General features: G+C 45.0%; 1 protein-coding gene across 1 annotated transcript; it reads right to left on the bottom strand.

The window, feature by feature from the left end:
• Nucleotides 1–541: 541 nt before the first annotated feature.
• On the bottom strand, nt 542–99,544 carry RSBN1L (round spermatid basic protein 1 like). The gene is made up of 8 exons (XM_040413045.1): nt 99,008–99,544; nt 67,105–67,236; nt 27,563–28,197; nt 22,648–22,785; nt 20,960–21,102; nt 18,398–18,565; nt 15,685–15,793; nt 542–1,570 (listed from the first exon to the last, which is right to left on the bottom strand). Exons 1-8 carry the CDS (start codon nt 99,498–99,500, stop codon nt 1,001–1,003), a joined length of 2,388 nt encoding a protein of 795 aa, XP_040268979.1. The 5' UTR covers nt 99,501–99,544; the 3' UTR covers nt 542–1,000.
• Nucleotides 99,545–118,621: the final 19,077 nt, after the last annotated feature.

Here is a 118,621-nt window from a genome sequence, read left to right as displayed (position 1 = left end):
CAGTAAATGTGACTGTCCATCTAGAGGTTGACCGGACAGCCCAGTAGCAATATAGTTGGAACATACCATCAGGGAGCAGGAAGTATAGATTTCTTCACAGGTACTGTTGGGTTTGCCGGGCTTAAAAAAAATCCTGGACAACTCCTTTAAGGAAGAACAGGAAAGTGACATTAAATGGGTTGTCCCATTAAGACAACTTAGTGTCTGATTGCTGGGGACCCAGCCAATCAAGAGAACAGGGGTCCTTGCTCCCCCATTTGAATGGGCCAGTGGTCACGCATGTGCACTACTGCTCCATTCAGCTCTATGGGGCTTCTGGATATAGCCCAGTACAAGTCCAGCAGTCCCATGTGTTGAATAGAGCGGCAGACACACACGTTTGTCAGCCACTCCATTCAAATGGGAAGCAGCTCGACACCTGCCGATCAGACACTCATCCCCTACCCTGTGGTTAGGTAATACGTTGTCATAATGGGACAACCCCTTTAACTCCACAACTGTTGTAGCCACACCAGGCCATGTCGGCAAAGAAAACCAAATGCATCATTATGAACCTTTATTAGGTGGTTCACATTTCAGTATAAATCACACTAAAAAGATTTAAAAAAGCTATTTACACTACAGTGCTGACACCTTTAAAATGAAAAATTGATATAAATAAGCTCTATGGAAAAGCCGGGAATTGTCAAAAAGAATTCTGGCTCATCTTACAAAAAATATATATGTTAATGTCAGCTCTATCCTAGAACCTAAAACTGAAAACTTTAGAGAGACTTTATGTTAAACCTGCAGTGTTTACAGTGCATCTGGCCCTAAGTGCTTTGACAGTTCACAGTTATGGACAGGCACTGAGGAATGTTACATCGCTACATAACTAGATTCAGTAACAGACTACAGAACAAGCCAAAGCTTGTCCCATCATTTACCAATCATTACATTATTATTATTATTATTGTTACGTCATGTAGAATAAAAAGGAAAATAGAGCTATGTACAGATTTTAGCACAGAGGTTCCTCTTCTGTCCGCACAATTGGGTTCGTAGATCTAGACTGCCACCTGTCAGCTCTACTTTCTGTGGAGTCTGTGTTAATCAGTCCCAAGAGGGATTCCCTTCCGTTTTTGACTTGGGTGTCCTTAACTGTAAAAGTCACACATTCTGTGGCCGTGGTGGGAACCGGTGGAAGGGTAATATTGCCAAAAGCATCATTCATTTGGTGGGGCGACACTGGCTCCCGCTTTACTTGCTGGGCTTTCTGCTCAAGGTCCTTCAGCTGCCAAATGTCAGAACACTGTACATGAGAGGGAAATGTATGGTCTTCGCTCTCTGGTTTGATCTCACTCTCATTGGGCGTTACCTCTAAATTACCGGTGTTCTGAGCCACCTCTGGATGGTACGTCTTGAGTCGGATATGCCAAGCAAGGCTACATACAGCAGAAACCGTCTTGAACTGATGCACAACATTTCTTGGGATGAAGTAGATGTCATTGTCAAATAACTGAATCCTAGCGTAGCGTATGCCTTCTCTGCGCAGCTGATTTAGCTTTGCGTCATCAACCCATTGGACACACTGGAATGAAAAGACTGACAGTTAGTGAAATGATCGTACAAACATAGTGAGAACTGATACTGCACATTAAAAAGCAGATGGATATATACAGCCAAAAGTTCATTATTGAAGGGGTTGGCCACTTGCTGGTTATGGTTGGCCGATGTGTTTGTGAGATTATTATATGGCACTTACGATTTTAGCCTTTGTTGAAATTTTGCATCATTTTCTATATTTCATAAGATATTCCCCCTTGTTTACAAAGTCTTTTGTGCTGTCCACCCAGAAGTCCTGTCCATAAGATGGCCGCTGAAGGAGCGTCATGTGACCAGGCAGATCATCTCAAGGCGATGCCTCCTCCATTCAAATACACTGCACTTGCCATCTGTACTTGTACTCTTTGAAGATTAGTGCAGAGTGTCTGAATGAAGGAGGCAAGTTGTCTGGTCACACGACCCTCCACCAGCGGCCATCTTATGGACAGGACCTCTGGGTGGACAGCACTAAAGACTTTGTAAACAAGGGGGAAATAGTAGCCAGGATACAAAAGGGATATTAGATATTCTAAAAGGTTTTTATGTCTCTCTCTATGCTTCCAAGGCGTCTAGCTCGGAGGAGGCCTTGTCCACCTTTCTGGCTGAGGCTCAGCTATCAGTGTTATCAGAGGAGGATAGAGAGAGACTGGAAGAGCCGATCACGCTGGAGGAGTTAGAGGCAGCTCTTGGGGGGATGGTGAATGGTAAGGCGCCGGGGGCAGACGGCATACCAGTGGAGGTGTATAAAAAATTGCAAGGGATACTTCTTCCTGAATTACTTAAGGTTCTTGAATATTCTCTGGAGACGGGTTCGCTACCACATTCTATGCAGGAGGCTATCATAGTAGTTATTCCTAAGCCTGGGAAAGATCCCAAAGTTCCTGATTCCTATGGACCAATTTCGCTATTAACAGCAGATGTGAAGCTCCTGGCGAAGGTGTTGGCGAACAGGCTGTCCAGGGTAATACTAACTATAGTGCACCCGGATCAAACGGGCTTTATGCCTGGGAAATCGACTGCTATAAATATCCGTAGAGTATATGCCAGTCTGAATATTCCAGCAGATAATGGAGGAGATAGGGCCTTACTTGCGTTAGACGCCGCCAAGGCGTTCGACAGTGTTGAATGGAACTACCTATGGGAAACCTTGAGAGTCATGGGCTTTGGTGCTCGATTTATTCAGTGGGTGAAAGTGTTGTATTCAAGTCCAAAGGCACGGATCAGAGCTAATGGGGGGTTGTCAGATAGCTTTTCTTTGACCAGAGGCACCAGACAGGGGTGCCCATTGTCACCCTTGTTGTTTGCGTTAGCAATTGAACCACTTGCAGCCCTTATCCGCCTGTCACCTCTTATTGTGGGGTTTAAATATGGTGAGACGCAAAATAAGATGGCAATGTATGCTGATGACACTATGTTATTTTTGGGTGACACTGGGGGCTCTCTGGATGCGGCCATGGCTTTAATAGATAAATTTGGTGGCTTCTCTGGGCTTCGGATAAATTGGCAGAAGTCTGCATTGATGCCGGTAGACGGACAGGCACTCTCTGGTGGGCAGGCAGATAGTTTGATTCCCTGGGTGGGCAAGTTTAAATATTTGGGGCTATATATAACACCTAGACTGCTAGATTTTGAAGAGCTTAATCTAACTCCCTTGCTAAATACCTTTAGGCTGAAAGCAGGGACATGGGGTAGACTCTTTCTGTCGGTGGTGGGCAGAGTGAATCTCCTAAAAATGGTAATGATGCCTCAGTTACTATACATATTGAATAATGCCCCTGTATGGATCCCAGTTGAGAGATTTAGGAAAATACATTCGATATTTAGAGATCCTTTCTGGAAATATGGTCAAGCTAGGATTAAGCTGGAGACGCTGCAATATCCCAAGTCTGAAGGTGGCTTGGCTGTCCCTAACGCCTGGATTTATTTCTTAGCCTCTCAGTGTCAACATTTTAAGGGATGGATGGAATTTCAGATACCAGATGTGACGGGGAAGATACTGCAACACTGGGTGGGTAATAGGGATCTTATGGGTATTCTGGAGGGTGCAGGGATGCATGGGGGGAGAGAGAAAGTAACGCTTATAGAGCTTATGAAAAAAGTGTGGGCAAAGGTGAAATTGATCAGGGGAGTTGGTGGGGTAGGAGAGCTTTCCCCAATATGGAACAATAACTTGATGCCAGAGTTCATTTCTCTATCAGGAGTCCGAAATTGGGAATCCCATGGAGTAATGAGGATAGGTCAACTGATCGAGACTAATGTATTTAGATCATTTCAAGGCCTACAGCAGGATTTCAACATCCCTAAAGTGTGGTTTTATCAATACCTGCAACTGAGACACGCCTATGATGTCACGATAAGGAAGGGTTGCATTATTGCAAAAATGGATGTGGTCCATAAACTGGTTCTCCCAGCTGGAGGAAAGAGAGGTTTGATATCACAGGTGTATACTCTGCTTTTAGACAAATTTTTGATAGAATTCCCTCTTACAAGGATGAGAAAATGGGAAAAGGATCTGGGGGACATCCCTAAGGAACAGTGGGAAGATATATTGGAGGCAGTCCCGAGAGTGTCTGTAAGTGAACAGGGTAAGTTGTCACAACTGTTTATCATACACAGAGTCTACAAAACGCCAGTGTTTTTACGGAAAATTGGGGTTAGAACTGATGACAATTGTCCAAAATGTATGGCGGAAGGTGCAGATCTGTTTCATATGCTTTGGTCTTGTCCAGTGCTAAGTAGTTTTTGGGATGAGGTGTTGACTTTGATTAATCGTAACCTGGAGTTGAGGGTGCAGAAGGACCCAAAGATATGTGTGCTGGGATATGTGAAGGAGATTGGTGGGGGAGAGGCGGTCAAAGTGGCAGTTGGGAGACTATTGTATGTGGCCAGGAAGTTGATTGCCTTTAGGTGGATCCAGGGGAGTCCGCCAACTGTGGATGAATTTGTGAGAAAGGTGCATGATATGTTGACTTTAGAGAGGGGAGTGTTTGTTAGGAGAGGTTGTCCTCAGAAGTTTGAAAAGTTGTGGAATGAATGGTTGTCTCACTCATGTAGTAATATAAAAAGGTCTTAGAAATTCATGCTCTGATTTGGGGGGGGGGTTGGTAGTTGGGGGAGGGGGGGGGGGGGGTTGGGTTTTAACAGTCAAATAACTCTGTAACTGTTTTGTCTTTATATTGGTATATTCATTATGTACAATGACTGTGGAAGATGTATCAAATATTTGGACATATGATAATGTTTTATACAATTCTGTGTATATGAGATGTGGAAGGGAGAAAATCTCAGAAAAATTGTAGACGTAAACTGTCTTGTGATATGCCAATTTTATTTGAATAATAAAAACGATTTGATTGAAAAAAAAAAAAAACAAGGGGGAAAACATTATAAAAAATAGAAAATGGTGCAGAATTTCAACAAATGTTTTCCTCCTTGTTTACAAAGGCTATATTAGTAAGTACCATATAATTATCTCACAAAACACATTGGTCAACAATAACCGGAAAGTGGCCAACCGCTTTAAGTTCAGGGGGTTCAGTATCACCCACTGCAAACAGATGCATGAGATCAAGCGCACAGCCATACGATCTCAGACAAGGGCCCCTTTCACACATCCGTGATTACATCAGTAAACAAGATGGTCAGTGGTTCATTCGTAAAGGATGTGTGTGTTTTTTTGCCCTCCGTGTCATCCATATTCCACGTACACCACTTAATTTCCAGAGCATCTCCTACCAATGGTGTGAAAACCATAGATCAAACCATCGGTGTTGTGTCCATTGTTTTCAAGGACCCATAGACTAACTTGCATAAGGGATCCGCAATTACAGACAAACTAGGGAATGCTTGTGTGGTATCATCACGGACTCACGGTACATGGAAAACCATTTATGTGCGAATACAAACATTAAAGTCAATGGATACATAAGATGCACATAGAGAACACGGGCCACACATGTCCGTGATTCACCGAGGTGTGAGAGGCCAAACACTGGTAGTTGTATGGGCTGTACTGAAAAGCTCAGCGACTTTTAGGGTACAACCACATGTACTAGAAATTGCTGCAGAAAAATTCCACAAGAATCAGAAAGGAAATCTAATGTTTGGATTTTACCTGCATTTAAAGGAAACCTGTCATAAACTTTATGCTGCCCATACTAACAGCAGAATAAAGAAGAGACAGGTGAGTTGATTTCAGCGGTCTGTCATTTATAAGTTATAAGTAAGTGGCTGTCGAGAACCAACATCACAACCATTGCAGACTGGGCCTGGAAAAGAGTCCCGGCCTCCTGAGAAGAGTCCTGGTTATTCATAAATTCCTGCTCTCCTGCCCACCTGCTGATGACTGTCAGTCCTCTACCTAGTTTTCTCCCTTTCTGTCTAGGAGAGAACTGCCAGTCATCAGCAGATGGGCGGGAGAGCAGGAGATTATGGATAACCATGACTCTTCTCAGGTAGATTTAACTCTTTTCAAGGCCTGGGCTGCAATGATTATGATGCTGGTTCTTGGCAACCACTTACTTTTAGCATGTCTGTCACTATTTTATGCTGCCCTCAGTGAGGTCAGCATAAAGTTGATGACAGGTTCCCTTTAATAACTAAGCGGCAAAAATGAAAAACACTAATTCCCTTCCTTGGAACTTCCATGACAAATCATCTCTGGTCCCCAGTCGGCCTCTGTACAGCCAGCTTCCTGCTATGACGTCTCAGGAGGGGGGACTGTACAGAAACCAGCATGGGACCAGGCAAGGGAACCCACGGAAGCAGCAGGGGATGGGAGTATACTGTTATCTTAATTTTAAAAAGTGGTGTTTTTTTTTTTTAACGTGTGTCGCCTTTTAATTTTTATTTATTTATTCCGGTGTTGGAAGAGAAAAAAAACAGAAAACAACCAGATCCAATATATTTGACACACAAATGATACTTGACAGACTAACGCGGTCCATCAGGTCTCCATTATTTATTCCAGAATTCTGCAGGATACAAGAGATCTGTATGCAGAACCTGTGACCAAGGCCTCTAGCAGATGTGAACCTTGCAGATTTTGCTTCAGATCAACTAGTAATCTGCATCCAAACCTGAGTTTGTTACAGCTTGTGACTTCTCAATTAAACTCCATGTTGAATATCTGCAAGAAACCTACAACTATTCCTCATCAGAAAACGAAGTGCTGAAGATTAAAAAAAAAACAAAAAAACTGATTGTGGGTATTTTACCACATGATTTTCTATTACGCGCGGAAGCCCCAAGGGTATGGACTATATGGTGAAGAAGCTTCCATAGCTATATCCACAACAAATCTGTGTCAAGAACCTGTGTTACATGCCAATTTTGCTGCAGATTCCACCCTATGTGTTGCAAAGGGTAAAATCCGCAGCACAAATTGACATGCTGCGGCACAACGTAGGTCAATATAAGCTGCAAGCTGATTTCTTAAAGGGAACCTGTCACCTGAAAAACGCATATTAAACCGACCACAGTACCTTACAGTATCCCCCAGTGTGTTGCTAATCATGTTTTTCTTTCCTCTTTGTGTTTCTTCATACTCATTAAAAACGCTGTTTTAATGTCGGTTGGCGCTGTCTCCGAGTCAGGCTTGAAGTCAAGGGGGCAGCGGCCTCCTTGCTTCAAGTAAAGCGAAGTCCGCCCCTTACCCCTCCTCTCTACAATTAGATGGACATGCTGCCGTGATCACGCTCTTCTAGCGCATGCGTACCGCGCATGCGCTAGAAGAGCGCGATCCCGGCTTCACGGCAGCATGTCCATCTAATTGTAGAGAGGAGGGGTAAGGGGCGGACTTCGCTTTACTTGAAGCAAGGAGGCCGCTGCCCCCTTGACTTCAAGCCTGACTCGGAGACAGCGCCAACAGACATTAAAACTGCGTTTTTAATGAGTATGAAGAAACACAAAGAGGAAAGAAAAACATGATTAGCAACACACTGGGGGATACTGTAAGGTACTGTGGTCGGTTTAATATGCGTTTTGCAGGTGACAGGTTCCCTTTAAGATCTCATCCACTTTGCTGGTACTGTAAAACGCTGTGGATTTGCCACACAGTCCATTTGTGAACGTACCTTTCATGTGGCACTATCATAGAAGAGTTTAGCAGTAACATTAGCTCAGCCACAAAGTGACCACGTGAACCAAGCGCGGCCGCTGAGTGCTGGTGCATCAACATCTCTTCTGCTCCATCGAGAAGAGGCCAGGAGCTTCAGGAAACAGGTTTCTATCACAGTCGGAGCAGAATCGCTTGCACACTGTCCAGCATTGACAGGAGTGGAGTAAAGCATGATGCCAATAGATTGTGGAGCAATGGAAACATGTTCTCTGGAGAGAGGAGTCACATTTCACAATGTGGCAGTCTGATGGATGAATCTATGTTTGGCAGATGCCTGCAGAACGCTGCCTACTGGAATGCATACCGCTAGATTTCCAGTCCGTTTTCTCTTCCAACGTAAACTCCTGATCTCACTAATTGTTCTTTTGGCTGAATGAGCACAAATTCCCACAGGCACACTCCAAAACCTTGAGGAAAGCCTTCCCAGAAAAGTGGAGGCTGTTATTGCTACAAACGAGGGCTTAACGCTATATTAAGGGGAGGACCGCCAGCATTTTTGCCCATGCTAAACTACTGATAGCACTAGGTAAGGGGTGGAGAGGGCACAGCTTTTCACATCAGAAGTAGTATGAATGTACAATTTTATTCTGCTAGATTGTGCACAGGGTGGGGCTTCACTGGGAAGTGCTCTCTTCTGTGTGTTAACCCCTTGACGACATGCACCATACATGTATGGCACAAGTTGTCTCTTTAAAGATGGCGCCTGCTCCAGAGCGGCCGCCATAGCTGCCAGGTGGCTGACCCACAGGTTATGTCCGTGGTCGGCGATAATGCCAATAACAGATACTTAACCCCTCAGATGCCGTGGTCAATTGCAACCATGGCATCTGAGAGGGCTTTTCCAAGGACCAATACTCTCCCGGGGCTCAATCGGCTCCCCTATTCAGTGATTGAAGGAGCCGTTCTTATGGCAGCCTCAGGCCCTCTGAAGGATCCAAGGCCTGCCACAACAATCTTCAGGGCTCCACAGGAACACAATGAAGCTCCCATAGGCTACAAAGTTTATAAGACGATCATATGTTTAAGCCCCCTAGAGGAGGGGGGGGGGGGGGTTGTAGTAAAAGCTTTTAAAATTATTATTATTTTCTTTTATTTATTGTTTCACCTCCCAGAAAGTGAATAAAAAGTGATCAAAAACAAAATGGTATCAATGAAAACTACAGCCCGCCCTGCAAAAACTGAGTAGTACACCTAAATATAAAAAAAATATGGAGGTCAGACTACGGAAATACAAAGTAAAAATAGATTTAATTTTTTTAAAGTATACCAAATAAATGTGGCATTACTGTAATCGCGCTGACCCGTAGAATGAAGGTAAGTATTACTGCACAGGGAAGGCAGTATATATATATATAATATAGAAAGGAAACCCATAAAACTACGGCAGAATTGTGTTTTTTTCTTCCAAATCCACCCAATTGGAATTTTTTTTCCCCTGCTTCTCACTACACTGTATGCAATATAAGACGGTTCCATTAGAAAGTACAACTTTCTCGGTCCCTGAAGTATAAGGCCCCTTTCAGACAAGCAAGTTCCACGCATCGGACTCGCAGCGCAAGTATGCGGCAGCTTCCGTCCTGGGGTCGCATATCATTATATTGCTTTATGATGCTATGTAACCCTTACAGTTCTGGAATGTATTGGCCAACACTGACAGCATTATGTCAGTGTTATACAATACATTCCAGACCTCTAAGGGTTACAGAGCAGAGAGAGGAGAGGGGCTTCGAATTTGCAACAGCAGAATCTGGCATATTCAAACTTATCCTGATGTCAAAAATCTCCTCAAAAGTTATTTGTCCTACTCTCCCCAGCCCCTATCTAATGCTGTCAACAGTTTAGCAGTGCCCTAAAAAATGTTCCCCATTCCACTAAATGTATAAATGTCAAAATTTAAAAGACAATATTCACATGTTTCTCTCCCACAGTTGTCTGTGCTGTAGCTCCAGTCCTCCTCCCACTGTTTGCACACGGCAGAAGACTGCTGAGAACAGTGATTGGCAGCAGCAGTCACGTGGCGTATACCTCTGTCATTGCTGCAGCCTTTGTATACAAACACCAGGGGGAGGACCTTAGTGCAGAGAAGAAACAGGTGAGTATATGATTTATTTTAAGGCATTTAGTGGAACGTGGGAACATTTTCAGCAACTCAGACATCATGTGGAAATGCCATAAGGCTAGGCTTACACGGCAACGTGTCGCACGACAATTGTTTTAATGATTGTCAATGATGTTGCAGTGCAAAACTCGACATACTGCAACACCACAGTAGCAAAATGGATTTGGATTTGTGCCGCAGGTCGCACACGACTTGGGTCTGTTTTAACAGACAAATCATAGTTCTAAAGCAGGCATCCTCAAACTGCGGCCCTCCAGCTGTTGTAAAACTACAACTCCCACAATGCCCTGCTGTAGGCTAATACCTGTAGGCTGTTCGGGCATGCTGGGAGTTGTAGTTTTGCAACAGCTGGAGGGACACAGTTTGAGGATGCCTGTTCTAAAGTGACGCATGACAGCAAGTTGCATTTTTTTTTGCACTTTTGTCACTCAACAAAAAGGCAGTTTAGCCCTAGCCTAAAGGTGCCTGCATACAGAAAAATCCACACTATTAGGCCTCATGCGTGGTGTGTTTTGCGGTCCGCAAATCGTGGATCCGCAAAACACGGATGGCGTACGTGCGCGTTCCGCAATTTGCGGAACGGCACGGACAGCCTTCAATATAAATGCCTATTCTTGTCCGCAAAGTGCGAACAAGAATAAGACATGTTCTATTTTTTTTTTTTGTGGGGCCACGGAACGGAGCAACGGATGCAGACAGCACACGGAGTGCTGTCCGCATCTTTTGCGGCCCCAATGAAGTGAATGGGTCCGCATCCAAGCCGCCAAAACGGCGGCTCAGATGCGGACCAAAACAACGGCTGTGTGCATGAGGCCTTAGGCTACATGCACACAAACGTTGTTTGTTTCCGTTCCAATTTTTTTTGACGGATAGGATGCAGATCCATTCATTTCAATAGGTCGGCAAAAGATGCGGACAGCACACCGTGTGCTGTCCGCATCAGTATGTTCATTCCGGAGCCCCGCAAAAAAAAAATAGAACATGTCCTATTCTTGTCCGTTTTAGGCATTGTTACAATGTATCCGCAAAAAAAAAAAAACGGATGACATACAGATTTGTATGCGGACTGCAAAACACATATGGTCATGTGCATGTAGCCTTTATCGCATTTTTTGTGCGGATTTGATTCAGATTTTCCGCCGATCTCACCCTTCCATTGAAAAGAGTGAAATCCACACAAGCAGATTTCAAAATCCGAACAGTAGGTCAATTTCCTATGAAAAAAAACCAAAGTGTACATGAGATTTGTCTAATCTCATACACTTTGCGGTTACTATATTATGCTGCGTTTTTTCCAAACAAAATTGTTGCAGAAAAAAACGTGCGTAACATACCGTGTGCAGGCACCCTAAATACTCAGAATGAAGGGGTTATCTGGGCTGTAGAAATTGAGGATCTATCCTCAGGACAGGTCTTCAATATCAGACTGGTGGGGGTCCAACAGCCAGCAACACCAGCGATCAGCAGAATGGGCAGAATCGGAAGCAGACAGCTTCATCCACTGTTTATTGGCTGTGACGGGTTACTGCAGCACATTTTCCATTCAAGTGAAACCTCTGGCAGGGTTTAAAAGGAGACTGGTAAAATCACTATACAGTGCAATACAGAAGTATTTCAGTGTCTGGTACAAGCAATAAAATGATCACAAGTTTAATTCTACGAAACACAAACTTTTAGCATAAATTAAATAAACCTAAATGGTATTGTGTGTAAAAATGATCAAACAATTAAAGTACCACCATTTATAAAAAAAAATTATCCCACACAGTAAACATTGTAAAGAAAAAAAAAAATCCCAATACCAGAAATTGCACGTTGGTCACTTTGCCTCCCGAAAAATAATTAAAAAGTTGTATCAACTGAAAATTGTACTGGTAAAAGTTACACCCTGAAAAAAAAAAAAAAAAAAAAAAAGAGCTCAACGCTGGACAAGTGTAAGAATATGACGAACATTTTATTTATTTATTTTTAAGCTTTTACTGTATTTTTCATCTCATAAGATGCATTTTTCCCCACCAAAATGGAGGGGAAATGTCACTGCGTCTTATGGGGCGAATACTAATGAGCACTACCATTATGGAAGCAATCATTAGTACAGGAGGACTGGGAAGCGGTGAAGGCTCTGTACTCACTGCTTCTTGGTCATCTGCTGTCTGCTGTAGCTGAGCACAGTGTGAGGGCGCTCTTTGTGATCTCATGCTGTGCGCGTCAGTCCACAGCACAGCCGCGGCAGGAAGGAGAGAGAGAGTGCACTGGCGGTGAGGGGTGGCGTCCAGAGCAGGAGCGGTAAGTGGATTTATTTATTTTATGAGGCATGGGAGCTGATCTGAGGTCTGAAATGGGGGGGGGGGGTTCTTATTTATTTTGGGGCTCTTATCTGAGGTCTGATTGGGGTCATTCACATTGGGGTCTGACCTGAAGTCTAATGAAAAATATTTTTTTCTTATTGTCCTCCAGAACGCACCGTCTTATAACGCGAAAAATATGGTAATTTGTTTGAAAGTAGAAAATTAAAATCTATAAAAATCTGGTACAATCATAATCTTACTGACCCAAGAATATGTCTGTCCGTCATTTCATTTTACCACATACTGAATGCTGTAAAAATGAAAATCTAAAAACAATGCCGGATTTGCATTTTTTCCATACCCAATAACACCAAAAAAAAAAATCGTAGTTTTCACCATTAACCACCTCAGCCCCCCTAGCTTAAACACCCTTAAAGACCAGACCACTTTTTACAATTCTGCACTACACTACTTTCACGGTTTATTGCTCGGTCATGCAACTCACCACCCAAATGAATTTTACCTCCTTTTCTTCTCACTAATAGAGCTTTCATTTGGTGGTATTTCTACTTTTTTTGCTGACATTTTTACTTTTTTTGTTCTTAAATCGAAATTTAACGAAATTTTTGCAAAAAAATGACATTTTTCACTTTCAGTTGTAATTTTTTTTTAAAAAACTACATTTCTATATAAATTTTTCTCTAAATTTATTGTTCTACATGTCTTTGATAAAAAAAAAATGTTTGGGTAAAAAAAAAAAATGGTTTGGGTAAAAGTTATAGCGTTTACAAACTATGGTACAAAAATGTGAATTTCCGCTTTTTGAAGCAGCTCTGACTTTCTGAGCACCTGTCATGTTTCCTGAGGTTCTACAATGCCCAGACAGTACAAACACCCCACAAATGACCCCATTTCGGAAAGTACACACCCTAAGTTATTCACTGATGGGCATAGTGAGTTCATAGAACTTTTTATTTTTGTCACAAGTTAGCGGAAAATGATGATTTTTTTTTTTTTTTTTTTCTTTTCCTTACAAAGTCTCATATTCCACTAACTTGTGACAAAAAATAAAAACTTCCATGAACTCACTATGCCCATCACGAAATACCTTGGGGTGTCTTCTTTCCAAAATGGGGTCACTTGTGGGGTAGTTATACTGCCCTGGCATTTTAGGGGCCCTAATGCGTGAAAAGAAGTCTGGAATCCAAATGTGTAAAAAATGCCCTGTAACATAGTAACATAAGGCCGAAAAAAGACATTTGTCCATCCAGTTCGGCCTGTCATCCTGCAAGTTGATCCAGAGGAAGGCAAAAAAAAACCTGTGAGGTAGAAGCCAATTTTCCTCACTTTAGGGGAATAAAAAATTCCTTCCCCTGTAAAATCCTAAAAGTACTCATTGGAATTTGGGCCCCTTTGCCCACCTAGGCTGCAAAAAAGTGTCACACATGTGGTATCGCCGTATTCAGGAGAAGTTGGGCAAGTGGTTTGGGGTGTATTTTTACATATACCTCTCTAAAAGTCAACTTTTCCCATTTTTTTATACAAAGTTGTCATTATAGAGAGATATTTCTCTCACCCAGCATGGGTATATGTAAAAAGACACCCCAAAACACATTGCCCAACTTCTCCTGAGTACGGCGATACCACATGTGTGACACTTTTTTGCAGCCTAGGTGCGCAAAGGGGCCCAAATTCCAATGAGTATCTTTTAGGAGGGCATTTGGATTCCAGACTTCTTCTCACGCTTTAGGGCCCCTAAAATGCCAGGGCAGTATAAATACCCCACATGTGACCCCATTTTGGAAAGAAGACACCCCAAGGTATTCCGTGAGGGGCATGGCGAGTTCATCAAATTTTTTTTTTTTTTGGCACAAGTTAGCGGAAATTGATTTTTTTTTTGTTTTTTTCTCACAAAGTCTCCCTTTCCGCTAACTTGTGACAAAAAATAAAATTTTACATGAACTCGCCATGCCCCTCACAAAATACCTTGAGGTGTCTTCTTTCCAAAATGGGGTCACATGTGGGGTATTTATACTGCCCTGGCATTTTAGGGGCCCTAAAGCGTGAGAAGAAGTCTGGAATATAAATGTCAAAAAAATTTTACGCATTTGGATTCCGTGAGGGGTATGGCGAGTTCATGTGAGATTTTATTTTTTGTCACAAGTTAGTTGAATATGAGACTTTGTAAGGAAAAAAAAATAAAAAAATATCAATTTCCGCTAACTTGGGCCAAAAAAATGTCTGAATGGAGCCTTACAGGGGGGTGATCAGGGAGTCTATATGGGGTGATCACCACCCTGTCATTGATCACCCCCCTGTAAGGCTCCATTCAGAGGTCCGTATGCGTTTTGCGGATCCACGGATTGGATCCGCAAAACACATACGGACGTCTGAATGGAACCTTAGAGGGGGGTGATCACCACCCTGTCAGGCTCCATTCAGACGTCCGTATGTGTTTTGCGGATCCGATCCATGGATCCGTGGATCCGCAAAACACATACGGACCTCTGAATGGAGCCAGCCTTACAGGGGGGTGATCAATGACAGGGGGTGATCAGGGTGTCTATATGGGCTATATGTCATTGATGACGTCTGAATGGAGCCTTACAGGGGGGTGATCAATGACAGGGGGGTGATCAATGACAGGGGGGTGATCAGGGAGTCTATATGGGGTGATCACCCCCCTGTAAGGCTCCATTCAGATGTCCGTATGTGTTTTGCGGATCCGATCCATGGATCCGCAAAACACATACGGACCTCTGAATGGAGCCAGCCTTACAGGGGGGTGATCAATGACAGGGGGTGATCAGGGTGTCTATATGGGCTATATGTCATTGATCACCCCCCTGTAAGGCTCCATTCAGACGTCCGTATGTGTTTTGCGGATCCGCAAAACACATACGGACGTCTGAATGGAGCCTTACAGGGGGGTGATCAATGACAGGGGGGTGATCAGGGAGTCTAATATGGAGTGATCAGGGGTTAATAAGGGGGTTAATAAGAGACAGGGGGGGGGGGGGGGTGTAGTGGTGATTGGTGCTACTTATTACAGAGCTGCGTGTGTGCTCTGGTGGTCGATCCAAGCAAAAGGGACCACCAGAGGACCAGGTAACAGGTATATTAGACGCTGTTATCAAAACAGCGTCTAATATACCTTTTAGGGGTTAAAAAAATCGCATCTACAGCCTGCCAGCGAACGATCGCCGCTGGCAGGCTGTAGATCAGATAGTTTACCTCCGGTTCCTGTGAACGCGCGCGCCTGTGTGCACGCGTTTACAGGAAATCTCGAGTCTCGCGAGAGGACGCGCCGGCGCGTCCAGGAGGAATAACAGGGCCGCCGCAAAGACGCAATCCTGCGTACGGCGGTCCTGTAGTGGTTAAAAAGTACAACTTGTCTAGCAAAAATCCAGCTATTTGACTATGGCTACGTCCAAAGAAAAGGCTGGGTGGGAAAATGAAAATTGGCTGGGGTGGGTAGAGGGTTAAAAACCCCACACATATAAATAGCAAACAATAGTATGCAAGAGAGCAAATGTTGACACTAGTCTGTGAAAGCCACCAGTGGATGAGCTTACCTGGGACAGCGGGGGTTCATGTAAATCTAGCTGCAATCTTTGTACCACCTCTAAGAAATCTTCAGCATGAAAACATACTACATCTTTGGTTATCCGGGGCTGCTCATTCCTAAATTGTGGACAAAGACAATGCATTAAAACAGCAGCATTTATTTTCTACACATTTCATTTACTTGAAAATAATTATGGTGTCTGTGCTGCTAGAAGACTACATTCTTAGTGGGCCACATGCAACTCCCTGACTACTGCATTTACTACTGTGCGCCAATACCAAGTAACGGCACAGACTATGGTTTATAGGTGTGGATAGGCGATATATGGGGCATGTAGGAATACCTCTTTAATAATATACATGCACTTAGGCTGGCTTCAGACATAAAAATACAAAAATGGGCAGGCACAACCCAGTTCACACTTGTTATTTGGTCAGTTATTTCCATCAGTTACTGTGCGCTAAAACCAGGTGCAGGTCAAAAACACAGAACAGGAGGAAGTTTTTCCATTATACTGTATCCCCGAGTAGGCCTCACTTCTGCTTTTGGTTCACAATAACTGATGGAAATAACTGACCAAATAACTTAAGTGTGAACTGGTCCTTACAAGTCAAGGGTGCTACACAACCTGAACAAACAGACTAAATACATCAAATGAGAAGGCAGAGGTGTAGTAATAACAAGTGAACACACCGAAATATATAAAAAGCTTTATAGGCCAATTTCAGATCTGCAACTGTCCTCTCCGGCAGGATGTTCCAGCATGGTATGTCAGGAATCGGCCAGTCAAAAACCATGGCGTGCAGGCAGTAGTATTTGGCAATGCCAGATGCGGAAAACACCAGCAGGCTGTTCTATGCCAGAACAGTCACAGATGTGAAACTAGCCTTACACGAAGTACATACAAAAAGAAAAAGCTATCAAAAACTCTAACATCACATACGAGATGTGAAACACACTAAAGGGGTGTCATCATAAGCGCCTCAAACCAGTCCCTGACAGCAATAAACCTATATACTTCTGAGCTGAAACACAGACTAAGCCAATTGTAAAGGCAGAGATAAAGGTGTCAGCAAAAGTACAATAAAATGCACAGTTCTTAACAATTGCAAAGTGTCAAGGATTAAATCAAGCAAACAAAGCAAGATATCTCTGAAAACTAAAAACATACAAGAATATAGTAATAATATACAGACACCCATATAAAGCCGGACAGGGACACTGGTATAAATGTCCAACTAAAAACTGCCTTTATCAGGGGTGCGGGTGAACAAACTAATGGTACATGTAATGCAAGTAAAACACAAATAGATTTAAAATAAATTGGCATAAAAGAGTTACCAGTAAAGGTGTAGGTAAGGGTACTTTCACACTTGCGGCAGAGTATTCCGGCAGGCAGTTCCGTCGCAAAACGTATGCAAACTTACGGCATTTGTCAGACTTCTTCACGGTGTTATCCAGAAAAAACGGATCCGGTATAAAAAAAACTTTAGCATTTTTTACGGTCTGCGCATGCCCAGACCGGAAAACCTGATCCGTTATGCCGAAACATTTAATGCCGGATCCGGCACTAATACACTTCAATGTAAATTAATGCCTTCAAGTGTTCAGTCTTTTTGGCCGGAGAGAAAACTGCAGCATGCTGCAGTATTTTCTCCATCCTAAAATGGCAAAAGGACTGAACTGAAGACATCCTGATGCATCCTGAATGGATTGCTCTCCATTCAGAATGCATTAGGATAAAATTGATCAGTTATGTTCCCGGTATTAAACCCCTAAGACGGAACTCAATGCCGGAAAAGAATAAAACTAGTGTGAAAGTACCCTAAGCTAGGAACGGTGATGCTGGCATCCAAAAAGATTTAGTACGCAGGCGCCAAGAATACAAATCAGTTGCATGCGTAGAAACGGGTCACAAAGACAAGGAATTAGTAAGCAGGCGCCAAGCATACAAACATGTGCTGGGACAAGTAAAGGTTTGGATCGCTGACGCATAAATTCAGACATGTGCAGTGACAAATGCAATATCAGCTAAGATAATAAAAGCTATTACCTGTCCTGACATACCTGTCCTTTGCAAATCTGACATATGTGACATGTTTGGTAATAGTCCTGGCAGGGGTTGGTTTTATACTTCCCTCCTGGTCCTGGAGGAAGCCGATAGCAGACTGCAACGAGCCTCCATGGCATCGTGGGTGACACTGAGGAGGCTGCAGTGGAGGCTATGCGAGCATCAGGAGCAACGCAGGTGCCAGGGAGTGGGGTAAGTATAACCTGCATGAGGTTCCGGGGCATTTAAGGGGTTGGACAACCCCTTTAATGGCTCCGGCAGGCTGTTCCGGCAGGGGAAAAGCCTGCCAGATCCATAACTACCATGTGAAATAGGCCTAGCACTTAAAAAAGGCATAGTTACTCACCTTCATCAATCCCCCATAGCTGACATTCAGATGCTGCTCTTTACTCCACACACTGAAAATACCACAAACTGGTGGTAGCAGTGACCCACTAGAAAGCCTGATTAAACATGCCTCTCCAAAACAGGTTATGGGATCCGCTCAAATACCTAAACCATTGAGCCATTTCCTCTAGCATCCTACTTGATACCAGTTAAATATATAACAGGTAAGTACTTATTCTGTAAGGACAGAACCACATGTAAAGAAAGCAGGAGTGTATGGAAAGCAGGAGTGTATGGATGCAGAAAAGATGGGATCACTTACCAATCTCCGCAGTGCACAGCCTTCAGCACACCTACGGCTGCCGTGGTCTGACGCTCAAAGCCTTGCCCTATGTGATCAGCATGTGCTCTTGTCCTGTCTTCAAATAACATTTCCCGAGGCTCACTAGCTCGAGGTAGGTACTGCAGGTTTTTTATTTCATTGGTAGTCCTGGTAGAAGGATATAATGAAGATCTTCGATAGCTATTATAATTTGTTAGGAGAAAGCATGTGACTGCTGAGGCCAGTGAGTGGCTACAGTGGTGTGCATGAACCTGTCCACATGTCTACACACCAGAGACTAGATTAGGAGAGTGGATTTTTTATTCTCTATACAACACTTTCTGAAGCCTAATTAAGAGCTAAGGTTAGGAATGATCCAGTACACCAACTATCCATGGGCGGACTGGGAACTTAAAGATGCCCTGGATAAAAAAATAATAATCTAAAAGTGGACTAGTTTTGGGCGGGTCCAAATTTATACAAGATGGGGCAACACAAGTAAGCAGGGACATCAGAATATGGCAGGGCCTGTAATACTGTAGTGCAGCACAAAATACCACCCCAGGAGAAGCAAACAAAATACTGCCGCCCCAACCACAGTATTCAACTGCATCACTGTCCTGACCCGGCGATAAATTTGAGTTCAGGAGGCACTTGCGGCCGTTGGCCAGGTTGATAAGTGCCTGATTCTCCTAACATTAAAGGGGTTCTGCACTTTGTTTTAACTGAGGATCTATCCTTCTGATCTGGCCTGGGCGGGGCTAAGCTCCATTCAAGTGAACATAGCTTAGCCCCGCCCACGCTAGTTTATACTAGTCGTGACGTCACTGGGCCAGCGGTAAACAGTGAGAAGGCTGCACCGCTGCCTTCTCAAACAGCTGATCGCCGGGGGTCCCGGGTGTTGGCCCCCCCGCCGATCAGAAGCTGATGATCCAGGATAGATCATCAGTTAAAACAAAGTGCAGAACCCCTTAGAGTATCAGATCGTTATGTACCCAGCTGTCAGGAGGGCTCAGGCGGCCCCTTGGTCATGTCCCAACAGGAAATTTCCCTGTACAGTCTAAGGCCCCTTTCACACGGGCGAGTATTCCACGCGGATGCGATGCGTGAGTTGAACGCATTGCACCCGCACTGAATCCGGACCCATTCATTTTTTATGGGACTGTGCACATGAGCGGTGATTTTCACGCATCACTTATGCGTTGCGTGAAAATCGCGGCATGCTCTATATTTTGCGTTTTTCACGCAACGCAGGCCCCATAGAAGTGAATGGGGTTGCGTGAAAATCACAAGCATCCGCAAGCAAGTGCGGATGCGGTGCGATTTTCACGCACGGTTGCTAGGAGACGATCGGGATGGAGACCCGGTCATTATTATTTTCCCTTATAACATGGTTATAAGGGAAAATAATAGCATTCTGAATATAGAATGCAAAGTAAAAATAGGGCTGGATGGGTTAAAAAAAAAAAATAAAAAAAAATGAACTCACCTTAATCCACTTGTTCGCGTAGCCCGGCATCTCCTTGTGTCTCCTTTGTTGAACAGGACATGTGGTGAGCATTAAATACAGTTACAGGACCTTTGATGACGTCACTCCGGTCATCACATGGTACGTCACATGATCTTTTACCATGGTGATGGATCATGTGATGACCGGAGTGACGTCATCAAAGGTCCTGTTCCTGTAATTAATACTCACCACAGGTCCCGTTCAACAAAGGAGACAGAAGGAGATGCCGGGCTACGCGATCAAGTGGACTAAGGCGAGTTAAATTATTATTATTATTATTTTAACCCCTCCAGCGCTATTTACTATGCATTCTGTATTCAGAACGCTATTATTTTCCCTTATAACATGGTTATAAGGGAAAATAATAGCAATCTACAGAACACCGATCCCAAGCCCGAACTTCTGTGAAGAAGTTCGGGTTTGGGTACCAAACATGCGGTTTTCTCACGCGCGTGCAAAGCACATTACAATGTTTTGCACTCGCGCGTAAAAATCGCGGTGTTCCCGCAACGCACCAGCACATTTTCCCGCAACGCCCGTGTGAAACAAGCCTAAGGCCGGTCCACCCCTGTAGGAAACAGTAGTGCTCTAATCAAAGCGTAATAGGGCATGGCTGTACGAGCCAGAGAGATCTAATTAATTAGGACCAAATTGTTTATTCATTCTTCATTATTAACAAGGAGTTAATTGAATAAATTTAAATTATTAAAATAATATTCAATAATAATTAAATGAGTTCATTTATTCCCACTGGCTCATATGGCCATACCCCATATAGTTCCTAGAGCCCCCTCTGAAAGACTGCACATGACCATATAGTACGTCAGCAGACCACAGGGTTATCTGGGAATATAAAACTCTCCCGTCACCCTGTAAGGTACTGCTTCTGTGCTTAAAAGGATTCATCCTCAAAATGACCCTCCCTATGATTCATGCTTTTTGGCTAAATGCGAATAAGATAAAATGGAGTGGTCTGTGGCGTGCACAGAAGTACAGGGCAGGACTAGATCATCTGGGGTCAGTCACATTTCCCAACACAGACCGTTATGTACCTTTTTCTTTTAAAAGGAGACTTTGGCATATCAGTCACAGGAATCATCTGCTCCCCTGGGCGCACCCACATTATAGGACCGTCATCACTGTCCTTGCGGCTCTTGAGCTCAAGGCTTGAGTAAATGCCCCAAGGCAACGTTCGCTGTCAATCAAGGGAAGGTTGGACACAGTCAGTACATACACATTAAACCGCAGACTTGCTCCAGTTTATTCCATATATTATGGCTGAGGAGGAGTGTGTCAGGATGTTACATAGTGATGAAGCTACCTTTACTTTGACTACTTGATACCCCTCCCCATCTTAACAATACCTCGGATATAAAGTGCTTTCATATCTGCTGTTCTATTATATGATGAAGGAATTGCAATGTGTTGAAGGCTTCACTGCCATCCCTTATTGGTCTACGGGTGCTCAGCCATAATGTCAGGGCTACACATTGCGTAGCCAAAGATTGCAGCAACTTTGTCACTAGTGAAAGTGAATAAGGTGAAGTTATACTGTAAGTTGCCACCAGCAAGAAGTGGGTTAAAACAGGTTTAGAACTTTTGCAGCCAACGGGTTACGGTCAAGGCAACTTGCAGGACAGACAACGTTAACCCCATGCACTTCCAAGTCCGATTGTGACTTCTTCCTGGCCAGAATAGTACAGAGCCACTAACGCGCACGCCGGCTCTGTACTATACTGGCCAGGAATAAGTCACCATGGCGCATGCGCGGCGGCGTGCATGTTCAGTCCAGCGCGCGCGGCCCGGCCGAGAGAAGACTTCAATCAAGATGAAGCCCGCCCCCAGCCAGAATCCAGGAAGTAGACGGCGCGCTGGCAGCAGGTAAGTATGAATATGCAAAGTGGGATAACCCCTTTAATGCCTCGGTTGTTCACTTTGAATGCCACAGATTCGTTCAAGACTTAGCTCCAGGATAATCGCTATTGCAGTAAAGCCATAGCCTAATAGCACTTAGTACCTTATTCCCAGCATTAGATGTTTTCTATCTTCTGGTATGCAAATGAGCCAGTAAGGTGCCCAGAGGGGCAGCGCTCTTGCAGAAAGGAGCCCAGACACGCCTCCTGCCACAATGTGTCCACTCACTCCTCCTACATCACATTCAAGCCATAACTCTGCCCCCCTTTTTCTTGATCCCAGCATGAGGGCGGGCTTGGGCAGTAGCAGTGGGCGTGACTGGGCTCCTTCCTGCAAGAGTGACACCCCTCTGGGTACCTTACTGGCTCATTTGCATCACAGGGAAAGGGTGAGTTTTTTGCCACCCAGGTTGTGATTGGATCGCGTCACAGCCAGGGAGAAGGAACGCCCATTGAGAAACAGGACAGTCTCCTCCTCCCTGTACCGATGCTCAGTATTAGCATACCAGCCGAGAAAACTGCCGGGGGGCACAGCGGGCAAACGGAGCGGCGCCCAGACAAACTAGTAAGCGATATTACATCCCTGCACAGTGCCCTACATAACCTGCTAGTTATTTCCTAATGTCTGGCCCCATGAAAGGTCCTCTTAAACTGCAAGCAGACACCCGCCATGGCTTCAAGTGGAGTCCATCCAGACACCAAAAAGAGAGTCATAGCTTAAAACTAAATCCACAAATTGTAGCGCTGTCTCCCATTGAACACTATGCTTGATTCATATGGCTAATGTAATAAGCAAGGAATGACCATTAGGCACACAGCTTTCTTACCTTTAGGAAAGGAGATTCTTCTAACATGTCCAGGAATTCTGGGAAGTAGTCCCCTACCTCCTCATCCACTGCGCCCACCAGGCTGATCTGCCTCATTGCACCTGCTCTGTAAGTACCATGAGAGTACGTCCTCTTTACCTACAGAAGACAAAGTGCATTAGTGCCGGGCAACCAATGGCTGCAGGAATATGATACTGGTCACCACCACTACCCCATAGAAACAACACAAACTGTGTCTATTTCATCCACCCACTGGTTAGATTTGTATAGATCAGACCTAAATGCAACCACTACACAGCACCCCAGAGTACCAGGCAGGGGGGCAGAAAATGGGGCTTTAACCTGTATTTATAGCAAGGGTGTTCTGGGCCTTTGCGACCAGAGCAAAATGTCATCTTTTGGAACTCTGCATTCTAAAGGTGTTTGTTTTTTTTGCAACACACGTGAGACTTTATTATTATTAAGATTATAGTAGATATTAACTTTGTAGCTCTTAAGGAAAAATAATTCAAGTTTATGCTTTTTTTAATGTCATTTGTTCAATAAATAATATTTACTCCCCAAAATATTAATCCTGCAAAAACCCTATTTTAGCTTTTACACAGCTATCCCTTCATCCCAGTACAGAGTTGTTCTATAGTAAAGGGGATGTACGCACTTTTTTGGGTGGTGGTGCTTTTTACATGCAGTTTTTCTGTGCAGATCTTTGTAGGTAAAAAAAAAAAAAAAAAAGTCCCATACACTTTGTGGAAATTGACCGTTCACTGCGATTCTGCACCTTATGTACAAAAGTGGCCAAGTTAAAAGGAAAGGTTAATGTGTTGAGAAAACAATGGAAAGAAATTGACTTTTTTAAATAGATTCAATGGCTTTTGTCAGCGAAGTGACGCGTTATCACAATTCCTTAAGGCAGGTTTACGGACGATTCTGCAGCCGATTGTCAGGAGGGAAGCGTTCCTGCTTGTTCAGTGAAGGAGACCACCGCCTTTACATGCAGCGATCTCCTTCACAGTATTAGAATGAGGGATTGCTATTGCAAATTATGGTTTCTGAGCAGCTGATTGCTGCCATGATCAGTGGTGTCTGCATGAGCACACGTTCATCGGCGGCACATTTACAGAGGCAGATTGTGGGGAACGACTGTTCACAGAAATGGTTGTTCCCGATAATCTGGATGATTATTGGCTCATGTAAATGCTTTAGTTTGGCTACATCTGTATAGTGGTTTTCCCCATAGATTTCAATGAAGTTGTTAAACAGAAAATCTGAAACAAAATCCACAACAAAAAAAAAACACATAAAAATTGCGCAAAAAAAATGCAACAAAACCGCAATAAATAGAGAGTCTTTTTTTATCAAGATTTCATGCTTGGCTTGACTGACATCTCTATTTGCAAACAGGGCGAGACCTATCAATCTGAGCAGGGCGAGCTCCAAATCCGTTACTACAGCACAGTTACTGCCCTCTAGTGGTGGCTGCAGGCAGTCAGTCCGCTCTAGATGTAGACCGGGATTTAGAGCTCTGCATCATAAAAACTGAACAGCAACCTCTATAAAGAAATTAGATACAATTTAGGTAACAGACCACACATTGTGGATTAGTAGTCCACCATTACTGGATGCAAATTATGCAGTTTAAGATGTATGTGAATACATGTGGTTTCTGACACTTTCTTCCGTCATCACGGTTTTAGAAAGAAACCGTCCTGTTGTGGTAGTGCATGTAAAGCCTCATGCAGATGTCCGTGGAACACGGTCAGTGAGATTCCGGTCTGGCATTGCAGGAGCACACGGCGTCATTGGTTGCTATGACGCCGTACGCTCCTGCAATGCCAGACCGGTATGTCACGGACCATGTTCCACGGACGTCTGCATGAGGCTTAAAACTGTGACCATGGAAGTCAGCATGACTGCACCATACTAGGGGGTTGTCACACCAGCATTAGGAGCCTCCACCACAGATTTCACTAAAAAACATTGGGCAAAATAGCACAGCATGCTGCACATGTCCGGTGCAAAGATGGGCACCACGATGGAAGCCTGACAGAGCCCTTTCTGGTCAATGAGATCCATCATCTGATAGATTCCAGTACTTCTGTAACTGAACAGAACAGAAATGATTAGTGGAAGCCAAGCACCAATGTGAACAAGCCCTATATGGTGGCTCATTTACGGTGCAGGGCACAAGGAACTCCATGGTGTTACCATACAACATGGCACACACTGTACAGGACAAATCCCTGAGAAGCCAAACATTTCAGGCATGAGATGTGGTGAAGAAGCCTGGACACCACACACATTCTGTTATTACACGGGGCAAGGTTTATATTCTGAATGTTTGGAAATGATCCAATTCCAGACTGGTGAATCAGAAACCTAGATATAGAAAACCTTGCTGCCCACATATGAGTTACCCACCAGAAAATGACAATTCCCCCGCTATAAGCATAGACCTTACTCATATATAAGCCTCCATGCTACTGGGACTAACAAAAATCAGGCCACATTCACACCACCACTAGTTCTTTCCGGTGAATATGCCCCCCTAGAGAGGGGTCTGTCCAGTTTCTGTGCAGGTAGCCGCTTTTTTAGCATAAGAAGTCCTGCATACAGGATTCTTGTCAGGCCCCAAACAGAGCACTTAATAGGGTTTTTGAGATTTTTATACAGATTACCGACCTTCAGGATAGGTCATCAGTAGCTGACCGGTGGGAGTCTGTAGGCACCGCAGCCTTCTTTGTGCTCACCAAGCAATGTGCCGTACATTGTATAGCAACTGTGCTTGGTATCGTGCTCAACCCCATTTACTTTTACGCAACGCTGCCTTCTCAAAAAGCTGATCCATGGGTATCCCGGGTATCGGTCCCCCACCGATCAGATAATGGGGATAGGTCATCAGTAGTAAAGTCTTGGAAAGTAAATGAGAATCTGCTTCCCAACCATCTCACAGTCACTCAGAAGCAGCCCCGGGATAATGGAGGACATTACAGAGAAGTAATGACATGTATTTTTGTAAATGTCATCAGAAAATGCAGTGCAATCTGCAGGCACCATGTTGTAGAAGAGGAGGAGCTGAGCAGATTGATATATTCAGTATAACCTGTATTTTATACATGTATATCTCTACTATTTCTGATCACTGTTCATGGGGAAGTGTTATCAGAAAGTGACTGCTATCTCTGTATATACAGTTACACAGAGCATGCCATCAGGTACCGATAACCCCTCCCTCAGAAATAGAGATATAAATGTATACAATTACAGGTTTTACACACTATTTTCCCATAAAAGCAACTCCTGCTCTATAACATGCTGCCTTTAAATTGCTCTGCATTCTGTAGTTGTGGGTTCTCTTTAAATCATGTTTTATGTTAACCCCAGTTTTTTGGCCTTACTGAGCAAGGGTTTTCCTTTCCTTCCTTTTTTTTTTAGGGCTGTTTTTTTGCGGGACAAGTTGTAGTTAATGGTGCCATTTTGAGGTACACAACTTTCTGATTAACTTTTATAAATTCTTTCTGGGAGGGAGATGGGAAAAAACAGTAATACTGTCAATACTAAGTTTTTATTTTGCGCCGTTCATTTTCAGCATAAATAACTTAATGTCAGTATTCTTTGGGTCAGTACAATTACAGCGAAACCAAATACATATAGTTTTTTTATGTTTTACTACTTTTGTTCAATATAACCCTTTTAAAAATAAAATCTGTTTGCATCGCCACATCCTAAGACCCATAACTTAAAATTTTCTTTCTATGGAGTGGTAAATAGCACTTTTAAATTGCTTGTTATTAAGTTTTGTCAGTGGCAACTAAGAATAAATGATCAATTCTGGCATTTTTTTGTCGTGGGGGAGATTATTATTTTTTCCCCCCCATTAAAAAGCATATTTTCAATGTAAAAAAAAAATATTTTTTTTTTAATTCGTTTTTTTAATTTAATAAATGTTTTTTTTTTTTAGTATTCAAACGCAATACATATGCGTTATTGGCATAATCATACTGACCTGGACAATGAAGAGCACAAGTCCGTTTTACCGCATAGTGAACGCCGTAAAAACAAAACCGGTTGTTTTTTGTTTTTGTTTTTTCAAATTCCATCCCATTTGGAATTTTTTCCTGCTTCACACTACACTGTATGCCATATTAAATGGTGGCATTAGAAAGTACAACTTGTCCCGCAAAAAACAAGTCCTCATACGAGTTATGGCTCCAGAAAGGCAGGGAGCGTAAAACGAAAAAGCAAAAAAAAAAAAAACGGAAAATAGCTGCATCAGGAAGGGGTTAAGGTGCCCATAAACAAATTTCAGCCCTGTGAGATTGATTATCGTGTATATGTGGATATCCCAACTCTTCTCTGATGCCAGAGGAAAGAATGGTAGGTCATGTTGGATTTCAAAATGCCTAATGTTTTTCCTCCCAGGAGATAACTGATTATTCCCATTACATGAAGGGTCCAGAAGAACAGCTTTCTTATATACGCTGGTGTGTGGGAACCTTTAGGTCAGGGTTTCTCAACTCCAGTCCTCGGGACCCACCTACCAGTCATGTTTTCAGGATTTCCTTAGTATTGAGCAGGTGATATTCATTCTGTGGGATATTCTGAAATCCTGACCGGAAGGTGGGTCCTGAGGACCAGAGTTGAGAAACCCTGCTTTAGGTACAGAAGATCAGATGATGTTTGAAACTTTTAGATCTTCTCACATCCCCCTGGCCTCCTCTCCAGCCATCTCTACAGGATGAGCTGCTTATTAGGACAATGTGTGATTTGGTTTTTAAAATTTTGTGCAAGAATGTTTGGAAGCATTCACACACAGCAACGCCACAGTAACAATATGTAGAAACGGCGACACTCTTCTTCTCATCTGTGAAGGAAACCCATACATGATCAGCTCCAGCTTTACAGAACTCTAACTTACCTGACCATGGAAGTTGGAAATGGTTGTTGTCTCAATGTCCTTCTTCCCCAAGATCTCCATTTTGACTGGGGAGTTGGGAAAGTTAAAGGAAAAGTAATCCAAAAGGTCAGGTAAATAGGTAGCTGCCCCATGTACAATCCCCATGACGTAATAAGCTGCACAGTTTTCATTTTCACCAAACGCCAGGCTAACAAATTCCTCGGCAAACCTTTGCATCTCCACAGGAGACAGGTGAGAGAGTTCGCTGCTGTACGCGTGTACTATGGACGCTCCGCCATTGGGCTGGTGTTCTATGTGAATAAGGTGCTTGAATTCCAGAGAGTCCAAATGCTTTAAGTTGTGCTGAACACGAGGCTCCTTCAGAGACACAAATGGAGATTCATTCTCCGCCACCCCCTTCTTTTCTTCCACCTTCACCACAAAGTCCTTAAAAGCCTCACAAATTCCTATTTTGGCTTCCTGGCTGTCATGTTTCCTCACGTCAGATACCAGCCCTGAGCAGATGGTCTGAATGGACTTGCTGTACATTTTCGGCTGCTTGCGTTTCTCACCCTCTTTGTGTTTCTTTTTCTTTTTCTTCTTCACTTTCTTAATCTGCAGTTCTTCTGTACTTGGCTTTGCCTTTTCATTTGATCCTGCCAAACAAAACAAATGCTTTATTTTCACAGATTACTGCAGAGATCCCCCCTTTGTAGTACCCGGTCACATAGCAGTAGAACATTGTGCCCTTGTTCACAGGCCTCATAGCTCACCCATAGGGGTTCTTTATTTGTCCCATGTTCAATAGGTTTTATAGGTGAGATCCCTTTAATTGCTAACCAGGTTAGACCTACAAGCGTTCCGCAAGGTTACAAATACTTATTGAAATAACAGGAACAGCAGAATGCAGAGTTATAAGAAAAGGTGTGCCAGAGGTTATATGTCATGGGGATCACAAATATTTACTAAGATATACATATCTGGAGAGCTGTCAGGTCCTCTTTAATACCCCTTAAAAGGCGTCTTCCAGTATTATGTCAATGATGATTAAAGGGCATCTGTCAGCAGTTTTGTATCTATGACACTGGCTGACCTGTTCCATGTGCACTTGGCAGGTGAGGGCATCTGTGTTGGTCCCATGTTACACAGTTGATACGGTTAAAAAAAAAAAAAAAAAAAAAAAAAGACATAAGTTCAACCAAGGGATAAGGTGGGGACATGAATCCCAGAAGGAAGTGAGACTCAGATTTCTACACATTTTTACAAGCATTAAATGTCATTTATTTTCAAGAATTCGTCTAAACCCTTTTTAAAACTGCCCGCTGTGACCACGTCCTGAGGAAGTCTATTCCCCGAATTCACAGTTCTGACAGTAAAGAAGTTTTAACGCTTCTGGAGACTGAAATTTTTCTTCCCCAGTCGGAGGCAGTGCCCCCTTGTCTTTTGAGGGCATTTTACATGGAACAGCTTTTCGCCGTATTTTTTGTTCTCTGCTCTCTCTGCAACTACTGCCCTCTGCACTTTGACAGGACCGGGTGTGACAACGTTTTTACTGCCTGGTCCTGTTATTCAAAGTGTCGATCCTCGACTAGGTGTAACGGCAACGCCCCCATTGCTCCTAGAGGCTCATTTGCATGTATTACATTTATCAGCAATGCGACCACATATGAACATGGGACCAACACAGACACCTTCAGCTGACAAGGGCACATGTAACAGGTCAGGCGGTTTCATGGGTACAAATCTGCGGACAGATGGCCTTTTATCACTGTAGTGCCGGCTTTTGGTACATGAGAGCTCTGTGGTAGTTACTGGGAGTCTCCTGGGATCAAGATTAGTGTTGCTAATCATTTGTATTGCTTTTAATACACCGATTTTGAATTGTATACACGTCATATTGATTAACTTTAATAACATTAGGAATTATGTGACACGTTTTGCTACTGATATCATTACTACTCATTGTACGAGTTAGTCTACTTTCACACTTGCGTTCAAAGAGGATCCGTCTGGTGTCTGCACAGACGGATCCGCTCCTATAATGCAGACGTTTTGATCCGTTCAGAACGGATCCGTCTGCATTATAGTTTAGAAAAAATTCTAATGGGGGACGGATCCATTTGAAAATTAAGCCATATTTGGTCAACTTCAAACTGATCCGTCCCCATTGACTTACATTGTAAGTCTGGACGGATCCGTTTGCCTCCGCACGGCCAGGCGGACACCCGAACACTGCAAGCTGCGTTTGGGTGTCCGCCTGCTGAGCGGAGCGCAGGCTGAACGCTGCCAGACTGAGGCATTCAGAGCGGATCCGCATCCACTCAGAATGCATTGGGGCAGTACGGATCCGTTCGGGGCCGCTTGTGAGAGCCTTCAAATGGAGCTTACAAGCGGAGCCCCGAACGCTAGTGTGAAAGTAGCCTTAGATCGTGTGTAAATCAGGTTAGAAATCTACTGTATCATGTGTGAGTCACATAGGATTTGTATAAATCCAGACCCCACTACACAATCCTGCACAGAGGTGTTCGAGTTACATTTGCAGGAACATGATTACATTCATCCAGGTAAGGCCTTATGTACACGAACGTTGGGTGGCCGTGGCCGTATTGCGGCCCTCAAACGGTGGGTCGGCAACCCACGCCCGCTGGCCATGTGCATCACGGATGTGGGTCCGCAATTCCGGAGATGCGGAACGGAGTCACGGAACGAAACACCGGAAGCACTACAGAATGCTTCCGTGGTGTTTCTTTACATTGTTTTGCACCGCAAATAAATATGACATGTCATTTTTTTTGTGGTGCGGACAGACCACAGACCCATTCAAGTTGAATGGGTCCGGCCCGCTGCACAGGCAACATGTTGTCCGTGCATTGGGGACTGCAATTACGGTGTGCATGAGGCCTAAACAAGAGGACCGAAAATGTCCCCCTGTGAGGGTCTCATTGGACCTGGACACTAATGAAGGGATAGAAAACCACAAGGAGTAGATAAGGTCTATGTCCTCTGCACAGGACTAAGGAACATCGTTTTTGAAAACCTAGCCATAATTCATGCTCTGAATAAACCACCGACGGGCGGAGGCAGTGATGACACAGCGTTTGGTCATGTGCTGATAATAATGACTGCATTACGCTGGCATCACGGGTTGGTAGATATATATTCTGATAGGTAGGCTGTCCTTTAAAACGTATCCCAGCATTCCCCATAGTCTTTACTCCTGAGGAAGCATCACGCGAAACGTGCATCGAGGGGGTGAGCCATCTTCACTCACTATTCGCTATGTGGTTTTATGTAGTTATACCATTTATTGTTGCCCGCATCTCCAAATATTCGATTGTTTGTTACGATAAGGGTCCATTCACACGTCCGCAAAATGGGTCCACATCCGTTCAATGGGGCCGTAAAATGCTGTCCGCATTTGCGGATCCACACTTCCGTTCCGCAAAAAAAAAATAGAACATGCATGTCCTATTCTTGTTCGCAATTGCGGACAAGAAAAGGCATTTTCTATGAGAGTGCTGGCGATGTGCGGTCCGCAAAATACAGAACGCACATTTCCGGTGTCCGTGTTTTGCGGATCTGCAAAACACATATGGACGTGTGAATGGACCCCAAGTGTTACATTGGCCATATACGACGATACTAGGTCTTTTTGGTATACACATGTAGTTTGTCATGTCCCCCTATTTGTTCTAGCGACTTATTGTTAGATTTCAGGTCTCAAGGATAAGGTGCACTGTTGGTATAATCCACATTGGTTTACAGAGTAAATTGGAGTGTTTCATGATGGTGCTATATAGAATTGTGATATGTAATATTTTAGATAAATTATAAAAAATATAGATGATTTTAAAGGGGAACAGAGTTGTACTCTATTTTTTACTGGTTGAATATTTATTATTGAGTAGTTCCATAATGTCATGTTGTTAAGTTGTAGTGGATATAATCAAATTCAAAAAATAAGGTACAATCTAAAACGGCCATATAATTGGTGACTATGCATATAATTACCCAGCCTCTTAAACCCCATAAAAATGTCAGACCTTGGAGATACACCTAGATGGCAGCTCTGATCGCCTTCCATGGATGCTTCACCGATCTAAATGGTATGAAATTTGTTATTTTATCCCCATCTCTGTACTGTATGCATCTGTATGGCTTTTTTTGGTAAATTGTAAATTAAAGTTTTCAGAAAGTAAAAAAACAGAAAAAAAAAAAAAAAGATTGAAACAAAGTTATTGTCAAAAGAGTACATGAAAATACTGAATAGGCACATTAGGCACACTGCAGTACCTACTACCTGAAAGGCATTCAGAAACAAAGCCGAACAATGGCTGCAAACAGAGAACAGAAGGAGAGAAAAAAAAGAAGGGGGGGGGAAGAGGCAGGGGAGACTAACAGACACCTGTACTCAGCAGAGCCCTGAAATACAATCCAATGCCGCCATGTTTTGTGGAACTTGGCATGTGTGCCCCTCACAGACGTGGTAAGGTCTTCCATCCTCATGACCTCCGGAATGTTACTGAACCAGAGAGCTATGGTTGGGGTTTCCACAGCCCTTGCCACATTAAACAAATGACGTACCACAGACTTGCTATAAGTTGGCAAGGGGATGTCACTATGGCGAAGTAAAACGAAGGCAGGTGTGCGTGTCCTTTTTGTAAAATTGTAAGCACTGTACCTTTTGAATATTAAATCTGATAAGCCGGTTCCTTGCTGCCCTCTAAGCAGGGCTTTGATGTGTTACCATTGAAGGTCAGTGTGCTAGAGGTCTGCCTGTCATATGCCGGAATGCAGTGTGCGGTTGAACTGAAGGGTCGTGGAAGCGGACGTCTTTACAGGTTGCTTAACTCCTTTGTAGTGTGAAAGAGTGATGAATCGGAGTGCCCCCTTGAGTTTATTTGGTGTATAAGACACATACCAGGGCAAACACCATTACACAAGTTTCTACTCTATTTATTAAGACCAGCAATTCATATGCTGGCCTAAGATGCACAACATTTATTAAGAGGTGCCCACTTCTGCTAGACTGAACACATCGCTGCAGGCTTAAAGAGTCACTGTACTTTCACACAATTTCACTTAACAGAGTGGTGTAACTAGCAAATCTGCTTGCATCCTCTTAAAAAAAGCTGTAAAGTCATGGCCACTAGGGGTCTCACTTTCACCTAACTTGCAGTCCGCGATTTATCCCCCTTATCAGCTTTTTGAGCTCCCTAGAAGAAACTAAGCTGTGTGAATGAAGTCAGGGAAGTTAGGTCACTGCATACAGTACTAGCAGAAAGGAGACACCCACTGCTTGTGAGAGAAATGCATATAGCTGTGCAGTGAAACAGGGAATACTATGGCTGAAAGAGACTTTAGAGAAGCCCAAACATAACTGTTCCTTTCCAGTTATAATTGTACAATGAAGCACAGCCATTATGCAAACTTTTTGTGAAAACACCTGCACCGCCCACAATTAAAAGTCAGTGGGCAGATGTTAAAGTGTTAATTTAAAAAAATTCAAGTAGCTGAGACTAACATATTAGAGTTGCAGTTCTTTAATACATTTACAGCGCCTCATGTTAATTCATAATTTTCTCCTGTTTTCAGGGACAATATATTAAAGCACATACTATACATACACACTCACAAAATTAGCTTAGAGTTGTTGAAAATGCTGACATTTTATATCATCAACTTCACCAAGTATTAGGGAGGTAGGCGCATGTATTCCTTCATGACAGCAGGGTTAGGCACAGAATGATACAGCCTGGCTTTGGTCACCCACTGTGCAGTGCAGGCTGGATGAGCTACACTATTTCTGGAGGACTGTCTGCAGTCTGTGCCTGGTGAAGAGTGGGCGGACAACAAGATGTGTGTTCAGTTTATTGGCATTTCCCTACACGGTTCTAAGAAAACATCTACAGCTAAGTAAAAGGCTCGTGTCTCCACAAAATGACCTATTTGTTTTAACAAGCATGTTTAAAAAAAAAAAATAATAATAATAATAATAATAATAATAATAATAATAATAATAATAATAATAATAATAATAATAATGGATATTTTTTTCTAATTTCCAAATGACTAACTAATGTATAAATGTTTAGTAATGTCCGGCGACTTTATTCATGGTATCTATTCTGGTCCTCCGATGTATCAGATCACTGGCACTCGGACTTGCTGAATCTTACAGCGTCTTATGTGTTGGACCATGGTCAGATTCTCTGTATGAGATGCTCGATGACTTCAGGTCAACACATGAGATGCAGCGAGTCAGGGTGCCGGCCATGTGGTACAGTGGGGGGACCTGAACGGTGCTTATAGCTAAATCCACCAGTAAGGAGATAACCATTATGTAACTAACCAACACAACAAATGATAGGAGAGAGTGCTTCTTTAATGAAATCCTGCAATTTTTATCTGGCCACAGAGCTTCATTAGTCAGACACTGTAGAGATTACATTTCAGCAGTCATCTAAGGCTACTTTCACACCTGCGTTAGGTGCGGATCCGTCTGGTATCTGCACAGACGGATCCGCACCTATAATGCAAACGTTTAGATCCGTTCAGAACGGATCCGTTTTGACTTTACATTGAAAGTCAATGGGGGACGGATCCGTTTGAAAATTGAGCCATATAGTGTCAACTTCAAACGGATCCGTCCCCATTGACTTACATTGTAAGTCTGGACGGATCCGTTTGCCTCCGCACGGCCAGGCGGACACCCGAACGCTGCAAGCTGCGTTCAGGGGTCCGCCTGCTGAGCGGAGCGGAGGACAAACGGTGCCATACTGATGCATTCTGATCGGATCCGCATCCACTCAGAATGCATTAGGACTGGACGGATCCGTTCGGGGCCGCTTGTGAGAGCCTTCAAACGGAACTCACAAGCGGAGCCCCGAACGCTAGTGTGAAAGTAGCCTAAAGCGGACTACTCAAGGACACAACTGATCAGTTCCATCCTTCAATTGCCACCAACCATATCTTCTGTTAGAAGCTGTGACGGCTCAAGTAGGGACATATAGAAAAGAAGATGGCTTCGGCAGCATTCCGCAATATCAAAACGATCCTTTATTCGTACCTCCAGACACAATTGGCAACGTTTCGACTGTACACCAGTCTTTGTCAAGCCTAATGACATACATTCTGGTAGGCATATATATACCCCCCACATAAAAGACACACCCCGTTACATCATCAGTACAAATCACTGCACAATAGTATACACATGTTGATATTACAACTCACAGTTAATGATATGTCCACCCCGCTCGTGTTGTTCACCTCGGCGTTCCAATATCTGTAATGCGCAGCCGCATCTCAATGTATTTGCATATCGGAAGTGTCATACGTTGCCATGACTCCCGGCGGCGCACGTGTCTCCAGCCAATGTGCTGCAGGACGCACTCACTGACGTCACAGCTTGTGCGTCCACCCCATGACCCACACTCAAGTGCGCACAACAGTGCGTCAATAGCGTTAGTCACGTGGGGTACGTAGCCAATGAAGACCCGGCGCGAACATCGGCGCCATGGCAACGATGACGCCACGGTCACCACTACTTATTACATGTGTGATCTGTATCTAAAGTGGCCGGGTCTATATATTACAGAACCTCCGCTCACAGCGATAATCACATGACTATAGAGGGAAATTAATCCTGACCCCACATATACACGCACATAACAGCTAATGGAAAAATGCATAACTTCATAAGTGTGGTGCACAATAATCACACATAACCATCATCTGGATGGTGTATCCCATATATATATCACATATGGACCATCAACATGGTCCTTTGACATATAGACTAAAGACTGTTGCACCAGGGATGTGCCACATATATATTTAAAAACATGATGTCACTATACTGAGAGGACAAAACAGTGACAATCATCAATCGATGGATGCGACATTAAACTCTAAATTCAGGCCAAAAGGTTGGAGGGACCTGAGGGTATGGATCCATTTAAGTTCCTTCTTCCTCAGGATTCCCTTCCTGTCCCCACCCCTTCTCAAGTATCCTACACTGTCAATAACTCGAAATCTCAATTGATTAATGGAATGTTTACAGTCAATGAAGTGTTTTGCAACCGGTTTGTCAAGTGCACCTGTTCTAATTGTGCTTTTGTGTTTGTTAATTCTTTCCCTCAATTCCATCGTGGTCTCCCCCACATAGATCAAACTGCATGGGCACTGTATCATGTACACCACATCCGTGGATTTACATGTAAAATGACCTTTGATCTTAAACCGTTTACCACTGTAGGGATGTGTAAAACCATCACCTTTCATGATGCCACCGCAGTTGCAACATGAAAGGCAAGGGAAATTACCATTCCTCAGTGGTGCTAGCCTTTTCTGTCTTTCGATGTCCTTCCCCCCTATATCCGCCTTCACCAATCTATCGCGTAGGTTAGGGCTCCGTTTGTATGCCATCATTGGGGGAACTGAAAATTCAGTGACTGTAGGCAATCCTTTCTGTAGGATCCGCCATTCCTGTCGTAGGATGTTGGCTATATTGCCGCTATCACCCCCATAGATGGATACAAATGGAATGCGGGGGGTCTCCTGTTTTTGGGATTTCCTTACCAGAGTGGCACTACGTTCCATGGATGTAATCCTATGCTTAGTACGGTTGATCAATTTGATGGGATATCCTCTCCTGCTGAACTTATTACACATCTCATCTACCCTAATACCAAAGAGGGTGTCATCCGATACGATACGGCGTACCCTAAGTAGCTGACTCCACGGGAGGGAGCTCACCATGTTCTGAGGGTGACTACTGTCATACATTAACAAGGTATTCCTGTCTGTAGGTTTTTGGAAGAGATCAGTACAGATCCTTCCATTGTGCACCTGAATTCGGACGTCAAGGAACTGCAGCTCACGGGCAGAATGCATCACGGTGAACTGCAGGTCCCGGACCCCAGAATTCAGGTGCGCATGAAACTCATCCAGTTCAGGCACGGTGCCAGTCCAAATCAAGAAAATGTCGTCGATGTAGCGCCACCAGCACAGGACTCTCTCAAAAAATATGGAGCGATACACCAGCCGATCCTCGACCTCCGCCATGAAGATGTTTGCGTAGGTGGGGGCCACATTGGACCCCATCGCCACACCCCGCTTTTGCTGGTAGAAGGTGTCACCGAAGAGAAAGTAATTCCTCCTCAGGACAATCTCCAAGAGGGCGAGGATCAGCCGGCGCGCCCCAAGAGAGAGCCCCGTGTCGGCCAGGGCCACATCGACGACATTTAAACCATAGGAGTGATCAATGGATGTATACAGGGATACAACATCAAAACTCACAAGTAAAAATTCCGCCGGCAAGTCAAGTGAATTCAGTTTAGTCAAGAAATGGCCAGTATCCCTGACATAGGAGGGGGCCGTGGTCGCGTGGATCCGCAATACCTTGTCCAGAAAGATGGATACAGGATTGAAGATGGAGCCCCTGCCCGACACTATGGGTCGGCCAGGGGGATCCACAAGGCTCTTGTGGATCTTTGGTAAGACATATATCACAGGGGTGATTGGATGGCTTACACGCAAAAAGCTGTTTAATTCATCATCAATGATTCCCTGGCTGAGAGCCTCATCCAATAGCACCCCTATGACACCTGCTATGTCCCACCTTGGATCCTTACTCAACATCTCATAGACATTGTCATCCCTTACCTGCCTTGTGATCTCATCAGTATATTTACATGTGTCCATCACGACCACGGCACCCCCCTTGTCAGCTGGTTTAATCGTCAATTGTTTGTTATGTTCCAGCTCAAGAACAGCCCGTCTCTCATCATGAGATAGGTTGTGTCTGAACTGGTGGGTACCCTCCACCCTCAATTGATCGATACGTTTTCTGACGAAACTGATATATGTTTCCACCACATGGTTGTTTTGTGGTGGAATAAAATGACTTTTATTGCGTAATTCGAAATTCCTACACATCAAAGTATCAGTGGATACAACAGTGGATACATCAGACTGACTGGCAGATACATCAGTATTTCTAGCTGAAAAGAAAGCTTTTAATCTCAAGCGTCTAAAAAACTTTTGTAAGTCGAGCTCAAATTCGAACCAGTCCCGTGAGGTTGTAGGGCAGAATGTCAAGCCACGGCTTAGTACACTAATTTGTGCTTTATCAAGCTGAAAAGAGGAGATGTTCACTACCAGATTCATCATTTCCGCTGTCCGCGTCTCGTTACTCTCCCCTGAATGTGGGTGCAGGCCTCTGTTGGTATTGGGGGAAGGGTCCTTGTTGGATCGGTGGTGTTTCCTACCACCCCTTCTGTGTCGCCCTCCCCTCTTTTCCTGCTTGGGCCTAAAAAATTGGACGCACCTGATTCATCAGCAGAATCGGATTCACCAGTACTAAAGCCGAATTTACCTTGATCAAAGCGTTTGCCGCGTCTACGCCTATTAAACCTTTGTGGTTGAGATGCCTGCCAGTTATATATTTTACCAGATTGGTAATCCTCTAAGTCCCTATGCCACTTATCTCTCTTGATGTGTTCCACTTCCAACTTGTGTCGGGCAATGTGTTGAGTGGTCTTTTCTTTGTATACTGTATAATCCTCAATACTCACAAGGTCCCGAATCTGGGTATCCAACTCGGCTGTGGTTTTCTTCAGGTTGTCAACCTCTTTCTGTAAAAAGTCTATGTTTAATAACATTAATTCAAAAGAGTATTGGTTGTTGATTGCTTCAAAGGCTTTACAAAAATCACCATTGGTAGGGAATAAATTGGGGCGAAGGTTAGATCTAAGTCCCCTCGGTATCCTTTGTTGCTTATAATATTCTCTTAAAGTGATTAGATGAAGTTCCATAGTGTTTAATCTTTTGAGATCTTGCTCCGCTTTGCGTTTCAGGATATCAACGGAGGGGGAACTCAAAAAGGCCACATCACATCCATCTACATTGATAAGCCGCTGTATGTCCTCATCAGTATATACATACATGTGTCTTTGCGAGGTATCCATATTCATACTTGGACCTGGGGGACCCTCCATGATGAAAATCACCACTGCGTCCAGCTCCCTAGTGCACGCCTCTCGGATCAGATAAAGATGCAAGAAGTAGTGTAGAGGCAGCACTATGCGGTATCCAGATAATGCGTCTATGTCAATGCAACAGCCTAGCCGTAGGCCCTTGATCCATCAGGCCATGAAAAACACATATAGAAAAGAAGATGGCTTCGGCAGCATTCCGCAATATCAAAACGATCCTTTATTCGTACCTCCAGACACAATTGGCAACGTTTCGACTGTACACCAGTCTTTGTCAAGCCTAATGACATACATTCTGGTAGGCATATATATACCCCCCACATAAAAGACACACCCCGTTACATCATCAGTACAAATCACTGCACAATAGTATACACATGTTGATATTACAACTCACAGTTAATGATATGTCCACCCCGCTCGTGTTGTTCACCTCGGCGTTCCAATATCTGTAATGCGCAGCCGCATCTCAATGTATTTGCATATCGGAAGTGTCATACGTTGCCATGACTCCCGGCGGCGCACGTGTCTCCAGCCAATGTGCTGCAGGACGCACTCACTGACGTCACAGCTTGTGCGTCCACCCCATGACCCACACTCAAGTGCGCACAACAGTGCGTCAATAGCGTTAGTCACGTGGGGTACGTAGCCAATGAAGACCCGGCGCGAACATCGGCGCCATGGCAACGATGACGCCACGGTCACCACTACTTATTACATGTGTGATCTGTATCTAAAGTGGCCGGGTCTATATATTACAGAACCTCCGCTCACAGCGATAATCACATGACTATAGAGGGAAATTAATCCTGACCCCACATATACACGCACATAACAGCTAATGGAAAAATGCATAACTTCATAAGTGTGGTGCACAATAATCACACATAACCATCATCTGGATGGTGTATCCCATATATATATCACATATGGACCATCAACATGGTCCTTTGACATATAGACTAAAGACTGTTGCACCAGGGATGTGCCACATATATATTTAAAAACATGATGTCACTATACTGAGAGGACAAAACAGTGACAATCATCAATCGATGGATGCGACATTAAACTCTAAATTCAGGCCAAAAGGTTGGAGGGACCTGAGGGTATGGATCCATTTAAGTTCCTTCTTCCTCAGGATTCCCTTCCTGTCCCCACCCCTTCTCAAGTATCCTACACTGTCAATAACTCGAAATCTCAATTGATTAATGGAATGTTTACAGTCAATGAAGTGTTTTGCAACCGGTTTGTCAAGTGCACCTGTTCTAATTGTGCTTTTGTGTTTGTTAATTCTTTCCCTCAATTCCATCGTGGTCTCCCCCACATAGATCAAACTGCATGGGCACTGTATCATGTACACCACATCCGTGGATTTACATGTAAAATGACCTTTGATCTTAAACCGTTTACCACTGTAGGGATGTGTAAAACCATCACCTTTCATGATGCCACCGCAGTTGCAACATGAAAGGCAAGGGAAATTACCATTCCTCAGTGGTGCTAGCCTTTTCTGTCTTTCGATGTCCTTCCCCCCTATATCCGCCTTCACCAATCTATCGCGTAGGTTAGGGCTCCGTTTGTATGCCATCATTGGGGGAACTGAAAATTCAGTGACTGTAGGCAATCCTTTCTGTAGGATCCGCCATTCCTGTCGTAGGATGTTGGCTATATTGCCGCTATCACCCCCATAGATGGATACAAATGGAATGCGGGGGGTCTCCTGTTTTTGGGATTTCCTTACCAGAGTGGCACTACGTTCCATGGATGTAATCCTATGCTTAGTACGGTTGATCAATTTGATGGGATATCCTCTCCTGCTGAACTTATTACACATCTCATCTACCCTAATACCAAAGAGGGTGTCATCCGATACGATACGGCGTACCCTAAGTAGCTGACTCCACGGGAGGGAGCTCACCATGTTCTGAGGGTGACTACTGTCATACATTAACAAGGTATTCCTGTCTGTAGGTTTTTGGAAGAGATCAGTACAGATCCTTCCATTGTGCACCTGAATTCGGACGTCAAGGAACTGCAGCTCACGGGCAGAATGCATCACGGTGAACTGCAGGTCCCGGACCCCAGAATTCAGGTGCGCATGAAACTCATCCAGTTCAGGCACGGTGCCAGTCCAAATCAAGAAAATGTCGTCGATGTAGCGCCACCAGCACAGGACTCTCTCAAAAAATATGGAGCGATACACCAGCCGATCCTCGACCTCCGCCATGAAGATGTTTGCGTAGGTGGGGGCCACATTGGACCCCATCGCCACACCCCGCTTTTGCTGGTAGAAGGTGTCACCGAAGAGAAAGTAATTCCTCCTCAGGACAATCTCCAAGAGGGCGAGGATCAGCCGGCGCGCCCCAAGAGAGAGCCCCGTGTCGGCCAGGGCCACATCGACGACATTTAAACCATAGGAGTGATCAATGGATGTATACAGGGATACAACATCAAAACTCACAAGTAAAAATTCCGCCGGCAAGTCAAGTGAATTCAGTTTAGTCAAGAAATGGCCAGTATCCCTGACATAGGAGGGGGCCGTGGTCGCGTGGATCCGCAATACCTTGTCCAGAAAGATGGATACAGGATTGAAGATGGAGCCCCTGCCCGACACTATGGGTCGGCCAGGGGGATCCACAAGGCTCTTGTGGATCTTTGGTAAGACATATATCACAGGGGTGATTGGATGGCTTACACGCAAAAAGCTGTTTAATTCATCATCAATGATTCCCTGGCTGAGAGCCTCATCCAATAGCACCCCTATGACACCTGCTATGTCCCACCTTGGATCCTTACTCAACATCTCATAGACATTGTCATCCCTTACCTGCCTTGTGATCTCATCAGTATATTTACATGTGTCCATCACGACCACGGCACCCCCCTTGTCAGCTGGTTTAATCGTCAATTGTTTGTTATGTTCCAGCTCAAGAACAGCCCGTCTCTCATCATGAGATAGGTTGTGTCTGAACTGGTGGGTACCCTCCACCCTCAATTGATCGATACGTTTTCTGACGAAACTGATATATGTTTCCACCACATGGTTGTTTTGTGGTGGAATAAAATGACTTTTATTGCGTAATTCGAAATTCCTACACATCAAAGTATCAGTGGATACAACAGTGGATACATCAGACTGACTGGCAGATACATCAGTATTTCTAGCTGAAAAGAAAGCTTTTAATCTCAAGCGTCTAAAAAACTTTTGTAAGTCGAGCTCAAATTCGAACCAGTCCCGTGAGGTTGTAGGGCAGAATGTCAAGCCACGGCTTAGTACACTAATTTGTGCTTTATCAAGCTGAAAAGAGGAGATGTTCACTACCAGATTCATCATTTCCGCTGTCCGCGTCTCGTTACTCTCCCCTGAATGTGGGTGCAGGCCTCTGTTGGTATTGGGGGAAGGGTCCTTGTTGGATCGGTGGTGTTTCCTACCACCCCTTCTGTGTCGCCCTCCCCTCTTTTCCTGCTTGGGCCTAAAAAATTGGACGCACCTGATTCATCAGCAGAATCGGATTCACCAGTACTAAAGCCGAATTTACCTTGATCAAAGCGTTTGCCGCGTCTACGCCTATTAAACCTTTGTGGTTGAGATGCCTGCCAGTTATATATTTTACCAGATTGGTAATCCTCTAAGTCCCTATGCCACTTATCTCTCTTGATGTGTTCCACTTCCAACTTGTGTCGGGCAATGTGTTGAGTGGTCTTTTCTTTGTATACTGTATAATCCTCAATACTCACAAGGTCCCGAATCTGGGTATCCAACTCGGCTGTGGTTTTCTTCAGGTTGTCAACCTCTTTCTGTAAAAAGTCTATGTTTAATAACATGTGGTGGAAACATATATCAGTTTCGTCAGAAAACGTATCGATCAATTGAGGGTGGAGGGTACCCACCAGTTCAGACACAACCTATCTCATGATGAGAGACGGGCTGTTCTTGAGCTGGAACATAACAAACAATTGACGATTAAACCAGCTGACAAGGGGGGTGCCGTGGTCGTGATGGACACATGTAAATATACTGATGAGATCACAAGGCAGGTAAGGGATGACAATGTCTATGAGATGTTGAGTAAGGATCCAAGGTGGGACATAGCAGGTGTCATAGGGGTGCTATTGGATGAGGCTCTCAGCCAGGGAATCATTGATGATGAATTAAACAGCTTTTTGCGTGTAAGCCATCCAATCACCCCTGTGATATATGTCTTACCAAAGATCCACAAGAGCCTTGTGGATCCCCCTGGCCGACCCATAGTGTCGGGCAGGGGCTCCATCTTCAATCCTGTATCCATCTTTCTGGACAAGGTATTGCGGATCCACGCGACCACGGCCCCCTCCTATGTCAGGGATACTGGCCATTTCTTGACTAAACTGAATTCACTTGACTTGCCGGCGGAATTTTTACTTGTGAGTTTTGATGTTGTATCCCTGTATACATCCATTGATCACTCCTATGGTTTAAATGTCGTCGATGTGGCCCTGGCCGACACGGGGCTCTCTCTTGGGGCGCGCCGGCTGATCCTCGCCCTCTTGGAGATTGTCCTGAGGAGGAATTACTTTCTCTTCGGTGACACCTTCTACCAGCAAAAGCGGGGTGTGGCGATGGGGTCCAATGTGGCCCCCACCTACGCAAACATCTTCATGGCGGAGGTCGAGGATCGGCTGGTGTATCGCTCCATATTTTTTGAGAGAGTCCTGTGCTGGTGGCGCTACATCGACGACATTTTCTTGATTTGGACTGGCACCGTGCCTGAACTGGATGAGTTTCATGCGCACCTGAATTCTGGGGTCCGGGACCTGCAGTTCACCGTGATGCATTCTGCCCGTGAGCTGCAGTTCCTTGACGTCCGAATTCAGGTGCACAATGGAAGGATCTGTACTGATCTCTTCCAAAAACCTACAGACAGGAATACCTTGTTAATGTATGACAGTAGTCACCCTCAGAACATGGTGAGCTCCCTCCCGTGGAGTCAGCTACTTAGGGTACGCCGTATCGTATCGGATGACACCCTCTTTGGTATCAGGGTAGATGAGATGTGTAATAAGTTCAGCAGGAGAGGATATCCCATCAAATTGATCAACCGTACTAAGCATAGGATTACATCCATGGAACGTAGTGCCACTCTGGTAAGGAAATCCCAAAAACAGGAGACCCCCCGCATTCCATTTGTATCCATCTATGGGGGTGATAGCGGCAATATAGCCAACATCCTACGACAGGAATGGCGGATCCTACAGAAAGGATTGCCTACAGTCACTGAATTTTCAGTTCCCCCAATGATGGCATACAAACGGAGCCCTAACCTACGCGATAGATTGGTGAAGGCGGATATAGGGGGGAAGGACATCGAAAGACAGAAAAGGCTAGCACCACTGAGGAATGGTAATTTCCCTTGCCTTTCATGTTGCAACTGCGGTGGCATCATGAAAGGTGATGGTTTTACACATCCCTACAGTGGTAAACGGTTTAAGATCAAAGGTCATTTTACATGTAAATCCACGGATGTGGTGTACATGATACAGTGCCCATGCAGTTTGATCTATGTGGGGGAGACCACGATGGAATTGAGGGAAAGAATTAACAAACACAAAAGCACAATTAGAACAGGTGCACTTGACAAACCGGTTGCAAAACACTTCATTGACTGTAAACATTCCATTAATCAATTGAGATTTCGAGTTATTGACAGTGTAGGATACTTGAGAAGGGGTGGGGACAGGAAGGGAATCCTGAGGAAGAAGGAACTTAAATGGATCCATACCCTCAGGTCCCTCCAACCTTTTGGCCTGAATTTAGAGTTTAATGTCGCATCCATCGATTGATGATTGTCACTGTTTTGTCCTCTCAGTATAGTGACATCATGTTTTTAAATATATATGTGGCACATCCCTGGTGCAACAGTCTTTAGTCTATATGTCAAAGGACCATGTTGATGGTCCATATGTGATATATATATGGGATACACCATCCAGATGATGGTTATGTGTGATTATTGTGCACCACACTTATGAAGTTATGCATTTTTCCATTAGCTGTTATGTGCGTGTATATGTGGGGTCAGGATTAATTTCCCTCTATAGTCATGTGATTATCGCTGTGAGCGGAGGTTCTGTAATATATAGACCCGGCCACTTTAGATACAGATCACACATGTAATAAGTAGTGGTGACCGTGGCGTCATCGTTGCCATGGCGCCGATGTTCGCGCCGGGTCTTCATTGGCTACGTACCCCACGTGACTAACGCTATTGACGCACTGTTGTGCGCACTTGAGTGTGGGTCATGGGGTGGACGCACAAGCTGTGACGTCAGTGAGTGCGTCCTGCAGCACATTGGCTGGAGACACGTGCGCCGCCGGGAGTCATGGCAACGTATGACACTTCCGATATGCAAATACATTGAGATGCGGCTGCGCATTACAGATATTGGAACGCCGAGGTGAACAACACGAGCGGGGTGGACATATCATTAACTGTGAGTTGTAATATCAACATGTGTATACTATTGTGCAGTGATTTGTACTGATGATGTAACGGGGTGTGTCTTTTATGTGGGGGGTATATATATGCCTACCAGAATGTATGTCATTAGGCTTGACAAAGACTGGTGTACAGTCGAAACGTTGCCAATTGTGTCTGGAGGTACGAATAAAGGATCGTTTTGATATTGCGGAATGCTGCCGAAGCCATCTTCTTTTCTATATGTGTTTTTCATGGCCTGATGGATCAAGGGCCTACGGCTAGGCTGTTGCATTGACATAGACGCATTATCTGGATACCGCATAGTGCTGCCTCTACACTACTTCTTGCATCTTTATCTGATCCGAGAGGCGTGCACTAGGGAGCTGGACGCAGTGGTGATTTTCATCATGGAGGGTCCCCCAGGTCCAAGTAAGAATATGGATACCTCGCAAAGACACATGTATGTATATACTGATGAGGACATACAGCGGCTTATCAATGTAGATGGATGTGATGTGGCCTTTTTGAGTTCCCCCTCCGTTGATATCCTGAAACGCAAAGCGGAGCAAGATCTCAAAAGATTAAACACTATGGAACTTCATCTAATCACTTTAAGAGAATATTATAAGCAACAAAGGATACCGAGGGGACTTAGATCTAACCTTCGCCCCAATTTATTCCCTACCAATGGTGATTTTTGTAAAGCCTTTGAAGCAATCAACAACCAATACTCTTTTGAATTAATGTTATTAAACATAGACTTTTTACAGAAAGAGGTTGACAACCTGAAGAAAACCACAGCCGAGTTGGATACCCAGATTCGGGACCTTGTGAGTATTGAGGATTATACAGTATACAAAGAAAAGACCACTCAACACATTGCCCGACACAAGTTGGAAGTGGAACACATCAAGAGAGATAAGTGGCATAGGGACTTAGAGGATTACCAATCTGGTAAAATATATAACTGGCAGGCATCTCAACCACAAAGGTTTAATAGGCGTAGACGCGGCAAACGCTTTGATCAAGGTAAATTCGGCTTTAGTACTGGTGAATCCGATTCTGCTGATGAATCAGGTGCGTCCAATTTTTTAGGCCCAAGCAGGAAAAGAGGGGAGGGCGACACAGAAGGGGTGGTAGGAAACACCACCGATCCAACAAGGACCCTTCCCCCAATACCAACAGAGGCCTGCACCCACATTCAGGGGAGAGTAACGAGACGCGGACAGCGGAAATGATGAATCTGGTAGTGAACATCTCCTCTTTTCAGCTTGATAAAGCACAAATTAGTGTACTAAGCCGTGGCTTGACATTCTGCCCTACAACCTCACGGGACTGGTTCGAATTTGAGCTCGACTTACAAAAGTTTTTTAGACGCTTGAGATTAAAAGCTTTCTTTTCAGCTAGAAATACTGATGTATCTGCCAGTCAGTCTGATGTATCCACTGTTGTATCCACTGATACTTTGATGTGTAGGAATTTCGAATTACGCAATAAAAGTCATTTTATTCCACCACAAAACAACCATGTGGTGGAAACATATATCAGTTTCGTCAGAAAACGTATCGATCAATTGAGGGTGGAGGGTACCCACCAGTTCAGACACAACCTATCTCATGATGAGAGACGGGCTGTTCTTGAGCTGGAACATAACAAACAATTGACGATTAAACCAGCTGACAAGGGGGGTGCCGTGGTCGTGATGGACACATGTAAATATACTGATGAGATCACAAGGCAGGTAAGGGATGACAATGTCTATGAGATGTTGAGTAAGGATCCAAGGTGGGACATAGCAGGTGTCATAGGGGTGCTATTGGATGAGGCTCTCAGCCAGGGAATCATTGATGATGAATTAAACAGCTTTTTGCGTGTAAGCCATCCAATCACCCCTGTGATATATGTCTTACCAAAGATCCACAAGAGCCTTGTGGATCCCCCTGGCCGACCCATAGTGTCGGGCAGGGGCTCCATCTTCAATCCTGTATCCATCTTTCTGGACAAGGTATTGCGGATCCACGCGACCACGGCCCCCTCCTATGTCAGGGATACTGGCCATTTCTTGACTAAACTGAATTCACTTGACTTGCCGGCGGAATTTTTACTTGTGAGTTTTGATGTTGTATCCCTGTATACATCCATTGATCACTCCTATGGTTTAAATGTCGTCGATGTGGCCCTGGCCGACACGGGGCTCTCTCTTGGGGCGCGCCGGCTGATCCTCGCCCTCTTGGAGATTGTCCTGAGGAGGAATTACTTTCTCTTCGGTGACACCTTCTACCAGCAAAAGCGGGGTGTGGCGATGGGGTCCAATGTGGCCCCCACCTACGCAAACATCTTCATGGCGGAGGTCGAGGATCGGCTGGTGTATCGCTCCATATTTTTTGAGAGAGTCCTGTGCTGGTGGCGCTACATCGACGACATTTTCTTGATTTGGACTGGCACCGTGCCTGAACTGGATGAGTTTCATGCGCACCTGAATTCTGGGGTCCGGGACCTGCAGTTCACCGTGATGCATTCTGCCCGTGAGCTGCAGTTCCTTGACGTCCGAATTCAGGTGCACAATGGAAGGATCTGTACTGATCTCTTCCAAAAACCTACAGACAGGAATACCTTGTTAATGTATGACAGTAGTCACCCTCAGAACATGGTGAGCTCCCTCCCGTGGAGTCAGCTACTTAGGGTACGCCGTATCGTATCGGATGACACCCTCTTTGGTATTAGGGTAGATGAGATGTGTAATAAGTTCAGCAGGAGAGGATATCCCATCAAATTGATCAACCGTACTAAGCATAGGATTACATCCATGGAACGTAGTGCCACTCTGGTAAGGAAATCCCAAAAACAGGAGACCCCCCGCATTCCATTTGTATCCATCTATGGGGGTGATAGCGGCAATATAGCCAACATCCTACGACAGGAATGGCGGATCCTACAGAAAGGATTGCCTACAGTCACTGAATTTTCAGTTCCCCCAATGATGGCATACAAACGGAGCCCTAACCTACGCGATAGATTGGTGAAGGCGGATATAGGGGGGAAGGACATCGAAAGACAGAAAAGGCTAGCACCACTGAGGAATGGTAATTTCCCTTGCCTTTCATGTTGCAACTGCGGTGGCATCATGAAAGGTGATGGTTTTACACATCCCTACAGTGGTAAACGGTTTAAGATCAAAGGTCATTTTACATGTAAATCCACGGATGTGGTGTACATGATACAGTGCCCATGCAGTTTGATCTATGTGGGGGAGACCACGATGGAATTGAGGGAAAGAATTAACAAACACAAAAGCACAATTAGAACAGGTGCACTTGACAAACCGGTTGCAAAACACTTCATTGACTGTAAACATTCCATTAATCAATTGAGATTTCGAGTTATTGACAGTGTAGGATACTTGAGAAGGGGTGGGGACAGGAAGGGAATCCTGAGGAAGAAGGAACTTAAATGGATCCATACCCTCAGGTCCCTCCAACCTTTTGGCCTGAATTTAGAGTTTAATGTCGCATCCATCGATTGATGATTGTCACTGTTTTGTCCTCTCAGTATAGTGACATCATGTTTTTAAATATATATGTGGCACATCCCTGGTGCAACAGTCTTTAGTCTATATGTCAAAGGACCATGTTGATGGTCCATATGTGATATATATATGGGATACACCATCCAGATGATGGTTATGTGTGATTATTGTGCACCACACTTATGAAGTTATGCATTTTTCCATTAGCTGTTATGTGCGTGTATATGTGGGGTCAGGATTAATTTCCCTCTATAGTCATGTGATTATCGCTGTGAGCGGAGGTTCTGTAATATATAGACCCGGCCACTTTAGATACAGATCACACATGTAATAAGTAGTGGTGACCGTGGCGTCATCGTTGCCATGGCGCCGATGTTCGCGCCGGGTCTTCATTGGCTACGTACCCCACGTGACTAACGCTATTGACGCACTGTTGTGCGCACTTGAGTGTGGGTCATGGGGTGGACGCACAAGCTGTGACGTCAGTGAGTGCGTCCTGCAGCACATTGGCTGGAGACACGTGCGCCGCCGGGAGTCATGGCAACGTATGACACTTCCGATATGCAAATACATTGAGATGCGGCTGCGCATTACAGATATTGGAACGCCGAGGTGAACAACACGAGCGGGGTGGACATATCATTAACTGTGAGTTGTAATATCAACATGTGTATACTATTGTGCAGTGATTTGTACTGATGATGTAACGGGGTGTGTCTTTTATGTGGGGGGTATATATATGCCTACCAGAATGTATGTCATTAGGCTTGACAAAGACTGGTGTACAGTCGAAACGTTGCCAATTGTGTCTGGAGGTACGAATAAAGGATCGTTTTGATATTGCGGAATGCTGCCGAAGCCATCTTCTTTTCTATATGTGTTTTTCATGGCCTGATGGATCAAGGGCCTACGGCTAGGCTGTTGCATTGACATAGACGCATTATCTGGATACCGCATAGTGCTGCCTCTACACTACTTCTTGGCTCAAGTAGGGAGACACTTTTCTGGAGGAGGCTTTGAGACAGATTTTTTTTTTGGATCCAGCAGGAAGGAGGAGTAGTACTTCCTTTACAATTCTGATTCCTTTCAAATACACTTTAGACTTTGGCTGAAAAATCTGCAGGAAAATCTGCACCCCCGAAAAAACTCAGTGTGAACCTACCTTTACAGGTGGGGAGCTGCAGCACAAAGGACACGACCCCCAGAGCTGCAGCAAAATTGACAGAACCTCTGAGCTATGATAGGAAGAAAGTGGTTACAGAACAGGACAAAAACCCTGAGTTGCCGGCTTGAAATAAATCTAGCTACATGAGGTCTTGTTTTCATTTTGACCATTAATAATGGGGAAACCCCTTTAACTGGAACCAGCCCGTGATTTCTGGTGCCCTATCTGAGACCAGTATATGATAGTTGGTGAGAAGCTGAACTCTGTGATATATAGGTTTCTGAGTATTAGGCTACAAGCACACAACCGCTTGTGGTAAACTGCAGATACTGTACCTTCCGTGTGGAATATTCACTTTTTTTCGCAGTTCCATTAAAGGGGTTGTCCCACAAAAAATATTGTAGTTTTTAAGCCAGCACCTGGATCTGAATACTATTATAAGTGCATGTAATTAAGTATTCAGTATAGCCACTGAGTTATTAATAAAATCTATCTGTATAACGCCACCTGCTCTTTGTTCTTTCTCTTATTTCTTTGACCTGCTCACTGAGATGGCCGCACATGCTCAGTTTCATCCTTCAACTGCCTCCTGAGCTGTGATAGGGAGAGCATGGACACACCTCCTGAGCTGTGATAGGGAGAGCAGAGACACTCCTCCTGAGCTGTGATAGGGAGAGCAGAGACACGCCCCCTTAGCTGCAGCAGAAAAGACACTCCCCTTGAGCTGCCAGCTAGATATAAATCTAGCAGAGCAATGAATGGGGAGATCTCTGGATCCAGGTGAGGTACAGGGCTGGTTCTAGCTTTGTTAGAAAGAGATTGTCATGTACTATACGATGTCTGATTTTTATTTATTTTTTTCAGTAGTCATAGGAGAAACAATTAAAAAGAGATAGAGATAATCTGCAAGACGGACATATGAATGCAGACTGCTCACATCCATGTGCTGTCCATTTTTTGCAGACCCACAGAAATGAATTTGTTTGCCTGTAATCCACAAAAAGTGCAGATCGGATACGGATCCAAAATACATTGTGTGCATGAGGTCTAAAGCACAGTAAACCCTGGCAGGACTCCTAAGGCCTTGTCCAAATTTCCGTGTCAGTTGCACGTCAGTGGAAAAAAAAAAAAAGTGTCTGTGTTTCATCCGCAAAGATGTCCATGAAGGATCCACGTGTCAGTTTTTACCCTCTGTATGTCATCCGTAATCCACGGACGCTGCTCAGCTGAAAATTTATTTCAAAAGCATCTCCTATCAGTCTTCAGTGAAAAATGGACACACCGCAGATGCAACACAAATGCCATCTATGTTGTATTCATGATTTTCACAGACCCATAGACTTCAATGGTCGTGTTTGGTCTGTATCATGGATCCAAGTGGTGCATGTCTGATTTTTTTACTGACCCATTTACTGAAATGTGAACAGACATTTAAATAAATCTGTGCATGTACTGTCCATGGAAAATGCAGACAACAGGCACCAGTGAAAAACAGGAGTGTGGACAAGATCTAAGAGAAACGGTTAGGTCTCTTGCATACGAACAATACGGATTAGGTCCGGATGCGTTCAGTGAAACCCGCACCATTTCGCAAGCAAGTTCAGTCAGTTTTGTCTGCGACTACGTTCAGTGAAACCAATAGTGAAAAACAAACAAGTACGGATGCGATTTTCACACAGCACCATTCACTTCTATGGGGCCAGGGCTGCGTGAAAAAAGCAGAATATAGAAAATGCTGCAATTTTCACGCAATGCAAAAGTGATGCGTGAAAAACAACGCTCATGTACACAGACCCATTGAAATGAATGGGTCAGGATTCAGTGCGGGCACAATGCGTTTACATCACGCATTGCGCCTGCGCGGAAAACTCGCTCATGTCAAAGGGGCCTTAGAGGCCGGATTACTCCTCCTACGCACAGTAACTGACAACCTTTTGTGCACACACACATATAGGAAGAGCTGTCTGCCACCGTGTGTGGGCGCTAGGGTTGTTTCAGGTATCAAATTTTCAATACCCAATCGATACTTTTGCCTGGTATCAACCTCGATATCGGGATTTGCCTTTTTTCGATACTAGGCTTCGCTATTGCGCAGTCTAGTATTACAGAACATGGAGTGCACTGCTCTCAGCGTAGCCATGTTCTCCTCAGCACAGGGGAAAAGGAGTCTCTTCCTCCCCCCTGTGCCGCTGCTGCCAGCGAGGAAGAGAGAGGGGGGGCGCACTGCGCCACCAATGAAAGTAAACGTTTAATACAAATCCAGGAGGCGGGAGCTGCGATCAACGGCAGTTAACGGCCTCCTCTATTAAATGTTAATTATCATAGGTGGCGCTGTGCGGCCCCCCCCCCCAGTATTAAAATCATTGGTGGCAGTGGCCACAGGGTCCCCTCTTCATTGGTGGTGCAGTGGCAGCTTCTGATCGGAGCCCCAGCAGTGTAATCACGGGGCTCCGATTGGTTACCATGGTAGCCAGGACGCTACTGAAGGCCTAGCTGCCATGGTAATCTCCCTGCTGCTGTGTGTACTATGCACAGGGCAGCAGGGAGAGTGTGAGGTCCTATTCACCCTAATAGAGCTCTATCACGGTGAATAGACAAGGGATTAAAAGATCCCAGGTTTTAGCCCCTAAGGGGTTAATAACTATTTGCCCCCTTAAGGACTCGGCTTTACTTCACCTTCTGGACATTTTTTTAGCAAATCTGACCAGTGTCACTTTAAGTGCTGATAACTTTAAAACGCTTTGACTTATTCAGGCCATTCTGGGATTGTTTTTTCGTCACATATTGTACTTCATGACACTGGTAAAATTTGTAAAAAAATAAATAAATCATTTTTATTTATAAAAAAAAAAATACCAAATTTACCAAAAATTTGAAAAAAAAAATTGTAAATTTCCAAGTTTCAATTTCCCTACTTCTATAATACATAGTAATACCTCCAAAAATAGTTATTACTTTACATTCCCCAATGTCTACTTAATGTTTGGATAATTTTGGGAATGATTTTATTTTTTGGGGATGTTACAAGGCTTAGAAGCAAATCTTAATTTTTCTGAAATTTTCAAAAACCCAATTTTTAGGGACCAGTTCAGGTCTGAAGTCACTTTGCGAGGCTTACATAATAGAAACCACCCAAAATTGACTCCATTCTAGAAACTACACCCCTCAAGGTATTCAAAACAGATTTTACAAACTTTGTTAACCCTTTAGGTGTTCCACAAGAATTAATGGAAAATAGAGATACAATTTCAAAATTTCACTTTTTTGGCAAATTTTCCATTTTAATCCATTTTTCCCAGTAACAAAGCAAGGGTTAACAGCCAAACAAACCTCAATATTTATGGCCCTGATTCTGTAGTTTACAGAAACACCCCATATGTGGTTGTAAAGAGCTGTACGGGCACACGACAGGGCGCAGAAGGAAAGGAATGCCATACGGTTTTTGGAAGGCAGATTTTGCTGGACTGTTTTTTTTTTTACACCATGTCCCATTTGAAGCCCCCCTGATGCACCCCTAGAGTAGAAACTCCAAAAAAAAGTAGCCCCATTTTAGAAACTACGGGATAGGGTGGCAGTATTGTTGGTACTAGTTTAGGGTACATATGATTTTTGGATGCTCTATATTACACTTTTTGTGAGGCAAGATAAGAAGAAATAGCTGTTTTGGCACAGTTTCTATTTTTTGTTATTTACAACATTCATCTGACAGGTTAGATCATGTGGCATTTTTATAGACCAGGTTGTCACGGATGCGGCGATACCTGATATGTATACTTTTTTTATTTATCCAAGTTTTACACAATGATTTCTTTTTTGAAGCAAAAAAAATAAATCATGTTTTAGTGTTTTCATAGTCTGAGAGCCATAATTTTTTCATTTTTCGGGCGATTATCTTAGGTAGGTTCTCATTTTTTGCGGGATGAGATGGTTTGATTGGCACTATTTTGGGGTGCATATGACTTTTTGATCGCTTGCTATTACACTTTTTGTGATGTAAGGTGACAAAAAATTGTTTATTTAGCACAGTTTTTATTTTTTACGGTGTTCATCTGAGGGGTTAGGTCATGTGATATTTTTAGAGCCGGTCGATACGAACGCAGCGATACCAAATATGTAGACATATTTTTATTTATGTAAGTTTTACACAATAACAGCTTTTTTAAAACCAAACAAATGTTTTAGTGTCTCCATATTCTGAGCCATAGTCTTTTAATTTTTTGGGCGATTGTCTCAGGTAGGGGCTCATTTTTTGTGGGATGAGGTGACGGTTAGATTGGTACTATTTTGGTGGGCAAACGCCTTTTTGATCGCTTGCTGTTGTACTTTTTGTGATGTAAGGTGACAAAAAAATTGTTTATTTAGCACAGTTTTAAATTTTTAACGGTGTTCATCTGAGGGGTTAGATCATGTGATATGTTTATAGAGCCGGTCGATACGGATGCGGCGATACCTAATATGTATACTTTTTTAACCAATTTTTTTTAACTTTATTTGGGAAAAATTACGTTTTTGTTTATTTTTACTTGAAACTTAATTTTTTTGGGGAAAACTGAATTTTTTGTCCCACTTTGGGACTTGAAGTTTTGGGGGTCTAATCCTTTACAATGCATTCCAATACTTCTGTATTGGAATGCATTGGCTGTATGAGTAATACTGTGTGTATTACTCATACAGCTTCCGGCCTGTGAGATCCAGGGGGCTGGATCTCACAGGCTTGTCACCAGAAGGCAGCGCAGATGCCTCAGGAAGGCATCGCGCTACCTTCCATGCCATCGGGTCCCCCCCACAGCCCCATGGGGACCCGATGGCACCACCGCCGCCGCACCAGGTAAAAGCCGCAAACCGCAGGTCTGAATTGACCGCATTTAGCCGAGGTGCCTGCTCGATGATTTGAGCAGGCACCGGGTTCCGATCACCGCCCGCCGGTGATCGGAACACCACATGACGTACCGGTACGTCATGGGTCCTTAAGGTCTCGGGAACCATGCCGTACCGGTACGTCATGGGTCCCTAAGGGGTTAAGTAAAAAAAAAAAAAAAAACACACCTAATTATTAAGTATAAGGCTACTTTCACACTTGCGTTTGGTGCGGATCCGTCTGGTATCTGCACAGATGGATCCGTACCTATAATGCAAATGCTTGCATCCGTTCAGAACGGATCCGTCTGCATAACAACTTTTTCAGATCTGAGTTTTCACATCGTGAAAACTCAGATCCGACAGTATATTCTAGCACAGCGGCGTTCCCATGGTGATGGGGAAGCTTCAAGTTAGTATATTCTAAGAACTGTGTACTTACCTGAGCTGTCTGTGGCCGGCCGCTCCTCTTACTGGCAAGTGAAAGGTCTGTGCGGCGCATTGCTTATAGCACAGACCTGTCACTTACCAGTAGGAGGAGCGCCCGGCCGGCCACAGACAGCGCAGGTAAGTATAATGCTTCTAAAATTGCTAAGTAACCCTGGCTGTCATCGGAACTCTCCGCTGCCACCAATGATGTAGGGGGTGATTTTCATTAGGAAAGGGGGGGGGGGGATAGAGGGGAGGCCGCACTGGCCACCAATGAATTTAATACTGGGGAGGGAGGGGGGGGCCACACTGGCCACCAATGAATTTAATACTGGGGAGGGAGGGGAGTGCGGCACCTGAGGGGTTAATTGTGCGGATCACAGCCCCCTGTAAGAGATCGGGTGCTGCCAGGCAGCAGGGGGCAGTTATGTACACAGTTCTTAGTATATTCTAACTTGAAGCGTCCCCATCACTATGGAAACGCCTCAGTGTTAGAATATACTGTCGGATCTGAGTTTTCACGATCTAACTCAAATCCGATGGTATATTCTAACAGGCGTTCCCATGGTGATGGGGACGCTTCAAGTTAAAATATACCATCGGATTGGAGAAAACTCCGATCCAATGGTATATTAATAGGGACTCCTGACTTTACATTGAAAGTCAATAGGGGACGGATCTGTTTGCAATTGCACCATATTGTGTCAACATCAAACGGATCCGTCCCCATTGACTTGCATTGTAAGTCAGGACGGATCCGTTTGGCTCTGCACGGCCAGGCGGACACCAAATAGACATTCTGGGAATATATGTCTGTGACCATCAAACCGTAGAATTACACCTAGAAAACATTTTAATATGAGGCGGTTGGTGGGATATCCCACTAGAAACACTGTCAGACCCTACAAATGGTATAAAAACAAAAAAACGCATATAAGACACAGTTCACACTGATGCGGTTTTCATGCGTTTTACTTCATATTGACGTTCTGACCTTGCAATCTTCATCCAGAACTATTTTTTAAGTATTAATTGTGGAAATATATATTTATTATCTTATTGTCATTTAAGTATGTTTTAATCATGAGTTGCCAGCAATCAAATCCACCCCACATATTGAGAAAGGCACAAAAGAACTCAATTGTGGGAGGGACAATACAATTTAAAAGAGTGAGAATCCACTCACTCGGTGGCCACTGAGGAAGGGGCGTTAGACCCTGAAACGCGTCTGGTATCACGGAGTGAGCGTGGATTCAGAAAGAAGCAAAGGAAACAAACAACGAGAAGTTCCAAGTGCAAGAGATACATCTCTATTACATTTCCAGTACGGAGCTACAGCCAAATTTACAGTCGCACACTAGTGACGTCACCTATATACATCTTTAATACGGGACATTGGCACCCAAACACCTCTATTGCTCCTTTGGAATTGGACATAGGCTGTGAGGCTATATTACCACCGTGCAAATAAAATTTCCAACCAGGATATTTAAGTATAGCATTATCACCACTAAACCTGACTGGGACATTGCTGCACGGGTGTGCTGATACATAGTTACACTCTGCTAAACGATTATTACCATCACCCATACAATTGTACTATAGGAGTGCCACAGGGTTCACACCAAACCCCTGTATTCTGTCAGTCTGTGAGACTGTTATAGGACTGTCATCTTTACTTATACAATTGGGACTGCTGCAGGGGCGATACCATATAGTATTGCACCATTACTGTCTACAACGAACTATAGGACTGCTGCATTATTATATGTAATTTTTTTGTATGTTTTAGTGATATTTTAGGGGTTTGCATTTAAAGTAATAAATTCTATATCACCATCTATCCAGTTGGTTCTATTTTGAGTGTGCCCCCTCATTTTACATACACTTTATACCTCCTTTCAGTCCTGAGGGTAGGACTAGAGGGTGAGCACCTAATCCATACGAGACAGGGGTGAGCCGCTGGACCCTGTTCCAATTGGTTTATTTCTGTATCCGTATTTTGTGTATCTGCGGTTACTGGACCGCAAATACAATGGTCATGTGCAAGTGGCCTGATGGTGTCCATTTTCCGGATGGTAATGTGAACATTTGGGTCAGTAGCAGTTTTTTGTTGTTTCTTAGGCCTCATGCACACAACCATAGCAGGTCCGTGCCTCTATTGTGACCCGCAAATGAATGGGTCCACCATCTGGGAGATACAGTGCGGTGTGGAACGGCGGCACGGATCGGAAGCCCCTGGAAGCACTGTTTGGCAGTTTTCGGTCCGTGCCTCCACACTGCAAAAAAGTACTGCATGCACTACTTTTTTGCAGCGCGGACCATCAGATGCAGATCGCAGACTCCATTCAAGTGAATGGGTCCATGGCCGCAGATGGCAGGCAAATGGTTTGCGGTGCACATCACAGGCGGCACACGGTCATGTGCATGAGGCCTTAACCAAATGCAGGCGTGGATACAAGAGAGAGGAGACATGTGTGTCCTTATTCTTCTCTTTTTGGATACACTCCAGTCTGTTCTGGGCGGCACAGCCAAAAGCTTCATGAAAAAAGCCTGGCAAACGGCAGAAACTGTTAGATTTTCTATGACCGACCATGTGGTTTTTATACAAATGTGCCATAAAAAGGTCCAGCCATAAACATCATCAGTCATTTGCAAACCCAGGTACCTTCCCAACATGTGGCTTTGCGGTGTGATCTTTGGGTGGCTCTTGGCCGCTCAGCACCTGTATGAGTAAATGCTCAGTAAATAGGGGCTCATTCATCAATGGTGTTCTGCCACATGGGACAGGAAACACCTTGAACAGTCAAAGTGACTCCACCTTAATAAGTAACTGGAACAGCACGGGCGCTGGCGGGCATAGATGTCGGTAGATTTATTTTCAGACCTTTTGTCTCAAAGCATTCCTGCGAGATTGAATTACACGGCTCATCCTGCTGAGGCTGCAGCATAACCTATCATTACTGGAATATTCAGAAAACTGCCAGCGGATGGCCCATGCACAACTCCAGAGAAAAGGCAGAAAATGGGAAGAATCCCCAAGAATTAGTCATGTCGTTTAATACAGCTCTACAGGATATCCAAAGAAATTTCCTTGCCCCATTGTTAGGCCCAACACACAAACCTATTCATTTCTATGTGTCTGCAAAAAATACAGATGTCATCCATGTGCCATCCGCATACGCGTAGCCGTTCCGCATATTATAGAAAATGTCCCATTATTGTCCATTTGGGGACAATAGCTATTTCGAATTGTGGAATGCTCAAGGAGGATATCCATATTTTACAGATCTGTGGTTTGCGGTCGTGTGCGTGAGACCTCAGAGTAAGCAGTAATGTTTCTGGTAGTTCTCTATAGAACTAGTGCATTTACACTAATGTAAAGTGGTACCTGCTGAATTAAAGATAACTGTCCGGGCACGTTCAAACACAGCATCCAGATATTACACAAATATGAATGACCTCTGAAGATCTTAATAGCGTCTGACATCTTGCATCTCTCGTCTCACTGAGTAGCTCCAGTTTATAAGAACCACATGTCTATCACGTCTTTTTTCCTCAATTGCCATCATTGTTAAAAACAACAGCACAAATACCATATATAACAAAGACAATCACAGTTTTCCATAGAAGCAGTACTAGGAAGATTTCCTAAAAGAAGCAACCTCCCCCATTCCAGGCGTGCCAACATGCGGTTCTGATACCTTTCACCTACACACTATTGCAGCACAAAGATCCACTACAACCACAAAGTCTGAACTGTGCAGACCTATCGGCTCAACCGGCTACATATAAAATGCTAAATCACTGTACGACATATGGAAACCAGCGTGCCTTCACCTCATATGAGCCCATTATACAGTCGGGGGAGGGGGGCCTAGGTGATAAGAAGGGTACATGGAAGCTCACCCATGACTTTAAATAGAAGACCTGTAAAGCTGGCCGGATTAGCTGACAATCTAACCCTCATGGCGGCCTCCAAGACTAAAAATAATGGTGGATGTTTGGGGGGAAAGGTGATCTGGAGGGTCGGATTTCTGCACGCCCAAATCCTTTCTTCCCACAAGAGAGAAGCCGCTGCCAGAAATGTCTGGCAGTAACTGTCACCTCTCCTGTACATGCGAGAGTAGGGGATAGGTGTGGTCCCGATTCTGAAAGAAAGCCGCAAGGCTTCTCTAATACTGCAGAACGCTGGGACACAAGCCAGATCTGTAGAGATAGCACATTGGTCACCAATTTACTGGCCTCCATATACTCAGCATAGTACGTACAGGTAGAACATGGATCTGTAACATGGTGGCGCACACAAGGCCTAAGGCTTTATTCAGATGAGACAGGCGTGAAGGAAAATCCTTTCCAAGGCTTCACTGCTCTTTGCACACACGTTTTTAGAAGTTGCAGAGGAAAAAACACAGCATTAAAACATCACAATAGACAGTGGTTTTAACAAATATGAGCCTGCCCACCACATTGTGTGGACCGGATTTTTATGCAGGTGCATTTTTTTTTTTGTGCACGTTTCAGCCTGTTTTTCAGATGTTAAGTTCTTGGTGTTCATTCTTGTACTGAATAAAGTAAACAGCGATGGAGATGAGGGTTTGTTCAGCCGCTATTTTTTCTTTTAATCTCCAGTCAGTCTATCTCCAAGCACTGGTGAGACTAGTCACCACTGTGGCCAGTGACTGAAGCAGTCATTTCCTGTAGAGGACACACTTCTAGAGGGTTTTTTATTTTTGCGTTTTCGTTTTTCACTCATTGCCTTTCTAGGGCCATAACTTGTTTTTATTCCACATAAGACTTGTTTTTTGTGGGACAATGTACTTTCTAATGGCATCCTTTAAAGGGGTTCTGCAGTTTTTTTTAACTGATTATCTATCATTAGGATAGATCATCAGCATCTGATCGGCGGGGGTCCGACACCCGGGACCCCCGCCGATCAGCTGTTTGAGAAGGCAGCGGCACTCCAGCAGCGCCGCGGCCTTCTCACTGTTTACCGCAGGCCCAGTGATGTCACGACTAGTATCAACTGGCCTGGGCGGGGCTAAGCTTCATTCAAGTCAACAGAGCTTAGCCCCGCCCAGGCCAGTTGATATTAGTCGTGACGTCACTGGGCCTGCGGTAAACAGTGAGAAGGCCGCGGTGCTGCTGGAGCGCCGCTGCCTTCTCAAACAGCTGAGCGGCAGGGGTCCCGGGTGTCGGACCCCCGCCGATCAGATACTGATGATCTATCCAGAGGATAGATCATCAGTTAAAAAAACTGCAGAACCCCTTTAATATTGCATACAATGTAGTGGGACCCTGGAAAAAAAAAAATTCTAAATGGGGTAGAATTGGGGGTTGGTTGGGTGGCTGGAACGCCATTCCACTTTTTTATGGGTTTTGTTTTTAGAACGCTCTCTATGCAGTAAAACTGACCTGTTGCCTTCAGGTTAGTATGATTACGGCAATACCACATTTGTATAGTTTTTCCAGTTTTAAAACATAAATAAATATATATATATAAATATATATATATATATATATATATATATATATATATTTATATATTCCTTGAAAAAAAAAAATATATTTTTTATTTTCTTGTCATCGCCATATTCTGACCCCTATAACTTTTTTGTAGTAGGTGTACAGAGCTGTGTGAGGCCTCTGCGGTGCAATCTGTACTTTTTATTGATACCATTTGGAAGTGGGTATGACTTTTTATTAGGGGTGGGCGGTATAGGCGATATGCAATATAAATTTGGGCCACGATATGGATTTTCGCCATATCGCCGGACCGCGATATGATCGCGCTCTCTGCGCGCACCATTTTCCCCTGAGCCGGCCGGCACAGTGGAGGGAGAAGGAGGGACTCCCTCCCTCCCCACTGTGCGCGGCTGCCGCTGAACACCAATGAGGACAGAGTAGGAGGAGGAGGGGACGGACTGTGGCCACTGCGCCACCAATGAATGTGCCGGCCATATCCCACAGGGTCCCCCTCCTCCCCCCCTTCATTGGTGGCAGTGGGCAGTTCCGATCGGAGTCCCAGCAGTGTAATGCTGGGGCTCCGATCGGTTACCATGGCAGCCAGGAGTCACGCTACTGAAGTCCTGGCTGCGATGGTATGTTAGTGAGCAGCATTATACTCACGTGCGCCGTGGCCGCCGGGCGCTCCTTCTTCTGTCTGTGCGGCGGATTGCTAATGCTTATAGCATTAGCAATGCGCCGCACAGACCTATGAGAAGGAGCGACCGGCAGCCACGGCGCACGTGAGTATAATTCTGCTCACTAACATACCATCGCAGCCAGGACTTCAGTAGCGTCCTGGCTGCCATGGTAACCGATCGGAGCCCCAGCATTACACTGCTAGGACTCCGATCGGAACTGCCCACTGCCACCAATGATGGGGGGAGGGGGACCCTGAGGCCACTGCCATCAATGATTAATACTGGGGAGGGAGGGGTGGGTGGGTTTGAGTTACCATAGGGGGCGGATCAGAGGCTGGGGGGGGCAGATCAGAGGCTGGGGGGGGGGGGCGCAGATCAGAGGCTAGGGGGGGGCGCAGATCAGAGGCTTGGGGGGGGGGCGCAGATCAGAGGCTGGGGGGGGGGGCAGATCAGAGGCTGGGGGGGGGGGCAGATCAGAGGCTGGGGGGGGCGCAGATCAGAGGCTGGGGGGGGGCGCAGATCAGAGGCTGGGGGGGGGCGCAGATCAGAGGCTGGGGGGGGCGCAGATCAGAGGCTGGGGGGGCAGATCAGAGGCTGGGGGGGCGCAGATCAGAGGCTGGGGGGGGCGCAGATCAGAGGCTGGGGGGGCGCAGATCAGAGGCTGGGGGGGCGCAGATCAGAGGCTGGGGGGGCGCAGATCAGAGGCTGGGGGCGCAGATCAGAGGCTGGGGGCGCAGATCAGAGGCTGGGGGCGCAGATCAGAGGCTGGGGGGGCAGATCAGAGGCTGGGGGGGGCAGATCAGAGGCTGGGGGGGCAGATCAGAGGCTGGGGGGGCAGATCAGAGGCTGGGGGGGCAGATCAGAGGCTGGGGGGGCAGATCAGAGGCTGGGGGGGGCAGATCAGAGGCTGGGGGGGGCAGATCAGAGGCTGGGGGGGCAGATCAGAGGCTGGGGGGGGCAGATCAGAGGCTGGGGGGGCAGATCAGAGGCGGGGGGGGGGGCAGATCAGAGGCTGGGGGGGGCAGATCAGAGGCTGGGGGAGCACATGAGAGGCTGGGGGGCACATGAGAGGCTGGCTGCCATGGTCAGCTCCCTGCTGTTGTGTGCACAAAGCACAGGGCAGCAGGGAGAGTGTAAAGTCCTATTCACCCTATAGTTATTAAATAAAAAGTTTAAAAAAAATAAAAAAAAATGTTTAAAACCCCCCCCTCCCCCAATATAGAAAACAATATATATCGCACATGCTTAAAATTATATCGCAATATACATTTTAGGCCATATCGCCCACCCCTACTTTTTATTCAATTTTTTGGGTAGAGCAAAAAGCAGTGAATCATAAATTTTTATTCTGTTTTGTCGTTTGCCATATGGGATATTTTTATATTTCGATTGTACGCACACGGTGATGCTCATGATGTGTATTTTTTTATCGTTTATTTTGATTTTGGGGAAGGAGCAATTTGAATTTTTATGTTTTTTTTATTTTATATTTTTATACAACTTTTTATCTTTTGCACACTCCCGGGTTTTTGAGCTCCCAGATGCCGTGGTTACACTTTACCACAGCATCTGAGGGATTAAATGCGTACGATCGACATTATCATCGATCGCATACAAACAGCAAGCACCTGGCTGCTCTAACGCATGCGAATGGGCGCCATCTTTATTTATTTTACGCACTTTTATAGCGCTGGTATATTTCGCAGCACTTTACAGACATTAGCATCAAGCCGTCCCCAATGGGGCTCACAATCTATATTTCCTATCAGTATGTCCTTGGAGTGTGGGAGGAAACCGGAGTACCCGGAGGAAACACAGGCAGAACATACAAACTCCATGCAGATGTTATCCTTGAAGGATTCAAACCTAGCACTCCAGCGCTGCTAGGTACTAGTGATAACCACTGAGCCATGATGGCGCTGGGCGGGAAAGGGTTAAGAGCCAGTTGTGTAAAATGTGTTAGCAGACAAGTAGAAATGTCTACACAATTTATATAGTTCAGACTTATAGCCGCCTGTCACTTCTACTAGTTGAATTCCTGACAGAAGGTGAGGAAAGTCTGTCGCTAGAATCCAACGGGTTAGGAAATGCAAGATGTGGAAACTCTACGTACCACTGTGTAATAACCCCAGCTAGATGAGATCTTACTGGCTGTTACCTGGATCCTATCTGACTGCCATCACCCATGGTTGATACAATGTAAAGAAGAACGCCAGGGAAACCAGTCTAACAAGAAATGCACATTTCTGTGTTCATATTATTGTGAGTCAATGAAATCCTTACAAACAAGGGCAGTGACCAGACTCGGGAGGATTTACACAGAGCTGAAATACTCACAACCCAGTCTCGGCTCCATTTTATTCTGGCCTGGGATAACTGAGTGATTTCTTCTCCCCTCCCTGTTTGAAAAAAGCCTGCTGGACTTGAACAAGTTCCAGGACTGAGGCTCAGGAAGAAGGGCATAAACACTTTAGATATTACCAACTCGGAGCCTGACAACCGGCACCCCCCCCCCCCATGACCAGGGCTGTGGAGTCGGTAGATAAATGGTCCGACTCAGACTCCTCAGTTTTTGGTACTTCCAACTCCTCTGTATTTAATATGCGAATGTATTTCATACATTCCTTGAAGGAAAGAAAGGCAACATACATGTCATTACCACAGAACTACTGGCTAGGAGCTGCTGCCTTCTCCTTTGTGTGCTGATCTTCTGCTGAAGATCGGGCAGTGGGGGATCCAGGAAGGGGCATTTATTGTAAAACAGGATTTCCCTAGTAGAATTCCATAGTCATGTTTAAAGTTTAAGCTAACAATCTGAGTTTACAAGTTTTTATAGCCTTAGCTGAATGACAGCAGTTTTTCAAATGGTTTACAGCTTCAGTCTTGAACTATTGACTATCCATTCCCTTCACTTATACAAGTGTCTAGTCCTGCAAAAAACATATTTACTTAATCAGTTATCAGTGAGAGGCTAGGTTAACCATGGACGTTGCGTTCCCTGTAACAGCGGAACACAACACAATGGAAAGTATAAGTATTGAGCTCCTTAAAGGGCTTCTGTCACCCCCCAAAAGTCATTTTTCATTTTTGGGCTAATTAAAATCCTTATAGTGCGATTATTCAATATATAGGGCTCTTACCTTTTTCTGTGAATTTGTTTCTTTAAAAACCGCACTTTTATAATATGTTAATTTCCTCGCTACCAGCAAGTAGGGCGGTTACTTGCTGGTAGCCGCCACATCCTCCTCTCAAAAAAACGCCCCCCTCCTCCTGTTGATTGACAGGGCCAGCGAGCGCTCTTCTCCTCCGGCTGGCCCTGTCAGCATTTCAAATCCTGCACCTTACGTGTCTTCATTCGGCGCAGGCGCTCTGAAAGAAGGACGCTCACTGCCTCAGCACTCCCTCAGTGCGCCTCCGCCCTACTTGCTGGTAGCGAGGTAATTAACATATTATAAAAGTGCGGTTTTTAAAGAAACTAAGCCACAGAAAAAAGTAAGAGCCTTATATATTGAATAATCGCACTATAAGGATTTTAATTAGCCCAAAAATGAAAAATGACTTTTGGGGGGTGACAGAAGCCCTTTAACTGTGCGTTGCGTGCCATATAGTGAAGCATATGAAAAGCATGCTTCTTCATGGTCACTTAACGTGTTCGTTTTGCGGTAACATGACGCACTGCATGCATTGGCCTTTATTCTTACAGTAGAGAAGTACCGTATATTTCGCAAAAGTGGGGGGAAAATAGCAGTGCGTCTTATGGGGCGAATGCTGCGACCGTCCGGTGAATAGGCTGAGAGGGAGGAGGGGCTGGGGGCCGGCATCTGTTTCTGTAATGGCAGCGAGGCCCGGTGCAGTCACTGTATTCTACTACACCGGGCCCCGCTCACTGTATTATACTGTAATCATATCTAACTTGTGGGTATTGTTAAAGTATTCCAATCATCTTAAATCTAGCGCTGTACTACTTACTACTAACTTCTTGGCAGTCAGGAGGCCGGGTGGGTGCTCGTAGCGTAGCTCACTACGTCACGCGCCTGCTCCGCCCACTTTATGAATGAAACAGGCTCCGGGCCCCGCTGCCATTACAGAAACAGATGCCAGCCCCCATTCACTACACAGGGACACTGTTATGGGGGGGGAATCTGTGGATGACACATAAGATAAGATGCTATATATATGTGCCACCCAGATGCACCCACCGATGCCCCCATAACAGTGCCACCCACCGATGCCCCCATAACAGTGCCCCCACCGACCACCATTAGTTCAAAAGCACACCTTTTTGTTCAAATTTTTTTTAAATTTATTTTCCTCCTCAAAAACCTAGGTGCGTCTTATAGGGCGAAAAATACGGTAATTAATTATAACTTTTTGTGAATTGGGACATTTAAACTTGCTTTTTTTTATATTCCAATTTAAATCTAGTAGGAGTTGGTTCATTTTTTGCCGACTCCAGGTACCCAAAATTGCCTCCGACTCCACAGCCCTGCCCATGACCAATGGTTTGCGGCAGGCAACAATACGGAAAACAGCGGACGGAAGCAGAAGGCTCAGTCCACCGAGTAGTGGCCTTACCAGAATACTGCAGCTCCCGTTCATCAGGACGTTTACAGATGAGGGTCAGGAAGGGAATTATGGAGTCGAAACAGAGTCGTGTAGGGCAGGCGAGTAGGTTTTTACCACAGATCAAGCAGCATGGGTTTGAAATTTTTTTAAAAAATGTAAACAAAAAGCTGTAAAACTTTTTTAAAGAAAACACCTATTCCCAAGTGTACAACAGAGACCAAATACGAAGAGGTCAGACAAGGGGCGAGATTTATGGTCTTATTTGAAGTCAGTTTTACAGGAGTCTCCAAAGACGTAATTTGTGCCAAATTTATTAAATGTCGCACAATGTTTGCTAAATTTGGTGCATTTTTAAGTCTAAGGGTCCATTCACGCGTTCGTGTGTGTTTTGCGGATCCACGGATCCGCAAAACACGGACATCGGCGATGTGCATTTCGCATTTTGCGGACCGCACATCGCCGACACTTAATAGAAAATGCCTATTCTTGTCCGCAATTGCGGACAAGAATAGGACAGGTTCTGTTTTTTTCGGGAACGGATTTGCGGACCCAGAAGTGCAGATCCGCAATTTCGGATCCGGGCAGCACATCGTGCTGCCCCATAGAAATGAATGGGTCCGCAAAATGAGCAACGAAATTGCGGACGTGTGAATGGACCCAAACATTCCTGCGTTGAGATGTCACTCTCCTAGGTCACCCCATTACTGGAGTAAGACTCTAGGTTGCAGTGTGCTCAAGAAAAACACAACAAAAAAACAACTTGTATTTATGCAAATGAGGGCTTCAGTGCACCAAGAGGTGTAAGCAGCACTGGAAAAGCTAAGGACATGGAGGTGCACAGAGTGAGTGGTATAAAAATTTGTAATGTTGCAAAATTTTTGCACAAAAAGTCACAAATCCCCATATTGCTTTTTAAAAGGGTTGTCTCACTTCAGCAAATGGCATTTATCATGTAGAAAGTTAACACAAGGCACTTACTAATGTATTGTTATTATCCATATTGCCTCCTTTGCTGGCTTCAGTCATTTTTCCATCATATTATACACTGCTCGTTTCCATGATTACGACCACCCTGTAATCCAGCAGCGGTGGTTGTGCTTGTGCACTATAGGAAAAAGCACTGGCCTCTCTGGTGGCCGGGACCGTGGGACCACACATAGACATGGATAAGCAACAGCTCCCAGTCACCTCGCATCTGCGCTGAAGCGGTGGTCCTAACCATGGAAATGAGCAGTGTATAATGTGATGGAAAAATGAACCAAGCCAGCAAAGGAGGCAATATGGACAATCACAATACATTAGTAAGTAGCTTGTGTTAACTTTGTAACCCCTTTAAGACAGAATTCGGCGGTGCGGGGCTTAATAAATTCTCCCAGTGGGTTGTATAGTACACAGCCCTGACCGGACACATACCTTTCTGCAGTAACTTCACTTCTCCATTCTCCTTCTTGGACTCGTTCATCAGTTTGTGTTTCTTTTTTTCCTTCTTTTCCTTTCCTTCTTGTTTCTCCTTATCCTTGATCTTGATTTTCTCTTTCATCTCACCTTTTTGGAGAAAAAGAAGAAAAACACAGATTGATGGTTTGGAAGACACTATTATTTCTAAAGCCAGTTTTACACAAGCCTAAGGCTAGGTTCACATCACCATTTAGTTTTCCATTCCTCTGATCTGTCAGAACAGGAAAAAAATAAAAATAAAAATCCTTTTCCTCCCGTCAAAAATAATGGATCTCAAACACTAATTGCTCAAATGGATGCAAAGTAAGCACAATGGATGCTCAAACTAAAAGATCTGTTATTATTATAATTTTCTGTTCTTCTGACGGTTCAGTAAAACTGTGATGTGAACCTTAGCCTAATACATGCATATTTCTGTGGCTGTATTACGTCTGCAAGCCCAATTGTACTGTGGGCCTGATCACCCAAACTGACAGCCATGTTGGTCCTCATGATCCCGGTAGTTTGCAGCCATATTTCGCCCGTGTGACACTAGCTTATCACTGCGCTAAGACCCATTTACACAGGCCAACAAACTGCCTGCTCATCAGAGGAGGTGAGAGCTGCATTTACTTGCATTAATCCCCTCAGCTGTAGACTAGCTATCGCTACTGCAACTGTTCACCCCCATACAGAGCCAGTTTCTGAGCGGCAGATCACTGTTCACAAAGCACAATCTGATGGGCCATAAATTTAGGCGCTCTCATCTACAATGCTTTCACTCGAAGGAGAGTTTACTCATTCATCGGGTGATCGCCTTCACACGGGGCAGATTATCTAGAACGAGTTCAAGTGAACGTTTCCAATAACTCTCCCGTGTAAAAGGAAGTGAGAGGAGGGGGGCAGAGAGGATGAAGTCCAACCTGAGCCCACAGCAGCCAGGACCAGTAAACCATCACAGATTCTACAGCAACACAATGGTAGGACATTTTAACTGAAAGTCGATTGAATTTGCATTTAGGAAGCAAATAAACAAGATGTACAAAGGTTTTAATCTTTAACTGTGTCACCTAAATATTAACAGGACTTCACTAGAGAGGAGCAAAACTTTAAAAAAAAAAGTCAACAGATCGCTAAGTTTCTACTCTTGAAGATTCATTTCCCCAAAAAAAGGCTAATCTAGAAGATCTTTACTTCAGTCATCATTGCTCATTCTTCATTATATCTGTCCTCTTAAGCATTTTTACTTCTACTTGCTACAAAACATCTCTACTGCCAGTATGGACTTTCTAGAATATGAAAGCTCACACACCTTCCTTTGAGGTATTAAGAGGACAACCGCAAAACTAGCACCTAGAGGTGGTTGTTGGAGGGGTTATCCGACTCTTTGTAACTGAAGACCTACCCTCTGGCTAGGTCATCAGCATCTGATCGGCGCCAACCAGCTGTTTGAAAAGGCCACGGAGCGCCTGCGAGTGCTGTGGCCTTCACATTGCTTACCCTAGGCCACTGACGTCACGAACAATGGTTACGTAACTTAAGCGCAGCTCAGCCCCATCCTATCCCAAGGATAGGTCATCAGTTACAGAGTCAGATAAACTGTGGGTGCTATTTGTTCCCATCATACAACAGAAACTGCTATTCCTGTTATTTTCCTTGTTCTGCTCCCGTAACAGAGCAGAGAACTGAAATGTTATCGACTATGTAATACAGCAGCCACTGACACTTAGGGTCCAAATTGCAGAACGGGTGCGAACCCATTCATTCTCTACGGGGCAGGAATGGATGCGGACAGCACACATTGTGCTCTCCGCATCCGCATTTCCGGAGCGCGCCGCCAATCTTCTGGTCCGCGGCTTCGGGAAAAAATAGAACATATCCTACTCACCGATACCAATTACCGATACTAATTTTAACAATAAAATACACACACATGTATTTTGTGACCACTGACCAACCAAAAGGCCCAAAAACAGAACTATAACATTCCAAGGAGACCTTACACTGAATGGGCGCCACAAGGAGACGTTATACTGTATGGGGGCAGCCGCAAGGAGACGCTATACTGTATGGGGGCAGCCGCAAGGAGACGTTATACTGTATGGGGCAGCCACAAGGAGACGTTATACTGTATGGGGGGCAGCCACAAGGAGACGTTATACTGTATGGGGGGCAGCCACAAGGAGACGTTACACTGTATGGGGGCAGCCGCAAGGAGACGTTATACTGTATGGGGGCAGCCGCAAGGAGACGTTATACTGTATGGGGGGCAGCCACAAGGAGACGTTATACTGTATGGGGGCAGCCGCAAGGAGACGTTATACTGTATGGGGGCAGCCGCAAGGAGACGTTATACTGTATGGGGCAGCCACAAGGAGACGTTATACTGTATGGGGGGCAGCCACAAGGAGACGTTATACTGTATGGGGGCAGCCACAAGGAGACGTTATACTGTATGGGGGCAGCCACAAGGAGACGTTATACTGTATGGGGGCAGCCACAAGGAGACGTTATACTGTATGGGGGGCAGCCACAAGGAGACGTTATACTGTATGGGGGGCAGCCACAAGGAGACGTTATACTGTATGGGGGGCAGCCACAAGGAGACGTTATACTGTATGGGGGGCAGCCACAAGGAGACGTTATACTGTATGGGGGGCAGCCACAAGGAGACGTTATACTGTATGGGGGCAGCTACAAGGAGACGTTATACTGTATGGGGCAGCCACAAGGAGACGTTATACTGTATGGGGGCAGCCACAAGGAGACGTTACACTGTATGGGGGGCAGCCACAAGGAGACGTTACACTGTATGGGGGCAGCCACAAGGAGACGTTACACTGTATGGGGGCAGGCACAAGGAGACGTTACACTGTATGGGGGCAGGCACAAGGAGACGTTACACTGTATGGGGGCAGGCACAAGGAGACGTTACACTGTATGGGGGCAGGCACAAGGAGACGTTATACTGTATGGGGGCAGCCGCAAGGAGACGTTATACTGTATGGGGCAGCCACAAGGAGACGTTATACTGTATGGAGGCAGCCACAAGGAGACGTTATACTGTATGGGGGGCAGCCACAAGGAGACGTTATACTGTATGGGGGGCAGCCACAAGGAGACGTTATACTGTATGTGGGCAGCCACAAGGAGACGTTCTACTGTATGTGGGCAGCCACAAGGAGACGTTATACTGTATGAGGGCCACAAGGAGACATTATACTGTAAGGAGTCAGGACAACAATTTTTGAAGCCCCTCCCTCCTCAGTATAATAGTCTTGTGGCCATCATACAGTAATGTATATTTCTTCTTGCCCTAATGCCTGCTTTTAGAGATCAATGTGCAGCTTGCAGGAAGGGAAGGACCAGGGCCATAGAAGACAGACACAACACCTTTATTTCTTTCTGTTTGTGACCACTTGGGCTGGTTATAATCTTCTAACTAAGCTTTATACACTTACTAGGGTCGGTTCCTATAACTTTTAAAACTACTGGCAGGCGAACTCTGTTTGAGGAGGCCGGAGGGTGTCTGGACTCTGGAGAGGCATTTCGCTCTCAAGTGAACCGAAGGTCAAGAGGGACTCGCTCCTGGCAAACACAGCTCTGCTGCAGTGGAGCAGACTGTGATGTAATTACAATGTATAGTTATTGCAGGGACTCAGAGAATCGTCAGAGTTTATTAGTTAAAAGAATCGAATGAGTCAGAGACTGTCACCGAGTCCCTGCCAGGCTTCCTGCTCTGCTACACTGCTGTACACACACAGCTCCGCTACATGCTATACACAGACACATTTAGAAGCGGCGCACAGGTATCGGCAGTGGTATCGGGGACATTTGCACGAGTACATGTACTCGTGCAAATGTCCGGTATCGGTATCGGGACATCCCTACCATGGACGATCCCTTTGTCTACAAAAATCCAAACTTAGGTGGTTGTTTCAGCAGCAAGGAATTCTACACACCCCATTCAGGTGAATGGGACAGTTTCAAGAACTTCTGTAACAAATGCTATGCCTGCAGATACCCCAAGTCAATGGTACTTTACAAATCAGTCCTGGATTCTTTATAAAAAGGAACCCATGATATCCGCGTGAAGAGGCTAAAAGCGAAACCCATGATACTAAAAAAAGGGGAGACAAAGCCAAGCACAGAGAGCTCCTAAGTAAGAGGAATTGTGCCGTTATGGTAAAGTTGCTTTTACTCATCACCGACAATCAGTAGTTTGAAAGAGTGAGGAGGAGATGGACGTTTTCATCAGTAAAATCCTTGCATCCAGTGGGAAACGTTCATTCCATACAAGGCTTAGGTGTAAGTTGTAACAGGTGTGGCATTTACCAATGGAGTCACCAACAATTCTGAACATCAAAGATAAGCGGTTTATTCTTCTTCAGGAACAATGGTCAGCTATAGTTACAATGAACACTTGGCCAAATTGAACAGGCCTTTAGATCACCTATGACTGTAAATGACGGTTGCTTAAAGGAGTTGTCCAATTACGAGGGTGCGTCAAAAATTATCTGGGCTCTGGCTCTAGAATTTATTTTACTTCACTTTCAGAAAAGACAAATACATCATTTTTCAACATAATCTCCCCGCTTTTCAAAACACTTTGTCCATCTTTTAACCACCTCCGGACCGCTGTACGCAGATTCGCGTTCCGGAGGTGGCAGCGCTGCGCACAGTCACGCATATACGCGTCATCTCGCGAGACGCGAGATTTCGCTCCAAGCCGGCCCGCGCATGCGCATCGCGGGCCGGCAAAAGTTAAAGAACAAGTTCGTCACCAGCCTGCCAGCAACGACCATTGGCTGGCAGGCTGGCGATTTTTAAAAAATCCAATCACAAGCCATATAACAGATCATATTAGTAAATATGATCTGTTATATGGCTTCTCTGCTCCTCTGCTGGTCCTTTTCGTCGGTTGGATCCAGCAGAGAAGCAGACATCACTGTGAGTACACCAAACACTTCACTGTAGCCCCTGATCACCCCCCTGCACCCCAATTAACCCTTTGATCGCCCCTGTCAATCACCAGTGAAAGGAAAAAAAGTGATCAGTGTAAACTGTCACTTTTTTTTTTTCACTAGTATTGGCTGTTAGGTTTTAGGGATAGTTTAGGCCCCTTGGTTAGGTAGTTAGCCTCAGTTAGCGCCCAGCCCACCGCACCGCACCGCAGTCACTTTTATTCGCTGAACAGCGTATCGCTAATCAGCATTTGTACTTTTATAGTATCTGTAAGTGATCAAAACTGATCACGGTCAGATCTATAATAGCATTAGTGTCACCTTAGCTCGCCCTCCACCCAAAACGCAGTGTTTGCCCGATCAGGCCTGATCGGTCGCCCACACATGCGTTCACCCACGCCCGCCCCACCGCAGTGACAAAAAATATATATTTTTTGATCACTGCACATTCATTTTACACGCACTGCGGCGATAAAAAAAATCAGTTTTGATATTTTTTATCAACCGCAGCGGCCTCCGGTACTTCGCTAGCCTCCCCTTTGTAAGACAGGCTTGCTTTTTTTCTTGGGTAGTCTCAGGGAATACCCCTAAATTTAGTAGTCCAAAATGTCAAACAGGGGGTATTCTTCTGAAGAGGCCTACAGGATTCTGACCCAGTCGGATGAGGAGTGGGAACCCTCATCTGACGAATCTAGCGGGTCAGAATATGAACCTGTGGAAAGCAGTGGCTCTCTGACCCAAAGTTCGGACGAGGAGATGGAGGTCCCTGGCAGCACCAGGCGTACCCGGCCCCGTGTCGCTAGACCACAGGTTATGCAGGATCCGCTTCAAGAGCAGCAGAGTGGGGCTGTCGCTGCCGGATCACGTGGTGAGGCATACACCAGCAGCGCAGCCCTCCCTGGACCTAGTACCAGCACTGCCGTACAACATGGTGACGTGGCGAGCACCAGAAGGGCAGTTGAAGCTGGCACGGTGGCACGTGCACTAGTTACCCCGTCGCAGCCACCGCGCAGACAGGCCCGTAGAGCCCCTAGAATCCCTGAGGTGCTGGCAAACCCTGATTGGCAGTCACCAACTTCAGCCGCACCTGTAGTTCCCCCTTTCACCGCCCAGTCTGGAGTTCGGGTTGAGACGGCTCAAATCGGTTCGGCCCTGGGATTTTTTGAGCTGTTCTTGACTGCGGAGCTCTTGGACTTAGTCGTGGCAGACACCAACCAGTATGCCACACAATTTATATCCGCCAACCCGGGAAGCTTTTATGCCCAGCCTTTCCGGTGGAAACCAGTCCAAGTTTCCGAAATTAAAATTTTTTTGGGCCTTCTCCTCAACATGGGCCTGACAAAAAAGCATGAATTGCGGTCATATTGGTCAACGCACCCGATTCATCACATGCCCATGTTCTCTGCTGCTATGTCCAGGGCACGATTTGAGGCCATCCTCCGTTTCCTGCATTTTAGCGACACCACCTCCCGTCCCAGAGGCCACCCAGCTTTTGACCGGCTCCACAAAATTCGGCCCCTCATAGACCATTTCAACCAGAAATTTGCAGATTTGTATACCCCCGAGCAAAACATCTGCGTAGACGAGTCCCTAATACATTTTACCGGGCGCCTTGGCTTCAAACAGTACATCCCAAGCAAGCGTGCCCGGTATGGGGTCAAATTGTATAAGCTCTGTGAAAGGGCCACAGGCTATACCCACAAATTTCGTGTCTATGAGGGAAAAGATCAGACCCTGGAGCCGGTCGGTTGCCCTGACTACCTGGGGAGCAGTGGGAAGACAGTCTGGGACTTGGTGTCACCCTTATTCGGCAAGGGGTACCATCTTTATGTGGACAATTTTTACACAAGTGTGGCCCTCTTTAGGCATTTGTTTCTAGAACGGATTTGCGCCTGTGGCACCGCGCGAACTAGTCGCGTGGGCTTCCCCCAACGGCTTGTAACCACCCGTCTTGCAAGGGGGGAGAGGGCTGCCTTGTGTAACGAAGAACTGCTCGCGGTGAAATGGAGAGACAAGCGTGACGTTTACATGCTCTCCTCCATTCACGCAGACACGACAATCCAAATTGAGCGAGCAACCCGTGTCATTGAAAAGCCCCTCTGTGTCCACGACTATAATGCGCTCATGGGAGGGGTGGACTTCAATGACCAGATGTTGTCTCCGTATTTAGTTTCCCGCAGAACCAGACGCTAGTATAAGAAGGTGTCTGTATATTTAATTCAATTGGCGCTGTACAATAGTTTTGTTCTCTACAGTAAGGCTGGGAGAACACGATCTTTCCTCAAATTCCAGGAAGAGATCATCGAGAACCTCCTTTACCCAGGAGGTTCCGTGGCCCCATCCCCCAGTGTAGTTAGCCGTCTACACGAGCGACATTTCCCCAGTGTCGTTCCTGGTACCTCAACCCAACCGTCACCCCGAAAAAAAGGTTGTGTCTGTAGCAGGAGTGGAATAAGGCGTGACACCCGCTATTTCTGTCCTGACTGTCCGGACCACCCTGCCCTATGCTATGGAGAGTGTTTCCGGAAGTACCACACACAGGTACACCTAGCATAGGGATTGCATCTCACAGGACAGGCACACAGGGCTATTAGGGCCCTTTTACTCTCAGCTGCTGCAAACCTCTCCTTTCACCTGGGATAAAGTGCATAATGTACTTCGCCACATCTTTGGGCGATTTGCGCTTTGCACATTGTCCCATGGGGAAGGAGAGGTTTGTTCTATAAAAAGGTAAAAAAAACTAAACAAAAAAAAAAATTACCGGTAAGTAAAAAAGTTAAAAAAGTTTAAAAAAGTTAATATGTTCTGTTCTAAAGTTAATAAAGTTATTGCTTTGCGGCCTGGTTTTTTCTTTTTTGTTTTGTTTTTTTTACCTTCCAGGTGGACCAACCGATCGACCAGCTGCAGCACTGATGTGCATTCGGACAGAAGCATTGCGCTGCTGTCAGATTACACGCAAGTCGGTGTATGCGGCGCTGCAAGACGAGATTTCTCCTCTGCAGTAAAAGATATGTTTGCCGAGGCATATGAGCTGAGGAGGTGGCGGTGTTCATATACTTTGGCAAACACTTTGTATATATAAAAAAAAAAATCCCGGCAATGATTTATTCATCCACATCGATTGATGTGAATGGAGAAATCTGGTTTGCCAGGGCATACGAGCTGAAGTGGGTATGGATGTTGGGCGGAGCTCCTATGTCCTGGCAGACGCCTTTCCCCTCCTTTTTCTTTTTTTGGCAGAGATTTTTTCATCCACATTGATCGATGCGAATGAAGAAATCTGTGCCGTTCATTTTTTTCTTTCAGCCCAGAGGCTGAACGGAAAAAAAAAATCTCATTACCTGTATGCTCAATATAAGGAGAATAGCAGAAACTCCTAATGCTGGGCATACATGTAATGATTGCGGAGACCCTCAAATGCCAGGGCAGTACAAACACCCCACAAATAACACCATTTTGGAAAGAAGACACCCCAAGGTATTCGCTGAGGGGCATATTGAGTCCATGAAAGATTGAAATTTTTGTCCCAAGTTAGCGGAAAGGGAGACTTTGTGAGAACTAAATCCAAAAAATCAATTTCCGCTAACTTGTGCCAAATTTATTTTTTTTCAATGAACTCGCCATGCCCCTCATTGAATACCTTGGGGTGTCTTCTTTCCAAAATGGGGTCACATGTGGGGTATTTATACTGCCCTGGCATTTTAGGGGCCCCAAAGCGTGAGAAGAAGTCTGGTATCCAAATGTCTAAAAATGCCCTCCTAAAAGGAATTTGGGCCCCTTTGCCCACCTAGGCTGCAAAAAAGTGTCACACATGTGGTATCTCCGTATTCAGCAGAAGTTGGGGAATATGTTTTGGGGTGTCATTTTACATATACCCATGCTGGGTGAGATAAATATCTTGGTCAAATGCCAACTTTGTATAAAAAAAAAATGGGAAAAGTTGTCTTTTGCCAAGATATTTCTCTCACCCAGCATGGGTATATGTAAAATGACACCCCAAAACACATTCCCCACCTTCTCCTGAGTACGGAGATACCAGATGTGTGACACTTTTTTGCAGCCTAGGTGGGCAAAGGGGCCCACATTCCAAAGAGCACCTTTCAGATTTCACAGGTCATTTACCTACTTACCAGACATTAGGGCCCCTGGAAAATGCCAGGGCAGTATAACTACTCCACAAGTGACCCCATTTTGGAAAGAAGACACCCCAAGGTATTCCGTGAGGGGCATGGCAAGTTCCTAGAATTTTTTATTTTTTGTCACAAGTTAGTGGAAAATGATGATTTTTTATTTTTATTTTTTTCATACAAAGTCTCCTATTCCACTAACTTGTGACAAAATTTATTTTTTTCCATGAACTCACTATGCCCATCAGCGAATACCTTGGGGTCTCTTCTTTCCAAAATGGGGTCACTTGTGGGGTAGTTATACTGCCCTGGCATTCTAGGGGCCCAAATGTGTGGTAAGGAGTTTGAAATCAAATTTAGTAAAAAATGACCTGTGAAATCCGAAAGGTGCTCTTTGGAATATGGGCCCCTTTGCCCACCTAGGCTGCAAAAAAGTGTCACACATCTGGTATCTCCGTACTCAGGAGAAGGTGGGGAATGTGTTTTGGGGTGTCATTTTATATATACCCATGCTGGGTGAGAGAAATATCTTGGCAAAAGACAACTTTTCCCATTTTTTTATACAAAGTTGTCATTTGACCAAGATATTTATCTCACCCAGCATGGGTATATGTAAAAAGACACCCCAAAACACATTCCTCAACTTCTCCTGAGTACGGGGATACCAGATGTGTGACACTTTTTTGCAGCCTAGGTGGGCAAAGGGGCCCATATTCCAAAGAGCACCTTTCGGATTTCACAGGTCATTTTTTACTGAATTTGATTTCAAACTCCTTACCACACATTTGGGCCCCTAGAATGCCAGAGCAGTATAACTACCCCACAAGTGACCCCATTTTGGAAAGAAGAGACCCCAAGGTATTCGCTGATGGGCATAGTGAGTTCATGGAAGTTTTTATTTTTTGTCACAAGTTAGTGGAATATGAGACTTTGTATGAAAAAAAAAAAAAAAAAATCATCATTTTCCGCTAACTTGTGACAAAAAATAAAAAGTTCTATGAAATCACTATGCCCATCTGCGAATACCTTAGGGTGTGTACTTTCCGAAATGGGGTCATTTGTGGGGTGTTTGTACTGTCTGGGCATTGTAGAACCTCAGGAAACATGACAGGTGCTCAGAAAGTCAGAGCTGCTTCAAAAAGCGGAAATTCACATTTTTGTACCATAGTTTGTAAACGCTATAACTTTTACCCAAACCATTTTTTTTTTACCCAAACATTTTTTTTTTATCAAAGACATGTAGAACTATAAATTTAGAGCAAAATTTCTATATGGATGTCTTTTTTTTTGCAAAATTTTACAACTGAAAGTGAAAAATGTCATTTTTTTGCAAAAAAATCGTTAAATTTCGATTAATAACAAAAAAAGTAAAAATGTCAGCAGCAATGAAATACCACCAAATGAAAGCTCTATTAGTGAGAAGAAAAGGAGGTAAAATTCATTTGGGTGGGAAGTTGCATGACCGAGCAATAAACGGTGAAAGTAGTGTAGGTCAGAAGTGTAAAAAGTGGCCTGGTCTTTCAGGGTGTTTAAGCACTGGGGGCTGAGGTGGTTAATAAGATTCCTCTTTCACACATTAACCCGCAGACGACCGCCACCGTACGTGTGGTGGAAGACGTCTATTTAAATTTGGTGCTGAAGCCGCTGGGTTTCTGTTGCTTCAAAACCATCAGTTGCCGTGGTCAAATAGGAGCATCCGTTTGAACAGAGCTGCAACATGCATGTGGAAACACAAGAGACCCCTGTTCTGGAGATTGGCAAGGAACCCACCAATCAGACATTTTTACCATATCCTGTGAACAGAGGTTAAATGGTAACTTTTCACACAGCTTTGCATAAATCAATAGTACAAGTGACCATAAGAAACTTTGTAATATATCTCATCAGAGAAATGTCCAGTTCTCTTGTTATCAGGCTTGCTAAATGCTTTCCTCTTTGAAACTTCTATTGAAGCCATACAGGACAGAGCAGCTCACTGAAGGATCAGATTACACATGTAAATAAAAGTCTATGTAGAGGGGAAAGGGAGGAGTGAGAAGCTCAGAGACAAGCCCAGCAAAAGAGACTGCATACACAGTTTCTGTCTCAGCCCAAGTGCTAAATTCACATGCATGCAAGTTAATGTCTCTAATGTCCTTCATGATCCTGGGGTTGTTGCTGAGTGACTGAGAAAGCTAGGCAGCAGATTCTACTCTACTTTTTGCATGCAGTGGATGGGAGCCAACCTCCACCCACCAGATCTAGAAGAACAGCAAACTAAAAACAGAGGGGAAAATGCTATAAAATGTCAAATAAGTGATATTATGTCACACTGTACTACTGATTAATGCAAAGTTGGTTGAAAGGTTAGGCACGCTTTAAGAACTTGTAATGGGGCAACCCCATTAAAGCAATCCTCCAAATTCCCCATTACTAAGGCTATGCTCACATTATCATTTTTCACTGACGTGTCCTGTACGCATTTTCTGCAGACGGCACACATACCCATTCATTTTAATGTTTGTTCACACATCAAAATTTTTTTTAATTGACCGTGGGTCAGTAATAAAAAATAAAAAAAAGGAGACATGCACTTCTTTGGTCCATGATGCAGACCAAACACTCCCATTATAGTCTATGGATCCGTGAAAAAACAAGGACAACACAGATGGTATCCGTGTTTGGTCTGTTTTTCACTGATAGAAGATGCTTTGGAAATTAACTTAAAATCAGCTAACCATAGTCTGTGTAATGCTGTTGACAGGTGGAGGATAGAAAACGGAGACACTGACCAAACAAGGAACCTTCACGGACATCTTCACAGATGTCAAATGAACTTAGAAATGTGAACAAGGCCTAAGGCTCATTGCCCTCCGTATGAGTGTGGCAGTTTACATAACTGAACCATCAGTAAGAAAAAATGTTTACTTGTACTGAAATTTGTCTTTCCATACACCAACTGCTGAGTCTGACAGACTTGTGGGGTGGAGTAGAACTTGAACCAAACAGGTGGTGTGCCCCAGACTACACCAGGCTCCCTGTAGGCACTGCGGCTGAACTGTAGTCACAGATCACAGCTCTGCATGATAAGCAAGCTCAAAAATAGCAGGCAAATCCCTGTAGGTACTGACTGATATTAGTTTACATTTATAAGCTTTTAACTAAAATGGAAAGTAGCCAGAATACTTAACAAATATGTGAATGCACTTACTTTATGCTCAATACTAAAAGTAGAACTGTAAAAGCAAAGTAAATATTGGAACAGTCCAGTTCCAATAGAAAAATTGCTGGTTCTTAGCCTCACACAAGATCAGAAACAGCTTCATACACTAGGCTCCATTCAGAAGTCTGTTGAATGGTCCGGATCTGTTCCGCAATTATGCGGAACGGGTGCGGACCCATTCATTTTCAAAGGGGCCGGAAAAGATGCGGACAGCACACAGTGTGCTGTTCGCATCCGCACTTCCGTTTCGCGACCCCGAACTTCCGTTTCGCGGCTCCGCAAAAAAAAAATAGAACATGTCCTATTCTTGTATGCAATAGCGGACAAGAATAGGCATTTTCTATGTGCACATGGCCGGTGTCAGTGTTTTGTGGATCTGCAATACACTTACGGACGTGTGTATGGACCCTTACACTGCAGCGGTGGAAACAGGACCTCACTGCTAAAGAACCTTACGCTGGGGAGACCTACAGTGACGGGCCATAACTCAAATATTCCTCATGACAAGCTCTTCAAGAAACAATGGTCTCAACACAGTTAGCAAATCAAAGGATCCATGCTGCATAAAAGTGTACATCTGGCCAGAAAAAAGGTAATGAAGCATTATTACACGTATGCTACACCACAATCAAGTGTAAACGGGCCCTACCTAGATGTGCAGATAAACATCTCATCTTCTTCAGTCAATATACATCACAGGATCTGGTTAAGAGAGTACCATATAAAATATAAACATTTACACACACACAGGTCTATCAGGCTTACACTTGGGAATATTTATTTCCTTTGATGGCATCTGCTCCAGTTTCTGGAAGGCGCCTTTCACTACCCAGTTTCCTGGTTTATAGATACTGATGACCCCAGGAAAAAAGTCATCCATACCACACTGGTGGGGTCCAACATGGCACCCCCACTGATCAGCTGTTTGGGGCGGTCAGAAACACACCGTGGAGGGAGACAGCTGGGACCCCTGTGCAGTGGCCGTGCTAGCTGATCGGTGGGAGTATCCGATCTGATACTGATGACCTATCCCGAGGATCAGTCACCAATATCTAAAATCCAGAAAGCCTTTCTCTAGGAGTATAATAAACACATTTTCTAACACTGCACAGAAAGCTTCCTAGTACAGAACAGTAGAAGCCATGGTACACTTGGGAAGAGGCAATACGTTCGGTGCACAACCTATCTATGCCGCACTCACAGGAACTGCTAGACTATTCTACTCCGTTACCATAACAACAAACAGACTGGTGACATCTTGAACTATTGTGTTACGGTATACGGGTTTATTATCGAACAGCTTGCGACTGGTCACATTTCTAACAAGCACGGTGCAGATGTCTTTAGTAAAAAGCAGCACTAATAAACATACGATTAGAAATCAAAAGTGGCCAAGCCTCACCCCCGCCAGAAGAGAGCACACCACCTACGTCACCCTGTCGCTGGGTGGTCATGAGCTGAGATATCCGATTTAGAGGACTTTATTTCCATGTGTGGATAAACTGCATTCATTAAAAGGGGTTGTGTCACTTCAGCAAGTGGTATTTATCATGTAGAGAAAGTTAATACACACTAATTACTAATGTATTGTCCCTATTGTCTCCTGGCTTGATTCATTTTTTGGAGGTCATCTAATAGCAGGCCGGGACAGGGACAAGCCTCCCTAGCATCGCGGGTGATTCTCCGACTCATCCCCATCGCAGCCTGCTATAGGCTTCCCCCCTCCATCGCCGGATGTTTTCATCCATGCAACCGGGAGAGCAGGAGCTACGCATGTGCTGGGAAGTGGGGCAAGTACAACCTGTATGAGGGGCATTATAACTCCTTTAATGTCTATGGCCATTTTTTTACGGTATTCACCTGAATGGTTATGGTCATGTGATATTTTTATAGAGCAAGTTATTACGGACGCTGCGATACCTAATATGTATACTTTTTTTTTTATTTATGTAAGTTTTACACAACGATTTAATTTTTGAAGCAAAAAAAAAATCATGTTTTAGTGTTTCCATAGTCTGAGAGCCATAATATTTTCAGTTTTTGGACGATTACTTTAGGTAGGGTATGATTTTTGCGGGATGAGATGACGGTTTTATTGGCACTATTTTGGGGTGCATATGACTTTTTGATCGCTTGCCATTACACTTTTTGTAATGTAAGGTGACAAAAAATTGTTTATTTAGCACAGTTTTTATTTTTTACGGTGTTTATCTGAGGGGTTAGGTCATGTGAAATTTTTATAGAGCCGATCGATACGGACGCGGCGATACCTAATATGTATACTTTTTTTTTTTTATTTATGTAAGTTTTACACTAACATTTTTGAAACAAAAAAAAAAATTTTGTGTCTCCATATTCTGAGCCATAGTTTTTTTATTTTTTATTTTTTGGGCGGTTGTCTCAGGTAGGGGCTCATTTTTTGCGGGATGAGGTGACAGATTGGTACTATTTTGGTGGGCAAACACCTTTTTGATTGCTTGCTGTTGTACTTTTTGTGATGTAAGCTTTATTTAGCACTGTTTTAATTTTTTACGGTGTTCATCTGAGGGGTTAGGTCATGTGATACGGACGCAGCGATACCTAATATGTATATATTTTTTATTTTTTTTCCCCCTATTTTTTACTAATTTTTTTTTTACTTTATCTGGGGAAAATATTTTTACTTGAAACTTTTAATTTTTTTTTGGGGGTGGGGGGGGGGGGGGACTTTATTTTTTCAACTTTTGTTTTCCTCTTTATTTTTTGTCCAAAAGTTGAAGTCCCAAAGTGGGACAAAAAATAAAGTAAAAAATAAAGTAAAAAAAAAGTCCGTCCGTCCCCCCCCCCCCAAAAAAAGTTTCAAATTATATATATATATATATATATATATATATATATATATATATATACACACACACACACACACAAACTGCTCAAAAAAATAAAGGGAACACTTAAACAACACAATGTAACTCCAAGTCAATCACACTTCTGTGAAATCAAACTGTCCACTTAGGAAGCAACACTGAGTGACAATCAATTTCACATGCTGTTGTGCAAATGGGATAGACAACAGGTGGAAATTATAGGCAATTAGCAAGACACCCCCAATAAAGGAGTGGCTCTGCAGGTGGTGACCACAGACCACTTCTCAGTTCCTATGCTTCCTGGTCACTGGTCATGTTTTGGTCACTTTTGAATGCTGGCGGTGTTTTCACTCTAGTGGTAGCATGAGACGGAGTCTACAACCCACACAAGTGGCTCAGGTAGTGCAGCTTATCCAGGATGGCACATCAATGCGAGCTGTGGCAAGAAGGTTTGCTGTGTCTGTCAGCATAGTGTCCAGAGCATGGAGGCGCTACCAGGAGACAGGCCAGTACATCAGGAGACGTGGAGGAGGCCGTAGGAGGGCAACAACCCAGCAGCAGGACCGCTACCTCCGCCTTTGTGCAAGGAGGAAAAGGAGGAGCACTGCAAGAGCCCTGCAAAATGACCTCCAGCAGGCCACAAATGTGCATGTGTCTCCTCATAGGTCAGAAACAGACTCCATGAGGGTGATATGAGGGCCCGACGTCCACAGGTGGGGGTTGTGCTTACAGCCCAACACCGTGCAGGACGTTTGGCATTTGCCAGAGAACACCAAGATTGGCAAATTCGCCACTGGCGCCCTGTGCTCTTCACAGATGAAAGCAGGTTCACACTGAGCACATGTGACAGACGTGAAAGAGTCTGGAGACGTCGTGGAGAACGTTCTGCTGCCTGCAACATCCTCCAGCATGACCGGTTTGGCATTGGGTTATTAATGGTGTGGGGTGCCATTTCTTTGGAGGGCCGCACAGCCCTCCATGTGCTCGCCAGAGTTAGCCTGACTGCCATTAGGTACCGAGATGAGATCCTCAGACCCCTTGTGAGACCATATGCTGGTGTGGTTGGCCCTGGGTTCCTCCTAATGCAAGACAATGCTACACCTCATGTGGCTGGAGTGTGTCAGCAGTTCCTGCAAGACGAAGGCATTGATGCTATGGACTGTCCCGCCCGTTCCCCAGACCTGAATCCAATTGAGCACATCTGGGACATCATGTCTCGCTCTATCCACCAACGTCACGTTGCACCACACTGTCCAGGATTTGGCAGATGCTTTAGTCCAGGTCTGGGAGGAGATCCCTCAGGAGACCGTCCGTCACCTCATCAGGAGCATGCACAGGCGTTGTAGGGAGGTCATACAGGCACGTGGAGGCCACACACACTACTGAGCCTCATTTTGACTTGTTTTAACCGCTTGCCGCCACGCTAACGCCGAAAGGCGTCATTGCGGCGGCTCCCCCAGGCTACGCTAACGCCAATAGGCGTCATCTCGCGTGAGCCGAGATTTCCTGTGAACGCGCGCACACAGGCGCGCGCGCTCACAGGAACGGAAGGTAAGAGAGTTGATCTCCAGCCTGCGAGCGGCGATCGTTCGCTGGCAGGCTGGAGATGTGTTTTTTTTAACCCCTAACAGGTATATTAGACGCTGTTTTGATAACAGCGTCTAATATACCTGCTACCTGGTCCTCTGCTGGTCCCCTTTGTTTGGATCGACCACCAGAGGACACAGGTAGCTCAGAAAGTAGCACCAAGCACCACTACACTACACTACACCCCCCCCCCCCCCGTCACTTATTAACCCCTTATTAGCCCCTGATCACCCCATATAGACTCCCTGATCACCCCCCTGTCATTGATTACCCCCCTGTAAAGCTCCATTCAGATGTCCGCATGATTTTTTACGGATGCACTGATAGATGGATCAGATCCGCAAAACGCATCCGGACGTCTGAATGAAGCCTTACAGGGGCGTGATCAATGACTATGGTGATCACCCCATATAGACTCCCTGATCACCCCACTGTCATTGATTACCCCCCTGTAAAGCTCCATTCAGATGTCCGCATGATTTTTACGGATGCACTGATAGATGGATCGGATCCGCAAAACGCATCCGGACGTCTGAATGAAGCCTTACAGGGGCATGATCAATGACTGTGGTTATCACCCCATATAGACTCCCTGATCACCCCCCTGTCATTGATCACCCCCCTGTAAGGCTCCATTCAGACATTTTTTTGGCCCAAGTTAGCGGAATTATTATTATTTTTTTCTTACAAAGTCTCATATTCCACTAACTTGTGTCAAAAAATAAAATCTCACATGAACTCACCATACCCCTCACGGAAACCAAATGCGTAAAATTTTTTAGACATTTATATTCCAGACTTCTTCTCACGCTTTAGGGCCCCTAGAATGCCAGGGCAGTATAAATACCCCACATGTGACCCCATTTCGGAAAGAAGACACCCCCAGGTATTCCGTGAGGGGCATATTGAGTCCATGAAAGATTGAAATTTTTGTCCCAAGTTAGCGGAACGGGAGACTTTGTGAGAAAAAAATTAAAAATATCAATTTCCGCTAACTTGTGCCAAAAAAAAAAAAATTCTATGAACTCGCCATGCCCCTCATTGAATACCTTGGGGTGTCTTCTTTCCAAAATGGGGTCACATGTGGGGTATTTATACTGCCCTGGCATTCTAGGGGCCCCAAAGCGTGAGAAGAAGTCTGGTATCCAAATGTCTAAAAATGCCCTCCTAAAAGGAATTTGGGCACCTTTGCGCATCTAGGCTGCAAAAAAGTGTCACACATCTGGTATCGCCGTACTCAGGAGAAGTTGGGGAATGTGTTTTGGGGTGTCATTTTACATATACCCATGCTGGGTGAGAGAAATATCTTGGTCAAATGCCAACTTTGTATAAAAAAATGGGAAAAGTTGTCTTTTGCCAAGATATTTCTCTCACCCAGCAAGGGTATATGTAAAATGACACCCCAAAACACATTCCCCAACTTCTCCTGAATACGGCGATACCACATGTGTGACACTTTTTTGCAGCCTAGGTGGGCAAAGGGGCCCATATTCCAAAGAGCACCTTTAGGATTTCACAGGTCATTTACCTACTTACCACACATTAGGGCCCCTGGAAAATGCCAGGGCAGTATAACTACCCCACAAGTGACCCCATTTTGGAAAGAAGACACCCCAAGGTATTCCGTGAGGGGCATGGCAATTTCCTAGAATTTTTTATTTTTTGTCACAAGTTAGTGGAAAATGCAGATTTTTTTTTTTATTTTTCTTTTTTCATACAAAGTCTCATATTCCACTAACTTGTGACAAAAAATAAAAACTTCCATGAACTCACTATGCCCATCAGCGAATACCTTGGGGTCTCTTCTTTCCAAAATGGGGTCACTTGAGGGGTAGTTATACTGCCCTGGCATTCTAGGGGCCCAAATGTGTGGTAAGGAGTTTGAAATCAAATTCTGTAAAAAATGACCTGTGAAATCCGAAAGGTGCTCTTTGGAATATGGGCCCCTTTGCCCACCTAGGCTGCAAAAAAGTGTCACACATCTGGTATTGCCGTACTCAGGAGAAGGTGGGGAATGTGTTTTGGGGTGTCATTTTACATATACCCATGCTGGGTGAGAGAAATATCTTGGCAAAAGACAACTTTTCCCATTTTTTTATACAAAGTTGGCATTTGACCAAGATATTTATCTCACCCAGCATGGGTATATGTAAAATGACACCCCAAAACACATTCCTCAACTTCTCCTGAGTACGGAGATACCAGATGTGTGACACTTTTTTGCAGCCTAGGTGGGCAAAGGGGCCCACATTCCAAAGAGCACCTTTCGGATTTCACTGGTCATTTTTTACAGAATTTGATTTCAAACTCCTTACCACACATTTGGGCCCCTAGAATGCCAGGGCAGTATAACTACCCCACAAGTGACCCCATTTTGGAAAGAAGAGACCCCAAGGTATTTCGTGATGGGCATAGTGAGTTCATAGAAGTTTTTATTTTTTGTCACAAGTTAGTGGAATATGAGACTTTGTAAGAAAAAAAAAAAAAAAGTCAAAAAAAAAAATCATCATTTTCCGCTAACTTGTGACAAAAAATAAAAAGTTCTATGAACTCACTATGCCCATCAGCGAATACCTTAGGGTGTGTACTTTCCGAAATGGGGTCATTTGTGGGGTGTTTGTACTGTCTGGCCATTGTAGAACCTCAGGAAACATGACAGGTGCTCAGAAAGTCAGAGCTGCTTCAAAAAGCGGAAATTCACATTTTTGTACCATAGTTTGTAAACGCTATAACTTTTACCCAAACCATTTTTTTTTTACCCAAACATTTTTTTTTATCAAAGACATGTAGAACAATAAATTTAGAGCAAAATTTATATATGGATCTTGTTTTTTTTTGCAAAATTTTACAACTGAAAGTGAAAAATGTCATTTTTTTGCAAAAAAAATCGTTAAATTTCGATTAATAACAAAAAAAGTAAAAATGTCAGCAGCAATGAAATACCACCAAATGAAAGATCTATTAGTGAGAAGAAAAGGAGGTAAAATTCATTTGGGTGGTAAGTTGCATGACCGAGCAATAAACGGTGAAAGTAGTGTAGTGCCGATTTGTAAAAAAGGGCCTGGTCTTTAGGGGGGTATAAACCTGTGGTCCTTAAGTGGTTAAGGACATTACATCAAAGTTGGATCAGCCTGTAGTGTGTTTTTCCACTTTAATTTTGAGTGTGACTCCAAATCCAGACCTCCATAGGTTGAAAAATATGATTTCCATTTTTTTATTTTTGTGTGATTTTGTTGTCAGCACATTCAACTATGTAAAGAACAAAGTATTTCAGAAGAATATTTAATTAATTCTGATCTAGGATGTGTTATTTTTGTGTTCCCTTTATTTTTTTGAGCAGCGTATATATAAAATAAAATAAAAAGTATACATATTAGTAGGGATGTCCCGATACCGGGCATTTGCACAAGTACATGTACTCGTGCAAATGTCCCCGATACCACTGCCGATACCTGTGCGCCGCTTCTATGTGTCCGTCCACGGCCCCTGCATCTCCCACAGCTAACAGCTTCACACTTCACAGGCAGCAGCAGGCAGTGTAATTGGAGCCTAGAGTGGAAGCTAGGCCCGCCCCTCCCCGCCCTCCAACCAATCAGAGGCAACCAGCACTGACTCACAGCACAGGGAGCGTAGTGCAGGGACTCAGAGAATCGTCTGACAGTTTATTAGTTAAAAGAATCCAATGAGTCACGTGTCATCAAGTCCCTGCCAGACTTCCTGCTCTGCGGCTCCCTGTAAGTCCGTCCGGGGGGAAGGGGGGGCATTATTAGCATAGCATGTAGTGGAGCTGGGTGTGTACAGGGTGCATGTAGCAGAGCAGGAAGTCTGGCAGGGACTCGGTGACAGTCTCTGACTCATTAGATTCTTTTAACTAATAAACTCTCAGACGATTCTCTGAGTCCCTGCAATAACTATACATTGTAATTACATCAGTCTGCTCCACTGCATTCACTGCAGCAGAGCTGTGTTTGCCAGGAGCGAGTCCCTCTAAAGGTGATAGTGTCTGTCTTCTATGGCCCTGGTCCTTCCCTTCCTGCCTGCAAGCTGCACATTGATCTCTAAAAGCAGGCATTAGGGCAAGAAGAAATATACATTACTGTATGATGGCCACAAGACTATTATACTGAGGAGGGGGGGCTTCAAAAATTGTTGTCCTGACTCCTTACAGTAGCGTCTCCTTGTGGCCCCCATACAGTATAACGTCTCCTTGTGGCTGGCCCCATACAGTATAACGTCTCCTTGTGGCTGGCCCCATACAGTATAACGTCTCCTTGTGGCTGGCCCCATACAGTATAACGTCTCCTTGTGGCTGGCCCCATACAGTATAACGTCTCCTTGTGGCTGGCCCCATACAGTATAACGTCTCCTTGTGGCTGGCCCCATACAGTATAACGTCTCCTTGTAGCTGCCCCCATACAGTATAACGTCTCTTTGTGGCTGCCCCCATATAGCATAACGTCTCCTTGTAGCTGCCCCCATACAGTATAACGTCTCTTTGTGGCTGCCCCCATACAGTATAACGTCTCCTTGTAGCTGCCCCCATACAGTATAACGTCTCCTTGTAGCTGCCCCCATACAGTATAACGTCTCTTTGTGGCTGCCCCCATACAGTATAACGTCTCCTTGTAGCTGCCCCCATACAGTATAACGTCTCCTTGTAGCTGCCCCCATACAGTATAATGTCTCCTTGTGGCTGCCCCCCATACAGTGTAACGTCTCCTTGTGGCTGCCCCCCATACAGTGTAACGTCTCCTTGTGGCTGCCCCCCATACAGTGTAACGTCTCCTTGTGGCTGCCCCCCATACAGTGTAACGTCTCCTTGTGGCTGCCCCCCATACAGTGTAACGTCTCCTTGTGGCTGCCCCCCATACAGTGTAACGTCTCCTTGTGGCTGCCCCCCATACAGTGTAACGTCTCCTTGTGGCTGCCCCCATACAGTATAACGTCTCCTTGTGGCTGCCCCATACAGTATAACGTCTCCTTGTGGCTGCCCCCCATACAGTATAACGTCTCCTTGTGGCCGCCCCATACAGTATAACGTCTCCTTGTGGCTGCCCCCATACAGTATAACGTCTCCTTGTGGCTGCCCCCATACAGTATAACGTCTCCTTGTGGCTGCCTCCATACAGTATAACGTCTCTTTGTGGCCCCCATACAGTATAATGTCTCCTTGGAATGTTATAGTTCTGTTTTTGGGCCTTTTGGTTGGTCAGTGGTCAGAAAATACATGTGTGTGTATTTTATTGTTAAAATTAGTATCGGTAATTGGTATCGGTGAGTACTTAAATAAAAGTATCGGTACTCGTACTCAGTCTTAAAAAAATGGTATCGGGACATCCCTACATATTAGGTATCGCCGCGTCCGTATCGACCGGCTCTATAAACATATCACATGACCTAACCCCTCAGGTGAACACCGGGGTTTTGTTTCAAAAAATAAATCATTGTGTAAAACATAAATAAAATAAAAAGTATACATATTAGGTATCGCAGCATCCGTGACAACCTGGTCTATAAAAATATCACATGATCTAACCTGTCAGATGAATGTTGTAAATAACAAAAAATAAAAACTGTGCCAAAACAGCTATTTCTTGTTACCTTCCCAAAAATCATATGTACCCTAAACTAGTACCAACAATACTGCCACCCTATCCAGTAGTTTCTAAAATGGAGTCACTTTTTTGGAGTTTCTACTCTAGTGGTGCATCAGGGGGGGGCTTCAAATGGGACATGGTGTCAAAAAAAACAAAAAACAGTCCAACTAAATCTGCCTTCCAAAAACCGTATGGCATTCCTTTCCTTCTGCACCCTGCCGTGTGCCTGTACAGCAGTTTACGACCACATATGGGGTGTTTCTGTAAACTATAGAATCAGGGCCATAAATATTGAGTTTGGTTTGGCTGTTAACCCTTGCTTTGTAACTGGAAAGAAATTATTATAATGGAAAATCTGCCAAAAAAGTGAAATTTTTAAATTGTATCTCTATTTTCCATTAATTCTTGAGGAACACCTAAAGGGTTAACAAAGTTTTGAATACCTTGAGGGTGTAGTTTATAGAATGGGGTAATTTCTGGGTGGTTTCTATTATGTAAGCCTCGCAAAGTGACTTCAGACCTGAACTGGTCCCTAAAAATTGGGTTTTTGAAAATTTCTGAAAAATTTAAAGGATTTGCTTCTAAACTTCTAAGCCTTGTAACATCCCCCAAAAATAAAATATCATTCCCAAAATGATCCAAACATGAAGTAGACATATGGGGAATGTGAAGTAATAACTATTTTTGGAGGTATTACTATGTATTATAGAAGTAGAGAAATTGAAACTTGGAAATTTGCAATTTTTTACAAATTTTTGGTAAATTTGGTATTTATGTTATAAATAAAAAATGAATTTTTTTTACTTCATTTTACCAGTGTCATGAAGTACAATATGTGACGAAAAAACAATCTCAGAATGGCCTGGATAAGTCAAAGCGTTTTAAAGTTATCAGCACTTAAAGTGACACTGGTCAGATTTGCAAAAAATGGCCAAGTCCTTAAGGTGAAATAGGGCTGAGTCCTTAAGGGGTTAAACTTCCTCCATGCATGTAAGTAGGAGGTCCAGAAGGGGTTAAAGGGAACCGGACACCAAGGAAAGGAGAACCTGAGCAGATTGATATATAGTTTACAGGGAAAGAATCAATTTAACTGGTATTTTACTGATGTAAATCTCTTCTCATTCTTCGCTAACAAGTCATTCTGTGGTTCTACTCCTGTGACTGCGCATATACAGGAAGCTGATAGGACCACCCACATGACTTCATAGCTCAAATTGAGCAGATACTTACATGAATAAAATACAAGTTTTACTAAAATCTTTTCTCACAAAACTATATATCAATCTGCGAGCATTGCGGCCTCTTCAAACAGCTGATCAGCAGGGGTCCCAGAAGTAGGACCCCCACCGACCTGGTAATAGTGACCTATCTTGGGAATAGATCAACAATATATTAGTGCTGCATGATAAATCGAAAAAATAATCGAATCGCGATAATCGGCAAATGCGATATGGCGATTTGGCCGACCCGAAAATGCCACGATTATATATGAAGGGGCCCCGCGCACATAACTGGCTTTGCGTGTAAAGTATTTTACTAGTGTGTGAAACAATCTCTCTCCTATTGATAACAGGTCCAGCCTCTGTACTCACTGTCACTATGAATGCACTGCAGCGAACGGCAGCGAGCGGGCCGGCCGGCGCGTGACTGACGTCACTTAGTAACGCTCCTGCTTCCTGAAGTGGGAGGAGCGTTACTAAGTGACGTCAGTCACGCGCCGGCCGGCCCGTTCGCTGCAGTGCATTCATAGTGACAGTGAGTACAGAGGCTGGACCTGTTATCAATAGGAGAGAGATTGTTTCACACACTAGTAAAATACTTTACACACAAAGCCAGTTATGTGCGCAGTTTAGGACACATGAGGTGACACATAGGGCCATGAAAGGGACCAGCATAAGATGCTATATGTGTGTCTTATGCTGGCCCCCCTCATGGCCCTATGTGTCATAGCACAAATCCCCTATAACAGCGTCCTCCACGGATCCACCCCATAACAGTGCCATCCACAGGTCCCCATAAGTGTCCTCCACAGATCCCCCATATAACACTGTCCTCCACAGATCCCCCACATAACAGCGTCATCCACAGATCCCCCATAACTATGTCATACCCAGCCGCATCAGCAGCTCATATGGGAAAATCCAAGCAAATAGACCTCTAGCACAATTCCCTTAAAATATTGCATCGCATATCGTTATCGCAATTTTTAGGGCCCTAATCGCAATCGCACAAAATTCCCATATCGTGCAGCCCTAGTGCTGCAGAATCCTTTTAAAAGGTCCTTTTGCACAGACTGCTGTTTTAGGCAAATGTTGGGAACTAACCAAATGTTCCCGATAATTGCCCGATCAGCAGGGGACAGTTTACAGGCAGCAATCACCTCTGCTGTATATGGGGGCAAGCTGCAGCGATCGCCTGTCTCCATAGAAAATCTGGGCAGCAGATGGAGGTTTACATAGCACAATCTGCTCGGTTCGGCTGAAAGACATAATCACACAATTTATCGGGTGATCCTCTTACATTGCTCAATAATGGGCCAACTGATGATACAAGTCGATCACGCTCATCTGAAGGGGGATGGAAGTTTGTTGTTACAGCCTTCATTCCCCATGCACTTTGTATATTGACGGCAGCACAGCCGGTTTACATACAGCAATGTGCTGTCAAATTATTTTTTCTGTATGGTGTATTCTTGGCTTCTTTGTTGTTTCCTGTTGAAAACTAATAACTGAATTTAAAAAATAATTAAATTTTTTTTTTTTTTATAGTTTTAAGTTCCCCATAAAAGATGCAAATACCCCAAAAAAACAAATGTCTTGCATGTTTGTTAAATGATTGCCGGTACTTTTAGCGTGTCAGTACATGTTACGGTTTAGGTTGGTTTCTCATCACGTTTTTACGCTCAGGAAACCCCCAGACGTACACGTTAAACATTTGCATAGACCTCCGTCTGGTTGGTTTATGTCATTATACTGCAAAAAACAGTGTGGTATAGTTTACTAGACTGCAGTGTACTGTGAACAAAAGGATTCCTATAAGGCTCCAGTCAGACATCCGTAGTGCATTGCGGATCCGCAATACACCCAGCCGGCACCCCCATAGAACTGCCTAGGCAATCAGAGTGATGTAACGGTACAGAGTATGTTCTTTGAGGACTGCTGCATGCACCATAATCTAATTTACTCACACGGCCTGGCCCCCAGGCCCACTATGTTCGCATGCTTGCCAGCAAGGTCTCTCTTGCTGTGCCCACAGAGCACAAACGATCACTGTGGTTCTTAAAGAGCCAACACACGTCGTAATCTTCCCCAATCAATGGCTGACAATCCTTCCCCAGTGGAAGGGTGCCTGAGCAATAAGTTCCTGTTCCTAGATGTCATGCATTGTGATTGTCTGCCCGTGTACTGACTTTTGCCCGTTCCTCGATACTGACCTTGTGTTGCCTACCATGAACTTCAGACTGTTTCCCAGATTTGCACGCACTCTGCCTGTTACTGACTAGTATTGTTTGTCCCTTCGGTGCTACGCAACAGAAAAAGGTGATTTCTCTAAAAGGAACTGGAAAGTAACGTTTTACAAAGTAAGGTTATCCTTCATATTCCAGGGGCAAACTGAATAACTGCTTGCGATTCTTCTGTCCACTTGTGTTTTTAGTGGTGTTTTTTCTTTTTACTGTGTGCTTACTACTAACATTTTCTTTGTCAAGGGTGGCACTTATTTCTGAAACTGCGCAGTTTGTAAACTGTTCACGTGCTGCTGTGGTGAAAGTATATCGTGAATGGACAAATGGCACCATTGTGAATAAATGACTGCGGAAAACTGCGGAGCGCCACGTGCCATTGATGTGAGAGGTGAGCGTCCGTGAGGGCAGATGAACACGCTGCAGTGGAGCAGCTCACCACCAAAATGAAGCAGCTACCAGACGTGTGTCTAAGACAACAGTTCAGCGAACCCTACTGCGTAAGGAGCACCAAGCAGACGGATGGTCACTGCACCTCTGCTAACGAAGTTGCATCAGCAGAAAAGGCTTCAATTTTTGCAGCAGTATCGGAATTGGACCTCCACTGATTAACAAAGGGGTACTGGCATGTCAGGCGAGAAACAGAGAATGAACACCCTGCAATCATGGCTGGAAGAACACAAGCTGGTGGTGGCAGCGTTATGGACTGGGGAAGGTTTTCTTGGCATTCTCTGGGCCCACTCATCCATGTGGAAGGTACTTAACAGATTTGTGTATAAAAACCAGGGCTGTGGAGTCGGTAGATAAATGGTCAGACTCCTCAGTTTTTGGTACTTCCGATTCCGACTCCTCTGTATTTAATATGCAAATGTATTTTATACATTCCTTGAAGGAAAGAAAGAGGCTAGGTTAACCCCTTAAGGACTTATGGCGTACCGGTACGCCATGTTTCCCGAGTCCTTAAGGACCCAGGGTGTACCGTAACGTCCTGTGTAGTTTTGATCACTGCCGCACGGCCGGCAGTGATCGGAACAGGGTGCCTGTTGAAATCATTCAGCAGGCACCCTGTGACAATGCCTAGGGGGGTCCTGTGACCCCCCCCCACATTGCCGATCGCTACAAACCGCAGGTCAATTCAGACCTGCGGTTTTTAGCGCTTATGCAAGTTTCTGATCCCTGCGGTCCATAAACGCAGGGATCAGAAACCTCAAAGTGCCAATATTTGGATCGGAAACCTCAAAGTGCCAATATTTTTGAAAGTTAACCCCCCCCCGGGGGGGAGGATTGCGGGCGGCGGGAGGGAGGCGTGCGGCAGTGTGGGGGGCAGGTGCGCGATTTTCCGCCTGCCCCCCGTTTATTTTCAGGATGGCCAAGCGGTTGAATCAGAGTGTCAGCTCATTGCTGACACTCCGATTCAAACGGCAGACATCTGTGCAGATGTCCGCCGTTTTAACCCCTTCCATGCCGCGGTCCGTAGGGACCGCTGTATGGAAGAGGTGAAGAGGGAGGGAGCTCCCTCCCTCTCCCATCGGGGGGCTGCTGTGCCTTTGCAGCCCCCGGACAGAATGGGGTGACAGAGGGAGGAAGCCCCCCTCCTTCCCCTTCCCAGTCTGCTCAGTTGTGTGGCACACGGGGAAGGTTCCCATGGTGGAAGGTTCTCAGGCATCCTGCTGTCCATGGTGCTGAACAGATCTGTGCTAAAGGCAGAGATCTGTTCAGACAAAGTGTGAGTGAAATACAGTGCAGTACACTATATAGTGTACTGTACTGTATTATACAGACATCAGACCCACTGGATCTTCAAGAACCAAGTGGGTCTGGGTAAAAAAAAAAAAATATGTTAAAGTGAAAAAAGTTAAAATATAAAAAAAACACATTTATCCCTGATTAAAAATTACAAAAATAAAATTCCCTACACGTTATATATCACAGCGTCCGTAACGACCCGATCTATAAACGGTCATGTTACATTTCCCACACGGTGAACGTCATAAAAACTATGATGAAAATGAAATTTTGCTCACCTTACTTCCAAAAAAAAGGTAATAAAAGTGATCAAAAAAGTCGTATGTACGCCAAAATAGTACCATTCAAACCGTCGTCTCATCCCGCAAAAAATTAGACCCTACCTAAGATAATCGCCAAAAAACTGAAAAAAATATGGCTCTCAGAATATGGAGACACTAAAACATGATTTTTTTTTGTTTCAAAAATGATATTGTGTAAAACTAAATAAAATAAAAAAGTATACATATTAGGTATCGCCGCGTCCATATCGACCGACTCTATAAAAATACCACATGACCTAACCCCTCAGATGAACACCGTAAAAAATAAAAAACTGTGCTAAAAAAAGTGTAATAGCAAGCGATCAAAGAGTCACACGCACCCCAAAATAGTGCCAATAAAACAGTCATCTCATCCCGCAAAAATCATACCCTACCCAAGGTAATCGCCCAAAAACTGAAAATATTATGGCTCTCAGACTATGGAAACACTAAAAACATGATTTTTTTTTGCTTCAAAAAAGAAATCATTATGTAAAACTAAATAAAAAAAAGTATACATATTAGGTATCGCCGCATCCGTGACAACCTGGTCTATAAAAATATCACATGATCTAACCTGTCAGATGAATGTTGTAAATAACAAAAAATAAAAACGGTGCCAAAACAGCTATTTCTTCTTATCTTGCCTCACAAAGTGTAATATAGAGCAACCAAAAATCATATGTACCCTAAACTAGTACCAACAATACTGCCACCCTATCCTATAGTTTCTAAAATGGGGCCACTTTTTTTGAGTTTCTACTCTAGGGGTGCATCAGGGGGGCTTTAAATGGGACATGGTGTCAAAAAAAAAAAACAGTTCAGCAAAAGCTGCCTTCCAAAAACCGTATGGCATTCCTTTCCTTCTGCGCCCTGCCGTGTGCCCGTACAGCCACATATGGGGTGTTTCTGTAAACTACAGAATCAGGGTCATAAATATTGAGTTTGGTTTGGCTGTTAACCCTTGCTTTGTAACTGGAAAGAAATTAAAATGGAAAATCTGCCAAAAAAGTGAAATTTCTAAATTGTATCTCTATTTTCCATTAATTTTTGTGGAACACCTAAAGGGTTAACGACGTTTGTAAAATCAGTTTTGAATACCTTGAGGGGTGTAGTTTCTAGAATGGGGTCATTTTTGGGTGGTTTCTATTATGTAAGCCTCGCAAAGTGACTTCCGACCTGAACTGGTCCCTAAAAATTGGGTTTTTGAAAATTTCTGAATAATTTCAAGATTTGCTTCTAAACTTCTAAGCCTTGTAACATCCCCAAAAAATAAAATATCATTCCCAAAATGATCCAAACATGAAGTAGACATATGGGGAATGTAAAGTAATAACTATTTTGGAGGTATTACTATGTATTATAGAAGTAGAGAAATTGAAACTTGGAAATTTGCAATTTTTTAAAAATTTTGGGTAAATTTGGTATTTTTTATTAATAAATAAAAATGAATTTTTTTTACTTCATTTTACCAGTGTCATGAAGTACAATATGTGATGAAAAAACAAACTCAGAATGGCCTGGATAAGTCAAAGCGTTTTAAAGTTATCAGCACTTAAAGTGATACTGGTCAGATTTGCAAAAAATGGCCAAGTCCTTAAGGTGAAATAGGGCTGAGTCCTTAAGGGGTTAACCATGGGCGTTGCGTTCCCTGTAACAGCAGAAAGTATAAGTATTGCCGCGCCTTAACTGTGCGTTGCGTGCCATATAGTGAAGCATATGAAAAGCATGCTTCTTCATGGTCACTTAACGTGTTTGTTTTGCTGTAACGTGACGCACTGCATGCATTGGCCTTTATTCTTACAGTAGAGAAGTATCGTATTTTTCACAAAAGTGGTGGAAAAATAGCAGTGCATCTTATGGGGCGAATGCTGCGACCGTCCGGTGAATAGGCTGAGAGGGAGGAGGGGCTGGGGGCCGGCATCTGTTTCTGCAATGGCAGCGGGGCCCGGTGCAGTCACTGTTTTCTACTACACCGGGCCCCGCTCACTGTATTATACTGTAATCATATCTAACTTGTGGGTATTGTTAAAGTATTCCAATCATCTTAAATCTAGCGCTGTACTACTTACTACTAACTTCTTGGCAGTCAGGAGCTACGTCACGCGCCTGCTCCGCCCACTTTATGAATGAAGCAGGCACCGGGCCCCGCTGCCATTACAGAAACAGATGCCAGCCCCCATTCACTACACAGGGACACTGTTATGGGGGAGGGGGATCTGTGGATGACACATAAGATAAGGTGCTATATATGTGCCATCCACAGATCCCCCATAATAGTGTCATCCACAGACCACCATTCGTTCAAAACCCACCAAAAGCACACCTTTTGGTTTAAAATATTTTTTTTCTTATTTTCCTCCTCAAAAACCTAGGTGCGTCTTATGGGCAGGTGGGTCTTATAGGGAGAAAAATACGGTAATTAATTATAATTTTTAGTGAATTGGGAATATTTAAACTTGCTTTTTTTTATTCCAATTTAAATCTAGTAGGAATCGGAGTCTGTTCATTTTTTGTCGACTCCGACTTCAGGTACCCAAAATTGCCTCCGCCTCCTCGACTCCACAGCCCTGATAAAAACATAATTGTAGCTCACGTACACCCATACATGCTGACTGTCTTCCCTGGGGCAGACGGGATATTCAATTAAGACAATGTGACATGTCATACATATAGGTTGGAAGAGCATGACCAAGACTTGCAAGTACTACCCTGGCTCCCCAATTTCCCAGACTTGAAACCTTGAGCATCTGCGGGACCACCTCGGTCGTTGTTCTCGCTCTGTGGATCCTCCCCCTGCACCCTCCAGCAGTGGTGGGATGCACTGCTGTCAGCATGGCTCCAGATACCCGTGACATCCTACCCAAGGTGGGACACCGCACGAGGCCCCCCCTGCCCCCCAGGATACCGCACGAGGCCCCCCCTGCTCCCCAGGACACCGCACGAGGCCCCCCTGCTCCCCAGGACACCGCCCCCCTGCTCCCCAGGACACCGCCCCCCTGCTCCCCAGGACACCGCCCACAGCCCCCCTGCTGCCCAGGACACCGCCCACAGCCCCCCTGCTGCCCAGGACACCGCCCACAGCCCCCCAGGACACCGCACGAGGCCCCCCCTGCTCCCCAGGACACCGCACGAGGCCCCCCTGCTCCCCAGGACACCGCACGAGGCCCCCCTGCTCCCCAGGACACCGCACGAGGCCCCCCTGCTCCCCAGGACACCGCACGAGGCCCCCCTGCTCCCCAGGACACCGCACGAGGCCCCCCTGCTCCCCAGGACACCGCACGAGGCCCCCCTGCTCCCCAGGACACCGCACACGGCCCCCCTGCTGCCCAGGACACCGCCCACAGCCCCCCAGGACACCGCACGAGGCCCCCCTGCTCCCCAGGACACCGCACGAGGCCCCCCTGCTCCCCAGGACACCGCACACAGCCCCCCTGCTCCCCAGGACACCGCACACAGCCCCCCTGCTCCCCAGGACACCGCACACAGCCCCCCTGCTCCCCAGGACACCGCACACAGGCCCCCCTGCTCCCCAGGACACCGCACACAGGCCCCCCTGCTCCCCAGGACACCGCACACAGGCCCCCCTGCTCCCCAGGACACCGCACACAGGCCCCCCTGCTCCCCAGGACACCGCACACAGGCCCCCCTGCTCCCCAGGACACCGCACACAGTCCCCCTGCTCCCCAGGACACCGCACACTGCCCCCCTGCTCCCCAGGACACCGCACACAGCCCCCCTGCTCCCCAGGACACCGCACACTGCCCCCCTGCTCCCCAGGACACCGCACACAGCCCCCCTGCTCCCCAGGACACCGCACACTGCCCCCCTGCTCCCCAGGACACCGCACACTGCCCCCCTGCTCCCCAGGACACCGCACACAGTCCCCCTGCTCCCCAGGACACCGCACACAGCTCCTAGGCCCATGTGCGGGGAACATATGGGCAGCAATGAATGGCCGCCTCCCCCTGCAGAGTGACAGGCAGGCAGTGTTTACATGTCATGCACAGGAATCCCCACACATGCCAGGCACCCGGGGGGCACTCACTTGTGACAGGCAGGCCGGGGGCAGCAGCAGCCCTCACGTCCCCGTTCTCCTCCGCGCCATCTTCACGCCGCTTCTTCTTCTCCTTGTCCCGCTTCTCGCCAGACTTCCTCGGCTTCTCGGGCGGTAAGAGGCGAGCGGAAGGCGGCGCTGGCGCGGACTGCGGAGTGCGGGACGAGCCGGGCGGGGCGAGGCAGAGGCTGCCGCTGGCCGCCAGCGGGGAACTCCATGTCGCTGAAGTAGCAAAGCCCGAGGCAGGTCGATGACTCCCGCCCCCTCCGCCCTCGCCATTCACACGCTTCGGCTTAGAGCCCTTTTCCTCAGTCCGAATCTTCTTGGCGGGATGCAGGTCGCGGCTGCTGGAGGAGGAGGAAGCAGACGGCAGACGAGGCTTCCCCTCCGCGCTGGTTTTCACCACAATTAACTCCCGGGGCTTGGGCAGCGGTTCGTGTTTATCAGCTGGCGCAGAACGAACACTATTCCACAGCTCCGCCATTTTGGGCTCCAGCGATGCCCAGACTCCGCCGCCGAGCTGCCAGTGTGTAGTGGGCGGGGTCAACGGTGGCCGACCAATGGCGCTCCAGAGGTGGGGCGGGGTCTGAACAATTACTGCCAATCGCGTGACTGAGAAGGGGCGGGTCCCAGCGGGTGACGCCAATGTAAAAGTCGGAGAGGCGCATGGGAGCCGAGGCCATTTTGTTGGTATTGCCGCGGAGGGAAGGTGAGGGAGGTGGTTCCTGCTGGAGCGAGCTGGCCTGGCTGAGGGTGTGCGGGGAGGCGTGTCTGCTCAGCAGATGGAGTACATGCGGTGCGCGGTGTTTACAGCTGTGTGTGGTAACCGCTGCGGGCTCTCTGCGCTTCGGTAACCGTCGGGCGCAGGACGGATGTTTTTGTTGGTCGCTGTTTCCGGGGCGGTTGTTTAGTCTGTGAGGTAATGGCCTGCGGCTCGGTACGCTTATGTGGACTCTTGTCCTGTATGTGGAAGTAGCTGCAGGTTCACACATCGCGGTATGGTTTTATTTTGCTATTATTTTTAGAGATTGGCGGCAGGTCCTGTAGATGCCTGAAGACTTGTCACCTTTGCCTCCTGTATAGACCGCCAGCCCTATACATTTTATAGGGTGTCTGACTTGTGTGTGCTTACACAGAAGACGCAAGCGGACGTGGCACCGGATTGTCACTTAGGGCTCATGCACACTAACGTGTTTTCTTTCCGCGTCCGTTCTGTTTTATTTTTTGGCGGGCCATATACGGAACCATTCATTTCAATGGGTCTGCAAAAAAAAACGGAAGGTACTCCGTGTGCACTCCGTTTCCGTATGTCTGTATTTCCGTTCTGCAAAAAAATAGAACATGTCCTATTATTGTCTGCATTACGGACAAGGATAGGACGGTTCTATAAGGGGCCAGCTGTTCTGTTCCGCAGAATATGGACTGCACATGGACGTCATCTGTATTTTTTGCGGACCGCGAAATACATACATTCGTGTGGATGAGGCTTTACTGAACGGTACGGCTGCTTTGGTGTATTCATTGTGCTGCGGCTTTTGTGTGAGTGGCCGGATAGGTGTAGTAGTTCTCACGGTTCTGGCCCTCAGCGTTGGGAATAGTTATGTGCTTGTGTATTTAGGAAAGCTTAGAGGAGGTAGAATCTGACAATTTGTATTGCCACGGTCACCACTGTCAGTTGTGTGTGGATAAACCGATTGTGGAAAAGGACGGATCCGGCATTGCGGTATTTACTAATACATTCCTATGGGAAAAAAATGCCGGCATTCAGGCAAGTGTTACGTTTTTTTGGCCGGAGATAAAACCGTAGCATACTGCGGTATTATCTCCGCCCTGATCAGTCAAAAAGACTGAACTGAAGACATCCTGATGCATCCTGAACGGATTGCTCTCCATTCAGAATGCATGGGGATAAAACTGATCAGTTTTCCGGAAAATATTAATGCTAGTGTGAAAGTAGCCTTAGACAAAGTATAGCAGCATTTTGGATATCTAGGTCACTTAAATTATGGCCAGCTGGAGGCACGGGTTGTGGATTTCCTTGCAGATGCTATAAGATTCTCTGCTAGAGCTCCAGCCATGTCAAATGAGGCTAAGGCCTCTTTCACACTTGCGTTGTCCGGATCCGTCGTGTACTCCATTTGCCGGAAGTGCCCGCCGGATCCGTAACACCGCAAGTGAACTGAAAGCATTTGAAGACTGATCCGTTTTCAAAATGCGTTCAGTGTTACTATGGCAGCCAGGATGCTATTAAAGTCCTGGTTGCCATAGTAGTAGTGGGGAGCGGGGGAGCAGTATACTTACCGTCCGTGCTGGCTCCCGGGGCGCTCCAGAATGACTTCAGGGCGCCCCATGCGCATGGATGACGTGATCCATGCACGTGGGGCGCCCTGACGTTACTCTGAAGCGCCCCGGGAGCCGCACAGACGGTAAGTATAATGCTCCCCACTACACTTTACCATGGCAAACAGGACTTTAGCGTCCTGGCAGCCATGGTAACCATTCAGAAAAAGCTAAACGTCGGATCCGGTAATGCGCCGAAACGACGTTTAGCTTAAGGCCGGATACGGATTAATGCCTTTCAATGGGCATTAATTCCGGATCCGGCCTTGCGGCAAGTGTTCAGGATTTTTGACCGGAGCAAAAAGCGCAGCATGCTGCGGTATTTTCTCCGGCCAAAAAACGTTCCGTTCCGGAACTGAAGACATGACTTCGGGTAGAATTCTTCTGAAGACAAGGAGTCCCAAGGACGAGGCAAAAAGCTTTGGAAACAGATTGTTTTCCTTGTGAAAAAGGGGTGGTTTGTCCAGTTGCCACGGAGGAAGAAAGGAATTTATTCCCTTTTTTTGTAAAGAACACGAATGGGCCTTTCAGGGTTATCCTCAGTATAAAAAGACAAAAAAAGTTCCTTTCCTACAAGAGGTTCCAAATGGAGACTATTGTATGTACTGTGACTCTTCTTCCAAGATTGTTTATGGCCAGTCTAGATCTACAGGACGCTTATGATGTATCGATCCATCTCTCTTTCCAGAGGTTTTTGAGAACTAACGTTTAGGTGGTGGGTTTCCTGTTGGATCTCCATTATTCATGAAATGCGTTGACTGTATACCGCTATCCATACTATCAAGATTCTATTTTTAATGATTGGACAATAAAGGTTTCAAGACTTTAAAGGGAGTCTTTCATCAGTTTCACCTTTTTAACCCTTCCCATAGCTTTCTAGCAGCATTACAGTTGATAAAAACGTTACCTTTATAAGCAAAACTGGCAAAAATCATCTTAGTAGGATATGCAAATGAGGGCTTGCAAGTGCCCAGGGGCGGCGTCAACCTCGTAGGTGCCCAGGAAGCTCTGCCTTATCGTCGCTTCCCCCCGCCCAGTCTTTCCCTCTGCCCGCCCATTTTCTTACCACTTCTCTCGCCGGGATCCTGCGCGCTGAGTCTGTCGGTCGGCGCATGTGTACTGCGATGTCCATTCCTGGTACGGCATCACAGTAATTAATGCGCATGCACCGGCTAACTATAATGCTGCTAGGAAGCTATGGGAAGGGTTAAAAAGGTGAAACTGATGACAGACTCCCTTTAAGCTTTAGACTGCTGAACGATATTCACAATGTCAGTTTTTAGGTCTGATGACATCCACTATACCGTCAGTTTTGTATGATGAACTACAGGACTCGGCGCACATTCAGAAGTTTTGAAACTACAGGTTTCATATTTCATCAGCAACCAGAATGTTGCTGTTATGGTGGACAAAGGCATTCTTCCAATTTCAAGGGTTTAAAAGCTATAAAATATGCCCATCAGGTGGAAGTTCCAGGATTAAGGGACATGGGTATAATTTTTTTATTCCGACAACACAATGGCAGTCTCTGGGGAACCAGAGTTCCTCGCTGTTACAGCTGACTAGGGAGATCTTTTAAAGGCAATAACCTTAATAAATGAGGACAACAGGCTAGCAGACTTCTTCAGCAGGACAAAAATCAGCCAGGGTGAATGGATCTTGAACGAGGCGATCTTTCAGAAAATTGTTCAGGAGTGGGGTCAACCTTCTATATCACAAGTGAGAAGATGGTAACAGCTAAACAATAGCTTAACGTTTGGGGAGCTTTTGCTGTATTAGGCAGGAATTCTGATCTCTTGAAAGATCCTTTCATTTAAAAAAAATTTCTGCAGGCAGGGTTGGATAAGATTCTTAAACCATCTGCTATGAAGGTACAGATTGTGGCCCTTAGCCCTTTTTATGACACCATATTGTCTGATCATCCCTGGTTTAGAAGGTTCATGTCGGCTGACTCCAGACTCAATCTCCCTATTTGCCATTACTACTGATAGGAGAGGCTCTGAGATCCAGGCTTTTTCTGCCTATACTACAGTTTTGAAAGTAGACTAATTGACTTGTATACAATACACAGCAGGTTGGAGAGTAGATGAGAATCTCTTGTTGCAATTCAAAGGGAAGGGTAAAGGTCACAAATTTTCTACAAGTTCTATTGCTAGGTGGGTAAAGTTAGCAATTTCCCTAGTCTATTCTTCTCTAGGTCTGCTCCCTTAGATGGATTTGGGACTCATTCAACCAGGACAGTTGCAGCCTAAAAAAAAAGTTATATGTACAGTATTCCAACACTGTCACAAAAAATACAATTTATCCTGCAAAAAACAATCTTATATGGCTATATCGACAAATAGTTAATGCCAGAAAAAATATATAATTGAGAAAAATTGATAACTGCCAGTAAATTATTTTTATATATATATTGGGTACTTTATTAAGTTTTATCCAAAAACAAACAAAATGCACATCCTGTTTAGTGTCTAAAACAGTTCAGACATATTAGGATATAGTATTGACACGACAATTATAATTGACCAATAAGTAGTACTCAAGTGTATGAGCTGTGATTGGCCAGCGCTGCAGCAAGGGACACGCCTCATACAAAAAATCAGTCCAGTACAACAGACGGAGCTGCACACACACCGGAGCCTATACCGGGCGAACGGAGCGGCGCCCAGACATACTAGTAAGTGCAGGGGGACCCCTGGGTGCCGCTCTGCCCACAGATATAGTTAGTTTTTAGTTTGTACACTAGTGAAAGGTCCTCTTTAACACGTGAGGAGCGGATAGAAATTGTGTTGATGTCTGGTGAACGCAGTAACCGGGTCATTAGAGCAGATTTCAATGCAAGACACCCTACGAGACCACCCATCTCCCATGCTACAGTTAGCAAGCTGCTTGCTAAGTTTCGTGAAACTGATACAGTGTTGGATTTGCCAAAATGTGGACGCATGAAATCTGTGTCTAATGAAAAAAAACATCAGTGGCTGTCCTAGCTTCATTCAGCAAGAGCCCACAGCGTAGCACTCGCAGCATGTCACTGGAGAGTGGCATTAGTCGAACATCCCTTCGGCGGATATTAGCTACTCACAAATGGCACCCTTACAAACTGCAACATCTCAACGAGGATGACCCAGATCGGCGCATTGAATTTGCAGAATGGGCAAAATAAAAATTGGAACAGGACCCTCAGTTTATGCAGAAGATTTTGTTCAGTGATGAGGCAAACTTTTATGTGAATGGTGAAGTTAACAAACAAAACCATCGCTATTGATCTGACACTAACCCACATTGGATGGATCCCTCCAAGCCTGTTGGAACATAAAAATTTATGGTATGGTGTGGTATATGGGGTACAAAGATAGTGGGGCCATTCTTCATCAATGGAAACCTCAAGGCCACTGGATATGCGAAATTGCTACATGATGGTGTTTCCCTCTTTATGCACTGAAGCTGGCACGTTTCCTGAGTTTTTCCAGCAAGATGGTGCACCACCACATTATGGGTGTCAGGTCCGAGCATCTCTAGATGAACAGTTTCCTAGAAAGTGGCTTGGTCGACGTGGGCCAGTTGAATGGCCCCCAAGGTCTCCCGATCGGACCCCCTTAGACTTTAATCTTTGGGGTCATCTGAAGGCAATTGTCTATGCTGTGAAGATACGAGATGTGCAGCACCTGAAACTACGGATACTGGAAGCCTGTGCTAGCATTTCTCCTGCGGTGTTGCTATCAGTGGGAGGAGAGGGTTGCATTGACAATCCAACACAATGGGCAGCACATTGAACACATTTTATAAGTGGTCAGAAACTTGTAAATAACTCATGAAAGGATAAAGTTACGTTAAAACCAAGCACATCATTGTTTTTCGTGTGAAATTCCTAATAAGTTTGATGTGTCACATGACCCTCTTCCTATTGAAAAAACAAAAGTTGGATTCAAAATGGTAACCACCCATCTTGAAAAGTTTGCCTCCTCACATATACTAATGTGCCACAAACAGGAAGTTAATATCACCAACCATTCCCATTTTATTAAGGTCTATCCATATAAATGGCCCACCCTCTACATTATCCATGGCTGTGAATGCTTTTATTCTGTCAAAAGCTTATATATATATGCAAATGAGGCTAGTAAGGAGCCCAATGGGGCTGTTACCAATGTTTTGCCCACTGTGAAGGAGCCCAGCACAGCTCCGAATCTCCTCCTTGCTCCCAACATCACACAGTTAGAGTGCTGTAATCTCGCGTACGCCACATGTTAGTGCCGGCGGCATAGTGTTCTTCCTGAGCTTGCATCAGCTTTAGGTAATGAACTGCGCATGCGTGAGATTACAGTGCTCTAACTGTGTGACATCAGGGGAGCAAGGAGAAGAATGCGGTGCTGGGCTCCTGAAACGTTGTAACAGCTCCTTACTAGCCTCATATATAAAATCGTTTCTTTGACTGAATAAAAGCAACGAGAGCTATGGTAAATGTATATTGTGGACCTGCTAGCGGCACACGTCTTAGCTCTATGAGCTAAACCTAGCTGACAGAATCCCTTTAATACTTTGTCTTCTTTTATAATCCACACTTGGTTTTGGCTTCAAAAATGCATCCAAAAGCTTGAGTATGTGGTAATATCCTTACATCTTTATTCGGTCTGCTTGGATCAGACCTCATACAAAGAAATATCAAAAGATGCCACTGCTTTAGAATAGAAATATGCCCTGCAGCTCTCAACTATCTGAACCACCAGGCTGCTGCTGGGTGTCTATGATATATATATCTCGAAAAAATAAAGGGAACACAAAAATAACACATCCTAGATCTGAATTAATTAAATATTCTTCTGAAATACTTTGTTCTTTACATAGTTGAATGTGCTGACAACAAAATCACACAAAAATAAAAAAATGGAAATCAAATTTTTCAACCCATGGAGGTCTGGATTTGGAGTCACACTCAAAATTAAAGTGAAAAAACACACTACAGGCTGATCCAACTTTGAGGTAATGTCCTTAAAACAAGTCAAAATGATGCTCAGTAGTGTGTGTGGCCTCCACGTGCCTGTATGACCTCCCTACAACACCTGTGCATGCTCCTGATGAGGTGGCGGACGGTCTCCTGAGGGATCTCCTCCCAGACCTGGACTAAAGCATCTGCCAACGTGACGGTGGATAGAGCGAGACATGATGTCCCAGATGTGCTCAATTGGATTCAGGTCTGGGGAACGGGCGGGCCAGTCCATAGCATCAATGCCTTCGTCTTGCAGGAACTGCTGACACACTCCAGCCACATGAGGTCTAGCATTAGGAGGAACCCAGGGCCAATCGCACCAGCATATGGTCTCACAAGGGGTCTGAGGATCTCATCTCGGTACCTAATGGCAGTCAGGCTACCTCTGGCGAGCACATGGAGGGCTGTGCGGCCCTCCAAAGAAATGCCACCCCACACCATTACTGACCTAATGCCAAACCGGTCATGCTGGAGGATGTTGCAGGCAGCAGAACGTTCTCCATGGCGTCTCCAGGCTCTGTCACATGTGCTCAGTGTGAACCTGCTTTCATCTGTGAAGAGCACAGGGCGCCAGTGGCGAATTTGCCAATCTTGGTGTTCTCTGGCAAATGCCAAACGTCCTGCACGGTGTTGAGCTGTAAGCACAACCCCCACCTGTGGACGTCGGGCCCTCATATCACCCTCATGGAGTCTGTTTCTGACCGTTTGAGCAGACACATGCACATTTGTGGCCTGCTGGAGGTCATTTTGCAGGGCTCTGGCAGTGCTCTTCCTTGCACAAAGGCGGAGGTAGCGGTCCTGCTGCTGGGTTGTTGCCCTCCTACGGCCTCCTCCATGTCTCCTGATGTACTGGCCTGTCTCCTGGTAGCGCCTCCATGCTCTGGACACTACGCTGACAGACACAGCAAACCTTCTTGCCACAGCTCGCATTGATGTGCCATCCTGGATAAGCTGCACTACCTGAGCCACTTGTGTGGGTTGTAGACTCCGTCTCATGCTACCACTAGAGTGAAAGCACCGCCAGCATTCAAAAGTGACCAAAACATCAGTCAGGAAGCATAGGAACCGAGAAGTGGTCTGTGGTCACCACCTGCAGAACCACTCCTTTATTGGGGGTGTCTTGCTAATTGCCTATAATTTCCATCTGTTGTCTATCCCATTTGCACAACAGCATGTGAAATTGATTGTCACTCAGTGTTGCTTCCTAAGTGGACAGTTTGATTTCACAGAAGTGTGATTGACTTGGAGTTACATTGTGTTGTTTAAGTGTTCCCTTTATTTTTTTTGAGCAGTGTATATATATTACCCCTCAAACAAAGTCATGCTTAATTTCCCTATCACTCAAAGTAACGAACTGTTAAACAGCACCTGTCACAAGAGTATTAAACTAGGCATAATTCCTGAATGGTCTGCCCCAGCTGAGTAAAACAGATTTATCATTCAAATACACCACAAGTGTCTTTACTCCACTGGCCTTGCCACTTTCCCAAAGGTGGTGTGGGGAGGGCCCCACCACATTTATCTTCTATGCCAGATTTGTGGACATCTACACCAGCCAGTTCAGTGAGTACTGTATTTTTCGCCCTATAAGGCACACCTAGATGACCTTAAGCAGACCTCAGATCAGAGCCCCAATGTGAATTACCCCCCCAAGCAGACCTCAGATCAGACCCCCATGCTCATCAGACTAAAAAAAAAAAAATTAAAGGGATTGTTTCACTTCAGCAAATTGCATTTATTATGTAGAGGAAGTTAATACATGGCACTTCCTATTGTATTGTCATGATCCATATTACTTCCTTTGCTGACTGGATTCATTTTTCCCATCACATTATATACTGCTTGTTTCCATGGTTACGACCACCGTGCAATCCATCAGTGGTGATCATGCTTGCATCCTATAGGAAAAAGCACTAGCCTATATGGACTCCCATATTCCCGGACGGCACTTCTTCCTAGAACCAGCAAAGGAGGCAACATAGAGAATCATAATACTTTAGTACGTGCCTTGTATTCACTTTCTGTACATGATAGATGTGATTTGCTAAAGTGAGACAACCCCTTTAAATGTATCTTGACATTCACACTCTTCTTGTTCTTCCTGCCGCGAGCTGTGCCGATTAGCTGAGAAAGACCAGGGAGCGGTGAGTAAAGAGCAAGGTGGGGGGGGCGATGCATTCACGGCTTTCCGGTCCTCCTGTACTTATAATGGAAGTGCTTATTAGTATTCGCCCCATAAGATGCACAGACATTTTCCTCACTCTTTTGGAGGGGAAAAAGGCGTCTTAATTTGCAAATAATATGGTAGATTGGACTTCCATCCAAGATTTCTGTATTTTAGAGCAATCCCAAAAGTGATGAAAGGGACTGTGAGGAATATGGATAATTATTAATTACTGGCAGCCATGATTTTCATGTGATTCACCTTTGTCTGTGTACATGCAAAATAAATTCTCACTTCAACCCTCTGCTTGTCAGATAGCAGAGGTAGTGAACTCCACAGGGGTTCTGGCTTCAAGGAGGCCACATGCGTATGAATTCACACCTCAACCAGTCAGCCAGGAATCAAGCTGATATAACAGGAAGAATCTCTCAGCATGGGGTCTCAGCCCTTGCCCAGATCTATAGTTTCCCCCCCCCCCCCCCCCCCCCCCCCCAGACATCCTGGAACTGGCAGTTCATAAGGAATTATGAATCGCCCTTCCATCACAGACATAAACCTGATACATATGTGGCCATGATGAACAGGCCCGTAGTCATAGTGTGGTGGTGGGATGCCAGGGAAGGGAGATTATACATATCTCCCCACAGAAACCAAATAACGGTACCATGCTTGGACTCTACTGGTAGCCGGAACCCAGGTGGATCCATTGGTCCCAGAACCACCTCCCTGCGGCATTCTGGCATGGAGCCATGAGCTCTGATCAGTTTTGTGGCTCATGTGCTGCCAGCCCAGCAAAGGGGGGGGGGGGGTAAACTTTATCCTGGAGGTACGGCGGTAATATACACTGAATGAAAAATTTATAAAGCTATATCAGAGTAGCTACTAACTGGGATATATTTATTGAGTTTTAAGGTAGCTGATAGCTTAAGCATTATAATAAATTGGGAAATACTATAATTTTTAGTAAAATTACATCATCAGAGAATGATAGTCCAGCCAGGACTTAAGTGTTAAGAGCCTAATCTGAGTGGGGCTACCTAAAGAGGTCCTGACTGACCAGGGGACCCCTTTTATGTCCAAGGTCATGAGGGAACTCTGCAAGTTGCTGCGTATTAAACAGTTACTGTCTGTGTACCATCCACAAACAGATGGACTGGTTGAAAGGTTTAACAAAACTCTAAAAACTATGTTAAAAAGGGTGGTGAGATTACAAGACTTGGTGCTCACTACCGGTTTCGTGGATAGGGAGAATACATATTGTCAGAATGGTGGTCCTACCTCGTATCCTCTACTTATTTCGAACCCTTCCGATTCGGGTCCCCATTAAAGATCTTCGAGATCTACAGGCAGATACTATGAAATTTATATGGACTGGCAAACGGGCCAGGATCTCTAGGTCCACGATGTGTAGGCATAAATCTCAGGGAGGCCTCTCTGTTCCGGATTTCATTAAATATTACAGGGCAGCAGGCCTAGCTCAATTATTCTTGACTCCTTTAACCACCTCAGCCCCCAGTGCTTAAACACCCTGAAAGACCAGGCCACTTTTTACACTTCTGACCTACACTACTTTCACCGTTTATTGCTCGGTCATGCAACTTACCACCCAAATGAATTTTACCTCCTTTTCTTCTCACTAATAGAGCTTTCATTTGGTGGTATTTCATTGCTGCTGACATTTTTACTTTTTTTGTTATTAATCGAAATTTAACGATTTTTTTGCAAAAAAATGACATTTTTCACTTTCAGTTGTAAAATTTTGCAAAAAAAACGACATCCATATAGAAATTTTGCTCTAAATTTATAGTTCTACATGTCTTTGATAAAAAAAAAATGTTTGGGTAAAAAAAAAATGGTTTGGGTAAAAGTTATAGCGTTTACAAACTATGGTACAAAAATGTGAATTTCCGCTTTTTGAAGCAGCTCTGACTTTCTGAGCACCTGTCATGTTTCCTGAGGTTCTACAATGCCCAGACAGTACAAACACCCCACAAATGACCCCATTTCTGAAAGTACACACCCTAAGGTATTCGCTGATGGGCATAGTGAGTTCATAGAACTTTTTATTTTTTGTCACAAGTTAGCGGAAAATGATTTTTTTTTTTTTTTTTTTTTTTCAAAGTCTCATATTCCACTAACTTGTGACAAAAAATAAAAACTTCTATGAACTCACTATGCCCATCAGCGAATACCTTGGGGTCTCTTCTTTCCAAAATGGGGTCACTTGTGGGGTAGTTATACTGCCCTGGCATTCTAGGGGCCCAAATGTGTGGTAAGGAGTTTGAAATCAAATTCTGTAAAAAATGACCTGTGAAATCCGAAAGGTGCTCTTTGGAATATGGGCCCCTTTGCCCACCTAGGCTGCAAAAAAGTGTCACACATCTGGTATCTCCGTACTCAGGAGAAGGTGGGGAATGTGTTTTGGGGTGTCATTTTATATATACCCATGCTGGGTGAGAGAAATATCTTGGCAAAAGACAACTTTTCCCATTTTTTTATACAAAGTTGTCATTTGACCAAGATATTTATCTCACCCAGCATGGGTATATGTAAAAAGACACCCCAAAACACATTCCTCAACTTCTCCTGAGTACGGGGATACCAGATGTGTGACACTTTTTTGCAGCCTAGGTGGGCAAAGGGGCCCATATTCCAAAGAGCACCTTTCGGATTTCACTCCTCATTTTTTCCTGAATTTGATTTCAAACTCCTTACCACACATTTGGGCCCCTAGAATACCAGGGCAGTATAACTACCCCACAAGTGACCCCATTTTGGAAAGAAGACACCCCAAGGTATTCCGTGAGGGGCATGGCGAGTTCCTAGAATTTTTTATTTTTTGTCACAAGTTAGTGGAAAATGATGATTTTTTATTTATTTATTTTTTTTCATACAAAGTCTCATATTCCACAAACTTGTGACAAAAAATAAAAACTTCCATGAACTCACTATGCCCATCAGCGAATACCTTGGGGTCTCTTCTTTCCAAAATGGGGTCACTTGTGGGGTAGTTATACTGCCCTGGCATTCTAGGGGCCCAAATGTGTGGTAAGTAGGTAAATGACCTGTGAAATCCGAAAGGTGCTCTTTGGAATGTGGGCCCCTTTGCCCACCTAGGCTGCAAAAAAGTGTCACACATCTGGTATCTCTGTATTCAGGAGAAGTTGAGGAATGTGTTTTGGGGTGTCTTTTTACATATACCCATGCTGGGTGAGATAAATATCTTGGTCAAATGCCAACTTTGTATAAAAAAATGGGAAAAGTTGTCTTTTGCCAAGATATTTCTCTCACCCAGCATGGGTATATGTAAAATGACACCCCAAAACACATTCCCCAACTTCTCCCGATTACGGAGATACCAGATGTGTGACACTTTTTTGCAGCCGAGGTGGGCAAAGGGGCCCATATTCAAAAGAGCACCTTTCGGATTTCACAGGTCATTTTTTACAGAATTTGATTTCAAACTCCTTACCACACATTTGGGCCCCTAGAATGCCAGGGCAGTATAACTACCCCACAAGTGACCCCATTTTGGAAAGAAGAGACCCCAAGGTATTCGCTGATGGGCAAAGTGAGTTCATGGAAGTTTTTATTTTTTGTCACAAGTTAGTGGAATATGAGACTTTGTATGAAAAAAAAAAAAAAAAAATAAGCATTTTCCACTAACTTGTGACAAAAAATAAAAAATTCTAGGAACTCGCCATGCCCCTCACGGAATACCTTGGGGTGTCTTCTTTCCAAAATGGGGTCACTTGTGGGGTAGTTATACTGCCCTGGCATTTTCCAGGGGCCCTAATGTGTGGTAAGTAGGTAAATGACCTGTGAAATCCTAAAGGTGCTCTTTGGAATATGGGCCCCTTTGCCCACCTAGGCTGCAAAAAAGTGTCACACATGTGGTATCGCCGTATTCAGGAGAAGTTGGGGAATGTGTTTTGGGGTGTCATTTTACATATACCCATGCTGGGTGAGAGAAATATCTTGGCAAAAGACAACTTTTCCCATTTTTTTATACAAAGTTGGCATTTGACCAAGATATTTCTCTCACCCAGCATGGGTATATGTAAAATGACACCCCAAAACACATTCCCCAACTTCTCCTGAGTACGGCGATACCAGATGTGTGACACTTTTTTGCAGCCTAGATGCGCAAAGGTGCCCAAATTCCTTTTAGGAGGGCATTTTTAGACATTTGGATACCAGACTTCTTCTCACGCTTTGGGGCCCCTAGAATGCCAGGGCAGTATAAATACCCCACATGTGACCCCATTTTGGAAAGAAGACACCCCAAGGTATTCAATGAGGGGCATGGCGAGTTCATAGAAATTTTTTTTTTTTGGCACAAGTTAGCGGAAATTGATATTTTTAATTTTTTTCTCACAAAGTCTCCCGTTCCGCTAACTTGGGACAAAAATTTCAATCTTTCATGGACTCAATATGCCCCTCACGGAATACCTGGGGGTGTCTTCTTTCCGAAATGGGGTCACATGTGGGGTATTTATACTGCCCTGGCATTCTAGGGGCCCTAAAGCGTGAGAAGAAGTCTGGAATATAAATGTCTAAAAAATTTTACGCATTTGGATTCCGTGAGGGGTATGGTGAGTTCATGTGAGATTTTATTTTTTGACACAAGTTAGTGGAATATGAGACTTTGTAAGGAAAAAAAAAAAAAATTCTGCTAACTTGGGCCAAAAAAATATCTGAATGGAGCCTTACAGAGGGGTGCTAAATGACAGGGGGGTGATCAATGACAGGGGGGTGATCAGGGAGTCTATATGGGGTGATAACCACAGTCATTGATCACGCCCGTGTAAGGCTTCATTCAGACGTCCGGATGCGTTTTGCGGATCCGATCCATCTATCAGTGCATCCGTAAAAATCATGCGGACATCTGAATGGAGCTTTACAGGGGGGTAATCAATGACAGGGGGGTGATCAATGACAGGGGGGTGATCAGGGAGTCTATATGGGGTGATCACCACAGTCATTGATCATGCCCCTGTAAGGCTTCATTCAGACGTCCGGATGCGTTTTGCGGATCCGATCCATCTATCAGTGCATCCGTAAAAATCATGCGGACATCTGAATGGAGCTTTACAGGGGGGTAATCAATGACAGGGGGGTGATCAGGGAGTCTATATGGGGTGATCACCACAGTCATTGATCATGCCCCTGTAAGGCTTCATTCAGACGTCCGGATGCGTTTTGCGGATCGGATCCATCTATCAGTGCATCCGTAAAAATCATGCGGACATCTGAATGGAGCTTTACAGGGGGGTAATCAATGACAGGGGGGTGATCACCACAGTCATTGATCATGCCCCTGTAAGGCTTCATTCAGACGACCGGATGCGTTTTGCGGATCCGATCCATGTATCAGTGCATCCGTAAAAATCATGCGGACATCTGAATGGAGCTTTACAGGGGGGTGATCAGGGAGTCTATATGGGGTGATCACCACAGTCATTGATCATGCCCCTGTAAGGCTTCATTCAGACGTCCGGATGCGTTTTGCGGATCGGATCCATCTATCAGTGCATCCGTAAAAATCATGCGGACATCTGAATGGAGCTTTACAGGGGGGGTAATCAATGACAGGGGGGTAATCAATGACAGGGGGGTGATCAGGGAGTCTATATGGGGTGATCACCACAGTCATTGATCATGCCCCTGTAAGGCTTCATTCAGACGTCCGGATGCGTTTTGCGGATCCGATCCATCTATCAGTGCATCCGTAAAAATCATGCGGACATCTGAATGGAGCTTTACAGGGGGGTAATCAATGACAGGGGGGTGATCACCACAGTCATTGATCATGCCCCTGTAAGGCTTCATTCAGACGACCGGATGCGTTTTGCGGATCCGATCCATGTATCAGTGCATCCGTAAAAATCATGCGGACATCTGAATGGAGCTTTACAGGGGGGTAATCAATGACAGGGGGGTAATCAATGACAGGGGGGTGATCAGGGAGTCTATATGGGGTGATCAGGGGTGATTAGGGGTGATCAGGGGCTAATAAGGGGTTAATAAGTGATGGGGGGGGGTGTAGTGTAGTGTAGTGGTGCTTGGTGCTACTTTACTGAGCTACCTGTGTCCTCTGGTGGTCGATCCAAACAAAGGGGACCACCAGAGGACCAGGTAGCAGGTATATTAGACGCTGTTATCAAAACAGCGTCTAATATACCTGTTAGGGGTTAAAAAAAACACATCTCCAGCCTGCCAGCGAACGATCGCCGCTGGCAGGCTGGAGATCAACTCTCTTACCTTCCGTTCCTGTGAGCGCGCGCGCCTGTGTGCGCGCGTTCACAGGAAATCTCGCGTCTCGCGAGATGACGCGTATATGCGTGACTGTGCGCAGCGCTGCCACCTCCGGAACGCGATCCTGCGTTAGGCGGTCCGGAGGTGGTTAAAGCCAGAGATCCTCCCTCTGTGGGTGTCTTGGAACAGTCCCTTTGTGCTCCCTGGACCTGGAGATCCTTGCTCTGGAATACAGCTCCCCTGCCCCTGACCTTACGTACAGCCTCTCCATTATCGCATCATTCACTGATCTTATGGCGGTCTGTTAGATTTAAAGCAGGCTTCCAGTCCAAAATTACACCGCTTTTCCACTTATTTGGTAATCCATTGTTTCTCCCAGGCCTCCGGGTGGAGACATTCCAGTGGTGGATTTTGAACAACTTCACTTCCCTTTATAAGTTCTTGGTTAGGAGAAAACTTGTGTCTATAACAGACTTTAAGAACAAATATAACTTACCTGACAGTGAGTCATTTAATGCCTTACAAATCTTCTCATGCCTTCAATCGCTGAAGATAAATGATACGAAGTTGGATTTTACGCCCTTTGAAAGATTTATCAATTATTCACTATACAAACAGGGGTTACTATCTAGGATCTATGGTCTACTAAACACTTTACCTGAGGGGCTCAAGTTGTCATATATGTTGGAGTGGGAGGGGGACATCCAGAAGGAACTTACTGTTTCAAAATGGCGCCAATGTTCTCAGACCCTGACTAAGACCTCGTGGCAAATTACTCTAGCGGAAACTTCCATCAAGGTCCTTCACAGGACATACTTAGTTCCTTATAGGCTACACCGCATCTACCCAGAGGTCTCTCCTTTGTGCTTCAGGGGGTGTGGAGTGGATGGCATGGTCTACCACATTTGGTGGTCATGTCCGGTGGTACAGAGTTTTTGGAGCAAGATACGCGACCTGATCTCCTCTGTGCCCTCCCTCTGGAGCCCGCTTTGTGTCTTCTTGGCGACAAACTTTCAAGGATGTCATATTCCAAATTTAAGCTGTCTCAGCATATGTTATTAGCAGCCAGGATTCATATAGCATATAAATGGCGGTCGACGGTCCTTAGCTTTCAAGCAGTAGTTGATAGAATTAACAAAATTTTACTTTATGAGAGACTAAACGCCATTCGCCAGGATACATACGATGCCTTCGAGAAGCTGTGGGAACCCTGGATGTCCTCCTCGTATTCAGTGACACTGCAGCATAACCTGGTCCATTATTGATTGCAAAACTCAGAGCACATGTTTTGATTGTATCTGTTTGTTGGGCAGTATGTATGTCTTTATATGTTTTGGCACCAAATTAGTCTATTTTGACTCCTAGGTATGATCTCCATCTGTCTGAGTTATATTATTTTATTTTACTTTTTTATTCTTTTTTTTGTTTTTCTCAAAATTTATACTGTATCATGTCTTGTATAGATGTAATGGTACTTATTCATCTTATTTGAATTTTTGGTACTTATTGTTTCAATACCATTGTTTGTATGCATGATATACATGATGGTACTACTAATAAAATACTTTGAAACTAAAAAGGGTGGTGACCAAAGATGGAAAGGATTGGGACCTTCTTCTGCCCTATCTCATGTTCGCAGTGCGAGAGGTGCCCCAGGCCTCTACTGGGTTCTCACCCTTCGAATTGCTATATGGCAGACATCCTCGTGGCTTGTTGGACGTTGCCCAGAGTCGGATCTATAATCGGTAGGCTCTGGTCCAGAACTTTAACCTGGGTGATCGGGTTTTGGTTCTGGTGCCGAACGCGGACAGAAAGTTCCTAGCCAGGTGGCAGGGGCCCTATGAGGTACGTGAAAAAATTGGAGAGGTAAATTACAAGGTGCAAAAGCCGGAGCAGGTTTACCATGTTAATTTACTAAAACCTTAGAAGGATAGGGAAACCTGTATGGAAGACACTCTGTGACCAGGTTTTTCTTGGACAAGAGATTCCGGCTCCTATGTCTGATGCAAGGGAAGCGGTTGCCACAATAAAAATCCTCTAAACAGGCCCAGGAAACCAGGGAGTTAGTTAGTCGGAACACAGATGTGTTCTCAGACCTCCCTGGATGCACTTCCGTAATCCAACATGACATTGTCACTGAGCCTCAGGCAAAAATCCAGTTAATGCCATACCGGGTACCCAAGGCTCAGCGAAAAGCCACCTCGGAGGAAGTGCAGCTCATGTTGCGGCTGGACGTCATTGAGGAGTCTAAAAGTGAGTGGGCCAGTCCTATAGTCTTAATTCCCAAGCCAGACGGGACGTTACAATTTTCGGAAATCAAACGAAATATCAAAGTTCGATGCATATCCAATGCCTTGGGTAAATAAACTAATTGAGAAATTAGGCCAAGCCAGGTATTTTTCTATTTTAGACCTCACCAAAGGGTACTGGCTGGTACCCTTGACAGAGGCTGCCAAAGAGAAAACTGCTTTCATTACACCAGAGGGGCTGTGCCAGTATAAGGTGTTACCCTTTCGCCTGCATGGTGCCCCGCCACTTTCCAACGTCTAATGGATATTGTACTTCGTCCACATCAGCGGTACGCCTCGGCTAACCTGGACAATATTCACAGTACCGACTGGGAAAGTCACCTGCCCAAAGTACAGGCCGTAGTGGACTCCCTTCGAAAGGAGGGACTAACAGCTAACCCAAAGAAATGTGCGATAGGGTTAGAGGAGACTAAATACCTTGGGCGTGGAGTCACTAAACCCCAAGTAAGTAAAATAGAGGCGATACTGAATTGCCTGCGACCTCTAGACAAGTAAAGTTGTTCCTGGGAATGGTGGGCTATTACATGAGGTTTGTCACCCATTTTGCCACTTTAGCGGCTCTGTTGACAGGGCTCTTAAAGAGACGGAAGTCCGTGATAGTCCGCTGGAATGACCAGGCGGAAGAGGCTTTCTCTGCTTTGAAGTCGGCCCTGTGTGGGTCCCTGGTTTTGGCGATGTCTGACTTCAAGAGGGAATTTGTGGTACAGACTGATGCCTCCGAAGTAGGCCTCAGTGCGGTACTGTCTCAGGAAGTCAACGTGGAGGAGTATCCCATTGTCTTCCTCAGCCGTAAGCTCACTCCAGCGGAGACCCAGTACATTACAGTGGAGAGAGAGTGTCTGGCCATCAAGTGGGCACTCAAGTCTCTCCGCTATTATCTGTTGGGGGAGGAAGTTCAGTCTGGTGACAGATCACTCCCCTCTCAAGTGGATGAGCCAGGCCAAAGAGAGGAATGCTCGGGTCACCAGGTGGTACTTGTGACTGCAAAAAGTTCACAGTAGAACACAGGGCAGGCCGGTTACAGGGAAACGCGGATGCCCTGTCCCGAGTACACTGGCGTGTGTTCATCCCCTCAGGGTTGAACAAAGGGGGAAGGTATGTAGGAAGGCACAAGGGTCCGTCCTTGACGGAAGGTACGTGTCACAGAGGTTCCTAGCCTCGGTAAGATAAGAACCTGTAATTTTGTGTCAGCGGCAGCTAGTGCTTGCTGACACTGTTTTACTTCGTGTGGCTGTAAAGCCAATCCGGGCCGGTTCTTAGTGGGAGAAGCCAAAGAGCAGGGTGGGTGGCTGTTCCCCACGCCCATGCCAGGTTTTGGGCTGGGGTTTAAAAACCCAGAAAGCAACTCAGCAGGGTGTGGAATGAACCTCCAGGTGATAGTAGAGCTCTGTGTTTTGGGAGCCGAGGAGCTCTGCCATACTGCAAGGCTGAGAGCTGTCAGCTGGAAGCCAGGCGCCCTAAAGCCTGCTGTGGACTGCCAGGTGACGTGTTTGAGTTTTGTGGACTTTTGCTGTGTGAATTAAAACCAGGGCCCAGAGGATGGATAC

This window comes from Bufo bufo, chromosome 1, assembly GCF_905171765.1.
Source record: "Bufo bufo chromosome 1, aBufBuf1.1, whole genome shotgun sequence".
NCBI classification, from domain to species: domain Eukaryota; kingdom Metazoa; phylum Chordata; class Amphibia; order Anura; family Bufonidae; genus Bufo; species Bufo bufo.
This window is presented reverse-complemented; position numbering and strand designations above follow the sequence as displayed.

Bases quoted from the DNA above. Each gene is read 5' to 3' on its own strand.
- RSBN1L (XM_040413045.1), bottom strand. From the start codon at position 99,500: ATGGCGGAGCTGTGGAATAGTGTTCGTTCTGCGCCAGCTGATAAACAC. The intron at 67,237-99,007 runs GTGAGTGCCCCC...TTCTCCAAAAAG, and splicing joins CCCCGGCCTGCCTGTCACAA to GTGAGATGAAAGAGAAAATC. The intron at 21,103-22,647 runs GTAAGAAAGCTG...CTTGATTGACAG, and splicing joins AAGAATCTCCTTTCCTAAAG to CGAACGTTGCCTTGGGGCAT.